Genomic DNA, 144179 nt, shown 5'->3' with positions numbered 1-144179 from the left:
AAGAGGGGAATGTGTTGTATCAGTTATATCCATTACTTCTGCATTCGGAATCTTGCATTCGATGATGACACACACGAACCAGGATGAAGATGAGGGAGCTGACTTTGAGAGAAAAGCAAGCAATTTGGATGCTAAAAGAAAAGAGGAAGTCAGTTAGAGCTCTAGCAAAAACAAATGGCATGGAGAAATCAAGAGTTTGGAAACCACTAGCAACACCAGCAACCAACAACAACCTGATCGGCTGAGAAAACAACAGTAGCTGATAACAGACAAATCATAAAAGACGTCAAAAAAAAAAAAAAATCACCAACAACTTCCAGAAAGCTGGGGTGATGCTCTGACAATTTACTGTCCTCAGGAGACTTTGACACAGAATTACAGATGCTACACAGCAAGATGCAAACCTCTGACCAGCACCAAAAATAGAAAGGCAAGATTAGAGTTTGCAAAAAAGCACAAAGGTGAGCCAGAAGAGTTTTGGAACTGTGTTTATGGACCGATGAGACAAAGATGAACCTTTATCTAAGTGATGGGAAAGCAAAAATGTGGAGAAAAAGGGAACTGCAATGATCCCACGCATACCGCCTCATCTGTAAAGCATGGTGGAGGTGGTGTTGTGGCATGGGCATGCATGGCTGCCTCTGGAACAGGTCCTCTCAACTTTACTGATGACTTAATGTATGATGACAGTAGCAGAATTAATTTGGAAGGGTACAAAACCATCTTGCCTACCAATATTCAAGAAAATGCCACCAGATTCATTGGGAAGTGCTTCATATTGCATCAGGACAATGACCCAAAATACCCTGCCAGTTCAGTCAAGGAATGTATAAGGGCAAAGACATGGAAAGTCTTAGATTACCCAAGTCAATCTCCAGATTTAAATCCGATTGAACATGAATTTCATCAGCTGGAGAGGAGAGTAAAGGCAGAAACTCCCCAAAACAAGCAACAATTGGAATTGGCTGCATTAAAGGCTGGGAAAAGCATTTCAAAGGATGAGACCAAGAGTCTGGTGATGTCTATGGGTCACAGACTCACTGCTGTGATTGTGCGCAAGGGATCTGCAACTAAATAATAGCTTTTAATCTTTTATATCTGCCTTATGTTCAACTGTCCCAATACTTATGCTCACATCAATGAGTGGGATGAACTCTAAAAGTGCTGTTTTTTTCATTTGATAAAACATATGCGCTGAAACGGCTAATAATAAAATGTGGCATTCTGTAGTTTTGTCTCATATTCATATTTTAATCATATTTGCAAATGTCTTGAATCCACAGCCAACAGAGCAAATTTGTCTTTACTGTTCCAATACTTGTACACACACACACACACATATATATATACATATCTGCAAACTTCAGAAGTTTGACAGAGGGGTCTTTAGAGGTGCAGTCGTTCGTGTAGAGGGAGAAGAACAGTGGGGAGAGAACGCAGCCTTGAGGAGCTCCAGTGCTGATGGTGCAGGTGTTGGATGTGAGTTTTCCCAGCCTCACTAGCTGCTGCCTGCCTGTCAGGAAGCTGGTGATCCACTGACAGACGGAGGTGGGGACGGAGAGTTGAGTCAGTTTATTTTGAAGGGTGTCTGGGATGATGGTGTTGAAGGCGGAGCTGAAGTCCACAAACATGATTCTTGTACAAGTCCCTGGTTTGTCCAGATGTTGGAGGATAAAGTGCAGTCCCATGTTGACTGCATCATCCAAAGACCTGTTTGCTCGGTAAGCAAACTGCAGTGGGTCCAGCAAGGGTCCAGTAAAGTCCTTCATGAGGGCCAACACGAGCCTCTCAAATGACTTCATCACCACAGACATTAAAGCAACAGGTCTGTAGTCATTAAGTCCTGAGATTTTTGGTTTCTTGGGTACAGGGATGATGGTGGAGCATTTGAAGCAGGAGGAGACTTCACACAGCTCCAGTGATCTGTTGAAGATCAATGTGAAGATGGATGATTGCTGGACAGCACAGGCTTTGAGGCAGGGTGGAGACACCGCGTCTGGGCCTTAGGCTTTCCTTATCTTCTGTTTCCTGAAGACTTTGCTTACATCTTCTTCACAGATCTTGATTACAGGCAGAGAAACAGTAGGGGGAGGGAAGGGGAAGGTGTTGATGGCTGTGTTGTGAGACGGTCAGAGTGGGTGTGGGGTGTCAGACCAGGCTTTTGCATTTTAAATCTACAATAAAATTTGTTCAAGTCTTCAACCAGTTGTTGATTGGCCTCGGTGCTGGAGGGAGGGGTCTTGTAACTGGTGATGGATTTCAGGCCTTTCCACACTAGGGTTGTTACTTGAAAGCTGTTTTTTTTTTAGCTTTTCAGAGTAGTTTTTCTTTGCCACTCTTATCTCTGTATTCAGTGTGTATTTGGCCTGTTTGTACAAGGCTTTGTTCCCACTCCTGTGAGCATCCTCTTTTGCCTGGCAAAGCTCTTTGAGTTTTGTACTGAACCAAGGTTTGTCATTGTTAAATGTTAAATAGGTCCTGGTGGGTACACACGTGTCCTCACAGAAACCAATGTAGGACGTCACGGTGTCAGTGGGCTCATCCAGATCAGTAGCTGCAGCCTCAAAAACACTCCAATCAGTAAGTTTGAAGCAGGCCTGTAAATCCTGCTCTGCTTCAACAGTCCATATCTTTACAGTTTTTACTACAGGCTTAGCAGATTTAAGTTTCTGCCTGTAGGCTGGTAGAAGATGAACCAAACAGTGATCAGAGAGTCCCAGTGCGGCATGAGGGACAGAGTGATACGCATCCTTTTAAACAGTGTAGCAATGGTCCAGTATATTGCTGTCCCTGGTGGGGCACGTTAAGTTTTGTCTGTATTTAGGCAGTTCGCGGGAGAGATTAGCTTTATTAAAATCACCGAGAATGATAATGAAAGAGTCCGGGTAACGCTGCTCTGTGTGTGTGATTTGGTCGGCCAACATTTCTAGCGCGGCGCTCACACGTGCGTCAGGGGGAATGTACACACTCACCAACATAAAAGAAAACACACGGCATATAAAAAGGCTTGCAGTTAATAAAGAGAGCTTCCAGGTTTGGGCAGCACATTTCTTTAAAACTGTCACGTCTGTACACCAGCCTTCATTGATATAAAAACATAATCCACCGCCTCTTGTTTTCCCGTGACGACTCGGTGATGCGGTCTGCTCTGAACAGTTGGAAGCCCGTTAGATGAAGCGCACTGTCTGGGATAGATCCGTTCAGCCAAGTTTACGTGAAACAAAGCGCAGAAGACTATAAAAAGTACTTTTTTGAGCGTGCGAGGAGTTGTAGTTCGTCTGATTTGTTTGCAAGGGAATGGAGGTGAATCCTCAGCAGCGGAGTCCTTAAACTGCGCTGTCTGGACTTCACGAGCACGCCAGCACGCTTCCCTCGCCTGGATCGCTTGTATAGGAACGCAGCTCCTCCAACTAAAATGTCCAGTAAAGAGTCTGAATGTTCAAAATGTCTGAATGTCGTCGGCAAAAGTTTATCTGGTGTGCTATTTCTTATGTCCAAGAGTTCGTTTCTAGTGAAGCTGATCGGAAAAACATTTTTTAAGACAGGACAAACAAATAAAAACAGAAAAAGTACCAAGGAGCAACAAACCAAAGTGACCATGTTTGGCGCCAGTCAATGTAAGAGCCAATGCAATTATTGGTACCACTAGAAATTCTTATAAAGTAAAATATCTCTTAAGTATATTCCCATTCATATTTACAATTTTGTTACTCTTCAAGGACCGCAGCTGGGGTTTCAAGAAAAATTCTCCTAGCTCATCCATAAACAATCTCCAGCATATTCAGTTATCAGACACGACTGGAACTTCAAATGGGACTGGCTTCTATGGTCAGATGAAACAAAAATGTTTTGCTTTTTAGCAGCAAACCCCATGTGTACAATGAAATATACTGCCGTATTTTTGATGTTGTGGGCCTACATTGCTGCTGGAGGTCCTGGACATCTTGTTTAGACACATGGTATCATGGACTCTATCAAATACCAACACATAAAAAAAAAATCAATAAGTGACTGACTCCGTTAGAAATCTTATAATGGGCCATGTTTGGATCTTCTAACCGTACAATAATCCAAACACAAACCTCAAAAACAACACAAAAATGGGTCACCGAGCACAAAACCAAGCTTCTGCTATGGCCATTCCAGTCCTCTGACCTGAACCCTGTAGAAAATGAGTGGGGTGAACTGAAGAGAAGAAGCACCAACATGGAGCTGGGAATCTAAAGGGTCTGGTGTGATTCTGGATGAAGGAATGGTCTCTGATCTCTTGTCAGGTGTTCTCTAACCTCATCAGGCATTATAGGAGAAAATTTTGAGCTGTTAAACTGGAAAATGGAGGTTTCAGAAAGTATTGAATAAAAGGGTACTGTTAATTGTGGCCAATGTGTATTAGAGAAAAACATTTCATAATGATATCTTCCCCCATTTTTAATTTTTATTCTCCAAAAAGTAGAAAACTATTTATGATTAACCAGGTAGGAAAAATATTATATACAAATTCTGAACACCTTAAAAATCACAGAGACCAGAACAATCTCTGTAAATAAACATGATATTTATTTAGTTTGGGGAAACGAAATCTCAGCTCATGCAATTCACTTTGTAATCATGTAAACAAAATCATTTTGATAGATGCTGAATGTGCACAACAGATCTTAAGACAATAAAATGGAACGTGTTCTACCAAATTTCAGACAACAGAGATGACTCCTTTCCAATGTACTTTCACAGGAGATCCTTTAAAGTTGCTTCAAAGGAACATGAAAATACTAATCCGACATTTAAAAATGGAAACCAAAAAGACATGCCTTTTTATTGCTTTAGGGGTCAACCTGTCATCCTACTGCATCAGCAACTCCACTCTCACACAAAGACAAACAAACAATCCCTGGTCAAAAATGCTTTTAAAAATGGATTTTCAGCTCAAGGGTTAAGAGGCCTGAGGAATGGGCACACTTCATTTTTGTACGTTCAAGGGGGCATAACTGCAGAACAAACCCACCAGCACTCCGCAGCTTAAATTGTGAAAAGGATTTCTTGCCATTCGTATGGTGAAATGGCACTGCTTGTTGAAGCCAGTTTTTCTTTTCTTGGGAAGTGTGAATGTTTTAAACCAAACACGGATAAACACAAACCCAGTACATTTATGATGTTACAATCAATAGACCATAAAAAATATATCATGCTGTAGATCTAAGTATACACATATATATATTTATATAATATGAGAGCTCCCAGTATTAACACTTGTAAAAAATCTTAACAGGCACAATAGTGTTACCCTGATAGGAATGTTAGAGAAAAACAAATAGAAATGTTCTCCCTTTTCAACATCAGAATACATCATCACTATGGAAACAAGAGTATGTCATACATTTGATAATCATCTAAAGAGGCTAATATAGACAGAATATTGCTGAGATCATATCTTTTTTTTTTTTTTTTTAACTAACCCATGTCATAAAAAAACAAGGAAACAACATAATCCCCCAACATTTATACACTCAGTAGTATTGAATGCATAATCCACTGCACTTCTCAATAAGTGCACAGACTGCATATCCAGCACAGTAGTAAAGTAAGGCCTCGATCATTTTTGTTGGCAAAAAAAAAAAAAAGAGGAGGAAAACAAACACATACATCTGTCATAATTACACTTTTCTAAACCTAGAAAAAACTCATCATGTGCAAATATTTGAATCTTACAATTTGTGGAGTAAGTCAGTAAGTATAAAGATGATGTGAACGATATCCGTCCCTCCATCTGGAGGTCACTTTCCACTCGTGATGTGACAGCGGAGCCATCAGTCCAGTTCAGTATGCCAGATTTTTATTTCATGTTGATTGTACAATCTTCTTTAGTTTGTCTATCTCCATCTGAAAAGCAGCAGACACTATTTTCCTTAACATGGTAAACTTTGTTTGCACTATAAACCTGATTTAAAGGAGTAGTTCAGCTAAAATTGAATGTTAGCTGAAAATTTACTCAAACTCATCTACATCTTTGATGGCCTGAGGGTGTTTCTTCATCACAACAGATTTGGAGAAACTTAGCAAAATGAGAGCCCAAACAGCTGATAAAAAAAAAAACATTATGATAATCCACTAAACTCCAGTCTATCAATTAACATTTTATGAAGTGAAAAGCTACACATGTTTGTAAGTTTTCACTTTAAACCATTGCTTGTGGCCAAAATAACATATAATCCATAATACTTACTCCATTGAAAAAGTCCATGCCCTGTTGTTCTCTCACATCAAAATCCACATACATATTTGTTTTGGACTGTTTATGATTGTAAACAGTGCTTGATCTGTGCATATTTCTTTCCTGATTTAGAGGAGACAGCTTGTTCCACTGGAGAAAGCAATATTATGGATAGAGGACTCTGCTGTAAGCAATGGTTTTAAGTAAAAAATATTTTTATCAGCTGCTTGGACTCATTTTGATGGCACCCATTCAACCATTCATTGATTTCAAACTTAATTCCTGGAGAGCCACAGCTCTGCAGTTAAGCTCCAACCAGCTCCAACTCACACCTGCTTGGAAGTTTCTAGTGATCCTGGAGACCCTGATTAGCTGGATCAGGTCTGTTTAATTAGGGTTGGAGCAAAACTGTGCAGAGCTGTGGCCCTCCAGGAATTGAGTTTGAGACCAATGCTGCAGATATAAAGATCAATGCGTCTTTCTAAGAAAAATATCCATATTTAAAATGCTATAACAGTTTTCTTTAGCTTGCGCTAACTGTCATACAAGCCGTTCCGGGCGGATAACGTAGGACGTCAGCGTAGCCTAAGTGCCAGTAAGAATATGTTAGTCTCGCGAGAACCAACGTTTGTTTACAGGAGCAAAGGAGGCAAAGTTTCCTTACTTTAGCAAAGTAAAACCAGTCACTATACCAACGTCCTAAGTCATCTGCTGGAAAGGCACTCTCTTGTGAACGCGTGTACGGCAGTTAACAGAAGCTAGAGAAATAAGTTTGTAACGTTTTAAATATGGATATTTTTCTTAGAAAAACGCATTGATTCGCTACAGGAGGCCTTTATTCACTCCCAGAGCCATGTGAGGCACTTTATATTATGGACGGATGCACTTTATTGGACTTCTTTTGGACTGCTGGACAATAACAACCATCCACTGCCATTATAAAGCTTGGAAGAAGAAAGCCATATAAACCTAGAATGCCTTGAGGGTGAGTAAATCATGGGCTAATTTTCATTGGGTGAACTAACCCTTTAACTATAAAACTCAACAAATGGCAAACACCTCAGTTCTGAAGGACTACATTTTTAAATTTTCAAAAATAACAAAAAATGTTCGCCTGTGTTTTTGGATGCTTAAAATTTGTACTGAAATTCAATGTGGGCATTTTCAAAATTCATTAAAAATTAAACACTAAAAATGTGTGTCTTGCGGTTTAGAAGATTCCACTAATCAAAGTTAATATTTTTTATTTCATTTTCGGTATATAAATATATGTTAAAAGCATTAGATCCACAACAGATCACCACCACTGATGCCCTCAATCACTACAACTGATGCCCTGGCCTTGTGTGATGCCATACATCTTAGTTACTAGCAGGTGTGGACTTCAGGTAAAGTATTGTTAGTTTTTATGTTCAGTGAGTGTGAGAAACACTCAGCAGGAGACTCGGAGCCGAGTCATACCCCTTGCGTTCACCCTGCTGAGTGTGGAAGCAAACCCAAGGTATCCCGCCTGCATTTCACTGTCCTCTGAAACAGCACTCTGACATCGTTTACATTAAACTAACACACTCTGACAAGCTGTAAAGAGAAATTCTGATTTCAAGATCGATTTACCTGCAGGGCCGCCCGTTTTAATCGTTCATCATCCAGCTCGTTTCGGAGTTCATTGAGCTCTCTCCTACAAAGTTATGAAAGACGTTACAGAATCAAGGTCAACCTTTATGTCACAAGTGATGTCTAAGTACTTTATCTACAATGAGATGAAATTTCAAATGTGGATAAACATCTTTTGCGCATTATATTTTATAGACATAACTCGACCAGAAACCAAGCAGCATGAAACAAAACGATCACTTACGACTGTTGTGTTTTCAGCAACTCTATAGACAGCACTAGCTCCTTCATCTGAGCCTTCAGTTCCTCCAGTTCCGATCCTTTCTCCTCTTCCTTGTCAAGTTTTGGTTTGGGCTCAGGGGTGAAAGAAATGGTTGAAATGGTTGCTGAAATGGTTTCAGGCACCGTAGATGGTAAGGGTGATGAGACAGACGTCTGCAAGAAAAGCAAAAACCAGCATATCAATTAGTATGAAACAGCAAAATACTCAATGCCATGTGTTTAGCAAACAATACAACTGTTAGGTAACAGAAATACCCTTATCTTTTATAAACTTAGATATTTCCGAACTAGTTCCCTGATTTACAAGGATGACCTTGAACCAATCATGTTCGCAATTGCTGAAAACTTCTGCTTCGGAGGAATGTTAATCACTCCACTTAAATGTAATAAAACTTTTCTCAGGCTAAAAATGTGAAATAATAATAAACCACTGGTAAAAAAAGGTCACACAAACTCAGGAGGTGGTCTGAGTTCATTAGTCCAGTGTGATTCGCTTATTACAGAATGCAATCTGAATGCAGAGCACTCTACAATCATTTTTTCACATACATTTTGATTTGTATGACAATATTTAAAGTGAATAAAATAATCCATCAATATATTAATTATAATACATAGTGTACTACATCTAATCGTAATATTAATATAACTGTTACAATTCATATTTAGATATAATAAGCACATTTAATCCAAAAACTACAAGACACCCAAACATAACTCCTATGCTGTACAATCAATAGTATATAATCAATCCCTTTCTTCTCTTTATTTCTTAAAAGAGTGACCTTGTGCTAGTCCAAATATGAGTACCATCTGTGTGAAACCAGACAGTGTGTTCTCAGTCCATTTCACATAAGCTTAACGTAAAGAACACTACATAATAAAATAAGTCCTCAGGACTGAAGCCTCATTTAAAAAGAAGAACCAGACAGTCAGTCAAGATCATATCAGAGATGCCGTTTATCTAACAAACCCTTGAGAATATCATTTCATGAAATGTATTTTCAGGGAGTCACAGTTAATCAGACAGGCATCTTGGGGAATTTAACCTTTTACATCTTCTTTCGGTTAGCTATTTAATTACTCGATTCAGATATTGCATAAAGCCACACAAGATTCTTGCATTAAGGGAGAGTTCAGCCAAAATGTTTTATTCGTCATTAAAAGTCATAATTTCTTTGCCCTTTTTTTCTAAACTTGTATACATCACAGTATCTTCTTTTTTGAATGTGAATTGTGTGCTATATATCTGAGGTACCTTAAACGAATTTTGTGTGGAAGGTGCAACGTCAACTTCATCCACTTTCTCGATTTTCTCAGCTTTCTCGCCAGTCTCCTTGCTCGGCTGCAAGACGTTACAGAGCATGTTATACAAAAACATGGGAAGAAAAAAAGCACAAATAGCCCTATACTTGACACACATCCCATCTGAGGTGAGGAGTCACTGGTAAGGCCTTTTTTGATCTCTTCTAGGTGAAAGTATTTTTTTTTTTTATCTGAGTTTTTTAATATTAATGAAAATTGGTGCAATATGTTTTATCTCCAAGTGGAAGGATGGCACTTAATGAATATGCAAAATTTATGTTTTGATAAAATTTTATTTTTAATTACAAAATTGTGCTTACAAAAAAAAAAAAAAATTTTGTTATCTCAAATATTTTCATTAGTCTTTTAGCATTAAACTGAGAGGCCAGAGCCCAAGGCAACTAAGCATAAGTACTCACGGAGTGGCCTCTGTGTCCAGGCGGTCTTTTGCCAGGCATCTTTGGTCGCTGTGCTGTAGGGTGGGTTAACTTCTCCGAGGCAGAGGAGACATCGTTAAAACTCATGAGATTAACTACAGGAATAAGACACATAGAAGACGCAGTCATAAGAATAGCCTTCAGCCACACAGTCAAACACGACCTATCTCAGCTGAATTATAATTTAGAAGTTATATATGAGCCCAAAAATTAATTTTGAGTTACATAAGCCAATTTAAAAGTCATATGAGGTGATAAAGTAAGTTTGTCTAGATCAAAACCCAACAGTGCAGGAAATTACAATTCATTACTGAGTGATGATGGTTGTACAAAGATTGTGCCAAAGTTTGAAAAATTTCCAATCAATCATCCTGGTATGGTTGTCAGATATCTTAGAACAGGGCTGTCCAAACTCGGTCCTGGAGGGCCGGTGTCCTGCAGAGTTTAGCGCCAACCCTAATTAAACACACCTGAAGCAGCTAATCAAGCTCTTACTAGGCATACTAGAAACTTCCATGCAGGTGTGTTGAGGCAAGTTGGAGCTAAACTCTGCAGGACACCGGCACTCCAGGACCAAGTTTGGACAGCTCTGTCTTAAAAACTGGCACTAAAAATCCATCTGACAGACTTTAATGTGCCCACCATTACCTACCTAACAATTTTAACCCATTAGTCACCCTTTGAATGGTCTCTTAGAGATTGGACAAACAAAAAACAAGAACCACATGCGCCCTTGTAAATACTAAAAAAAAGCAGTGACTATATACAAAAGATTTCGATGAAGTGTAAAATGTCTTATGCTTTCCCTTATCCAGAAGTGGCAAAACCGAACTTGATGTTTTTCTCCTTCTGATGGTGTCAAAAGGAAACCAGATGCCTGCTGTAGTGACATGCTCATGACCTTTCGAGATGATGCGATTATAGCACATTTGGTGCCATTTTGTCAACCTTTGAGACTGAAGCAACATCCTGGTGTGTGTGTCCAGAAACAGAGAATCTAATCAAACAGTATACTTTTTTTTTTTTTTTTAATTCTTGGTAACACTTTATAATAACGTTCAGTTGTAAGTCATTTATAAGTGATTAATTAATGATGAACTAATCATTTACAAAACATTCATAAGCGATTAATAAGTGATATGCTAACAATTTGTGTATGTTTTGTTCATTCATTTACAAGCAATTAGTTAATGATGAACTAATCATTTACAAAACATGACTTGCGTTCATAAATGATTAGTAAGTGATGTTAATATTTTTATCCATGTTTTGTAGATTAGATGTGGGTGATTAGTGCATATTAGATGAATTAGTGATTAGATGAAGATTAAATAATCACTTACAATACATTCACAAATGATTATTGAGTAATATGCTAACGATTTACAAATCTGTCATAAGATATCTTAAAAAATAGCATATGAAATAATCAAACAGATCCTTAGTAAATGGTAAATACACTGAAAAAAATATTTTGTCTTACCTTAAAACCTTTTTTTAAGGTTAAGTGGTTTGCGAACAATTTATTTTAGCTTCATTTAAATAAATAAAAAATTGTTGAAAGTTAGTCAACTAAATTAGTTTATTTGAATGAATTGATTGCAACCACTTATCTTAATTTTTTTTTTTTTTGTAAATTCAATGAATATTTTTTTTTCAGTATAGTTACTAGTTAAATTACTAGTTAGTATATTATTAATCACTTATAAATCATTGGAATGTCAACATTGTACTATTATCTCTATATCAATAAACATTTGTTAATCATGAACAAATGATGATTAAACCACTAGTAAATGATCAGTATATAATCTATGTATGTTTCGTTAAAGTTGTAAGCTGGCCTGTTAAAAAACCAAAAAATCGTGAAAGATCTACGAATGATGAGTAAAACATTTACAACTGATGAGTAGTTTACACTTTATTTTAGGGGATGCAGAAAGTGTAGTACATTTTTAACAGTCAAAAAGGCATTTCTCAGATCTCAGGTAATTACTAAGGGTCCGATTCAGATTTGAGTAATTTGCTCTTTTCAGTTGAAGTGTTAATCAAAGAAGCCTTTGGATATAACTTGCCAATGACTTCAGAAGAAATCCTTTTTAAAAATTCCCAAAACAACAACAATGTAAAGATGGCACCCAAGGCAACTGAGCAGAAATAATAGACTACTCGCTTCCTTTATCCTTCACAGGTAATTTTAACATTTTTTTAACCAGCTCTACAGATCTGGACAGCCACCCTCTGTGCAGGAAGAGTAATCCTTCTCCCAGCAAGGGATCCATGGTGCTAATCCATAAACAGAGCTCTGCTACACCCAAACCACAGCAAAAACCATACTGAGTTGTGAAAAACTGAGCATACAAGAACCAAAACCATTCCAACTCTCAGAGTTAAATTATTAATATAATTGCTAACATGTTTTGTTGCCACATGATGGTCAATAAAAACCAAAATCAGAACAACTTACCTATATCTGAATTCTTCTCACCGCTGTCCACAACGGTTTTTGGCTTAATTGGTACAGGTTCGCTCTCTGGTTTTGTTCGTATAATAGGAACTTCTCCATTTTGCCTGTGGGATTTAGGAGGACAAGTTAGAACAACTGCATGCAATGTCCACTGTCACACTCGAAATGCAAAGGCTGTTCCAGACAGTAAAACAAATACTAATAAGAAAGCTATTTACGATTACTGTGTCTTTTGCAGAAAAAAAAAGTATCGTATGCATCTCATAATGCATTGCAACAAGCTCAGTGTTTGGATTTGCTATATTTTATCCAGTATGGCAAAAAGAGCAATACACTGGGAAACATTGATTGTTACATATAAATGTATGTATACATTTAAAATACACATTCAATACACATACTATATCTGATTGAATTAATTTAACAATATACACATATTTGGTTTTAAATTAAATATTTCAATTTAATAAAATATTGTATTAAAAATCATTAATATGAAATAAACCAAATATTTTAACTGTGCTACAAATTTACTATGCTTCTAAAACCTAAAAATGTATTACGATAAAGCTTATGACACCAACACTTGCTTGGCGGCTGGTGATGGAGTGAGAGGCAAGTCAGGTCGTTTTGTGTGGATGGAAGGACGCAGCAGTCCCTTGTTTGGAGGCACAGGTTTTTTCGGGGGCACAATGGGGCCAGCAGGTTTGGCGGGTTTCTCTGGCAAGGGCTTGACAACTTCAGAGAAACAAAGGACAAATATATATGTTTTGAGATAATAAATGCCCACCCAGACATAGCAAGACACAATTTATGCAAAACATTGTCTCTTACAAGGTTCTGGGAGTTAATTGTCTAAATGTAGGATATTGTAATAAGGTTAACAGAAACAGTAGTTCCTTCATTCCTGATTATGGAAATTCATACAATACAAATACATGTACTAAATTGGTCCAAATGACAACAGAAACAATGATGTGACTCCAAGTAGGTCAGGAGAGATTTTGGCAGGATGTTTGCACCCCATCGATCTGCTTCGATCTTCTCAATTCAATGTTTTTTTGTCACATAAATCATTCTTTCTGACATTCACATCACAAGTCTTGTTCAATTCGTGACACTTGCTCTAAATAAGAGCGACTTCTATCTGAAAAGCATGAAGTCTTGCTTTCAGACACCGCAAAGATTATCAGATATATGTTTCAGTAGAGTGACATTCATATGAGAAAATAATTGGCAGGAAGTCTTTGATGCATACAAAATAGCAGATACTCAAGACTGGCAGTTGGTCAGAGTGCATTACATTTTTCCTACAAAGTAGCTACAACATTATATAAAGTACATTTATAAACAGTTTTTAGAGTACACACATCAGATGACCTTAATAGCCTCCACCACCCTAGGGCTGGGTATCATTAAAAAAATGTATTACTTAAAAAAAATAAGTTTTAATAATTTTAATAGTAGCCTAGTAGTAGCAGTATGTACTTTCAGCTGAACAATAGTAATATATTTCTGCCGCAGTGTCTTTCACGTTAAACCAAACTTTTATTTTTGACGGGTTGCCGTGAATACCTTTACAGTTCTGTGTGTATAGACCCTTTTAGAGCCGACGTCACAATTACGTCACAGCGCTAGCCGAAGGCAAAACAAAGGGAAAACTGGAGGTGGCCCATTCAAACCAATGCAGATTCTGCTACATAAGGAGCTTAAAATATCATCTTGTTGTGATGTTGGGTGCCCAATCCTGTTCCTGGAGATCTTCCTTCCTCAGCTCCAACCCTAATCAAACATACCTGTCTGTAATTATCAAGTTTTCCTAATTAGTTGGTTCAGTTGTGTTTGATCAGGGTTTGAGCTGAACTCTGCAGGAAGGTAGATCTCCAGGAACAGGGTTGGGCACCCCTGTTGTAGAGGCTCCAATTTGAAATTTTAAGGCATACCTGATGCCACTGCCAGACAAAAAAAAACAACGACATCTGTGGTGAAACGAGATAAAACGAGCAGACTGGACAGAAACGATTGACAAAAATGCTCGCATTTGCAGAGCACACTTCTTATCAGAAAAGGTTAAATAATGTATTGTCTTTTGTTGTTGTGGGCTCGTCTAAAGATTTCTTATGCATCTCACTATGTCGTGTATGAAATAATGTCTGTGTGCATGTGTGTAAAACAACAAACTTACAATTTATATGCTTAATCATATGTGACCCTGGACCACAAAACCAGTCTTAAGTCGCTGGGGTATATTTGTAGCAATAGCCAAAAATACATTGCATGGGTCAAAATTATCCATTTTTCTTTTATACCAAAAATCATTGACATCAAGTAAAGATCATGTTCCATGAATATATTTTGTAAATTTCCTGCTGTAAATATATCAAAACTTCATTTTTGATAAGTAATATGCATTGTTAAGAACTTCATCTGGATAACTTTAAAGGCGATTTTCTCAATATTTTGATTTTTTTGCACTCTCAGATTTTCAAATAGTTGTATCTCGGCCAAATCTTGTCCGATCCTAACAAACCATACATCAATGGAAAGTTTTTTTATTCAGCTTGCAGGTGATGTATAAATCTCAGATTTAAAAAAATTGACACTTAAGACTGGTTTTGTGGTCCAGGGTCACATATGTAATTGCATATACATTGTTGTGATTAATTGTGGCTTGGAATAATAATGTAGCTGTAAAAATAGTTGCCTGCTGAAATTGAAATATACATCTTCATGACTAGATAGACACTGTGAGTTTGTCTAAACTATACACATTAGATCTGAGTCACTCAACCGGAGGGAATCCTGTCAGATCATCCATCCTTTGAGCAAAAGCGTGTACGGGTCGGCCAATCTGGTTTCGTCCGTTAAAGTTAATCTTTACAAATAACAATCGCGGTCCTGGACAGTGCATCTATACCTTACATATGCAGGTTAAATTGGAATTTATCCAGTTATTATTAAAAAACAAGCTAAACAGACTTCATAGCTAGCGTTAGCGAAGCGGTCAGTGAAATCGTTCTGCCTCCACCTAAGCACCGCCCACAGAAAAATGTCACAATGTTTACTAACAGAAAAGGGTTTATATGATATGACGCTAGTTTTTCTCAAATCAAACGGTTAAATGCTCATGAAGTGACTCTCAGAGCAGTTCTGGAGATGTTGTTCATGTTTATGTCCTCATTTAGTGAGACGGACGGCAGACGCTGAAATCACCGCGAGCGTCACGTGCACTTCAGTCTGTGTGTAGTAAACAAAACCACACGATGTCAAATCTGCGCCGCGTCGCTTCTAGTCGAACACACCTAGTGCTGCAGGTTTATTGGCTCACTGACGTTGATGAGATTAACCCCTTATGTATTGAAATTTGGTACCGAACAACAAGACGTTTTTCGATACTCGATGGTATCGAGGCAATTCGGTCGGTGCCTAAAAAGTATGGAACTCAATACCCAGCCCTACACTTGCCTTGAGCTATATTAACAGCTTCATAAATAGGGATGGGTATCAATTCAGATTTTCCGCTTCAATTTGATCCCATTTCATAATCTCTGGATTTTATAATATTAACTTTCAGTATCTGAGTATATTTCAGTTATAACGTCCGTTTTGATTATATATGAAAGAATACAATACGAAAATATTAATTTTGAAAATTGACAGCAGGGCCCAGACTATGGAGATCAAGTGCCATTTAACACGGTCAACACCAGCTGAAGTAAACTTTAAAATCACAATTTATGTGTACAACTGTTATTACAAAACTGTGTAACATTATTACACTGCCGTTCAAAAGTTTAGGGTTGGTAAGATTTTTCATATTTTTGAAAGAAGTCTCTTATGCTCACCAAGACTGCATATATTTAAATCAAAAACACAGTGAACATTGTAAGTTTGTGAAAGTAACTGATTTCTATTTGAATGATTTTTAAAAATGTAATATTTCTTCCTGTGATGGTAAAACTGAATTTCCATCAGTCATTACTCCAGTCTTTAGTGTTACATCATCCTTCAGAAATAATTGTAACAAGTCAATTTGGTGCTTAAGAAACATTTTTATAAACCGTTGTGCTGCTTTATGTTTTTGTGTAAGTTATGATACTTTTTTTTTTTTTTTTTTTACAAGTATTTTTATTTTTTTGGATGAATAGAAAGTTCAAATGAATCATCTTTTCTTTGAAACAGTATTTTTTGGAACATGAATAATGTCTTTACTGTCATTTAAGATCAATTTAATAAATCCTTGCTGAATGAAATTATTCATTAAATAACAAAAAAAAAATATCAAATAAATTATTAATTAAAAAAAAATCATACTAACCCAAACTTTTGAACAGTGGTGTTTAAAATAACAATAAAAACCAGAACAGAAACACATTCATTTTTAAATAATCCAATTAGTTAATCTATAATCACTATAATACTTGCTATAATACATTGTGAGGGTTAGGAAGTCAAGCTGCTGCTGTGCACAAAGCTTATGGCTTTAGCAATCTAGTTGCATTGTGACGCATTGCCTGTCTGTAGTGAAGATTGGGTATAAAAGTGAAATGACAGCATTGCAACAGTTCCTGATTGAAAGCATGTGTAAATAAGCAAGAAACATTCTCTCTTATAAAGGCTCTTAAAAAGTGCTTCAAAAACTAATGAATGAATAAAAAGAAATTTGCAATCAATTCAATTAACACCATGACGACTTTTAGGGGTATGCTAAAAGTGGACTCCATCCTTAACTAATAGGTTGTTAACAAATACTATTTATTTCATATTATCCAATGAAGAACTACATTTGTACACATTAATTTCTGCTTATTCATTCTTTATGACACCACAGTTGGCAAGAAGAATTTGTGGTATAACAGAAACCGGGTAGCGGGCCCTCTCTTACCTTTATCTTCAGGCCGCGGCTGTGGTTGCTTCTTGTCCACACTGGGGGCCTCTGGTTTCAGGACTGAGGAACGAAGCATATTGACTGAGTTAATATGTTTTTTAGATACTACACTGAAGCTAAGAGCAGCTCTAGACACGGTAGATAAAAGAACTATGCGACTCCTGAGACAGACGTTTGAAGAGAATAGGAAACATACAGTCAATGACTTGCATTTCCTGTGTGGGTTGGAGAGACAGACCAAATCTTTGCAACCCTCTATGCAAGCTTTCTATAAAGCAATTGGGATGATGCGGAGCCCTTTGATGCATAACAACATCCGCTTTTGTTTTTGCATGTTTTGCAGACAAAAGCTGTGAGGGACAGCTGCATTATCAGACATTACATCTGCACTGACAGATCATACGATTTTGTCCCTACCACTCTAAACTAACACTAGTCAGCTATAAGTTGTTGCATCAGTCTTGAAGCCCATTTACAATTAAACAACTGATGTCTTGATTGACTGGGTTACTATCCAATTAACTATCTACTAAGAGCCCCTTACATTATTTGATCATGTGTGTTTGGATATCTCACTAACCTCAACATTAACCAAAATAAAATTATAATGCTATTTTCCAGCAAGTGTGTTTAAGAATTTATGGCTGCCATAAAGTTATATTAGAGCTGTATTATAATGTAAGATTTTTTGTCAAATAAAATATTAAATTAAATTAAACAATTATTCAAACAAACAAACAAACAAACAAGCAACATTTTTAAAACTAAATGAAAATATTTCTGGAACATGCTGTACAGAACATCATTTTTTATGGGGTCAGTAAAAATAAAATAAAACAAAATTATTATTCCAAATGAATGAATAAAAAATGATCATTGCTGCAGCTTAAGCTAAAAACAGATCAAGAACTATGAAAGAAGTGTCCAAATCATTCAATATGCCACCACTGATGTGTGGGCAGACATGGGCTCTGTGTTCATTGCAATAATTGAATATGCTACTTTAGCTGGCATCACCTCTAATCTTCTTAGCATACATATTCATTTTACTATTGAAATGTTGTTGTATGCATTTGTCAATTTTATTTAATTTCTGTATTTTCTTAAATGTGTGTGTATAGAGTATTTACAGAGTGTTAACTTTTAGTTTTAGTTACTTTTTCTTATTTGCAAGTCGCTTCGGATAAAAGTGTCTGCTAAATGACTAAAGTAAGTAAAAGTACATATTCTCTGAAAACCACAGGGGAAGCAGCTCAAATCAATATGCCATCCTGCATCAGCTATTATAAGTCAATGGAGACCAGACATTGTTTGGTTATCTACATTCTTCAAAATGTCGTCGTCTTTGTTCAATGGAAGAAAGAAAGTCATACAGGTTTGAAACAACCTGAAAGCGAGCCTATGATGAACAACGCCTTAAATTGATTCGCATGAACAACCGCCTTAAATTGATCACAGGGCTCTTATTACATATGATTGCAAGAGAGTCATTGAGCATAACCTCAGCAGCCAGAATGCGTATGATGACACTTCAAGCTCTTTTATTCCTCAGCGGTCTAATAGCAGCTTAAAATGAAAGAGAAGAGTAATGTAATGTAGTCAAATTTATGCAATCAGTGAGATGTGAAATGGTATGTTAAATATATCATACCTGGGGTTTTGGATGGAGGTGGGGGCTTCTTTGGCTTCTGTGGAGAAACAACAAAAATAAATAAACCTGCCATTTAAAATAAAATTTAAACCTGGATAAATCTTTTAGGTCTGTTAAATTTGGGGAAAAACGATATATTGACATGAAATAAAATATCTTTAACAATGTGCTGCATTATTTCTAGGTTAATGTGAGGAAAAATTCCAGCATTACTTGTGATAAGGAGATATTTTATTATTTATTATGTTATAATAAAATATCTTCTTATCACAAGTAGTGCTGGAATTTTTCCTCACATTCCTGTATTTCGTTGTTCTCATGCACCTTGTGAGTGGTAAAGTTGCTCCAGATTCTACCCCATTATTTCTAGGTTAAGTAAGCAAATTTGTGTCGGATCATTCTCAAATCTTGCTGAAGAACCCAATTGTCAGGTTTTACGCAAATTTGTGCGCTACTTGTCAGCGTGAAAGGAAAATTCACCCCATTTCTTAATAGAAACATTTCTAAAAGGATGATATAAACCTTTTAAAAGTCTAAAAAATAGACCTTATTTTAAATAATTAAATTGAAAACAACAACCGATATGCATAGAACCCAACATTTTTTGTTTTTCTATAATCCATTACACATTTCATGTATCTTTTTTCAATTAAACTTTTTTTCAGATTAATATTCTGATTATAAATTGCAAACGACAAAAAAAAAAAAAAAAAACCAAAAAACCCACCATTAAATCAGAAAAAAGGGGGGATCTTCACCTCACAGATCAGGCTCCCATAATCCCTTGGGGCTGAATAACAAGTAATACAAGTTTCTAAAGAGCTCAACAAATTAAAATTAACCGGAACTAAAATAGATGAAACTGCTGAGGTTGGAAATCCCCCAGCCTCGCCTTTGATGGCTCTGGAAGATTTGGTGACTCTTAATAATCAAACAATAATATAGGCCTTGATCAACATTTGCAACTGACATTGATATGCATCATTTATGATGAGGCCTGCATGTACATGCATGACTTTCACATAAAGTGCGCGTCTTTTATGTACATAATTTCAGCATTCATTGCATTGCCCATTTTCCACAAATATCCCATCAAAATGTTCCATCTGGTGCCTAAAATTAAACTAAACTAACTTTAAATTAAAACAAGCCCTCAAATAAATAACACCATGGTTGTATTTGAATCCAAGAAAGTACAAATGAGCTTCTTAAGTTGTGAATACATAGCTCCATTAACTACTGGTTAGATTTTACAAAGGCTGCATTACCCACAACAGAAGGCAAATCAAGTTAACATATTCTGATGGAAGATTACGAATAAAAACTTTTTTGGGGGTGGGGGGGTGGAGCATAACATTTGTTCACAATAAGATCAAGAACATGTATCAAGTAAACAGAACTGAATTTGATTTCATGTTGACATTAAATATTTTAGCTCAAAAGTTCAGATTTTCCTTTCTAGTGTTCTAGCAAACAGATGTGGACTTAAAATATGATGCGATTTCAAGTTTCTCTTTGGAGTGTTACAAGCTGTTCGTGCATAGATGAGATCCCTAAAGTTGCAAAGACTAAAGTCTCAAACCCAAAGAGATATTCTTTATAAAATTAAGACTCGTCCACGCCCCCCTAAAATGGCTCATTCAAACACGCCCCCACATGTCTACGTCACGATGTGGAAATATTTGCGTACTGCCGCCCAAATGTTCACGCAAAGAAAGAAGGTGTGGTTTCAGTAACGGCAGTAGTGTTGATGCAGCCATGTCAGGGAGACACTGTGTGTTTCTATGCGAAAGAAAAAGCACTTTATTTGGCTTTCTGAAAGTAGATGCAATTAGGAATCATTGGTTAAGATTTGTTTACAACACAACAGCACATCCCAAATGTTCGAATTTGTGCAACGCATTTTATGGACGACAGTTTCATGAACATAGTAGAGTACAAGGCCAAAAAGGGTCAATTCCCACTTTTCTATGACAATCTGGCGCTTCTGAATCAGCGACTGTAAGTATGTTTTGTTATTAGTTCAAGTATTTGCTAGTGACTGTTCAAATGCGGAGTTTTGTGCGTAACACAATGTGTGTGTGTGTGTGTGTGTGTGTGTGAGGGGAACAGGGTCACATCACAGCGGAGTGTACAGCCCATCAGCAGTCTTAACCGCGGCTTGTGTACTGCAAATACATACGAGCATCATCACTGTGTCTGTCACATGACTCTGTTCCCCTTTTGGGCTTTAACTGATAAAACTAATTTGAAAGCTGAAGCTTCGTGATCATGGTAAGGGGCGTTACATTTCCAAAGCGTGTTTGTGGTGTTCGGCCAATCACAATGCACTGGGTCAGTTGGCCAATCAGAGCAACTTTCTAGTATAGTTGTTTCTGCAGGGCAAGAAGTGGCCGTTCAAATTATTATACATTTAGAGAGAAAATGAGCAAGAATGGTTGAAATAAAAAACAAAAAATAACCAAGCAATTTGGAACTAAATCACTGTTAAGTCCTGCTCCCTTCACTATTGTTAACACAGTCCCACTTATGCCGAACTGAAGTAGAGTTGCAATTTAAATTGCGTTTTAAATTTAATTTTACAATAAATTTAAACATGTGTACCGACATATACATACACTTATACACATACAGTGGTGTGAAAAAGTGTTGGCCCCCTTCCTGATTTTTTTTTTTTTTTTTTGCATGTTTGTCACACTTTAATGTTTCAGATCAAACAAATTTAAATATTAATCAAAGATAACACAAGTAAACACAACATGCAGTTTTTGAATTAAGTTTTTGTATTATGAAGGGAAAACAAAATTGACTTATTTTGTTTCAATCATTAACATTTTGCACATTCTGCAAGGGGTATGTAAACTTGAGCACAACTGTACAGTATACACACACATACACTCACACATTTATATACGTGAAGTGAGATCTTACAGTAATAACCATACATTTGGTTAAATTACTGTTCACAATTTAGAAGAAATTAGACTGAGACAGTAACCAACCCTATCTATGAAGAATTGTGTTTGGGGCCAAAGAGAGGCAAAACAATTTCCTCTCCTTCAACATCAGAGACATACCTGGAAATCAAGGGCTGACGGGTTAATATTCAATCACTCATGGCACACAGAGAAAAACAGTCAAACAGTAGACTGGATCTTTTTGTTCAAATTTAAAATGTAAAAAAAAGGAAGATTTTATTTTTATTTTTATAATGATTAAAAAATAAACTTCCAGTTTAACACTGAGGCTGATGTGTTTGTGCTACTTGATCATTTATATATTAATTTGATCATATATAATTGCATTAATAATAATAATAATAAAATCACATCTTGGTTACTATTTTTTGAATGCACTATAATTGCAGTCAACTACAATTTACAGAAATTGCCTTCCTAATGCCCTCCGTCCCCTTCACATACAGAGAACAATGCCTCATCATCTGACAGGACACTTATAGGATAAAGGATTGATCTTGGGCTCCTTGGAGTTGGTTGGAGGAATGAACACGTTCACATTTTCATGAACTGCTCGCTGAACTACACAACCTATCACATGAGCTTCATCTTATCACATTCTCACCGTAGCAGCACAAAGACCAATTCACCAATGAAGTTGAGAACAGATTAAAGAAAAAAAAGAAAGAAAGAAAAAACACTTGTGCCCAAAGCATATCAACCCATGAACTGATTCAGTGTAGGGGTATGAGGCTTCACAGAATTTTCCTGGAAAATAGATAACTTTTGCCAGCACAAGCCCTCTATTTGTTCTCTAGACATGGCAGCTGGTGCTTTGAACAAATAATCTGCTTCTCACAATAAAAAGGGCCTGTTGTTCCAGAGTTTGGCAAAATGTGGTTAAACATGCACCCTTAGGGTAAACCTGAAGACCCTAAAGCTAGAATGAAGCCACGTTTGTAACATTTTGATTTAAACGCTTCTTTCAAGCTCAAATTACCAACAATGAACCACAAATAAATAAATAAATAAATAATAAAATACATCAAATGTTAACTTGATATTGTCTGGAGTGTTGTTGATTTTGGTCCTTAAAGTCTTTGATTAAAATGCTTAGTAATGAGCTTTCATTGAGAATCAGGGCTGGGAGACAGCGCTAAAAAATATCAGAGCTGATAAAAAAAATTAAAAAAAACGAAATATATATATATATATATATATAATAAAAAGCGTACTGCAAATTTTCTAACGAGATGATTAGCATTGCCTACCTCCTCTGGTTCCGGTTTAGGAGATGCTTTAATGGAGCTTTTGGATGTGAGTGTCTGTATAGAGGGAAAAAATAAGAAATTTTCATTAGAAATAATTTTTTTAGTAATTTTTTACTTGTTGCAACTGAGAATTAGTTTTGAGAACAATCACTTTCCAAAGTAAAGTAGACGTTTCAGATAATTTTTTTTTTTTCACGTCTGCACAGGTAGTTCAATTTCCTTTTTCGAAAAAGAAGACTCCCAAGGTAAACATCAAACGCAGCATTAATGAATGTAAATTTACCTCTTTGTCGGTCTCAGGAAGCAGAGTTACAAAGTTGTCTGGGAAAACTCCCTCCTTGCCATTGATCTCTCCTCTCCACCAGCCTGGCTCTCCTGTGTCCTAAAACATCAAAATCATCAATCACTCTGAACATAAATTGCTTATTTTATAAAATCTTCACCTTAAAAGTTTAAATACACATGACTATGAATAGGCAATGCAGACATATCCCTTGCCACTAGATGGTGATCATGTATAAAACATTTCCAACTTTGATCTGCTTCAAACAGAAAACTCAATTTTTATCCACTTCAAAACAGTTTCACATCAGAATCCCCATCTGAGAGCTCTGTACTAGCAACAACTGCATTAAAGGTCATGCATGTTTTTTGTAAATAAAGACTATTTTCATCATAGTGTGGTTCTTCCCTTTAAACTTTGATTTAATCCATGCATCAGATGTTAATATTCTTCATAATTACACTGTAATTCTAATATGAACCATGACTCTACCTCTCTGGCATAATTTCCAGAAATGTGGACAAACTGCCTAAGCTTGTTTGTATCAAGTAGTGTTTTCACACACCAGACTAAACTACAGAGCAGGATATAGACTAACTAGTCTAAATGAAGAGAGTGAAAGTTACTGGTTCACAGGTTTTTGTAAGAGGCGGAGCACTTCCTGCTTTATTATTAATGTAGATACCAAAACTGGTTTACACTGCTCCCTGATGGCTAAACAAAGCTAAAAGTCTTATTCTTTGTTTATTTATGTGAGTAGTTGACATATATTAAGCATTGACAGCAGTGTCGTGCAGTGTCACACATTACATCAAATAAAAAATAAACAAACAACTTTTGTTTTATTCTTGTACAACTATTATATATGCAGTGTTATAACCAAATTTTCACAAATGACTATAAAATAGACTTGCAAAAAAAAGATGATTCAACACTCCAAAAAAAAAGTTGATTAATCTGCTGACATTTTGCTATTCAGAAATTATCAAAATGAGCAGATAACAGTGCCCACTTGGCTGTTTAACAAAACTGGACATTTAGCTTAGTATTAGTTTCAAAATCTACCTTAGATACTTATAAATGGATAATGAATCAATTTAAAATTAATATTTTGTGAATTAAAGCTTTTTTCTTAAATTCAACAATAAAAAAAACAGTGATTAGTTAACTAAAATACATTTCCCTTTCTTTACTAAAATAATGTCACTATGTAATTTAATCATTTAAAAAAAAAAAAAAACTTTTAAAAGTTAACCAATTCATTGCTAAATTTAATAGACACAAATATGTCTTATTTGTTTTCAGATGTTCAATGCTTATCATCTGGCAGATTTCTTTTTCTTTTTTATAACTGTACATTACATAAATGTAACTTATTAAATAATGCCTGTCATGCTTAATATTCCTATTGTGGATGCTTCCTGAATATGTGTTGTTTATATGGAGATCTCTGTGGTTAGGAAGACATCTGCTCACCCTCTTCCGTACCTTGCTCAGTACGTGGATGACGTCACCCTCCTTTAAATCCAGCTCATCTTGGTTAGTTGCTTCATAGGGGAATGTGGCCTTGCAATATTCTTTTACTGTAGAGAGACAAGAAAAAAAAAGGATATATGTATGCTACACCTTGATGTATATATGCTACAGTACAGGTACATCTCAAAAAATTAGAATATCGTGAAAAAAAGTTAATTTCTTTCTTGTAACTTATTTCAAAGAGTGAAACTTTCATATATTTTAGATTCATTACTTGTAAAGTAAAACATTTCAAGTTGTTTTGTTTTAATTTTGATGATTAGAGCTTACAGCTCATAAAAGTCAAAAATCAGTATCTCAAAATATTAGAATATTTACATTTGAGTTACAATTAATGACCGTCCCTACAGTATTCCAGGTATCTCTTGTTCTTTGAAACCACAATAATGGGGAAGACTGCTGACTTGGCAATGATCCAGAAGATGAACACTGACGCCCTCCACAAAGAGGGTAAGTCACAGAGGGTCATTACTGAAAGGGGTGGCTGTTCAAGGAGTTCTGTTTCAAAGCATATTAAATGCAAAGTTGACTGGAAGGAAGAATTTGGGTAGGAAAAGGTGCACAAGCAACAGGGATGACCGCAAGCTTGAGACTACTGTCAAGCAAAGCTGATTCAAACACTTGTGAGAGCTTCACAAGGAGTGGACTGAAGCTGAAGTCAGTGCATCAAGAGTCACCACGCTCAGACGTCTTCAGGAAAAGGGTTACGAAGCCACTTCAGAACCAGAGACAACGTCAGAAGAGTCTTACCTGGGCTAAAGAGAAAAAGAACTGGACTGTTGCTCAGTGGTCCAAAGTTCTCTTTTCAGAAGAAAGTAAATTTTGCATTTCATTTGGAAATCAAGGTCCCAGAGTCTGGAGGAAGAGTGGAGAGGCACAGAATCCATGTTGCTTGAAGTCCAGTGTGAAGTTTCCATAGTCAGTGATGATTTGGGCTGCCGTGACGTCTGCTGGTGTTGGTCTACTGTGTTTTCTGAAGTTCACAGTCAACGCAGCCATCTACCAGGAAATTTTAGAGAACTTCATGCTTCCTTTTGCTGACAAGCTTTATGGAGATGCTGATTTCATTTTCCAGCAGGACTTGGCACCTGCCCACACTGCCAAAGGTACCAAAAGCTGGTTCAATGACCATGGTGTTACTGTGCTTGACTGGCCAGCAAACTCGCCTGACCTGAACCCCATAGAGAATCTATGGGGTATTGTCAAGAGGAAGATGAGACACCAGACCCAACAATGCAGATGACCTGATGGCCGCTATCAAAGCAACCTGGGCTTCATTACACCTGAGCAGTGTCACAGGCTGATTGCCTCCATGCCACGGCGCATTGATGCAGTAATTAATGCAAAAGGAGGCCCAACCAAGTATTGAGTGCATAGAAATTAACATACTTTTCAGAAGCCTGACATTCCTGTTTAAAATGTACTTTTTTTATTGATCTTATGTAATATTCTAATTTTCTGAGACACAGAATTTGGGGTTTTCATTATCTGTAAGCCATAATCATCAAAATTTCACTTTCTGAAAAATAATATTGACCTTTTTCATGATATTTAAATTTTTTGAGATGTACTTGATTTGTCTTATGTAGCTACTACTGAATCTGTATTAAAAACTTGTTACTAGTAAAGCACAAGGTTTAAGTGCACTTTCAGTACTAACAGAAAGACATACTAATCTATAATTTGGGTTTAGCTAATAACCAAGTGGAAGAAAAACAATGTCAGTCAGTCATAATCAGGGCAGTCAGTTTCAGCCGTTCATGTCTGGTGCATTTCCATAAATCTCCAGTCATTATTTTTGTAAATCACATACAGCTTTATGTCAACCTTCCCATGAACTCACCTTTTCCTTTGCTCTCTGCCTCTTTTTCTCCTTTAGGGGGTTCAGGAGTGCTCAAAGGGGTGGGTTTTGTGGCGGATGGTAATGATAGAATTGGCTAAAATGAAGCAGAATCACAAATGGATTTACTGACACGGCAGCCACACAAACACATGCAGTTGCACACTGGAAGGTACAGACTTTGAGACAGGTCAGCCATGCCTGGATGAAAGGAATGCTGAGCAAACAATCGCCACTGTTACATATGCACATATTCAATGGGAGCGCATGCCGCATTTAGACTTTTTTTTTTTTAATACAAAATAGATTAAGACTATATAAGTATTTAGTAAATCCTCTGACATCACATGATGGCATGTTATAAATGACCTCTTGATATGAGACGTAGTGGATGATTCAACTGATCTGAATGACATAATGGGATGCAAAATGTGACAAAAAGGGAGAAAGGAAGTATTGGTTAAATGCATTAGTATTGTAAACAGAGCTAAATGACTAAAACATGGAAGGTCATTTGTGGCAAATTTAACATGATGTACACTAACATTTAAAAGTTTGGGATCAGTTTTTATCTTTTATTCAACAAGGATGCATTAAAATAACCAAAACTGACAGTAAAGGTTTTTAATATCACAAAAGATTTCCATTTTAAATAGATGCTGCTCCTTTGACTGTTTTCTATATTGATAATAAAAAGGAATGCTTCTTGAAGACCAAATCAGGATATTAGAATGCTTTCTAAATGATCATGTGATACTGAAGACTGTAGTATTGGCTGCTGAAATAAATTGCATAAAATAAAATAAAAACTGCAATAACATTACACAATTTGACTGTTTTTACTGTATTTTTGATCAAATCAATGCAGCCTAGGTGAGTGAAGGAGTTCTTTTAAAACGTTTAAAAATCTTACCAATCCCATATTTTTTGAATGGTAGTGCACTAATAACTGAAACTTCAGGGAGAAATGTAGGATGGGGTTGATTTTAACTAAGGTACATCTCCAATAATCATGTGCTATGAAATTATTGTTATTAATATCATCTATATTAGGGGTTTCCAAACGTTTTAATGCAAAGAACCCCCAAATATAAAGACAAATTCATTAATTTATATCTATGTGAGTGTGTGTGTGTGTGTGTGTGTGTGTGTGTGCAGAAAAAAAAGAAAAAAGCTTGATATACAGTGCCCTCCACTAATATTGGCACCCTTGATAAATATGAGCAAAGGCGGTTGTGAAAATAAATCTGCAATGTTTATCCTTTTGATCTTTCACTCAAATAAATTCACAAAATTCTAACCTTTCATTTTAGTAAAACAATTGAAAGCGATGAGAAACTCTCATGATGAAACAAATGGTTTTCTCCAATGAATGTTGGCCACAATTATTGGCACCCCTAGAAATTCTTATGAGTAAAATATCTCTGAAGCATATTCCCATTCGTATTTACATTTTTTAGCACACCAGGGTGACTAGGAGCATGAAATCGTCCAGCCATGACTTCCTGTTCCATAGGATTATATATATGAGGAACAAAATTCCCTTAATCATCCATCACAAGGAGTAAAACCTAAGAATATAGTTCTGATGTGCAGAACAAGATTGTTGAGCATCACAAAATAGAAAGTGGCTGTAAGAAAAGAGTTAAAGCATTGAAAATCCCCATTTCCACCATCAGGGTAATAATTAAGAGGTTCCAATCAACTAAAGATGTTAAAAATCTGCCTGGGAGAGGACGTGTCTATATCGTCCTAATGCACGGTGAGGAGGAGAGCTTGAGTGGCCAAAGACTCTCCAAGGATCATAGCTGATATATATATTAACGCGCACACACACATACACACATGCCCTACATCACCACATGTTGTTCGGGAGGGTTTCAAGGAAAGTTCTCCTCACTCATCCAAAAACAAACTCCAGCAAATTTGGAACTTCAAATGGCACTGGCTTCTATGGTCTGATGAAACTAAAAAAAAATAGCTTTTTGGCAGCAAACCCACCAGATGAGTTTAGTACAAACTGGATCTTTAATGTTGTGGGCCTGTTTTTCTGCCAGAGGTCCTGAACATCTTGTTCAGATGCATGGCATCATGGATTCTATCAAATACCAACAGATAAAAAATCTAAACCTGACTGCCTCTGTTAGAAATCTTATAATGGGCCGTGTTTGGATCTTCCACCAGGACAACAACCCAAAATAAACACAAAAATAGGTCACTGAGCACAAAATGAATATTTTACCATGGCTGTCCCTGTCCTCTGACCTGAACCCTACAGAAAATGAGTGAGGTGAACTGAAGAGAAGTAGTACTAACATGGAGCTGGGAATCTGAAGGATCTGGAGAGATTCTGTATGAAGAAAATGGTCTCTGATCTCTTATCAGGTGTTCTCCAAACTTTTCAGGCATTACAGGAGAAAACTCAGAGCTGTTACCCTGGGAAAAGGACATTGCAATAATTGGGTGCCAATAATTGTGGCCAACATGAACTAGAGAAAGCATTTATTTCACAATGAGATCCCCCCCCCCACCCCACTTTCAATTGTTTTACTTCAATGATAGGTTGGAATTTTTTAATGAAAGATAAAAAGCATAAACAATGCAGATTTATTTTCACAGACGCCTTTGCTCATATTTACCAAGGGTGCCAATATTGAGGGCACTGTATATATACACAAAGCAAAAATGCATGCACAAAATTAAGCAATAAACATGAATAAATAATTGAACATATTAATAAACATTATCTGGAAATACTATGTATTTTGTTTTTCTACAAAATATTTTTTCTATAATACTAGAGAAATATTTTCAAATAAATTTGTATTTGATTTATATCTATAGCTCTTTTCACAATAAATATCATTGTAAAGCAGAAAAACCATTGAGCAAGCTAATGACAACAATAGCAAAGAAAAATTTAATTCTTAAGAGTTTCATTGTATAAAAGAAAAATGTTGCCTCAAATTGTAACCCAGTTCAAATATCCTTGATTTTTACAGTATTATATCGTTACCAACGGTGTATGGGTTACATCACCAAAAATTTCAAAGCAAACTATTATGTTCTGATGAGACATTTCTTTCACTAGAGTAATGCGCACTGATGAATCACGCACAACCAGGGGAATTTATAATGGTTGTAAAAGGGTTCATCTTGATTTGAAGCTGTCTTTAAGAATGAAACTGAAGTTGCAAACAGCTGCCTATAAAACTAAGAGCAAACTAAAAGTTGTAGCTTCTAGAAACGTAAAGACAATGCACAAGTCATTGACATGTCTAAAATGTGCAATGCCTTCCAGCTGTCTGCAGACGCAACAAAAGCACAGACAGGGATATTCTGCCCTCAGTTTGAGCTGTACAGAGAACAAACGATAATAAGAGAAGCAGTCCATACCAGAATTCTTCAAAAACAGCCACCCTAAATAATGAAATCCAAAAATAGAAAGACATATTTCCTAAAAAGGAATGTCTCACCATGAGACTGTCTGCCTATACGGTAAAGTCTTGAGCACTCACTGGCAAAACTTGTAGAGCAGTTAGACATGTAATTAGCCTTCAACGCTCCATTGCTCTTGGCTATGGGAATAAGCAGCACTGATTTTCATACATGCCAAGGCAATGATATAATTTTACAAGAGACTATTATGTGCTACATTGGTTTGCTACTTAGTTCCTACTTCATCCATACCAGAATATCTTACATATGTAACTATAGCCACACATTATTTTTGATTGTGACGTCTACAATACTGAAAGATTTCTGTGTAATGTGAAGTGCATACTGCATTTTCTGGGATTGGTACTAGTCCTGCAGTACAGACAAAGGAAAGGCTTTGAGGAAGGCAAATAAGACATTGTCATGTGCAGAACTACACTTACTTTTTCTTTCTTTTCCTCATTGTCAGATGGTAATCTTTGAGAGACTCTGAGTTTTACAGAGCCCTCTCTGAATATGTCACCAAAACCGATGCCCTTGATCTTCTTCGGTTGGGCCATGACTCCGTTGCCTTGGTGAGGGGACGTGGGGCTAGACGCGCCATCTCTGTTATCTGTGAACACACTTCTGTATGAGTACCACCACAACAAGCTTTACAAAATTTTGAAAAACAAAACTGTGTCATGTGCAAAGTAAACTGTATAAACATTTTTAAAATAACTGATATTTGAATTTGAAGTTTGAATTCACATTACAAACACAAAAGAACAATAAAAGTTATCAGAAAAGTGATCCATACAAGTTGTGCGCTACATGCCAGGTTTTCTAAAGTCGTACAATACATCTGTGTGAGGAACAAAAACTTAAGTTGGAACTAAAAATCTTGACATTTGCGCTATATATAGTTGTTTTTTTTTGGTGTTTGGCTTAATGTTATGTTAGAATCATTATTATACTCTTATACCTTTTGTTCTTTAATATTTTGAATTGTTTGTAGCTTTTTTTTTTGTTTTTCATTTAAATGTTAAGTTTTGAAATTTTGTTGTATGCATTTGTCATTTTTATTTCATTTCTTTATTTTTAAAAGGTGTATAAGTAGCATTTATCAAGTTTTAGCTTTTAGTTTTGGATCTGTTTTTAGTCGTTTTAATACTACGATTGATTACTTCTGTTGTCCTCATTTGTAAGTCTCTTTGGATAAAAGCGTCTGCTAAATGACTAAATAATAATAATAATAATAATAAGTGACAGAAAATCGTTCTTTTGAGCCTGATTTTACTAATCTGAATAAACTAATCTTTGTTCAATCATACGGTTCAGTCTGTTGCTCATACTAAGCTTTTATGAATTCAGAAAACTTGGAATACAGTATGCAATTTAAATTTAAAATTTAGCTATGATGCTTCTGCACACTTTAAATTGGAAAACCTTGTGGTAAAAGAAACAACCTGTACAATTCTTTACAGTTTCTCCTTTTCAGTTGCACTGAAGAAAGAAATTCATATGGATTTGGAGGAACATGACATTAATAACAAGTAAATAATGACATTTTTCATTTCAAACTTTAAATTTTTGGGTGAACATTTTTTTCAAATGTACACCAAATATTTATTCAATATGGGCAATTATTATTTAATTTATACGTTCAGAAGTTTGGGGTTGGCAGTAATGTTTTTGAAAGTCTCTTATGCCCATCAAGATTTCTTTCATTTAATCAAAAATGCAGTAAAACCGTAATATTGTGAAATATTATTACAATTTAAAATAACTTTTTTTTAAATATATTTTTATTGCAGTGATGGCAAAACTGAGTTTTCAGCTTTCAAGTATGTTGATTTGATGCTCAAGAATAATTTCTTATTATCAATGTTGAAACAGTTGTGATGCTTAATATTTTCATGGAAACAGTGATACTTTATTTTTTTTCAGGATACTTTGATGAAAAGAAAGTTCAAAAGAACAGCATTTATTTGATAAAGAAAACTTTATATATATATTTTTTTTAAATCTTACTGACCCCAAACTTTTGAACAGTGGAGTACATTTCACCTGTTTTTTAAGACTGCTTCAGTTGGCCTAATGCCTCAAATAAATAAATAATGAACAAAAAGTTGTCAACTGCAGATGCCGTGACTAGGGCTAACACCTCCAAAACCCCGAGCGCGCACACACCCTTAAACGCACAAAAAACCAACAAAGTTGTCTGTTGAGTGTTTTCGTGTAAGAACATGCCCTCTCTGAGATAAGCTGAGCAGTACCTGGCTCTTCTGTTATGTCGCTGGTGTCTGTCTCTTCAGTTGATTCTATTTCTTTGACGAAGTTGGAAGGAAAGAGTCCAGACTTCCCATTCATGCTTCCGCTCCACCAGCCCTCCTCAACCTAAAAAACACTTAGTCAGCACTAATACAGGAACTGTCCAGACAGTAGACAGTAGGTCTCAACTGGTTTCACTTCAGGATGCAGATTTTACACTGGACATCAAGTGACAAAACAACACAATAGCAAAATTGTTTAAAGCGCAAAGCAAAACTGTCCTAAAAAATTAAAGGACTTAAAAATATATAAAATTGTGTAATATTTTTTATGTTGCTTGAATTTTGATAGGCAGAAAAAAAAAAAAATTCCTTGCCATAAAAGAGCCATATTAAATATAATCTGGTTTAAAGTAGTCCTGCATATTTCTTTTTATTTATTTTTTGATGAGGGAGATGTCAAGCATGTTGGTCAAATTGGTATTGGAAGCATTCAGGCTATGTATGCCCATTTATTTTATTTTATTCATTTACTAACTATTCACAATGATATGATTTCAAGAATTGTTTAATTTGCATTTTATAGTTGTTTTCCTTCCGGTCTGCAACCCCATCAAAACAGACTTGTGACTTGTGACCACAAGCCACCGTTGGAGAACCACTGATCTACATACCATTATAGATGAAGTCACAAAGAATGTTTAAGAGAGAGTATGTAAAATAAATAAATAAACTACATTTTTATTACTAGCTCATGAGAAAAATCTGAGCGAGCAACTGAAATGACAAGGAAATTGCTCATTTCGTGAGAAATGAAAATGAAGGAACATCTAACTACTTTATCATCATATCTCACACTGCAGCATACAAAAAGCCCATCAAAGAACATTTGCTGCGCGTGGATTTCTATAAATAGAAAACTAATATATTCAGCACAATTTCAAAACATTGAGTTACATTAAACACAAAAGACAGAAGCTGACCTCCTCAGTGATGTCAATGATATCTCCAATCTTCAGTTCCAACTCGTCTTCATTCTGAGGCACATATTCAAACAGGGCTTTGCACTGACGCCTCTTGGACTCTGGAATGAAAACACAACAAGTCACTCTGGATCTGGCCTGACACGTCACTCAGCCAATAACGCCAGTATGCAGGTGGAGCGTTTCCTCCAGCTACCTGAAGAGGGCTCAATGAGTAAAGACTAGCACAATCAGAAAGAGTCTTTATTAAACCTGTATGCACACATACACTCTCACACACAGACGCCACACCCTGTCCTTGAGATGATTCATGTGCACTTTAAGGAGAAAGAAAACGGCAGATTACTCCGTTTGCTCCAAATTAAGACATCTTACCTGTCACCCAAAAACTAAACGGAGAAATCTTCTCCACTACTAAATCTTCTAATGCTTGTGGACTGTGAGAAATGCTCAATTATTTACCAATTACACTACAGTTGAAGAGACTGGGATCAGTAAGATTTTATTATTTTTTTTACTCAGTAATGATGCATTAAATTGATTAAAAGTGACAGTAAACATTTAAAATGTAAAAAAAGACGTGTTCTTTTGTCAAATGCTGTTCTTTTGAACTTCACATTAAAAGAATTGATAAAAATATACATTATTTTTAAACAATTTTTACTGTATCAATTATTTTGTCTCATATGCTCATTAAGGCTGCAATATTTGATCAAAAATAGACTGAAAACAGTAATAGTGTAAAACATTTTCAAAAGTAATTTATTCCTGTATGGCTCCATTACTCCAGTTTTCAGTGTCACATGATCCTCCACAAATCATTCTAATATGCTCATTTGGTGCTCATGTAACGTTTCTTAATTATTATGTTGTTGTGCTGCTTAATTTGTGTGTAAACCATTAGACATTTTTCAGGATTCTTTGAAGAACAGCAAGTAAAAAAAAAAACTGCAATTATGTAAAAAATACATATTTTTTAACATTATAATTGCCTTTACTGTCCCTTAATGCGATTAATTTATTGCTAATCAATTTAAAGCTTTTGATCAGTTTAATAATTATTGCTGAATAAAAGTATTACTTTCTTTAAAAAAAATATTTCTGACCCCAAACTTGAATTTTTTTAGTGTACTACTACTTAATATTAAGTTAATACCATGGTACATGAATATAGTAATAAATAATCATCACTGTATACTGAAATACTACCGTATTGGCATCTAATTCTATTACTGTACTACCACAGTAGTGTTTAGTTTAGTAGAAGGCTCTCTATGGCTAGCTTGTAATGTAAGCTGCACTGAGCAGAAATGAAACAAAACATACATTATTTGCTCAAGGGTACAATGTGATAAACCTGCACAGGAGCACAGAGGAAGAGAATCAACACAACTACATTCCACTGTTATCACTGTTTTAGATGATTTGTTCAGCAGAAACCTTGAAGGTAGGACGGCACCACAATCGTTGTGTGTTCTGTGACAATGTTCCCAAGCAGCTGGAGAGGATCAAGTGGACTTCCTCTAAAATCTGAGACAGTCGTACACTCAAGACTCAAGACAGAGGAAATGAAAACAGGCTTTATGAGCCGATAAAAAAGCAACTGCTGCCTACTACTGGCCAAAGCTTTCATCTGCTAAACACTTTTGTGCTAAAATCCAAACAAACCACAAATAAAAATAAAAAAAGGAAATATTACCATCTGCTGTACTATGAATAGCTATATAAAAATCATCTCAGCCTGCTGTGACAAATTATTTTGACATTAAATTAATGCTAAAACGTTTTTTTTTAAATCCCACAATGACACACCAATAACCAATTAACAATAAAGATGCTGTAACCCATGATGCTACTTTCCACTAGACTGAATGAGACCACTACATTTGACCACATGGCCTTCATCCAAAGACATGTCAGTCAACCCAATGTCAGCAAACTCAAACATGCAAAATGATTTACAGGTACAACGTGCTTCTGATTGGCTACTTTTGCTCAATGGCTAAAAAGCTTGGGTGGATTCGTGACAATTGTTTTGCTGTTAGAGTCCAAGGCGGTCACAGAGACAGATACAGTGCCCTCCAAAAGTATTGGAACGGTAAGGCCAATTCCTTTATTTTTGCTGTAGACTGTAAACATTTGGGTTTGACATCAAAAGATGAATATGAGATGAGAGATTAACATTTCAGCTTTTATTTACAGGTATACTATTTTCATCTGGATCTGATACACAACTTAGAAGATAGCACCTTTTGTTTGAACCCACCCATTTTTCATAAAAATGTTAATCTCTCACCTCATATTCATCTTTTGATGTCAAACCCAAATGTTTTAAGTCTACAGCAAAAATAAAGGAACTGGCCTTACTGTTCCAATACTTTTGGAGGGCACTGTATGTGGTCTGTTGGGTAGAAGGGACATTTTATGTGTGGCATTCTAAAAACAAAATGTCTAAGTTAAAGAAGAGCAAAAAGCTGTTAGAATTTGAAATGAAAAAAGACGCACTCTTTTTTGAGGCACGGGGTTTAGAATGGGGTTGTAAGCCAATTCCTCCTGCCGGGATGCCGTAGGTACTGATCCTCTGCACCAAGCTTGCCACATTCCCTGATGCTCGCCGCTGTATCGGAGTCTCATCTTTCACCTCCTTCACTTCTTTAGCCTCCTTTGGCTCCTCTTTGGACTTTGGCTCATCTTTTTTCACCTCCTTGATTCACACACACACACACACACACACACACAGACAAAAATAATCAAATATCACATGTAGCAACACATATAACAGCAGTATGACAAATTACACATCATGGTAGGAGTAATTTTATACCCAGGACACAACATGTATCATGATATTTTCCCTGAAAATTCAAATGAAAATACTTTATATATTAAATAATCATGATACTGTGTATTTTTGAAAACTCCAGCAAAGAAAACGCTGCACAAATGAAAGGTAATTCATAATTTTTAATTATTTTCTCTTGTTTGGAACCTGACAGACGTTATATCTTTTTTCATATTAATTTGTCTCTGTATTTACACGTTACACCATGTTTTTTTGTCACTCATAGCATTGCTAGAATATATACTATGGTATAAAGGATTTAGCAAAACCGGTTTAAAAATAAATACAGATTTATTTATTTTTTCAGTAATACAATAAATAAATAATAATAAAAATTGTTTTATGGCAGTTTAAATTCAAATGAAAATGTCTGAGAGAATTCAACATCTATACGCCCAACAGCACCTGAAGGTTTTGTTTATTTTACCATGAGTTCTTTGTTAGGTTTAACATTCTACATTTACATTCTTCACACCCACATCATGTAAAACGCTACAGAAACCACTGACTAGCACCTACATTCACAGTTTCCAAACACATGTAAATTCAGCAACATCACAGCCTCCCTCACACATTCAGAAAAAGGTGAGAAGAGAGAGACAGAAGAGAAATAAAGGATTGATGAGATCTCCAGCGACTTCAGACAGCCCCGGGAAGTAAGTTCTCAGCTCATCCAGTTGAAACTTGCTCTGTGCTTCTCTCACTCTCTCAATGATATTTGTATTTGGTATGGATATTAAGAGGATCTGAAGTATAGCACTTCATACTATAAACAAGAATAAAGAATCCTGAGCTGGTAGAGCTCAGGTGTATTACACCTGAATTAAGAAACCTTTTAAATTCTCGAATTTTAATTAAGGTAGCAATTACAATGTAATGAAGCAGAATTAAAATTAAATGAACTTCAAAATAATATATTTCTCCATATGAATTACCAATAAACATGTCAGCATAAACAACATACGGGGTGTTTGACCCCAAACTTTCGAATTGATTTAAAGTTGTCTGAAATGTATCTGTAGAGAATGTATGGCGAAATCATAATCTAAAACTTAAAATGATAAATCATTTAAAAATAAATTGCATTCTACAAATCAGGGAATTAAAAGGTTAATCAATTTATTATAAATAAACAATGCAATCATTTAATGTCAACAACTTTAAATCAATTAAATGGAAAAAGTGTTTCTTTCGCTAGGTGAATCTAGTGGCGCAATATTCATAAATGCAGTTACATTAAAATAATAATAATAGCAAAAAATGTTAAATTGTTTAAACCTCATTTGCTATGCCAAAATCAGAACACTTTGCATCTGCTTTATTTAGTCTACTACCCAAGGAACTACCATGGATTTTGAGGCATAATACTATGTTGTTTTTGGAAATGTACTATGGTTGATAACATGACATTCTTTGAAGTACCCTTTAATACTATGGTAAGTACTATGTAATACATCAAAGTACCCTAGCATTATTCTAGCATTGCCACAGTATTACCACAGAAACTCTACAGAAGTCTTTTTAGCTGGGTTCATATGGACTCAGACAGGGTTTGTGTTTGAGAGAAAGGCATGTGGAGCAGCGCTTTTTGTTTCCTGGAGGCTCCGGTGCAGAATGGAGAATGCCACAGGCTTTGTCCGCTCCAAACTTCCTGTCTGAGATGCTGACAAAGAAATTCCTTTTTGTTACTCCCTGCTCAGTAACCAATTTGAGGTCAGCCTTCTCAACCTTTTTAAAGCTCCTGGTTTTCTTATTATACCTTAATAATGAATAATTATAATAAGTAAAAATACTAAATTTTCTGTACATGAAACCAGTGTACTGAAAGCAGTACATAAAATCACAAATGTCCTCAGTTTAAAAAAAAAAAAAAAAAATCACAAAAACTATTCCGGTCTAAAAATAAGTATAAAAATGAAATATTTATTCAAAACACATATGTTCTAAATGCACAATTGTAGAAAATGAATTTTAAGAACACAATAAAAATGGTGCCGTTAGTGTAAAAACATTTTTACTAAATAATTATTTTCTGGTTATGCTTTTCCTGTAAGCACACTTTGAATCCTGGCTATCTGCGATCTGTCTGGTGATTCAACGAAACAGGCAATCAAATCCAGTGCCACATTAAGAAAAACTGAATGAACAGAAAACCACCTTTAGACAAAACATTACCAGTAACATGCTTTCCAGACACGACAAGCCCAAGATCTTATTCAGATACAAACTGACAGACAGACAAACTAAAACAAGCTCCTTACCTGCTCGATTTCCATGATCCTCTCCTGAAACCACCTGACTATAAGATCTTTTCGGGATCAAAGTTCAGTTAAGGGAGTGGAAGATCACCTCACACCCTACTAAAGGATCTCCACAAGGAAATAAAAGCAATAATTTCCTGCCTTTGACTAGATTTGCCATTACAACCAACTTTAATGTGGGTTGCCTCACGCTGCTTCAGTAACTACTCAAAACACTAATTAAGAGGTATACACAAATTGAAGATGAGACTGCAATACTTGCAATGACACATGGCCAGATTTCAGACGGAATTCAAAACTTGTAATGTCAAACCTAAAGAAAACCACTTCCTTCCTGTTGTCACTCAGTTTTGGCCAACCACAAGGTTTTTTACCCTCCTTTATGTCCTTACATAAAGCCAATATATCACATTAAAAAGCATTTCTTGAAATTACCTTTACAAAGTTGTCTGGGAAAAGGCCTCGTTTCCCGTTGAGGTCTCCCTCCATCCATCCCTCCTCCTCAATTCGTCGAACGTTCCTGATCACATCTCCAAGTCTGAGGGTCAACTCATCTTCGTGGGCGGCTTCATACTCAAACTCCACCACCACCTCAACTACAAAGGGGAGAACAGACGGTCATTGAAAGTCATGCTGTGATTAATTATCTGATAAAGGTTGTTTGTGACATAATGGCACAGATATTACGTAACAAGGATGTACAGTAAAATATAACCAAGGCATTTCACACCAAATACAAACTGATAAAGCAAAACAAACGCAGAAATGAATGGTCTATCTCAACAACAAATGGTCTGTTTGCATTGACACACACACTCAAACTGATATTGTATACAATTTCAAATGTATTGATGGTCCTTAAAGCAATAGTTCACCCAAAATTGAAATTTCTGTCATCACTTATCCACATGACTTTCCGTCTTTCTTCGTTGAAACACATATGGATAAAAAAAAAAAAAAAAAAAAAATCACAATAGTTATCATACAAGTAGTCCAAAAATCATATGAACGTCACATGGGTGAGAAAATTATGAGAATATTAACTTTGGGATGAACTGTTCATTTGCTGTGGGTCAATTTGACCAATTTTGAATTTCATGTTGTCTGAAATACTGGTTGAAATACAATGTTTTTCTTGAAATTTTGAGATTTTTCCTCACTTAGGATCATGAACATACCTGCACGGTTTCAACACTTAGAATTTCTATTACAGTTATGATGATTATGAGTCAATTTGACCTCATATTTAATCGTTAAAGGCAGCTGCACAAACCCAAAATAAAATGTATTTCTTTATGTCAGTTTCTCAACAAGGAAGTCTAAGGGTATTTATGTATTCGGCAAAAAAATGTCTATAATGTTATTATAACCATTTTTTGTAATGTGTGATCGGTATTAATTTTAAAGGTTTGCTGATTTTACCAGTTTTTTGTTTGTTTTGTGTGATTTCTGATTAATTGTAATGACTCCAATTAATTTCAAAACGATTGTACCCATATTTTTAACTTAACGCAGGAGTTAAATCGCAATCAGATCAACATGAACTTGACTAGTCCAATATTTAAAATGTGTCCTAATATAGTTGGATCTGACCTTTAAAGAGTGAATAAACATTCCGCACCAAGACCACAGAAGAACCGTGTGGAAATCTAGACCTTGCCCTTTACAGCCACTATTGTTTGACCTCTTTGTTGAGCGATAACTTCAAAATCACTGGGCCAAGGGCCAGCAGAGCACAGCCCTATAAACAATGTTTTAATCAAATATAGGTATGTTTACAAGGACAAAGCCAAACAATGGTCATTTTAACAGCCAAAAGCACTTAAAAGCACTTTTTCCAAGGACTTTGGAATGACCGTTTCCAAGCAAAGTGGTGTTCATCAACTTTCAGTCAAACAAAAACAACAATGTCTGAGCAATGTGTGTTTCTCTGCTACATAATCATTACCACGGACACCCTGACACAAACATCTCCCAACCATTTCCAGAGACTCTGGAAACTGTATCGTGTTAGACAATGCCTTAGGAAAAGCGCTAAATCTGGCTGTGAGAGTTGCATGAGTCTGAGAAGAATGTGATCAGCTGCATATGCACACAGTACTTCTGTTGACAAAGGTTATTTACACAGCAATGTCAGAGATAGCAGGGACTTCTCATGAAAAACACAGGGAAGAGGGAAGAGGGAAGTGTGTTTGACAGGATCTCATTCCTACCTTGTCGGGTTATGTCTGTACAAAGTATTTCTACAAACAAGTATGTTACAGTTGTAATCATCAAACAAAGTTCCCTGTATGGCCCGCATATTTTGGCCATATATCTCTTTCGAGAGATGCAAAATAAACCAGTTTAGGCCGACTTTGATGATGAGGAATCTGTGTAATGCCCCATTCTCAATGATTTTATCAGTGTAATGTTGGTCACTAGTAGCTGCTGGGTGTCCTTATGTTATTCACAGGCTGTGTAACTCGTCATAGTCTTAAAAATCTGATCCCAAATGATATGCAATGCCGGTAAAGAAATATAATGTTTTGACAAAGAAGACGTTTTCTTGCTGCTAAAAAAGTGGAAGGTTTACACACTGCAGCAGTGAATAATAATACAATATATTAGGGTTGTCACAATATCAAATTTTCACTACACAATTATTGTGGCCAGAAGAATTCACAATAACCATATCTATCTACCTTTTTATTCAACGCGGAAGTATGCCTACGGGTGAGACTTCCGGTTCATTAGCCGTTACAGATAAATAACGAGGAGAATAACAAACCAGTGTGTTCATAATTAAGATAATACATTAAAATAATATCATAAGACACACAAATTTTCAATATCAGCCAGCAAAACAAACTGTTTTGTCCAGCTAAAAATAGCTGGACGCGGATGAGACCGGAAGCTAGACCCATAGAATTTACAAATGGGCCCATTTTTACGGTAAGAAAAAGGTTGATAGAAATGTTGAATAAGTACAAAACCTCAATCAGAGGATACATTTAAAGGCATTCGTCTGGTTAGTGCATGTAACTGCACTATAGAATGTGCATGTGTAAGGGAGAGAGAGAGGGAGAAATAGAATATGTGCTTTCTGTACACAATAAAACTTTTTTTGGTAAAAAAACAAAAAAAAAAAAACAAAATGGAAATAATCTGTCGTTTTGATCTTGTTGTTTACTATATTTATTTGCTTGGCCAGTGTCATTCTGGGTTTTTGTTATTTTTCAGTTTTAGGACGTAAGGAACTTTGAAATAACTGAAATCATTTGGCAAAGTGATATGGACATGCAATGCGGTCAAGACCTGCCTTGAACTACGTTCGTCACGCGTTTCCCTGAAAATAATTGGACACCTTAGAACATTTGTCAGCCAATCAGACTAAAGCATTCAATGACCCCGTAGTATAATAAATAAATGTTACCAATCACATTCTTCTTTAAATTTACTGTTTTATGACAGGTGGCAACTAGCTGCATAATGTGACACCCAGAGGTGTAAAGTACTTGAGTAAATGTAACTAATTACTGTACTTAAGTATCTTTTCGAAGACTTTGTAGTTGTACTGATGCTGCATTCCAGGCAACCCGTAACCCGTGTTTTTCCAACCCGTGAAAGTGCACTGGAACGGCAGTCAAACCCGTGACTTCCCACCCGTGAACTCGTACTAGATCGATATACTCCCAGTTCCGCGCTCTGACGTCACATAGCCCGCAAAAAACAATAGTGGCAGCACCTACAGATGCATTTCCAAATATACAAACAACGTAAAATAAAAGTTATAACAGCTTCTCTTGCCTTATGCGCCGACAAATAAGCAAGGAGTAAGCACCTTTAGCGATAGAAATGATTGTAAATGAGCACAAGCCCCGTACGGTCCGCCATGCTGGTTTGTTTACATCTAACTACCACAATTCCTTGCGCTCAGGCAGTTTGATGTGACTTGCCTGGAACGCTACAAAGTCGTAAGTCGTGGTTTGAAGTCGTGACTTACGGGCACAAAAACCTGCCGGGAACGCAGCATGAGTATCAAAGAAATTAGCAACTTTTACTCTCTACTTCACTACATTTTGGAATGAGTATCTGTACTCTTTACTCCACTACATTTGAAATGAGTGTTGCAGTTACACATTACATTTTGCATGGCATCTAGCTTTTCTTCAGCAGTTTATTTATGCTACAAAAGATGTGATATCGCCAACTACAGGGCACTGAAATTACTTTATCTTGTGCATTTTGCCCTTACCCAAACTTGTCAACTTGTAACTTTACGTGAATGTGAGTTCCTTAGCCAGTAGTTGTGAATCACAGATGTTTTATATATGAGATTGTTTTATATATATGAGATGTAATATGTAATTATATACATGACTGCTGCTGCATGGCAATGAGGCCGAAACCAGCACATCCAGTGCAAGAAGACTTTGACTTTTTCATTTTACTTAACATTATTTTATTTATCCATTATACCGAAGATACCTTTTTGAAGGATATTGTTTTTTGTTCGTTTTGTTTTTGCAATTTTGAGGTGTTCAGTTTTATTTTGGTTTTAGAAAATAAGCGTGATTGCTCTCCTCATAAATCAGGTCCTTCTTGTTTTTGGTGCATTTTCTGTGCCTTGTCTTGGACTTTTGTCACTTCCAGGGTTTTTCCTACATTGAAAATTTTTTGGCAGCCGCCAGAACAAATTTTTATCCCGCCAAAGCCGTATTTGATCAGTTCATGTGATTTATGAGTGATGCAAATGACTGCTGCGCTTGTGATAGCGCGCATGTTAACTAATCTGGAATGTGTCTCAGACAAGTGGTTTGAGCGGTCGGATTTAAATTCGCTCGAATTCGGAGGACTGGTTTTTCACTATCGGATAGCTGTCCAACAAGAGAAAACACATGAAGTGACCAGGTGTAAACAGGCCCAGAAAGAGTGCGCGGGTAAGGGCTCTCTCTCCCTCAGTTAACATCAGAATCAGAATCAGAATTAGCTTTATTGCCAGGTAAGTTTGCACATACGAGGAATTTGTTTTAGTGACCGATAATAATAAAAATACATATTGTATATTTGTACATTATTATTTTTTTTTTTTATTATCTGTGTCCTGTTCTGTGTCCTGAGTGCTCGTTCACTCGCGTAAAGGCTGATTTTTTTTGCACCCTCAGATTCCAGTGCCCGGTTACATAAAGCACCTTAAGGGAATGACTTAAAGGATTAGTTCACTTTTAAAAAAAACTTTTGCTGATAATTTACTCACCCCCATGTCATCCAAGATGTCCATGTCTTTCTTTCTTCAGTCGAAAAGAAATTAAGGTTTTTGATGAAAACATTTCTCCATAAAATGGACTTCATTGGGACCCAAACGGTTCAAGGTCCAAATGACAGTTTCAGTGCAGCTTCAAAGGGCTTTAAACGATACCAGACGATGAATAAGGGTCTTATCTAGCGAAACGATCGGTCATTTCAAAAATAAATAAAAAATTTTAAGTTTTATAAGCACAAATGCTCGCCTTGCTCTGTTCTGTGATGCGCGTTCATGACGTCGCGTAATACGCAATGACGTTGAAAAGGTCACGGTTGACTTAGGCGGAAGTACCGAGTCAGTGTTTACAAATGTGCGGAAGGAGGACCATATACACATATTCAAATGTCTTTGAGTCAGTTTATCGTTTAAAATGCCCATTTCGTGTGCGTATCCTGGGTGTTTTAATATTAAAAAGCCTACTGACTCGGTACTTCCGCCTACCTCAACCGTGACCTTTTCCACGTAATTGCGTATTACGTGACGTCACGAACGCGCATCACAGAACAGAGCATGGCGAGCATTTGTGCTTATAAAACTTAACCTTTTTTATTTATTTTTGAAATGACCGATCGTTTCGCTAGATAACACCCTTATTCATCGTCTGGTATCGTTTAAAGCCCTTTGAAGCTGCACTGAAACTGTCATTTGGACCTTGAACCGTTTGGGTCCCAATGAAGTCCATTTTATGGAGAAATGTTTTAAGCGATTTCTCGTAGCCAATGTTGATATTTGAAATCACCAAAACAAACACGCCCCTACACCAAAAGGGTCTTGCCCCTATTTTGATAGCTCCGCCGCACACATACGTACGCAACTCAGGCAACGATTAGCTCTGTGAAACAAAGCAAAACCAATGTTACACCGTGTCTACAGCGGACGCGAACGGCGTGACAAAATACTACAGAAGTCATTATAATCAGTGATGCTGTCTACACATGATGCTGCGTGGTGCGACAAATCCCAGACAGAAAACTGCTGCCGCGTTCTATTTATGACGTGCCGACACAAATTTAAAATGATTTTCAACGGTCGCTTTATCGCGTCCAGTGTAGGCAGACTTTAGCGGTTGCGGCGCAGCACGTCCGGTGTAGACACGGTGTTACTCACCTATGGAGAAAAAACAACGCAACCTCAGCATCCGATCACAGGCCTTCCGCTCCTTGAGTTCTCTCCAGCGCTGGAAAGCTGATCCGATATTTACACGGGTCCTACTTCTTGCCTTATCTTGCGCCTTCTTGCGTTTTCCGCTTTTGTTTTTTATCCACCATCTCTATCTTTCAGTTGCTCGACTCGGCTAATGCCCATCCTGTGCACTGAATGCTTTTTCCTCCACATCATGAGTAGACACGCCCCTTTCTGCAGATTGGCTACAAGTTTGTTTTGGTACTCGGCCCCGACTCAGTTTTCTAAAGCGTTTTTTTTATACCCACATACCCCAACTTTAAGAGCCGTGCTTAGATGGGTTCTGCGTGATTCTCTTCACTAATATCCTCGGAATCTCAATCGGGCTCAGATTGATAAGCAGTATTGACGATGTCATTGCTTACAATACAACTGGAGCACATGCCACTGAGGCAAGGTGCGTGACGTTTAGATGCGCACTGGCAGTTTAGCCAATCACAACACACTGAGCCAACTAACCAATCTAAGCCCATCGTGTATTTCTGAGGGAGGGGCTTCATAAAACCATGAAATCATCTGAATATTTGTCAGAGAAGGGACAGAGGTACATTATGTGAAAAATAATGCATTTTTTTTTAAACGAAGCATGAACACATGCTAGACTACATCCCATAAACACAATCAAGCCTTGAAAAAAAACCAGTCAACCACCCCTTTAACCATTCAAGGCCAACAAAACACCAAAAATAATGCTCGTGCCTCACTGACAGCGCTTAGAAACAGACAGCGTACGCATATATTGAAATGAGCTTGCTTTTGCTGCTGATTGCATTTGAACTGCTTAAAATCACTTGTTTTTAAATTGAAATGCTTAAAGTTATGTATTTGCAGTACACAAGCCACTGTTAAGATGATTTCTGAGGGGCTGCAGCTGCACACTGTGACCCTGTTCCCCTCACACACACACACAGTCACATGACGCATAACACGCAAAACTCCGCATTTGAACAGTCACTAGCAAATACTTGAACTAATAACATCATACTTACAGTCGCTGATTCAGAAGCGCCAGATTGTCATAGCAAAGTCAGAATTGACCCTTTTTTTTTTTTTGAAATAGCCTTTGTGCATCGCCAGCCTTGTACTCTACTAGGTTCACAAAACTGTCGTCCATAAAATGTGTTGCACAAATTCAAACATTTGGGTTGTGCTGTTGTGTTGTAAACATATCTAAACCAATGATTCCTAATTGAGGCCAAATAAAGTGCTTTTTCTTTCGCATAGAAACACAGTGTCTCCCTGACATGGCTGCATCAACACTACTGCGGTTACTGAAACCACGCCTTCTTTCTTTGCGTGAACATTTGGGTGGCATTACGCAAATATTTCCACATCGTGACGTAGACATGTGGGGGCGTGTTTGAATGAGGGCGGCGTGGACGAGTCTTAACTTTTATAAAGAATATCTCTTTGGGTTTGAGACTTTAGTATTTGCAACTTTAGGGATCTCATCTATGCATGAACAGCTTGTAACACTCCAAAGAGAAAGAAACTTGAAATCACATCATACGACCCCTTTAAAGACACGTGCAAACGACCCATTTTAGTGACTACAGAGCACAGCAATGACACGCGAGCATGTAAGTGAGATAGAGACGATAGTCCAAAATATCTAAAGGTTGACAAATTTCTACCGGTTAATTGTATCTACCGGTTTATCGCCCACCTGTAAATATATGCTTTGCAAGTACTAATAAACAGCCAATATGCATGCAAATAAACAAATTAGTTAATAGTGAGAATTGGTCCTTCAAATATAGTTATTTATTTATTTTTTTCTCAATGGGAGTTTCTGTTTTTCAAATAAATCTAGTAAAATTCCCGGAACTACCCTATTCGGTCCTGACATCAGACCCTAGTAATGTTACCAGGATAGTAAAAGGCCTAGCAGTGTCTAAATAATCAAAAAAAATCCCAATGTGATGGACGAGTTCTCCAATTTTTACAGAATCCCTGTAAAAAAATAAAATAAAAAATACTTTGCTTGCATCTTACACATCTACACTTGACTAGCGCCTCTATTAAGGAATGGGTCTCACAAGTCAAGCATCTTACAGCTCTCTGGGGAGTACATTTTAAACAATAGATCAACAAGTACACAACCCAAGCCTTTTTGAGCAAACGCCAAACCATGTGCCGTCAAGATTCAAGATTTTTTTTATTCGTCACATACACAATTATACAGAGTATAACCAGCAGTGAAATGTAAGTCAGGTCCGCTCCAAGGACAGTGCAATTGTATAGACAAAAGAAAAAGAAAAGTAGAAAAAAAAAAAGAATAAAATAAAAGATAAAAAAATATAAATATAAATGTGCAGGTCAATATGTTGTTGACATAAATAGTAATATAACAGGAATGTGCAAAAAAGTTGTACAGGGTATTTAAAAAGCAGCAATATGAGGTAGAGAAAAATTATCAATAGCTTATTAATATAGTGATGTTAACATGGAGTCAAGTGATGTTATGACACAGAGTTAGAGTTTAGGAGCCTGATGGCCTGGGGGAAGAAGCTCCTCCTAAGTCTCTCAGTTTTTGCCATCAGGCTACGGAAGCGCTTACCAGATGGAAGCAAAGTGAATAGATGGTTACCAGGGTGATTTGGGTCCTTGAAGATTTTAACAGCTCTGTTTTTGCAGCGTTTGAGGTAGATGTCCTGCAGAGAGGGGAGAGCAGACCCTGAGATGCGCTCAGCTAAGCGCACAACTCTCTGTAGTGCTTTGCTGTCCTGATTGGAGCTGTTTCCATACCACACTGAGATGTGAGTCAATACACTTTCTATGGTCCCTGAATAGAACGTTTTCAGGATTGCTGGTGAGACCCTGAATTTCCTCAGCTGTCGCAGATGGTACAGTCTTTGCCTGGCTTTCTTAACCTGTGTTTGGATGTGTGTAGTCCAAGTGAGGTTCTCGGAGATGTTTACACCGAGGTACTTGAAGCTACTCACCCTCTCCACAGGGGTCCTACTGATCATAAGAGGAGTGTAGGGCTGCTGCTGTCTCTCCTCTTGGATGGAAATCTGTGGCCACTTTCTGTTTTTAACACTGTGAAGGCTGGTGGCCTCGCAGTCATCGTCTCTTCCTCTTGGTACAGTTTGCAGAAGACAAAGTTACGTATAATGTCAAACCACCATAAATCGTGGTTAGTTGGTTTTGCTTCTAATTTAGCCTTGACCATGTTTCCAACCATTTAAGGAGTGGGGGGGGGGGCTTCCAAATTAAGATGAACTTCCAAATTAACTAACTCAAAAGGCTTTATTATGTCATTGATTGAGTACATAGAAAGTATTTTTTTTATTTCGTATGCTGTGCTCTTATTGCATAGAAAACACCAGTTAGTACCAATATGACAGAAATGCAGAAACAAGTAAGTAAGGCCAGGAATTTTGGAAACTGAAAGTGTCTAGTAAAACAACAATATGACTTCTTCGTGTAGCTCATGTATCCCATGTTTCATGCTGACTTAGCCTCTCTGTTTTCGCCTTACCGAAATATCCTGCTAGAGCAGAGCTTTGCAGAAATTGTCATAATGAAATAGTTGGCCGATTTGGCATGAGTGTCAGGAGCAGATCCAGAGCCTGCGACTCTGCTTTTTGACTCTGCTCTTATTCCCTCTGCAGGCCATTTAGAAAGGAAAACAGATTAGGTAATTTACTTCTCTGCATTCTGATTGCCAAAATCTCTTAAAGCTTTACTTAAAACGCTATTCACAGTTGCCAACTTGTGAATAACTACAGGAATATACCGGGTCAGTGAAATAACACAAAAGACTGAATGGAGTAGGAAATAATTTCAGCCTTGAGTCCAAGAAACAAGGCTTTAATAAGGACAGTTTAAGTTTTATCCAACAAGCAAGCAATACAATCTTTGAAATTACCTCTTAAACCTAATTTCCACAGGTGGAGCTGAAGTTAACAGCCCCTTGTTTATTCTAAACTTTAGAAACAGTTATGGCTCATAGATGGATCAAGGAGCTGAGAAACACACAAGCGCTAGAATGCTTTCACTGTATAGTTCTGTTAGACAAACATTGAGTTCACCCATTAATGGAAATTATTTATTAATATTTGTTATTTTCCCCAAGAATCTTCACATTGAGTTGTCCTAAATTAGTTTTGTGTTCCATGAAAATAAACAATGGGGTTGGAATAACATGAGCAAATACTATTCTTTCATTATTTCAAATAATATTTCATTTTTGAGTGAACTATTCCTTCAAACTACAGTCAGACAATGCATATTATGATGACTTTGATCATTAAATCTTTAGGTCATTTAACAACATCTATATAGCAACTAGTGCTAGGGATGATATGATGTCTAAAGGTTTTTGAAAGAAATTAATACTTAAAGGTTGCATTAAATTAATCAAGTGACAGTAAAGATTTTAAATTATTACAAAATATTCAATTTCAAATAAATGCTATTCTTTTGGACATTTTATTTATCAAAGAATCCTGAATATTCAGCAGCAGAACAGTATTCAACATTGATAAGAAGAAATGTTTCTTAAGCACCAAATCAGCATATTCGATTCATTCCTGAAGGATGAAAACTGGGGTAACGGCCGCTGAAAATTCAGCTTGCTATCACAGGGAAAGATTACATTTTAAAATATATTAAAACAGAAAACATTTATTTCAAATTGTAATAATATTTCATAAAATCATTGTTTGTACAGTATCTTTATTAAAATACAAGCAGTCTTTGTGAGCATGAGAGACTTCTTTTAAAAACGTTGAAATCATTCCAATCTGAAACATTTGACTGCCAGCGTAGGTTAGAGCTTTGTCAAATCTTCAGATGGCATGCCCACAAACCATCTGATACATATTGCACACAGAAATGGCAAGAGTTGGCAGAAGTTTGCAATATAATATTAATTTATTCTGTGTTGTCTGTACAACCTCTCATAGACTTCTGACCACTGAACATTGCTGTCTTACTGCAGTTTTATTGATTTATTTTACATAAAACTGTGAAAAACAACACAACTACATGTATCTACAATGTCTACAATGCTAAAAAGTCAGTCCCTGCCTTTTGAGTTTGACATTTGCAAGATTTTCAAAAAATGTTTTCCATACAACCTTTTTGTACCAGACCTATGTATATATATATATAAAAAAAAACACACACACACACACACAAAACAAGGGCTGATTACTTAACATTCATGTCAGAACAAATGGGTGGCTCTTGGCCCAGATTTTCTGCCTATAGTCAAAAGTCTGATTATGCAAGACTAATTAGTGACAGAATAATGACTCCAGAGTAAATTCTAGCTGAAAACGTCCTTGATTCTAACCTGAACATAACTTAAACTTGAATAAAGAGGTTCTATTTTTTAAAACCATGTGCAGACAACCTCAAAATTCCACAGACAAATTTATTCAGTGCATATGTTCACTATAGAAGTGCAATCCAGGCGAGTCGTGTGTGCCATGCATCAGAGAGAGAGGTCAGACATTAAATGGGTCAATGGTTTAATAAATAAAATTACTTCACTTAACAAAAAAAACACATACAATCAATATGCGACTGGAGCTTGGAGGAAATAGAGCAACTAATATGGGAAACTTCATTTCAATTTAACCTTACAATGCCCTTAAGCAGTTTGGACTGAGCTAATAAAGACCCTGGTTGACAAACACACACACACAGTAAATAAACTAGTCCTCATTTAAAGGGGTCATTGGATGCAAATTTCACTTTACTAGTTGTTTGAACATAAATGTGTGTTGGAAGTGTGTGTACACGTCCATCCTATAATGATAAAAATCCACCTAGTGTTTTTTTTTAATCCCTGTTTTAAAATCCCCTCTCTCAAATCAGGCTGTTCTGAGGTTCCTGTCAGAATGATGTAATTCTGTTCAGACCTCTCCCACAAGAGTTGATTGACCACTAGCGTCTTACCTTAGACCCGCCCTGAGTGAGCTGAGAGCTCTCTGCCATTGTGTCAGCTCCGGTGCAGGGGAAGACAAGACGTCTCAGATTAAAGGTACAATATGTAAGATTTTCGTAATAAAATATCCAAAAACTACTTGCACAGCGTTATATATTTTATGCAGTTGTGTATTTATGTTATTCCAAAAGTTCCCAAGGATTTGTAAATCCAGAGAAATTCCAATTTTAAATAAGGACTCGTCCCTGGTCATTGTCTCCGATCAATGACGTAATATCCGCATATCGTCAGTTTCCGCTCGTAGAAACTATGGCAACACACAGACACAACTGCTGCTGTACAGTTAAACTAAATCTATTAAGGCTGCCGCGAATAAAATGCAAATTAAATGAAATGTGTTGGCCGCAGCATTAAATTTAGATCTGCTCACTGATCTATATATAATGACTGGATTGCTCATTGTGTTCTAAACTGCCGACAGGCAATGAAGCCACCAGAAGTGTTCGATCCACCATCTTACTATTCCCACCAGCAGAGAGCACCATTGAGTCACATGCAAACCGCTGACCTAAAATCACCCGATTTGAAGTGAACCAGTCGCACGGGATTAATTTTTATGTTACCTGTATGTAAATTAATTTTTACTTCAGATGTTATCTGCAATGTTTATGGTCTTTTTTGGGCAGGATAAGCATATATTTAAATCGTTTAGGTGGGTGTGTCTACTGCGTACTGCCGACACAGGTAACTGATCCAACACATTTCTTTATGTAGGCTACGTAATTATTCAGGAATTATTAAACATGAACGTAATAGTATCAGAAATTAATTTGAATATACAATGAATAATCCAATATTTTTTTTTAACCACCATTTAAATCATTACCTGCTTCAAAACGAATGCTGTTAACGAAATCATTGTTGAAACATTTGCAATTAGCCAACTGTATGATTAAAAACACTATAACAAAATTACAATAACTGTACAAGGCGAATGAAGGTATAGGCTGTGTGTATACAAAGCATAAATCTTTCTTCATATTTCAGAATGAGCACTTTATCATTTGTTATGTTGAGGTCCAGTCCGTCTGATGTTTATCGTGTTCATCCGATGATCGCTACTCGAATGAACGTAACTTTTTAAAAAGCAGGGGAAATTCCCGACATTAAAAAAAAAAACGTTTTCATGCCTATGGTGTTTGCACTGTAAGAATGTACAGGGATACTTCAGATTTAAAAACGCTGACTTGTTAGGTGATGTTTTCTCATTAAATTCATACGATTTCCTATTAATTCAACGGAATGTATGGGAATAGTGGGGAATACCAATATGGCGGCGCGGTGGCTTCACTTTCATGATGTCATGAGCAATCCAGTTTATAGATTATAGATCAGTGGAATCTACACATATCTATGGTCTTCTCGTCACTCCACCTAAGAGAGGGGCGGAGTCAGCAGAGCTCACTAGGATTTAAAGCAACATTGACTATAACAGCGTGCTGAAAACACAGCTGATTTTCACAGGGTAAAGAAGGTGTTTATTACACTACCATTGTGAAATTTTAACTAAAGTACGTTATAGACTTTTCATTAAGACCCTAACATGGGCATCCGATGACCCCTTTAAAGATTTGGAATTTACACCGAAAGAAGAACTTGGACCAACCAGAACGGAAGTTCCTGCAGCACTTCAAGAAAGAAGAGTTTTTCCAACAGAAGTCTTTTGACTAGTGTGAAAAATAGCAACAGCTTTCAAGATTGTGAGCTAGCCTGCTCCTCCTTAAAGACATACATGAAGCTGCATCGATTTTTTGGTTTCTCCAAGCAAAGCATTTTTGTCAGGTTAAAAAAATTAATAAAATATATTGTGAGGACATAAGTTTGAGACCACAGAGAAAATCTGGGATTCTTTTTGCACGTCAGTCAAACACAATCAAACAAAAGATTATTACACATACTTCAGAGGTCAACCAGAGTCCTTTCTTCAAAATCACTTGGCAAAATAACTAGTTGTGCAGTAGTTAGCATGTTGGGAGAGGCTGCTGAGATTCCTCACATATTTTCAGCCCTTTGCATGATGTCAAGAGACATTGTAAGGAGAAGGTTTATTCAGTATTGGTTCTATTTTTTTCTTCTATAAAAATACTGAAACAAAATTATTTTCATGCATCGGTTATTTTTATTAATAGGTCTTCACCGTCTGCATTCTTTCACTGATGTGGAAGGAACATCATAACGTAGCACTGTAATAATATTTCCTTCCCCACATGAGTGCTTGAACCAAATGTGATGTTATCAGTTCAAATTAGACTCAATCATTCCCTTAATCGATACTAACGGTTCTTCATTGAATTCAAAATGAAAAGATTTTGAATTAGAAATGTTCTTAATTATGTACAATGCCATTTAAAAGTTTTGGGTTATTAGTGTTGCTGCTAAAGCTTTTTATAAATAAAATGTTTTTTATTGTTGTAATACGAAGATTAAATTTAACATGACAGGGCTCTAGACTGCGACCAAAATGGTAATTTTTTGCGAGTTAAAATTTGTACGAGTGCATGGTCTGCGCTGCTCCAAAGCGTCTGCTTCATACAGCGCGCGCTGCAGAGCCGCGGCACATTATAGCAGGAGTCAGATTTCACTGATCATGTGAAGAGAGGTGCTTTCAGCACGAGCGCTTCGTGGGTAGAGCCTGGTTTATACTCGCCGCGTCAGCATGAGCGTGAAGGTGCGCATCGCGGACGGAGCGCAACGGAGGATTTTGTTTTCAAACTAAAGTAAAAGACCGCTTCTTAAACCAGAGAAGATGAACATGCTGGTGTTCTTGTAGAAAAAACATGCAAGTCCTGTCAGCTACAGCCAGTTTAGTTTTACTTTTCTTTTTGTTTTCGTTTTGAGAAGCTTGTTATCTTTGCTGTTTACCTCACGTTACGCTATGGAGGCTTTCCTTAATTAAAAAAATATATATATTAACATTTATTTGCTGCCTCAGAGTTTGCTAAACATTCTGTAATATACTTGGTATATAGTGTCCTGTGCCATGCCTGGTCTTATTCGTTTTTGTTAATAAATGTTATGTAAGCTAAGTTTGTCATTTTAATGTACCGTTTTATTGTTGTTGTGCTTTTTAATTAAGAATAACAATGAATCCATCTTTTGTTTTAGTCTTAAAAAGTGAAAGGTGTATAGATATAAGCAAAACAGACAATTACCTTTTCTTGTAAAATGTGACGCCAAGATCGCAAATTTGAAAGTGAAAGCGCGCGAAAAAAGGAATCCCTGTTCACAAAATGTAGTTAAATGTTGAACACTTTCGTTACCATATAACTAGGGATGTAACGGTATGAAAATTTCTAATCACGATTATAGTGACCAAAATTATCACGGTTATCAGTATTATCACGGTATTGTTAAAATGTGCTGGAGATGTTCAAAAAGTACCGAAACATAAATCACTTCACCAAGTTTCATACTTAAAAATCAACAAACAGCAAATAAAATGACTTTTTGTTTGCATAATCACTAAAACAATAACATTACCAATGAGGTCTGGATTTTAAATGACAATTTGACTGACACCAGTTTAATAGCATGTTCAAATAAATAATGTAAATGTTCAAATAAAGCTTTGAAAAAGTTTAACATAAAGGTAGACCACACATTTCAGCCTTTAAAGAAAAGGGTTAAATTAAAATGATAATTAATAAATGATTATATGTATTTTATCTGCTCCATAAATAATCCTATATAGCATATCTGAATTGTTTAAATGTACATAAGTTTGTTTTTCATCAACCGGTTAAAATTTACAGCAGGTCATGCAAATTTGGTCAATTTTTTGGCCAGACAGAAACTGCACACAGACTGAACGTAAATAAGTGTCTGTAAATCCACTCTCTGACAGCAGGTGGCGCTTTATACGGAAAAGCTGAATTACAGCTGATTCCCGTGAACTCCGCGAACACTTCCTTTAGGTATTACATGGAGCAAAGATGAGAACAAAATGCCATCAAATCGTTTCTGAAGACAGTCCGAACCTTCAGAGGTACATTCATATGATTAATTCATTGATATATTAATTTGTATAATTCCCTTAGCACTCTTTTAAAACCTCCCAGCTTTTCCGCCCTATTTTCACTCAGAACGAAACTACTGTGCTGCTGTGCGCTCGTGACACTGTTACTGAAAACTCTGCTTTATGCCGGACAGTATTTATTTATCGCGAGTTGTTTAAATCACGGTAATCGAATACGGTTTTAATGATAATTAAAATATGAAACGGTAATACTAACCGCGGGGAATTTTATCATGATTTATCGTCAAACCGGTAATCGTTACATCCCTACATATAACTATAAACTATGATAAAAGTTCATTAGCATGCATTGATTAATCAAATGTTGTAGCAAAAACAAAAAAACAAATTGCAACCAAATTATGTGCTCGTGTGACCAACTGAGAAAGTTAGTGCAAAAGTGAGATCAGTGGGAAGAATGAGTCTAGAGCCCTGCATGAAAGACTGCGAATTCTCAAAACATTTGTTGTTAAGATGACTGAAAGGAGGAAAAACCAAAGTGAAGTATGGACTTACTTCACGCAGTCATTTATTTACTTTATAACAGTAAATAAATATCGGTTCTGCATACCGGTTATCGGGCACATAAACATGCAAATAATTGGTATCGGTAAAAAAAAAAAAATCAATATCGGTCGATCACTAATTAAAATCCATTGCATTAAGAAACATGTAGCCTACGCAGACTAAGTGCACTACTAATCAACTGAAAGTTATTAGGCCATCCTTTAATTGTTAAACAACATGACAAGGCCATCTGTAGATCAGATCCCCACATGAGAGGAAAACAGATCAGTGTTAACGTTCCCATTGAAACCTGAGATCAGTGAGAAATGTTCACCTATTGTCACTATGCCTGTACTGATTTTGTTTGCAGTCAAGACCCGACATGACCAAGCAATGTCCACTCACACTTGCAGAGAGTACACTTGTTACTCTAACACACTTCCATACTTCCTGATTGGTTCAATTTCCAATCCAGCGCTTACATAACTCTGCGACAACATGATGAATTACTGACGAGAGGGGGGAGGCACTCAAGGCCACGAAAGCAACCTGTCTGCCAGCCGGCCAGCAGCCCACGCCACACATTTACTCTAACCTACAGCTGGGAAAACAAATGACCATAATGCCCCATGTGACATGCATCTAAAATCCCAAACATGTCCTCAGAACTTTTTCCTTTAAGCCTCAGTGCTTAGGTTCTCGAACAAAAGTAAATGTAAAAGGGACATGTTCTAACACATCTTCCACTCTAGTATGTATCTTAAGGAGGATGTGTTTGAGATTAAAAACTCTGCCCTACAGTGTTATGCAATTAAGATCCATCATTCGGATAATCGCATGATGACAAAAAAGATCTTAAGAGAAAATATCTAAAAGAGTTTTGCTAAAAGCCATATTAACCAGTCATAAAAAATGTAGCCTACTTCTGAATGTGCAATTTGCTTCTGGCTACTAACAAGCATGAGCCAATGGCTTGGTCACTTGACATAGGACGTAGCCAATAAAACAAGCACAACTCTGACTCCCTTACTAATTCCAGTAGTATAATAAAAACATAACTGCTAATAAAAATACTGTAAGTTCAATAAGTGTCAACAACCTGAAATTGAGAGGAGTAAATATGGAAATGAAGCTAACCCAAAAGAGGATTTGTAGACAACTTCTAACATTTGCACTTTATTCAAACCAGTAGTGTGGTGCAGTAGAGCATGACAATGCAAAATAGGCACTAACCTAACGTTTTCCACTTTAATATTTGTTTACCTAATACCTGCCTAACTTCTTGCAAGGGAGGTGCTTCTTATTAAAGCTGCGGTAAAAGCACTAAAGGGGGGTACTCAGTAATTTGTTGTTAGCCTTTAGCTGGCTCTTATTCGTATTATTAATAGTTTTGTAATTGACATTGACATTATTATTGTTGTTATTAATAATAGTAGTAAATCGGGTCATCGCACAGCGTGTCATGTGATGTAAACATGACGGCACCCATAGGGGTGTTAAATAAAACAGATTTTTCTAGAAAACTGACATGGTTTGGACTCTCCATCTTATTTGAGCGCATATCATTGTAATAAGACTTGTCAAAAGTGCGGTTTACTTCTGTAAAAAAAATTTTTATTAAAAATAACTGAGTAACTACACCTTTAAGGGGGCTTCCTTGGAACTGAGCCACAGCAACTAGTACAAACTGTCTTAAAAAAAAACAATCAAACAAAGTCAAAGCCACTTACATCTGAAAGGTAAACAATAATACTGTAAGGAGTTATTAATATTGACGTAAACGCCTGGATTTTACTGGTTTGGACAAGCCGAGCCAGTTTGCGACACTGGCGCCTAGTCAAATATTCATCTGATCGCAAGTTGTTGTTTTTTTCTTTTCTTTTTTTCCACTTGGATACAGTTTCTTCTTATAAAACGACGCTAAAGTGAGTCGCTCGCGCCGTTTCATTGGAAACGGAAAGGCGAAATGACACTGTGAAATGCCAATTTCACTGATCCATAAGAAGCGAGTTGAACTCACCCATACTGTCCTTCGATACGAGACCGTCTGGATCTGATGTGTACAATCTGCCGTCCTGGTAGCTGATGTTAGCTAGCTGGCTTGATGCTAGCCGCAGATCCTACTTGTGCGTGGAATCGTGTTGATAAAGTGCTTGTTTGCGAGTTTATTTGCGCTACTAATCCATTCGACTTGGTTTTGACGTCGGCCTGTTGTTTAAGTATGAGGTATGATTCTTGAGAGTACTGTGCAGGAAGTTATCCCGAAGTCTCCACCTTTCTTAGATTTGCCTCCGCGATATTTCATCGGGAGGATCCCGCGAGAAGTCAGATTTCCTCGGTGGAATGCAAAAGGCTGAGGTGTGACATTTTAGTGTAAATTGGTTATTAAAACACAAATGGCCATATCCATGCAAATATTGCAGTGATTTACCAATATAAAAATATAATTAATATATATTTATAATAAAATGTTAAATTAGTTATACTTTGCTAATTTGTACAGCAAACTATTAACTGGAAATATACTCGTATTTATTATTATTATTATTATTGTATATAAGAAGGAATTTTACTTAGTAATGAAAAAGGCGAATTTTTGTTTATCATATCTTAAATATTGTAATACAGAAAAGGATTATGTTGCATTTACATTGGGGCTGGGGAATACCAGTCATTCTGCAGTCACTTTCTCATGATATTTTTGTCAACAGAGAATGTAGGCGGTGAAGTAGCTGTGAAATCTCGTCTTCTCTCCACTGAATGTCTCTCTGTGGCTGAATTATTTGCATTAAATTTGGCTATTAAGCTGCTAACGGTAAACTGAAATTGCCCCAATCAAAGCCAATTTCCATAACCATGTACTTCCCTAAGTTTTATGGCAGGTTTGAAATGATATCTGCTCAGCCTGTGTTCAGGATTACAAGACAACCACAAAGAATTCAATTTACTGAGAAAGAAATAGTTGCATTACACTACGTCTAACGCTGGAAGAGGGCTTAGCATCATCTCAAGGTAACATGAGACCCTTTCTATACTACAACATAGGGTGAAGTCAGCTAAAATGGGCCAAATAAGGTTGAGGTATCATATCTCTTTAAATTTTTACAGAAAATCACAATAACTGATCTTATTGGTCTGAGTTTTTTAAGGCTGGCAGGGCAGAGTGTTAAGCTTGTCAGATAAATTGTAAGGTAATTGAGCCTGACATAGAAAATTTCATTAATCACTATGGGTACTAAAGCAATAAGTAAGCTTACCAACAAAGCAAAGGTTTATGAACAATGTTTTGACATGCTCTTTAAAATAAAAAAGTTTAATTTATATAAGAAACTTTGATTTCTGTTAAAAAGGTTGTTTTAGGTAGAAATGGCTGGTTAAGCTAAAATGGGCCACAATTTTCAGCTAAAATGGGCTGCATACACACACACACTTTTAGACAGAAATTGAAGGGGAAAATAGGTTTATAGGCCTAGATATGTATACATACAAAATCTTTACAGTCTTTTAAAAAAAATGCATTGCAGACAGTATGGCAGGGGGACAAGTAAAGAAAGAAACGAGAAGAGAAAGGAGAAGAAAGGAAGATGTCAGTAAAATGGGCTGCATATACACACACACACACACACACACACTTTTACACAGAAATTGAGGGTGAAAATAGGTTTATAGGCCTACTGTAGATATGTATCCATACAAAATCTTAACAGTCTTTAAAACAATACAAGCATACACACATATTTGCACAAAAAAGACACCAATAAACAGAAACAGACACCTACACAACATGATCAGTTTATTTTTAATTGCATCGTTTAATTAAATATTCATTCAACTTTCTATTTAATGAAATATATTTATGATGTTGCTATGGCACACTAAAGACAATAGTGTCAATTTACTGTTAAAAATAAACTGATTTAAGCTGAAGTTACCTGTGTTGTTCTCATTTGAACTGAACAGCTGGCACATTTTACCTCAATGTTGTGCCGTGGCTCAAGAAGGTACCTACTGATACACTGCCTCTCATAATTTTAAAACTTTTGTACTTTTTCACATTTAAAAAATATAAATATATATAAGAGACCCATGCTAATTAATAGGAATATCATTAGATCTCATGCATAACTTATCTGATGGTATTATAAGTCATTTACCAAAACCTGGCCCATTTTAGCTGACTTCACCCTAGTGGAATAATATGCAACCTAATTTTAAAACTTTTTTTGTATTTTTTTTATGATATAAACCATATAAACTAAGGTTTTTTTAAATGTAGGCTATATATAATATAAACTATTTAGACGCTATTTTGACAATCATTTACAACCTGTTTAAAGCGTAAAATATTCTATTATATTACATGACAATTCAGAAAACATATATTTACGGTGAACTGTACCAAATATTGAGACACACACACACACACACACACACACACACACACACACATCAACCCACAATTTACGTCTATCTACATAATAGATATCCATCTAGTGGGGTAGTAAGGTCCAATGGTTTCCTATGAATGGAATGCTTTCCATGTCCTCCCTAATCTCTATAGATATAAACAACATTGAAATTTTATGAGTAGTTTTGAAGCCCAGATCTTAGTAGATTTATGTGTGCTTAATCTATCCCCTCATAAACACAGTTTAGAACTAGTAACAGCATTACAAGACTGTTGAAGGGCAAAAGGTGGCCGTACTCCTTAATCGGTCCTTAATATATTGCTTGATGTTTCAGTTATTTTGTTATGTTTACCCTCTTAATACAGAACTGTGAAGTGAGTAGCATTTATTTCAATATATTATTGTGGTTTCTGTCTCTCTCTGCTGGGCACTCCAAGCAACTGCTTAGACAACCACAGAAGTTGCTTTCTTTTAAACCATTGAAACATTTACTTTAAATTGCCTTAGTACCAATTGAGGAAACTTATCCTAAACTTTTGCCTCCCTCAATTAAATGTCATTATTCGTTGTTTAGATGTTTTTCAAAGTCAATTCATGATCAAGGTTGACGATATTGTAAAATTCTCATTATGTGTCTTTAAAATAGCTTTTTCAGCCAGCAGAGGGCAGCATATGAACAATATACAAAACAAAAACTGGGTGAAATGACACTGTATTTTCTTTTATATTAATAATGTGTTTTCTTTAACTTTCTGTTCTCCATATGACTTTACATGGCACATTAAATCAAATCAATCAAGTAATATAATATATATTATAATAATGATTTACACAATTTTTAAGGCATTTTGAGTACTGCTGTTCTATAATTGCTGACATATAATTATAAAATATAATTTGGTTGTGTAGCTTCAGACATATTCATGATCTGAACTCTAGAACTACAGACACATCGCTTTATATCCTGTAGCAGATGCTAACAAAAATCTGGTGTCAGCACACATAATTAAAAATTGAGTAAAATGTTAAAGCTTTCAGTCCACAGTGCTGGTGGAGTGTTGTTTGTTTAAAGCACTAGGTGGTGTGTGATTGCACAGCAGCACAAATAAGCATATTGTTGTACATTTCAGCATGGATGCACTAATGTTAGTCAGAGCAAGGCATTTTCTCTTACCCTATCCTTTAACTCACTAACCCACTTAGTGTGAGTTCCCGGGGCAGAAACAGTGTCGCACGTGAGATCATTTCCCCGTTTCATCCTTTTAGCTTTCAGATGCACGTGTAGGCCTGTGCCAGATGGTGTGCTCTTCATCTGCCAGTGGGCTCTGAGCTCTGCCTGTCTGAGACACACTGGAAATGATCTCATGTCCTTGTGCCAGTGACACAAAAGAGCCGTATGCTGTTTGCATATGTCTGAGGCCTGAGAATGACTGTTTGGATGAGGTACTTTCTTTCAAACAATAATGCGAATGAGACTGGACAATGTAGGCATAGGCCTATATACATTCATGTGTGTACATACATGATTTATTTCCAATTTAGTTAAGGTATTTTATTATGATTCTTTTGTATGCATGTATGTATGTATGTATTATTTTTATTATTAGTAGTAGTAGTAATAGTAATCATTCTAAATATGTTTTTTAAACTGTGTGTATAGGTGTGTAATTGTGTGCATAACTATGATAGTGAGTTGCAACACCATCAGTTGAACCAATCAGAAGTTACCTACAAGGTTGACATCACTGAGGTGACAATAAAAGTCATATGTTTTTTAGATTGATAGCCCTGTAATATGTTATAATTTCATAGCATAAATTATGTGATTTAATATAAATGTATGCAAATGTATTATGAATTCAACATGTAAATGTGTTTTATAGAAAAACCTTATATATATATATAGTTCTTATTTACATATATTTTTATATCCGTCTTATGTATGTTTTGTGTTAATAAATACATTTGATACTTTATTACATTTTGTGTGTGTATACACACACACTGCCGTTCAAAAGTTTGGGATCAGTAAGATATTTAATGTTGGGTTTTTTTTTTTTTTGATAGGCTGTATCAATTGATCAAATATAAAGAAAACATTATTTAGAAAGAACAATAATAAAGAATATTTATTTGGAAATATTAATGCAATTTAAAATAAAAGTTTTCTATTTTAAAATATATTCCTGCTAAGCAAAGCAGAATTTTCAGCATCACAGTCTTCAGTGTCACATGATCCTCCAGAAATCATTCTAATATGCTGATTTATAATCAATGTTGGAAACAGTTGTGCTCCTTAATAGTTTTAGGGACCTGTGATAGTTTTTCAGGATTCTTTGATAAATAAAAAGTTAAAAAGAATAGTGTTTATTCAAAATTTTGTTACAATATACAATATATATTGTTTGGGGTCAGTAAAAAAAAAAATAATAATACTTTTTTTTCAGCACGGATGTGTTCAATTGATTAAAAGTTATAGTAAAGAGTAAAGATTTAGAAAAGATTTCTATTTTGAATAAATGCTGTTCTTTTTTACCTTTTTATTCATCAAAGAATCAAAGAAAAAAGTATCACAAGTTCCAAAAAATATATTAAGCAGCACAACAGTTTGATTATGATCTGATATGATCTTAACACTGATGATAATTCAGCATATTAGAATGATTCGTGAAGGATCATGTGACACTGAAGACTAATGGCTAATGAAAATTCAGCGCTGTGTCACATAAAAATTATTAACCTATTATTATTATTTTTAAAGTCTATTAAAATAGGAAACCAATATTAGAAATTGCTATAATATTTCACAATATTATCCCACAGTTTGTTTCTGTATTTTGGTCAAATAATGAGAACCTCGAAGAAACTTTTGAACGGCAGTGTATATATACTATTTGGACATATGTTCATATTAACATATCATTTTAATATGTAAATTAAACCCCCATCCCCAGTATCTTCCCGGAAACGGGCTCGTATAAGGCCCGTCATACGGCGCAGAGACAAGCAGCCAGTGGTGAGTTTCGGTCATGACGCGTGTCGCCAGTACCCGCCCATCATCCGCAGCCCGTGTTTGCGGCACAGGGGATCCGTAACCTGGGCAGACAGCAGCCAGACTTCAGTCCACAGATCCATCCATCATCGATATGGGAATTATAGCGTTCTTCTTCCAAAACGAAGCGCTTATCCCCTACTACTTGAAACCCGTGCACGCCGGGGCACAGACTATAAAAAGGCGTCAGTGGACGGAATTTGTACACTGAGGGAATAACCCAGCTAAAGGATGCTGATGCTCCACCTATGAAGCCGAAAAGTAACAGATGTGGATCTGGGCATATTTAAACAAGAGTGATTCCACTAGGACAATGTCTGGGAAAATGTCTATGTCGCTGATAATGGTAAGTGGAGGATACATTTTATGTACGCATTATGCTTCTCTTGTCCTCTGGAATATTCTGGTTTTGTTGGATTTAAAGGGATAGTAGAGGTACCTGGTGTCGCACTTAGTGTATACTACTGTAGTGAGGATGGAGCCCAAACAAAAGATGAGGGCAGGACAATAAAACATTTTCCTTTTAAACGAATTAGGCACAACTTGGCTTATGACACATCTTAAATGGATAAACACAATCTTATTGTAGGCTATTGTCTGTGGTACTAATTTCACACATTATCCTACATTAGTCAATATTTAATAATACAAACGCTAAAGAACAATTCTATCAAAAGTGGAATTGTTAAAGGTTAAATTAGGGACAATACTCGACCTATTTTAAGCTGTATTAAAAGTATTCCCCCCCCCCTCTTGAGTATACATTATTTTACATGGTTGTAGTTATTATGGCTTAATAATATTCCTGTTTATTAGTTTACAGACATTTGCTTTACTTAAAACCGCTGCCTTGTTAACATTTTAAAAACATTCACTTAATGTTCCTATGTTGTTTTTGTTTTGAAGATATTAACCATTGATATTTTTTATTAAATCAAAGTGATTCATATGACTTAATATGCCTGTAGTCATGGTTTTGATGTCATTGGCTTGATATTTTCTATTTGTTTTCATTCTAAAGACATGTGCATGACTTATGTTATTGATTCATAGACAATGCCATGTTGATATGATTTAATATGCTTAGTGTGTTGTAAAGATTTACATAATTTAATCCTCATGCAATAGGTAGTCAGCTGAGGTTAATTTGGTTAATCACTTCAGACTGGCTCATCCATTAGCAGGCCTTTATCAGGGGTCCTTTAAATCCCATAATGCAAACAGCTTACTGTTGCTGTTCAGTTTACAAAAATTGGATTCAGTTGTTTGATACCCACCCATATGCATTGTTAGTCTCACAACACCAGAACGTTTAGCAGTTTGCTCCGTTGGTTTAAATCATCCATGCACCCTTGAAAAACATATTTATTGGCATGACGCAAATGATGCAATGTGTTTGGCAGATGGCCTGACATTTGCAGGAATATTCCTTCCTCGCTCATTCATTCCGCCTGCAGACTCGTTGGCTGTTGACGATTATAAAACGGGCATGAATGCCTCTAGAGAGGGAGTATTTGTTCTTGCTTTGCAGTCTTCAGTTATGATGTATCAGAGGTGTAACAGGTGCCCTGTGTGTCTAGCAGAGTCTGGCACATTGAGTCCTGATGGTATCACATCTGTCCCAGTGTCTGTTCTTGTAGATTTGCATGTTATGTTTCTCTTGAGGACAACAAACGTTCACAAATGGTTCACAAAAAGTGTCTTAAGTGTCAATTTGTTAAAATTGAGATTTATACATCATCTTAAAGCTGAATAAATAAGCTTTCCGTTAGGATCAGACAATATTTGGCCGAGATACAACTATTTGAAAATCTAGAATCTGAGGGTGCAAAAAAATATAAATATTGAGAAAATCGCCTTTAAAGCTGTCCAAATGAAGTTCTTAGCAATGCATATTGCTAATCAAAAATTAAGTTTTGATATATTTACGGTAAGAAATTTACAAAATATCTTCATGGAACATGATCTTTACTTAATAATGATTTTTGGCATAAAAGAAAAATTTATCATTTTGACCCATACAATGTATTTTTGGCTATTGCTACAAATATACCCCAGCGACTTAAGACTGGTTTTGTGGTCCAGGGTCACAAATCTGTCCTGAAGTTCATAGGCAAATTCGATGAGACACCTCTGGTTGGGGGGTTGTTCTATGACACACTTACATTTAGTCTCCCCACATATGTTCAATATTTAGTTACAGCTTTGATTACTCACTAAGTATAAATAAATGTGAAGTTATGAAATTCTGCATGCACAGATTGCAAGCTCATGTATCAGCAAAAAGCCAAGTCCATTTACTCAAAGGTTAGTCAGGAAACCACATGGGTCATTACAAAACATCATGGCTCATAAGAGCAGCTCAATCAACATTCAAGCCTTGGAAAGTGTAAATTATGGTTTTATATATCCCGCTTTAACCTTGTAAAGCATGACATATGAAATAATATTCAGATAAATGATTTTTTTAATGAAAATCTTAAAATCTTTATTGAACTTATATAATATGTTTTGTAGAACATTTAATACATGAGGCTTTTATGGCTCATATAGTATGATATAGTGAAATACAGATGCATAGTGTATGCTTGAAGAAGAAAAAACATCTCCGTTTTATTTAGAAGCACCAAACTGTGCAAAATTGCCCAATTTGGTGTAGTAGTTGATATTTACATGGCCAATAGTATGATGAGGTTCTGATAGCTTATGACAGTATAGCAGACTACTTGCATAAAATGCATGTAAATATCAGCTGTCTATATCTCAAAATATATTTGATATTTTAATGCATAGTTTTATTATGAAATCACAGTTTTTTTTATTATGTATAGGGTAAAACATACAGTGCAATAAAGCCTGTTTTATCATGTTTGACACTTAAATTTTAACATGCCCTTTTAACCCAGACGCTGTTTAGGGTGGGATGAGAAGGTTGTAATATGGCTTAGTGTTTTGTACATCACGCCCCTTCTTGTGGTTATCAAAAGCAAGAGTGCGTGGAAAAAGTGTTCCTCTTATCTTGGGTTGCCAGTTCCTCTTTCCAGAACCGTTTGAAAGAAAAACCGACTTGTGAGACAACAGTGTACTCATTCTTCGCTTTAGAAGCACACTAAGCATACAGACATTGTCCTGTCATCAGTGAAGTTGTCCCCCTCGCTGCCCTACTTCAAACCCTCGTCTGTTAGCTCACTGCTGGCCCTCTTCTAGAGCTAAGGCCACTGGGAAAGCACAGCTTTGTCTAATCGCTATTCATGTTCAGTCTGTCCTCCTGAAACAATCCCCATCACCTCACGAAGAGCAATGCGTGCATCTGAGCCCAAGCGCTCTGACATCGTCCCACGGTTCCCAGCAATGGCAGTATGCGTTGGCTGGAGAATATTAATGTCATGTTTGTTTTGATTCAGCCCTCCCTGTATTAGCAAGGAAATTAGTCTCCTGCGCTTTTATACTAGTCTTCTGTGCGGTCTGTTGTTGAGGAAATGTAATAAAACTCCAGGAGATTCATGATCAGCAGTTAATAGAACTTTGTGTTTAGAAACTGATGATGCAGAGAGGCCCTTGTGTGCCGGGCTTTCCAGCATCATATGTTTTGGTGACGACTTGTACTAAGCCCAAGATGTCTGTCATGGCCAAAGCTCCATTTAGATGCCGATTTAAATTGTGGGCTAGCATCATAAAGAATTTGCTGGATGCGCCAGAGGAAAGAGGGGGACCGTTATGATCGGAATTTGGCTTTCAGTGGGGCACGCTCAAGCTGTAGTAACTTTAGAGCGGCTGTGTTTACAGGCTTCTTGTCATTAAAAGTTATTCTGAAGGTCACCGGGCTGTGAGTAGGGTTGTAACGGTATGAGATTTTCACGGTGTGATAATAGTCTCAGAAAATATCACAGTTTCACTGTATATATTAAACAATAATTCTTATCAGTAACAATGACTCTTAAAAGAATAAGAACAAGTTATTTGAGTGAACAAATCCTTTATTGCAACAAACTTGAAATCATTTTAATGAAAGTAAGCCTCCCTTCTGAGGAAAAAAAAACAAAAAAACAATTACAAAATAAAGCCATAAGCCTTATGTATATCTATATCACACTTTAAAATTTTAATTAATGTTTTAAAATGTTATCAAATGAAAATTTAACAACACTTATTTTTGGCAAAGTGCTGCACAACAGAAGTATTCTGAGTTAAAACATGGACAAACATGATATTCCTTAAAAATAATGTTTAAATTAATTATTATAAAGAATATTATTATTGTTGTCATAACTTTTAAGTACATTGTACAATGCTAATTTATTTCTGTCAGGACTTCAATTTAAATTGAACTTTTATTTTGACGGGTTGTAGCAGACCTTTGAGTCTGGGTTTTTCTCAAATAAAACTGGTTTTTCTCTCAGAGCAGCTCTGCTGATGTTCATGTTTATGTAGACGCTGAAAGCACCATTAGTGTAATGCACGCATACTTCAGTATGTAGTAGATAAAACGGCGCCACTCATATCTACTTTTGATTTATCCATCCATCAGATTGCGAGTTTTAAGTGACAACCTCGTTAACATTATACTGTAAATCCCATGTTCACGACTGCACCGGGATTCACGGAAATTATACGGTCTTATAACTTGTTATAAATGCGACATACCTTTATCTGCACGGAGGGATGATGTCCGCAAATATGAGCGAACATGTTGGATGTATTGCCTGCTTTTGCAGCCACTTTGCGATGGTTACGGTATGATAACCGTGTATGTTCAAACCGCGATAGACCGTCATACCGGTATATCGTTACAACCCTAGCTGTGAGAGTGCTGTCAACGCATTCCAGGGTTCCCTGTTGTTGGTCTGTAAAGTGTTTTTGCATGGGTGATTTGTTGCAGACTGTGTAAACGTTATGCAGACTTTAGTGTTTTAGAGAGGAATTATGAGTTATGTCACTGCATTCTGATGTCACAATATAAAGTTCTTTAGGTCATCTGCTCCATTTTGTGACATCAATATGCTCTTTGAGATATTGCTCATTACCTAAACTTTTGTACAGCTTACTGTTGAGTTATTAATGAATATTTTTTGGTTAATAGTAAATGCACACATTGAACCAATTATTTTACAGACTTCAGTTGAATGAAAAAAAGACAACTTCATCCAAAACAAAGCTTCCCACTCATCCAGGATGAAACTTTGCAGTTTTTTAGTGGTATCTGATGAAATTGAAACAAGGAGACTTTGAAAATATTCCCATATCACTAATGTTCAAAGGAGCATTTTATTTGAACTAACAACAAACATTAGTTCAAATAAAAAATAAATAGCAACTTTTGAGAAAGGTGAATGGGTCTCAGTGCAGCCAAAAATATAGTCTAATTTATGTATTTCTTTATATAGTGCCTTATTTTATTAAGGTACAGTGGAGATGATGAAACAGTGTTTTCTTTGTCTTATTTTAAATAAAATGGTTTGCACAATCTTCAATTTCAGTGATCATTCTTCAAAATTCTCCTAAATTCAGTAATAATGTTTAAAGTTGGGATGAAATGGAAATGAATCTATTCTGTAAATACATTCATTCATGTATTTTTTCCCTGTGAAATGACAGACTTTTTGTATGACGTATGCTGGACTTCACCAATCATTTTGTCCAAATAAACCTGCCCCACCCTGCATTTTTCTCTGATGTACGTCACAACATGGAAGAAAACATCGGTCGCTACTTTCATGTCATCTCAACTTTAAACGACTGTCACTAATTTTGTTGAATTAGTGACTCTTCCAGTGGTGATTTATGAAGTGTCAAACTTGTAACTGTTGAAAAGACACGAGTATGTAACCATCAAACAAATGAAAGAACTTGATTCCTTTCTAGCACCAGTGGTTTTCTTTATCGTTATATTGTTGACTCTTCTTACAATACAAACCGATGACGCAGTGGTCGTTCATGCTAAATAAGACATTTATTGTGTGTTTTGATTGTTAGTATTGTCATTGCATAACAGTGTTCTTGTTGTTCTTTCATTGCTGTTAGCTGCTGTTCACTGCGGTCAGTGAAGTCTTAACCCACACACTGACCCCCAGCCCGACCACAGAGAAGCCCTTGTCTCCTCGACACTACCACCACATCGACCCCACCACCGGAAACAAGGTGGTGTGCGACAAGTGTCCGGCAGGCACCTACGTGTCCTCCCACTGCACAGAGGCCAGCATACGGGAATGCAGCCCTTGCCCAGATGGCACCTTCACCCGGGGCGAGAACGGTGTTCAGCAGTGCCACCGTTGTCAGAGACGCTGCCAAGCCCCATTTGTCGAGAAAACTCCCTGCACGTCCACCACAGACAGGCTGTGCGTGTGTCCACCAGGCAGCTTCTCCCAGGGAGGAAAGTGTCAGCGGTACTCATTATGTCCCCTCGGGTGGGGCGTCCGAAAGCGAGGGAGTAAGACAGAGGATGTGCACTGCCGGCTATGTCAGCGTGGCACCTTCTCCGACGTGGCATCAGATGCTCTGAGGTGCCGATCTCACACAGATTGCTCGTCTCTGGGCTTAACGCTGCTGATCAAAGGCACAGAAAAGACAGATAATGTGTGTGGGCCAACTCCAGCCAGTTCGGATGTCCTACTTGGAGAGGCCTCCGTTTCCACGGTTTCCAGCACTGAGTCAGCATATAGAGGTGAGAGTGAAAAGCTCAGTGAAGAGATATTCCTTACTGAATAGAGTGTGTCTAGTTAGCTAGACAAACTCACGATAGATAGATAGATAGATAGATAGATAGATAGATAGATAGATAGATAGATAGATAGATAGATAGATAGATAGATAGATAGATAGATAGATAGATAGATAGATAGATAGATAGATAGGTAGGTATTTGTTTTCTTTACTTGGTAGTGTTCTATTCTCCTGGTTTGTTATACAAGTGCTTTCATCCACCGGTTCTGTTACTAACAGCTTCCTCTTTTCAACTTGATTGCTCACCCCTTTCATCAACCTCTCTAATTTGGTGTTTAAATAAAGCAGTGGTTGTATGTGATGTTTTTGTGTATGTTCTTTAGAGGACTCTTTTTAAGCCTGTACGGATGTATAGCTTTAGCTATAGCTTTTAAAATTCCCTGCTTAGTGCCTGCTAGGCAATTATTGTCTCATAATTGTCTCATAAATGTTATTCTTATTAATAATAGTAATAGTAATGATAATAATACATGCATGAAGATTATATATGATTATATAACACCTTTTAATTCGCACATACACTACCTATCAAGAGTTTTAATTCTTGGTAAGATTATTTAAATGTTTTTCAGAGAAAACTCTTGTGCTCAACAAGACTGCATAAATGTTTTTTTGATCGAAAATACAATAATAAAAAAAAATATTGTAAAAGAACTGTTTTCTTTTTAAACTATTTAAATAGATTTTAAAATGTCATTATTTAAAATGTAAGTTATAATTTATGATGGCAAAGCTGAATTTTCAGCATCATTACTCCGGTCTTCAGTGTCACATGACCCTTCAGAAATCATTCTAAAATGCTGATTTGGTACTCAAGAAAAATGTCTCATCTTATTTTTGTGGAAACTGTGATACATTTTTTTTCAGATGACTTTGATGAATAGAGTTCAAAAGAACCTCTTAGAAACAGAAGTCTTTAGTAACATTATAATGTTTTTATTGACAGTTTTGATTAATTTAACAAATCTTAAATAAAAGTGTTAATTTCTTGAAGAAAAAACACTTACTGATCCCAAACTCTTGAACATTAGTGTATATGTAAAAAAAAAAAAGTGTTTCACCAATGTAGTCATAGCATTTCCAGTAATATTAGTCCTTATCTCTTATTTTTAGAACAAAACTAATTCTGATTCTTTGCATTGACTTTAGTTTTTGGGTCAAATCTGAGCAGTTAAGATGAGAAATCCATGTTAGATTATGTTGGCTGACCAGCACAGCTCCACTTTACTATCTACACATGCCAGCTTGATGCTGGATTAAAGTTTTAGATACTCTCCCTTCTGTTTTGTTGTCTAGGTTAAGCTCATCTTTAGGGCTGTATTTAATTCTCTCTCTCTGTCTCTGTTTTTGTCTGCAATTATATGATCCACTCTGCACACAGCAAGTACTGCAATTTTAGCAGCTACAGAGATTCAGGATGTAGCCGGGCCGGTCCTTAGTAGCACAGAAACGGCCCTCGACACTGAAGAAGACATTCCCACAACCACAGCTTCCTCCAAGGCTGGTGATGAGGATGGTGGACTCTTAATCGCTGCAACTCAGGACCTCCCTAAATTGCAAAACAAGCTTTCCTTATCACAAGACCCCCAGCTTGCCAATCAACAGGCCATGGAGACTCTGTCTGAGGGCAAGGCCCAAGGTTTGGGCTACCGGCCCATCCGCAGGGGTGCACCGAGGCCTAGCACGCACAAGCACTTTGACATCAATGAGCACCTGCCTTGGATGATAGTCCTGCTGCTTCTGCTGGTGCTGGTAGTGATCGTGGTGTGCAGCGTAAAGCGCAGTTCACGAGTGCTGAAGAAGGGTCCCAGACAGGATCCCAGCAGCATCATGGAGAAAGCCATCCACAAGAAGCCCAGCTCTCCAGCGCAGACCAAGGAGAGGTGGATCTACTACTCAAATGGACAGGGTGAGTTATGTTTTTGCAATTTTATAGACATAGTTCAGTGTTTTGTGTTTGCTTACAAAACATTTGTGATGGAAATAATATGAGATGGGAGGAAGACCTATATTTCAGAGCTTTTGTGAGCAAACTCAGAGATTCTCAGGGGAACACAATAGTTTTGTACACTATAGCATTAAAAAATATGTATTTTCTATCATCATGTCCTGTTAAAAGCTCCAGAACAAAATAGTCTGACTTTTTTTTTTTTTTTTTTTTTTTTTGTAATGTTTAATTTTTTAAAAAATAATTTTTCGTCAAAATGTTTGTTGAAAGTGTCATCAAAATACCCTATTAAATTGACCAGTCCAAACTATAAAAAAATCGATTTAAACTCCAAATTATAAAAAATATATTGCCAAAGTACGTATTTTCAGAGGGTGTGAAGTTTGTAGAGGTAAAAATGTGTACATAGTGTGAATAGCATTTACTGTAAGTGCTAATGTAAATTCAAATGTACATTAATGTTATCCAACCTGATAACTTTATTCTAGGTGATGTGTATTTTTTAATGTTAAAATACATTCTCCTATCCCAGCTTATCTGTAAGTAAATCATTCGTAGGTTGATTTTCACAGAAAACTGTAAACACTCTGATGGTTTCAAAACATTGCTCTGTTCAGTTGAGAATCCTGACCAGCACAGCACAGCACAGCAACAACAATGCAACCAGTTATGTCATTTTAAGGCGTGGCTACCTATTTGGCTGACCAATGGCAGGCAGGCAGAGTGTAGTCAAGTGTAGACACATTTCACCGGGGAACTAGATTGATGAATGTCATTTTATGGATTTATGAAAAAGTTAATGACTATAAGCTCTCAGGCAGATGCACAGACACCCAGGACTTTGCAATCTGAATAGTGATACAATGAAAATTATAATGCACTAGAGCATCTGTGGATCTGTCATCACACCAGTGTGTATCGTATTGAGAACTTCAACAGTTACGTAACGAAGACCAACGTCAAGATCACCTCTCGTGTTCTGTCAGTCACATGATCAGTCTGCTCCTTAGGTAGTATTTGCTTTACGTCTCTGGTGTTTCTCTTTCTCTTTTATTATTTATTTCACACTCTATGCCCCATAACCTGGTTGTTACTATGCATCAGAGGCTGTTAGGTTAGTTGGGACTGTGGCAACGGGCCCTGGCTTACTGTATATCAGCCTCAGATATCCTCCTGCGTGTGTATGCTTGAGCAGTTGGAACTAGATTATTCCAGTTCTTTGTGGTTTGAGAGCTAGAGGAGTGTATCGGTGGACATGACCTGGTGGGAGATGAGTGGAGGGACTGACTAATGTGGCATGAGAGGCCTGAATTCAGGGTGCCGCTGTATGTTCTGCGGTAACCTCACGCTAGAGCAAAAAACTAACCATAAGTTTTTATTATGCAACTCATCCCACATCATTTGTGCTAAAGATGTGACTGGTACATTAAATCATGTATAGGATAAAATGAGTAATCAAATGAGTGATTATATGTCTCATACTCCCATTGAAACAGGGAATGTCAGATCATAGAGACTTGCTGCTGGGATTTTTTCTGTTGGTCATCTCAGAGAATTTGTATGACCAACTGAACCCGATTGCGAAATCTGTGTGGGAAAACCTTTTGTCCTCATGAAAAGTTCCCAGTGCATTGGATTCCTATTGAAATGAATGGATTACTCTCACGAAACAATAAATCTGGCCACACCTTAACAACCTAGCACCCAAAATATACCCCAAAAAAAGGTACTGGATTTGAACTGAAATAATGAAATTATGACATTGATTTTTTTTTTACAGCTTTGTGGACTTCCAACAATTACTATTATTTAGATATTGCTATTATATATGATGAATAATTATCTGAACAAAATACAACACCACTTTAAGAGTAGTTTTATGATATGTTATTGTTAATTGGCCTTGAAAATAGTGGAATATCAAGGAAAGGGGGAACCAATGACCTGCTCACGATCGTAAAATGTAAAAAAATGTTAAACACTTCCACCAGGTGCAAAAAAAAAAATCACTTGCGCTATTTTTACTGCGGTGTTGTTCTCCCTTACACTCCTAAACGTGAACAATTTAATTGTTTATTGATTTCGGCGAGCAAAGAATTTATTACATGCTGAACTTTTGAATTAAACTGAGATAGTAGAGCCTCTTTGAATCATGTTAGAAAGCACAGGTAACCTTTACACAGCCGGTTGCCTTCGCAAACACAACACAAAACATTTCCCTAATCCATTCAAGGTGTGTAATTGGGCGGCCTGAAGTGCATGTGTGTCCGTTTACTACATTAGTGAAATAATGGCCATAAAGGGCCGCATGGGAAACATATATAAAGATGAAGGAGCGATCGTACAAATAATGAATTCTTTCATTGGAGGTATAACAAAGCACGCATAGCGGAGATCAAAGACATAGAACCACCCGCATATATGCCTCATATAACAACCTCTGCAATAGGTGTTATCTATAAAAGCCCACTGCCCAGAATCAGGGTGGGCTGGGGCTTTTATAAGAGACGATTAGGAACTTCATGGGTGAGCTCAACTTTGCCAGCATTTTGTTTAGGAGTCAGGGAAACTCGGGGGAAGCTTGTAGGATCCCCTTGCTAGTGAACCTCCCCTGGTCTTCATCAGGCGAGCGGTTTCATTATTTTGATGGGGAAGTGGTAATTAATGTGGCTGGTACGGTGTATGAGGAGTCAGGGATTTATAGGATGACTGCGTTGCCGCGAGACATTCCGGCAAAGCCACCACGGCGACTCACTAAAAGGGGGAAGTCCTGACTCCCTTTGAGGATTCCTTTGTTTTGCAGCCAACCTAGACCTGTTGCAGCTGGTTTGCCACCTCATTTGAATTCTCATATGAAGACGTTAAGCTTTGTTCTGTTGTAAACGGCTGTGGCTGATAAGCTAATGTCTTGCAAATGATAAGGTGTTTCTCCACTTTTACATAACGCCTCCCTATCTACAGCTGATATTAAGATGGATATACGGTGGTCCGATCACAAGTGGTCAGCCAGTGACAATTAAATATTGTCCAGAATTATGCAAAGCTTTACTTGAAACAATTGTTACTCAGAAATAGCAGAAATTGAAGAAATGCCAAGTATCATGTTAAATTAGTAGAAAAGTAGAAAGACTGAAATGGTATTTTCTTGTAAAATTCTCCAGTAATGTAAAAAATATAATGAAAAATAATTTGATTCAATGTACTTTTTGAGCATTTCCAGCAAATTTGAACAATACCATGATAATTTTGATCTCTATAACCGTGATATGAAATTGTCATAGTTTGATCGCTAGGATGCACTGTAATATTTTTTACAAATATTTAAATACAGTTTAACATAAAATATATATTGTATTTATGCAAAAATATAGGGGCTGGTAAGATTTTTTTGTTTGTTTTTGAATGAAGTCTCTTAGCTCATCAAGGTATGTTATTTACAGGTCCAATTTAAAAAAAAAAATATTGTGAAAAACTTCTTTTTTTTTTGTAACTTATTTCAAAAAGTGAAACTTTCATATATTCTAGATGCATGTAAAGTAAAACATTTCAAAAGTTTTTTGTTTTAATTTTCATGATTAGAGCTACTAGCTCAATATTAGTGTATTTACATTTGAGTTTCATTAAATGACCATCCCTACAGTATAAATTCTGGGTATTTCTTGTTCTTTGAAACCACAATAATGGGGAAGACTGCTGACTTGGCAATAGTCCAGAAGACAATCATTGACACCCTCCACAAAGAGGGTAAGTCACAGAAGGTCATTACTGAAAGGGGTGGTTGTTCACAGAGTGCTGTATCAAAGCATATTAAATACAGAGTTGACTGGAAGGAAGAAATTGGGTAGGAAAAGGTGCACAAGCAACAGGTATGACCGCAAGCTTGAGAATACTGTATAAGAATACTGTAAGTATTGCATTTCATTTGGAAATAAAGGTCTGGAGGACGACTGGAGAGGCACAGAATCCAAGCTGCTTGAAGTCCAGTAAGGAAGTTTCTGAAGTCAGTGATAATTTGGGGTGCCGTGACGTCTGCTGGTGTTGGTCCATTGTGTTTTATCAAGCCCAAAGTCAATGCAGCCGTCTACCAGGAGATTTTGGAACACTTTATGCTTCCATCTACTGACAAGCTTTATGGAGATGCTGATTTCCTTTTCCTGCAGGACTTTAGCACCTGCCCTCAGTGCCAAAACCACTTCCAAGTGGTTTGCTGACCATGATATTACTGTGCTTGATTGGCCAGCCAACATGCCTGACCTGAACCCCATATGGAATATATGGGATATTTTCAAGAGAAAGATGAGAAACAGTGGCTCCAGCAATCCAGACGACCTGAAGGCTCAATAGTGCCTCAGCAGAGCCACAGGCTGATCGCTTCCATGCCATTCCTCACTGATGCTGGAATTTGTGCTAAAGGAGCCCTGACCAATTATTGAGTGCATAAATGAACATACTTTAAAGAACTTGAACTTTTCTGTTTTGCAAATCCTTTTTTTGATTGATCTTAGGAAATATTCTAATATTTTGAGATACTGGATTTTTGACTTTCATGAGCTGTAAGCCCTAATCAAAATTTAAAACAAAAAAAAAAACTTTTAGAAATTTTTCAGTTTACATGAAATTAATCTAGAATATATGAAAGTTTCACTTTTTGAAATGTTACCAAAAAAATTAACTTTTTCATAATATTTTAAGTTTTATATATATTCAGGGAATCTTTCTATCTAGCTACCTCATCTTTATGTATTTATAATATTAAATATAATATATACAATATAGATAGATGATAGATGAATAGATTTACTGTATATATTTAAAGTAATATTATTAAATAGTAGTATAATAACAAATATTCAAGTCACATTAGTTTAAGAGTGTAAGAATAACATTGCACTTGCTGACTGAAACATTTGTAAGCAGGCTGTACATTCAGATAGTAGCGACACGTGTTTTCCCAGCATTCCAAACAAGTTGCCTTTGGGACTAGGGCTACCAAGTCCATCATCAGTACAGTCATAGACAGGGAAGGCATCACGCAACCCATCGACTTTGGCCTAAATCGTTCAGACCGAGCCCGTCCTCCTTTAACATGCTGTCATGCCGTAGCAACCTCTGGAAACAACAGTAGAGAGGATGGGCAGCCCGCAGGCCTTGGCATTTTTAGATCCGCAGTACAGTCTGTGGCACGCTATCCTCCTGAGAGCTCCAGTCAATTTGCTACAGATGGATCCCAAACAAGACCGATCTGGCTTACAGATAGATGCTCTAATACCTTCCAGCAGCAGTTGTCCCCTACAATCAACCTGTTACGCTGCACTCAGTCACGTTTATCTGCTGTAGAGACTAATTCAACATGGATTGCATTGATCTATGCTGTTTTACATTGGGCTCTCTTTATAAAAGCTTACAAGATTTGTGCTTTAACATTGTTTTTTTTTTTAGAAAACAAGAGTTTTTAAGAAACTGTAATATAAAGTTATTGATAAATTGAATTGTCTTACATTTTTTATACTTTACGATTGATTTTATTTATTTATTTTGTTTGTTTTTTGAAGTTGTTCTGTTTTACATTTTCACTGCATACACGTTTTATATTTTCAGTGCTTTTTTTATATAGTTTTTTGTTTTATTTCATGAGATTTTATTTTTATACTTTCTGTTTTTACTTAAATTTTTGTTAAAGTTTTAGTAATTTTTTTTTTTTTTGTCATATATGTAAATATGGACACATTATATTCAGTTCATTTTAAACTAAAGCAAATTAAGAAAACTACCTGAAATAAAATAAAATTAAGTTTTAAATATTTATTTATTTTCAGTTCATTTTTTTTTTTCAAGTAATAAAATTTTATTTATGGTTTTATTTTTATTTTTAGTCCCTTCCTCAGTATGAATCTGTGGGATTTTCCACAAAGTCTGGGGAAATTTTTTTTTTTTCTTTTTTTTTTTGGAACAATCACTTAATAGTAATTCTATTAATCTATTTGTGATTCTTGATTTCTCATTCTTGACTATAGCACAAATGATGTGAGATGATTTACAGCACATGCTGAAGTTTAATACTTTGGTTTAGGGCTGCACTGAGATCCCTAACCCTATGAGCAAAAATTAGTATCAAGTGGAAATATGCCATATATGTGAGTATAGTGTGAGTTAAAAAAAACAAAAAACAAACTTATCATGGCTCCCTGGGTTTGCTTCAGGGGTTCTCTCTTAAAAGGATTCCCTTGGAGGCATCTGTATGTCACTCTACACCAAAGTGTATAAACACAGGCATCAATCTAGGTCATTCATATAACTTTATCCATGGGACAGTATGTCCCACTGGAACCGCTGGTGTACTGTAACCCTAGAGCGCTGCCCTTCTGCACTGCATGATTCCATTCCACACTGTCTACTCTGTACTGCGCCAACAGCACATCATGCCAAGGTTGCATTTAATTTGATCAAAAATAAAGTAAAACAGCACCACTTTGAAATAATAATACAATTTAATAAAACTGTTTTATATATACAGGTGCTGGTCATAAAATTAGAATATCATGAAAAAGTTGATTTATTTCAGTAATACCATTCAAAAAGTGAAACTTGTATATTAGATTCATTCATTACACACAGACTGATATATTTCAAGTGTTTATTTCCTTTAATTTTGATGATTATAACTGACAACTAATGAAAGTCCCAAATTCAGTATTCCAGAAAATTAGAATATCAATTAAGACCAATGCAAAAAAAATGATTTTTAGAAATGTTGGCCAACTGAAAAGTATGAACATGAAAAGTATGAGCATGTACAGCACTCAATATTTAGTTGGGGCTCCTTTGGCCTGGATTACTGCAGCAATGCGGCGTGGCATGGAGTCGATCAGTCTGTAGCACTGCTCAGGTGTTATGAGAGCCCATGTTGCTCTGATAGTGGCCTTCAGCTCTTCTGAATTGTTGGGTCTGGCGTATTGCATCTTCCTCTTCACAATACCCCATAGGTTTTCTATGGGGTTAAGGTCAGGCAAGTTTGCTGGCCAATCAAGAACAGGGATACCATGGTCCTTAAACCAGGTACTGGTAGCTTTGGCAGTGTGGGCAGGTGCCAAGTCCTGTTGGAAAATGAAATCTGCATCTCCATAAAGTTGGTCAGCAGCAGGAAGCATGAAGTGCTCTAAACTTCCTGGTAGACGGCTGCGTTGACCTTGGACCTCAGAAAACACAATGGACCAACACCAGCAGATGACATGGCACCCCAAACCATCAATGACTGTGGAAACTTTACACTGGACCTCAAGCAACGTGGATTATGTGCCTCTCCTCTCTTCCTCCAGACTCTGGGACCTTGATTTCCAAAGGAAATGCAAAATTTACTTTCATCAGAGAACATAACTTTGGACCACTCAGCAGCAGTCCAGTCAAGACGCTTCTGACGCGGTCTCTTGTTCAAGAGTGGCTTGACACAAGGAATGCGACAGCTGAAACCCATGTCTTGCATACGTCTGTGCGTGGTGGTTCTTGAAGCACTGACTCCAGCTGCAGTCCACTCTTTGTGAATCTCCCCCACATTTTTGAATGTTTTTTTTTTCACAATCCTCTCCAGGGTGCGGTTGTCCCTATTGCTTGTACACTCTTTTCTACCACATCTTGTCCTGCCCTTCGCCTCTCTATTAATGTGCTTGGACACAAAGCTCTGTGAACAGCCAGCCTCTTTAGCAATGACCTTTTGTGTCTTGCCCTCCTTGTGCAAGGTGTCAATGGTCGTCTTTTGGACAACTGTCAAGTCAGCAGTCTTCCCCATGATTGTGTAGCCTACAGAACTAGACTGAGAGACCATTTAAAGGCTTTTGCAGGTGTTTTGAGTTAATTAGCTGATTAGAGTGTGGCACCAGGTGTCTTCAATATCGAACATTTTCACAATATTCAAATTTTCTGAGATACTGAATTTGGGACTTTCATTAGTTGTCAGTTATAATCATCAACATTAAAGGAAATAAACATTTGAAATATATCAGTCTGTGTGTAATGAATGAATCTAATATACAAGTTTCACTTTTTGAATGGTATTAATGAAATAAATCAACTTTTTCATGATATTCTAATTTTATGACCAGCACCTGTAACTATAATTTATTCCCGTGTTGTCAAAGTTGAATTTTCAGCAGCCATTACTCCAGTTTTCATTTTAATGTATCCTTGCTGAATAAACATAATAATAAAATAAAAAAAAAACATTTTGACCCCAAACATTTGAATGGTAGTGTATATCAACACACGGCATGCTGTACTGTGATATATCAGTACAGCTTGTCAAAGGTAATACATTGGGAGTGTTGTGTTGTGCATGTCTTTTGAGGTTCAAACTACAGTTTACATTAGGTAAACATAGGATTGACCTTTCCTCTCATTCTCTAGGTGTTGACATCTTGAAGCTGGTGGCAGCACAGATTGGCAGTCAGTGGATTGACATGTATAAGTCTCTGGCTAATGCCACCGAGCGAGAGGTGGCCGCCTTTTCCAACGGCTACTCGGCTGATCACGAGAGGGCATATGCTGCTCTGCAGCACTGGACCATACGCGACAGTGACGCCAACCTGGCAAAGCTGATCAATGCCCTTCACCGCCAACGCCACATTGACGTGGTGGACAAGATACGTAGTGTCATGGAAGACGATCCTCAGGTGAGCAACTTTAGATTTTAGATTGACAATGAAGTTTTGTGAAAAAACTAATGTTTTTGGTTACAGATACCATTGTAAACATGAGGGTTTTAGCAGTTAGCCATGATTGAACATGGCAGCATCCATTAGGCCAGGGGTTCTCAAGCTGGAATCTGGGAACCACCAGGTGCAAGAAAATGCTGTGGAAATGTTTAGAGAAAAGCAATGGAATTAATAAATAAATAAATAAAATAAATAAATAATAAAAAAGATTAAACAATCTATAAACAAATAAATTGTTTTAAAATAGAAAATTATTAAAATAAATCAGAAAGGAAAATAAATGAATATAAAATGAAAATAAACAGTAAATTCATATATTTGATTAAAATAATGAATAGCTAAATAAACAAACTATTGCTTAAAATAAATAACATTTAAATAATTAAAACAAATATAGTTAAAATAAATATTTAATCATTTACGTATTTATTAAATATAAATCGGTAAATAAATAACTAAAGCAAAACAATTGAAAATAATAAACTTGTTAAAAGTAAATAAATACTTTTTGATTTTAAATATAATACAACTGACAGTATAGTACTACTGAACATTTTATGCAGAAAAACGTAATGTAACAATCGAAACTAAATATTTAGCAAATATGTTACACGTATTTATCTTTTTCATTTTTTCAAATAAATTGTATTAAAAATGATTTTAAATAAATCAAAAAGGAAAATAAATGAATATAAAATGAAAATATATAATAAATTAATATATTTGATAAAAATAAATAGTGAATAGCTAAATTAACAAACTATTGCTTAAAATAAATAACATTTACATAATTAATTCAAGTAAATAAAGATAATATAAATATTTAGTCAAGTACTTATATATTAAATAAATAAGCAAAAACAATTGAAAAACATATTTTGGGGGTCTGTGGATTTTTAAAAAAATAGGTTTTTAAAAATGGTTTACATTTTATTGTAATAAGTGTTTGTATTGTTGTATCTTAGCAAACATCAAACCTGTCCTGCCATGGTCATGCCACAAGCTGCTGTATTAGTCAGGCCACAATAACGGATCAAATACTCATGTGTATATTGTCTTACATAACACACACCCCAGGTCTAATAACACTCAACTTGGATAATACGTGCGCAGAAGAGTAAACAAACCACATGAGTGCATCGTGACTCCTGGCTGCATCCTATTGAGCTGCAATACTAATGACAAAAGCCTGACAGACTACCTGAGATGGAGGATCAGTCGTCAACTTTCATTTTAGAGTTTACAGCCTTTCCTGTGTGCAGATATTATAAAGGCCACTTTATTTACTCTGCCCTTGTTTCAAGGTCATAGCAGATGGTGAAGTTAAGGCTTTTGGACTCATTTTGATGCCACTGATATGACAAAGATAAAAGTGAGATAAAACTCTCAGACTTATTTATATGTCTGCCTGTCAACGCCAACTCATAATGACCTAAGTGCGGGTGTTGACTTTCACTGAACGTTTGTGTGTAAAGGCAGAGCAATGTCATCTCTCTGCGGAGCACATCCTGTTCACCGTTTTAAAGTAATTCTCATGTTTACTTCATTTGTCCTCATATTTTGTTTATAAATCCGTATGTTTAAATGAATAGTTCACCTATAGATTAACATTAAAAAAGATATAAAAATATAAACACATGAATATTATATATATATACTGTATATATATATTCATCAGTAACAACTAACCAACGTTGCCAGTGAAATGTAGTTTAAATTATGCCAAAAAAAAAAAAAGCTAAATAAAAATATAGAGGCTTCCTTCCACATCTAAGGTCCAGCCTCAATGAAATCAACAAGCACATTATTCTAACCACACAGTCTACTGTTCAGACAAGTTGCATGTCGCAGGAAGGAGGATGGGTGTATACCCAAATATCTTCTCTATTCATATCCAGCACACAAGCTGTTGGTAAATGCATGGAACCACAACATGGGAGCCGCCTTGAACGCTGTGCCATCACCCACCAGGACACAAGCCACAGATGTGGAAAGTGTGTCACTACCACACTGATCTTATTAGCCGCAGCTAACACTGCTCCAGACTCAACAAGACCACCTACAGCACACAGTGCATGGTCCACAGCTTGGTAGCGGAACTTCAACATTACACAAAAAAAAAAAGTTTTTTTCAAGAGAAAGAAAAGTTCTTTGATTCTGCTTAACGGTCTGGAAACCTGTCATAACGTGTTATATAAATAGTAGCACGGGACAGACTGAGTGTTGGTGACGTCTTCTAAAAGTTTTGGGGCTGTTTGGCTGGCGTCCATGATGAGTGGAGCACCGGGTGTGTTTATCCTCTGAGGGCCCTTATCTGAGGTTTACTTGCATTCCGAGTCCAAGTGGTATGACTTTGTATCCTTTGTAATTCATAAAAGTGCATGTCATTCTGTTTATAGGCAGTAAAAGAACTTAAAACATATGATTCCGGGAGAACTCTGTGTGTATATGAAATTATAAAGTACAAGAGATCAAACATTTGAAGAAATTATGCATTTTACTTCCCAGACATTTGGAAACAAGAAGGAACATACCTAAGTTCAAATGTCATTTAATTAAAAGACTCATTTAATTTGATACTAATGTTTTTCTATTTCTTACCGCGTGCAATTCATTCTCCTGACGCGAGGTTATGTGGAGCTACATGTGATTTGATCTACAAACATGTGGCTCTGATGAATGCTGCTCTGTCATGATAATGATGTTTCATCCTCATTGCTGCATCATTTTCATTCAGCATTGCTAATTCAATATCAGATCTTGTAAGCACCATTGTGTTTTTGCTCAGAGAAAGAGAGAATGCCCTGACAAAGCCCATTTAATTCTCGCATTCGCATTCTTTTAAAGGGATGTTCACCACAGATATAAAAGTCCTGTCATTAGTTACTCACCCTCATGTTGCTAAAAAACTTGTATAACCTTCTTTCTGCAGTTGAATACAGTCAGAGAGGATGGAAAATCGAAGATTTTTGGATTTTTTTTGTTTTGTTTTGTTTTTTGCCATAGCATGAACTAAACTAAAATACATGGATTGCAGGGTTCCAAGGTAGAAGAAAATGGGTATATCCAACTAAATTTCACTTGTGAAAGCCAGTTTGGGACCATTTGTTGGTTAGTAGTTACTAATAAACTTATATTTCCTGTGAATTAAAAATATGAATATTTTATAATATTTAAAAATTCACAAAAGGAATCAGAGAAAATGGTAATGTTTCTTTTTCCATACAATGAAAGCGAATGGTGATCAGGTACTTAGTTTTTACAAATAAACATCAAATTAAATAGACAAAGTATGATAAAATAGAAATACAATACAAGAAGAAAAAAAAAATGTAGGGTTCCAAATAATAAGGTTGCTAATTTGTATTAGACAGTTCTAATACAAATGATATGGATTTAGCAATAATGTAATTTATATATATATATATATATATATATATATATATATACATATTACCATTCAAAGGTTAGAGGTTTTTGAAAGAAATTAATACTTCCATTCAGAAAAGATGCATTAAATTGATGAAAAATGGCAGTGAAGACTTTAAAGTATTATAAAAATGTATCTTTGATTAATAGAAAGTTCACATGAACTGATATATATATATATATATATGTATATGTATAATGTGTGTGTGTATATATATATATATATATATATTTTAGTGGTGTCAAAATTAGTGCGTTAACGCAGGTGATTTTAATTTTTTTAGTTTCACAACTGCTAAATAATTGAATTTATTCAGACGCAGAAGCAGAAGGTCTTTACAAGCACATCAAACGGGACACTTTTCAGACGCGCACTTCAACTTCACTTCAGCGCCAGGCGCAAGTCAAACGAGCGCGGAAACGGTACCGGTGACAAGAACATCAATGAACTGCGGTCAGATGAGATGTTGTCAGGCCATATGTCAGTAAAAACTAATCTCCCTGTCCTGTCAGCCGTTAATCTGTGCTCTGCTCGTAGCGCGTGCTCTTCAAGTGCATGCATAAATGTGCCGGCACGCGCTGTATTAGGCTATATTAAAGCGCTGTATCATATTCAAACCCAAATGAAACTAAGAGAATGCAATGTTGTAGTTTTGTCGTCAGTTAAGTCATGAAGTTACAAAAGAAGGCGATTAAAGCTGCCTTAAATATTTGCATGCACAGTTTTATTATATGAGTCACATTTAAAGCAGTGTCAGAGCCGCACCAAATTCAGTTTTTTAAGTAGCAGCCAAAATAACCAGCTGCTGTGATGCATGTTAATCAAAGAACAATATTAAAAAGAGGAAATCAATAACTTCTGTAGTTTTAAGCTTTATCTTATTTAGAATTTAGTGTTTGATAACTTTATTCAATTAGACTATATTTTCATGCTGAAGGGCACAGGTATAGGCTATATGACATTTATTATAATGGGTTTATGTGAAGATTGTTTTAAGTTCATTTAAATTAGAAGTTATTTTTTAAAGTCTAATAAATGTTAAATTGATAGCTCTCAATTATACTGTAATGTTGAATGGCTATAGTCAGTGGTTAAATATTAGGGGAAAAAATCCATAGAGACATCAGTTGGTATGATACTTGCATTCAGTCATAAAAAAGATACAAATATACTTTGTTGTTTCTATATTAATTTGAAGATTTAATATGAAATTATTACAATATAAAAGTATAATTAAAAACTAATCGCGATTAATTTCAGAAAAAGTTTTTTTATCGATTGACAGCACATATATACAGTCTTGGTCAGAATTAATGGCACCCTTGGTAAATATGATCATAGAAGGCTGTGAAAATTCATCTGCATTGTTAATCCTTTTGATCTTTTACTTAAAAAAATCACAAAAATCTAACCTTTCATTGGAGAATAAGAATTTAAAATGGGAGGAAATATCATTATAAAATAAATGTTTTTCTCTAATCCACAATTAACAGTACCCTTTTATTCAATACTTTTTGAAACCTCCATTTGCCAGTTAAACAGCTCAATTTTCTCCTATAATTCCTGATGAGGTTAGAGAACACCTGAGAAGAGATCAGAGACCATTCCTTCATCCAGAATCACTCCAGACCCTTCAGATTCCCAGCTCCATGTTGGTGCTTCCCTTCAGTTCATCTCACTCATTTTCTACAGGGTTCAGGTCAGAGGACTGGAATGGCCATAGTAGAAGCTTGGTTTTTTTTTGGACCAATTTTTGTGAGGAGTGAGGAGAATTTTTATTGAGACCCTCCCAAACAACATGTGGTGATGTAGGGGCTGTTTGACAATTTCTTTTAAGGTTTTCTGACCCTGAAACTCAACCTTTCTCTACAATTCTCCAGCTGTGGCCCTTGGAGAGTCTTTAGCCACTCAAACTCTCCTCCTCACCGTGCATTAGGACGATATAGACACACGTCCTCTTCCAGGCAGATTCATAACATTTTCTGTTGATTGGAAATTCTTAATTATTGCCCTGATGGTGGAAATTTTCACTGCTCTAGCTCTTTTCTTAGCCACTTCGCTAATTTGTGAAGCTCCATTATCTTTTGCTGCACATCAGAAATATATTCTTTGGGTTTTCTCATTTTGATGGATGATTAAGATCATTTTGACTTTGTTTTCCCTCTTATTTATATTTCTGTGAAACAGGAAGCCATAGCTTGATAATTTCATGTTCATAATTCCCCTGGAGTGCTCAATATTATAAATATGAATGGGAATATACTTCAGAGATATTTTACTCATAAGAATTTCTAGGGGTACCAATAATTATGTCCAACGTGTATTTGAGAAAAACATTTATTTCATAATGAGATTTTCCCCCATTTTCTGTTGTTTTAGTTCAATGAAAGGTTGGATGTTTGTGATAAAAAAATAAATAAAAAAAGATCAAAAGGATTAATAATGCAGGTTTATTTTCAGAGCCTTCTTTGATCATATTTACCAAGGATGCCAATAATTCTGATCACCACTGTATATATGACCCCAACGTTTTTGCATTGTTGTGTATATTTTACAGTACAGTGCAGTTTAGTATATTAGTTCAGTATCTACCTGAAATTAGGCATTTATTTTAGACAGTATGTATATAAATATATATGCTATTAGTTTTAAGATTTTTTTTCTCATTACTGCAATGTTTTTTACAATTATTTTTGTTTTATATATATATTTTAAATAATTATTATGGATAATTGTCCTTCATATTATAGTAATTTTGTATTAAAACATGCTTAATTGGCATGAAAATAATGCCTCATTGCCAAAAATCTAAATTATCCCTTTTTTGTTCTTTTTTGGGGGGCATGATGATTGCATTTAGATATAGACGGATAAACAATTTGCCAGCAATGCTCACCAGAGAGATGCATCTGTAATTGCTGCACCCATTCTGGCTTCCCTTGTAAAAAGTGGCTATTTTTGTATCTTGCATGTGCTGCGGCACACTTACTTCCTTCCTTTCGGCACTAATGCATGATTTCATTGACAGGGTGGAGCAGTGTTATCTGTTAGCTTAGTTCCTACTGTTGATGTGTGCCAAAATACAAGATTTCTGAAGTCAAAGAAAACTCACATCATTGCATAAATGTAGTGTACTGAATTTGGACAGGTAACTACCTGTTCAGTGAAATTACTTTACTTACTTTTAGTCATTTAGCAGACGCTTTTATCCAAAGCGACTTACAAATAAGAAAAAGTAACTAAAACTAAAAATTAACACTCTGTAAATACTCTATACACACCCATTTAAGAAAATACAGAAATTAAATAAAATTGACAAATGCATACAACATTTCAATAGTAAACATATAAAGGGAAAAAAATAAAATAAAAAGCGATACTTATATCCTTTGCCGGTGTCCTAGCCCGGTGGAGTCGGACGGTAGAGTCGATGGTCTTTACACTCTTTACTTTTAGTCATTTAGCAGACGCTTTTATTCAAAGATTACCAGATTTTCTCAGGAAAAAACACAAACACAATAGCACAAACAATGTAAGGACAGTGAAATATCCGAGTTCTGTAATGCTCCATTACTCATGTATTATCTCGCTTGACCTCTTGTGTTGCCATTTGCCTGGTGGTGTCTTTGAGTTCAGAGCTGTTTTTCTCTGTGTGGGCTGACTAATGAATGACTAAATGTGATCTCTCTCCGTGGCACTCAGAGTAATGGTCTGCCTTTTTATGTGGCATTGATTATTCACTGCTGATTCCAAGGGAAACTTTCCCCGGAAATGGAGTGGTTTCCGTCCTTCCTATAATTTGGATGTTCCACTTCAGAAGTTTGAATACCTGCCCATCCTATTATATGCTTCCTTGAATAGCTTATGTCAGGATTTCCCAATTGGAGAGTCACCAGTGCATTCTTAAGAGTCACCAAGTCTATACTTTAGCTACATTACAATCAAATAACTTTCAGATAACCCACCCGATCAAACTACGCACACAAGATGTCATATTTAAATTGGGCCTGCATATGGATTATGCTGAGCATGTTTGTGGGTACATTCACTTAATATGCATAGTTTGCTAAAATGGTGGCCACATTTGCCTTTAGTGTCCAGTAAAGACTGTGGTAATAAAATCCGGACTGTACCGACTTCCTATGAAGTGACTTGTTCTCGGAAATGCACCATTAATGTTCCAACAAACTGGCATAACAAGTATGCTTTGCACACAGGGGGGTTTGTGACTGTAATACAGGCCATGTGCTCTGTGGGCAGTGAATTTCTGGCTGTACTGGATCTTTTTCATCTGTCTTCCCCTGCCGCAAAGGCCAACTGGGACAGGACTCATGTGGGTGGTCCAGGGCTGTGAAGGCTGAACCCTTTGTGCTGACCCGGCCGTGAGCACATAGTGATACACTTGTAGAGCCCACACATTAATATAGTCATCGCTGTCTATCAGCAAAGACCCTCGTTCTTTCAAATCCATTACTCACGTAATAGTTGTTCCAAGAAAACTTTGTTTGTTCTGATAGGATACACTTGTGGGTTCAGAACAGCACGAAAAAGAATCTCTATAGAAATGTGTGCCAGAATGATGTTCTCATCGCTGTCATTAATATGTACTGTGACACCTCTTTTCACATAGGTTGACCTGAACAAGCTAATGACGGCTGTGAATGTAAGCCATTGTCTGAGCCCTAGCCATAAGCCTTTAGAGTCACCCAGTGTGGTGGTGGAGCAGTCCCCCATGGAGCGCACCAAAGGATTCTTCACCGACGAATCAGAGCCGCTGCTGCGCTGTGACTCCACTTCCAGCAAGGACTCTGCCCTCAGCCGGACAGGCTCTTTCATAACCAAAGGTAAACGCACATGGATAAACACTAGGAAGAAAAACTGCTAGAAAAACACACCATTAAAAAGTTAGTAGTACTAAACATATAATGATATATAAAAATACAACCGGCTGATCAAAATGTCACACTTTAAATTAAAATATAAAATTTATATATAGTGTAATTGGTCATTTAAGAGCTCTGAATTTCTCAGAGATATAAACCATTTTCACTGAATACTTGGATAGTGTTTAATGTTTAATTTATTTGATTTTTTACTGCATATGGCCTCCTTATGGATGTTTTATGTTTCTGCATAGTATGTTGAAACATTTCAAATATGCAAACAATTTATTGTTACCTTTTTAATTGCGATAGATAGATAGATAGATAGATAGATAGATAGATAGATAGATAGATAGATAGATAGATAGATAGATAGATAGATAGATAGATAGATAGATAGACAGATTAGAATGTGATTCATTGCCCCTTGAGTGAAATAGATTTTAATAATGTTTATTAATATTTTTTTAATATTAATATTTTGTTCTGTTCTCATAATTTAATCATTTCAACTAATGAATGTGTGATTAAATTCAAATTGAATTGTTTTTGCACCGTTCGTGTGGTGAAAGGTACTGTAGTAATATCTTATATATCGCCCCCTTGTGGATGCTTTATGTTTCTGCATTGTATGTTCAACCATTTCAAATAATTCAATAATTTCAATCTAGAAATGTTAACTTTTTGATTGCTAGACCCTTTAATACTTATGTATTGATCATGTATTAAATACAATTTAGTAATTTTATTTTATATTAGTAAAATGTTGAAATCTTAATACATAACAATAAATGTGTATATTTTAAAAGATTTAGTCTTATTAATATAAATATTCTGTTCTCATAATTAATAAATAAAGTAATAAGATAAAATTTGAAATGACAGTTAAGTGTCCTACATTGTTCAGGGAAAGATTTAAACAGGTTTGCCCAAACTAGAGTGTTTGCACTTTTAATGTGGTAAAAGCAAATATGTTGCCTCCTTGTGGATGCTTTATGTCCCACTGTTAAAATATACAAACAATCATAAGAAATGCTAGTTTTTTGTTCTTGAGCTGTGATTTATCATTACACCATCTCCTATTAAATATGAAACTTTTCTTAAAAATTTGCACTCTTCTTTTAGTATTTGGCTAATAAGACTATAATGAATAATAAATCCTACAATGTTTGTTTTATTAATGACAACACTCAATCTTCTGTCCCGCAGAGAAAAAGGACACGGTGCTGCGGCAGGTGCGTCTGGACCCCTGTGACCTGCAGCCCATCTTTGACGATATGTTGCACATTCTCAACCCTGAGGAGCTCCATGTTATTGAGGAGACCCCGATGGCAGAGGACAAGCTGGACCGCTTGTTCGAGATAGCAGGGGTGAAGAGTCAAGAAGCAAGCCAGACGCTGCTCGACTCAGTCTACAGCCACTTGCCTGACCTTCTGTAGATCTTTACAACATCTCACTATTGTCAGCTACAGAAACAAAGTAACGGGCACACAGATGTGCACTCACTCCGTTCCATTGTGTCATTCGGTGACATGCACGTAATATTAAAACCTCTGGAATGCTCAGACAGGAGTTTATCTGCAATCAAAGCCGCTCCTTGTGCTAGAATTCACAGAGCGTGGGTGAAGCGTTCTCTTGTTTGTGAGCTCTTGACTGGATACAGCTGGTGTCAATACTATAACCTCTCTAACATGCAGCATATTCTTGCACACACCTCAGCATGATGTCTAACTCAAAGCTACAGTGGGGCAAATAAGTATTTGATACACTGCCGATTTTTCAAGTTTTCCTACTTACAAAGAATGGAGAGATCTGTAATTTTCATCGTAGGTACACCTCAACTGTGAGAGACAAAATATAAAAATAAAATCCAGAAAATCACATTGTGTGATTTTTGAATAATTAATTTCCATTTTATTGCATGAAATAAGTATTTGATGCAATAGAAAAATAGAACTTTATATTTGGTACAGAAACCTTTACAATTACAGAGGTCAGACGTTTCCTGTAGTTCTTAACCAGGTTTGCACACACTGCAGCAGGGATTTTGGCCCACTCCTCCATACAGGTCTTCTCCAGATCTTTCAGGTTGTGGGGCTGTTGCTGGGCAACACGGAGTTTCAGCTCCCTCCATAGATTTTCTATTGGGTTCAGGTCTGGAGACTGGCTATAGGCCACTCCAGGACCTTGAAATGCTTCTTACGGAGCCACTCCTTAGTTGCCCTTGCTGTGTGTTTGGGGTCATTGTCATGCAGGAAGACCCAGCCACGACCCATCTTCAGTGCTCTTACTGAGGGAAGGAGGTTGTTGCCCAAAATCTCGCGAAACATGGCCCCATCCATCCTCCCCTCAATACGGTGCAGTCATCCTGTCCCCTTTGCAGAAAAGCACCCCCAAAGCATGATGTTTCCACCCCCATGCTTCACGGTTGGGATGGTGTTCTTGGGATTGTACTCATCCTTCTTCCTCCAAACACGGCGAGTGGAGTTTATACCTAAAAGTTATATTTTGGTCTCATTTGACCACATGAACTTCTCCCATGCCTCCTCTGGATCATCCAGATGGTCTTTGGCAAACTTCAGATGGGCCTGGACATGTGCTGGCTTAAGCAGGGGGACCTTGCGCGCGCTGCAGGATTTTAATCCATGACGGTGTAGTGTGTTACTAATGTAACCGTTGAGACTGTGGTCCCAGCTCTCTTCAGGTCATTGACCAGGTCCTCTCGTGTAGTTTTAGGCTGATCCCTCACATTTCTCAGGATCATTGATACTCCACGAGGCAAGATCTTGCATGGAGCCTCAGTCCAGGGAGATTGACAGTCATCTTGAATTTCTTTTATTTTCTAATAATTGCGCCAACAGTTGTTGCCTTCTCAAGCCGTTTGCCTATTGTCCTGTAGCCCATCCCAGCCTTGTGCAGGTCTACAATTTTGTCCCTAGTGTCCTTAGACAGCTCTTTGGTCTTGCCCATAGTGGAGAGGTTGGAGTCTGATTGATTGATTGAGTGTGTGAACAGGTGTCTTTTATACAGGTAATGAGTTCAAACAGGTGCAATTAATACAGGTAATAAGTGGAGGATAGGAGGGCTTCTTAAAGACAAACTAACAGGTCTGTGAGAGCCAGAATTCTTGCTGCTTGGTAGGTGATCAAATACTTATTTCATGCAATAAAATGGAAATGAATTATTCAAAAATCATACATTGTGATTTTCTGGATTTTTTTAAATATTCTGTCTCTCACAGTTGAGGTGTTCCTACGATGAAAATTACAGATCTCTCCATTCTTTGTAAGTGGGAAAACTTGAAAAATCGGCAGTGTATCAAATACTTATTTGCCCCACTGTATATAACATAATTTATGAATCGATTTTGTAAATTGTTAAATCAAGCATTTAGTCCTTTTGATGTTATGTTAAAATGTTTTTTTAGTACTACTTACAGATTAACGCATCCTAATGAGCAAAGTATTTTTGTTCCCTTTGTTTGTTCTTTTGTATGTTCTCAAGTAATACCACTGTAGCTTTTTTTAGATACTAATTTGGGGTTTTATATGATTTCTAGGGCATTGAAAATCATTCCAACTGGTTATGATACAAATCATGACTGTGTTTTATGTGCATTCACTATACAACTCTCAAAAGCTCCATTCCCATGTGCTTTTCCAGTAAAAGAGGACAAGAAGCAAGTATGATCGCCAAGTAATTTCACTCAGGCTAGAGTACCACCAAAAAAAGTCTATTTCACAACATTTAAATGTAGCATTTCAGTATTGATATTGCAGATGATGATATGTAGTACAGAGAGAATGTCTCTGTTAAAATCTGTTAAATCAAGTCACTCTGGTGCTAGAAACTCTATGGGATAGTGGTCGATTGTATCGCAGTAACAGGGTGTTTATGGTCATTTTCACTGCTGAACTTTAAAAAAAATTCAAACGTGGGTCAAGATGAAACAGCAGCTGTATTGACTCTCCTGGATCTCAGGAAGAGTGTCAGATGAGCTGTTTGGAAACAAACAAGGACAGAATCATGGAGTGGAAAGCTAATATGTATTCTAATGGGCTGTTTTAAAATGTAACACATGTAACCAAGACATGTATTATTATTGTAATGATCATGTAACCTGGGAAATCAACAGATTAAAGTTTTTTTTTTTTGTCATAACATGTGGTTGTTTTCATGTGGTATTTTTTATAAATAGTTTATCCTGAGCTTTCATTTTTGTTTTGTCCATGAGCTGCACTCATTTCTGATTGACATAAAAGTGCTTGAAGTTCAAGTTTGTGGAGACATGCACATTTTAATGAACATGGTTTCCTTAGGAGGAAATATTTTTTTTATCTATCAGTCTCCGGTAAGCCTATCAGATGCATGATAACTATCTGACATGAAACCGTCATTGGCTGATATGAAACATATAACCGTGTCCTTCCTCATTCTTATTTTACTTTGACCTGAAAAGGCATTTTTAATATTTTCCACCTGCTTTTCTCAGCAAGTCAGCTTTTTTATGGTGGTTAAGCCCAATAGATTTATACGTGCACCCCTAGTTTTCTTCCTCTTCTCTAAAAGACCATTTCTCCCTTTGCATTGAACTTTGAGCTCCGTAACTTTGTAGATGTTGTTTATGCTCACACAGCTACATTACACACTAACAAAAGTTAAAAAGGTGAAATCGTATTATATGACCCCTTTAATGCACTTACAGTCGGGTTCTTTTGTGAACGTTTCTCTGCATCTGCCTTAGATGGGAGGCAAATTCAGATTTGTATGATGATTATGTCCATACATAATATATACTTGAAACCTTTTCACTTATAAACACCATAAAACACCTTTAACATCCGAAGAACCTTTCTGTTTCACAAAATGTTCTTTGTGGCGTAAGAAGGTTCTCCAGATTATAAAAAGCTAAGAAAGAAATATTCTTTGAAGAACCTTAGACTGAATGGTTCTTTGTGGAACTAAAAATGGTTCTTCTATGGCATCGCTGTGAAGAACATTTTGAAGCACCTTTATTTTTAAGAGTGCAAGTCATTTTATCCACTAATCTCATAAGAAGTTTTTCTGGTAATTTTAGGCACATTTGTCCCTTATCACATGAGAGGAATATGCCTATTATCATGATAATGGCTGTCTGATATGTACAAGCCGTGTTGCTGATATGTTGCATGTCCTTTTCATTCTTATTTTAATTTAATCTGAAAAAGACAGTGTATGCTCAAGCTCACAGGAATTCAAAAAGAATATATATAAAAAAACTAGATATTTTATTACGATGGTTATACGCTATTATTACACATACTGTAGCTGATATGATATTGTGTATAACAGGAATAAAGTAGCTATCCTAAATATATTCATGTAAAAACCAGGAACATTTTGAGTTAAAAAAAAAAAAAAACCTGCCTGGAGTATCAGCTTCTTGAAATCTTCACTTGTAACCTTAACAACCCTGGAAAACACACACACACACACACACACACACACACACACGCACACACACACACACGCACACAGGAATGCAATCAGTCAGGAACTGAATCACTTGTCAGTTTTCTTCACTTGTCACTTGTCTTTCTCATGTTACATTTGCTGTCATCTTCTTATCAAAACAGACTATACTTTTTAATTAGGTATTAAGCAGTCTGAAATCTTAGCAGAAAGAATACTTGCAATTGTATTATTCCAATCAGGCATGTGTTCTGTAGGAGGATAATCATTTTTAACAGATTACGTCATAGTTCAGAGCATCATATCAGCTATTTTTTTTCTCCTAGAAGCAAGGTAAGAATACTAAATTTGTTTAGAATGTCACGTGTGTGTGTATATACACAATATTGCTCTAAAGTAAGAAATCAGAAAGATTTTTTTAAAGAAGTCTCTTATTGCTTATCAAAGCTGCATGTGTGTGTAGGCATATATAAGGGATAATCAACGGCTAGCCGTGCATTAAAAGGATTTTACATATGCATAGGCCATATAGGCCATATGCATGTGTGTATACTTTATGTATAGAAGATAAAATATGTACAAAACAATATATATTTTCTTCAAAATATCTTCTTTTATTTTCCTCAAAAGAAAGATGACAGGTTTTAAACACCATAAGGGTGAGCAAATAATGACAGAATTGTTATTGTCCCTTTAATGTGTTTTTTAATAATATGGAATATTATATTTTTAAACTGCAACATATAACTTTGTAAGGTTAAAAATGAACAAAAATGAGACATCAGTGTGATGTCACGTCTCTAAACAGCTGCTATGGGCTGTGTGGGTGTAACTTTGTTCTTAGCTTGAATTTAAACTTGTCATCTATGGCTGAGTTCATCTGTAAAGTTCTAAACTGTTAACATTTGCAGAATCGCCTGCTGTCAAAACCAGGTAACCTCTAGTTGCGGAGAGCCAGTAACCCGTGCTTGTAAGCCTAAATATCGCATGGCTTTTAAAGTGGCGAAATATGCTGAAGTGATAATAATTTAACTACAATATCTGTAGGAATAAAGATTTCTTGTTGTTTTTTCCCTGTTTTGCTGCGGTCAGTCAGGTAAATTGCACTTCTTTTCTTTATCTGATCTTACGGTTCAATCTTTAAAAATAAACATTAGAAACGTGATTTATTTTAAAACATTTACATTTTTATTTTGGTCAGAACAAACGCGACAGTTAGGCCTATGTTATGTATGTGAATGTAAAATGACAGATCCACAGAACAGGTCTCATGAAAATGCGTATAAATAGCACGCCAAAATAAAAATTAAAACTCTTGGTATTGATACGCAAAAATGAATTTTGACGTAGGCTATATACAGTATGACACGCGCCGTGCATATGATATGAAATTTGTTGGCATGCATATGATATGCACATATGATACGCATCTACCCCATAACTCTACCCATTTCGTAGCATATGCACGCCAAAGTCCATTTTTGCGTATTAATACCACAAGTTTTCGTTTTTATTTGGCGTAGCCTAGCCTACTATTTATACTCATGAGATCGGGTAGCAATTAATCATTCATTAGTTCAAATCATTCTGCTGTTGCTTTATAGGAAACATTTTTTTTTTTTGGCAAATTGAGCAAAAATATACATTTTTGTGTCTAAAATATAAGATAATATTAACTTCTTATTTATTGAACTGTTGAAAAATCAATATAGCCTACCTAACGTTTGCACTTGTGTTATTCGGGACAAGCACTTGTGTGATACTGAACTCGTTGCTCATGTGAAAATACTTAACGATATCTTATATATTATATAAATATGAGACAAAAACTCATACAGGGGCATTTTTGCACCAATACCTTGTTGTGCAACCCGCGTCACCTCGCGGGTGCCTTAAATGCGTTAATAATTATTAATTAATATTATTTTCCCCCCATAACTAATTAATTAAATTAGCTCGTTAATACTTATATAGGTCTATGTATATGTGTAACAGTATCATGCCTGTGTATGACATTTGGTTATATATTGGTTATTATATGACAGAATTTTATGTTTTACAAAGAAATCCAGGATGTCTGGATAAATAAAAGAAAATCCACTGTCTGAACAAATACGCTAAAGTGAATTTGAAGTAATTTACCTTGAATGCGAAACATGGCCAGTGAAGGTACAAAAACTACACATACTTTTGTTAGAAACCCTGCAGTATATTTTAAGCATAATTGTGTCACAACACAAAGGGACCCAGAGGCAAAGGCAAGTCAAACAGAGAATCCACAAACAGAGAGTCCACAAAACGATCTCAGGCAGTCTGTTGTTCACTAGCCGGATCAGGCATATACATGGAACTGGAAAATAATTCAGGAGATAACTGGAACATAGAAGCAGACTTGACTTGAGAGGGAGTCCGGTCCCGGCCGGAGTGGCGAGCGGCAACTTCCACAGAAGGCTGTACAGTCCGGAGGCAAACAAACCACTGGCCGCAGGCAACTGAGAGACTGGGCAGAGATCAGATCAGACACTAGACAGGACTGTTCTTGACAAAACACAACAGAGTAACGGTAGTCAATAGAAAGAGAGCTGGCAGAAAGACTACGAAGCACAATAATCTGACAAAGAAGTCTAGTAACACACAGAGAGAAATAGAGAAGCAAATCAACATCAAAAGGAAACAGGTGCTGTCCCAATCAGTGCGAGTCTAGGAAGCAGAGCAAGAAATAGAAAGGAAAAGAGAACTAGAATCAAACCCGACTCATGACAAATCGATACTATATATTTGATATTATATTTTATTGCGTTTTTTGTTGGCAGTTGATCAGCATCAAAAGATTGCTTTACTTGTTTAATGAATTATTAGCTAATGATTTGCAAAAAAATAATTTTGTTATAACTTGTTGAGGTACACAACAAAGTATTTTTTAAGTAGCATGTCATTATAGTTATGGTTTTTGACATCCATACTAACATTTGAGGTCTGTGAGACAGTGGTACAGTGAATGTAATCTCAGAAAATGTGTTTGATGGTTGGGTAAATTGGGCTGATGAGACTTGGCTGATTGGTTTGTCTAACAATGAGTACAATTTAGGAAAATGTATAATTTCTCAGTTTCAGGGAGAATGTTAAAACACCTATTAGGAATTGCAGTGACTATCCTACTGACCCATGTATGTGTTGTGGAAATGATCGATTATTCAGGAATAAGTTTGGATTCGCAGGTAAGGAAAGGATGTTTTATCAATTTTATCATACATCAATGAAAATTGTAAAAAAAATTGAATGATGAACATTTCTGTGTTTTTAAAATTATATTTAATATATGACTTTTATTACATATAAGATATGCAGTACGCAACATTGATCCCATAACACTATTGGGTCATGTCATACATGTTTTTATGTAAATAAATACTTTTGGAATTAGTGTGAGAAGACATGAGAAACATTTCTAAGTCTGAAAACCTTTTTCTTTTTATATTAATCTAGTTTAGCTTCACAGATGGATCAGCGCATCATATAAGACGAAGAAGTGCAGGTCTGATTCACAGTTTTGTCCTCTAAATAAAATGTCCTAATAATTGTTTTATGTTATCTGTATAAAAATAAGGATCAGTTATTTTAAATAATAGGCCATTTGTTTAGAGTGGCTTGTTATTGTTTATTTAAAGAGTAAAGGCCTATACTCTTGTATTATTAAAATCACATTATGTCTTCACCGATCCAGAGAAATACATTATGTTGTTGAAGTGAATGTATCCAAAACTGTAGCGATCAGCAAAATCAGATCTTGTGCAAAAACAATGCTCCTATTACATATGCATACTCTGACCTTCAATAATATATATATATATGCTGTCAGACTGGACATTTTAATCTTGTCAGCAGCCATGTTTTTATCATTTGTTTTATTTCAGATAATAATGCATGTGGCAACTCCTCATTGGTGTGTGGGCCGAATGCTAGCTGTTCCAATCACAACGGAAACTATTCATGCTCTTGTTGGGAAGGATATAACATTACAAACACGAATGAAACTATTAATAGCAGTAACTCATGCACAGGTGTGATTCATTTATTTGCATCAAGTTTTTTCATTTAATTTGTTAACTTAAAAGCATCTTTTTTTTTTTAATTACATTATTTGTTCTAATAAGACAATTATTTAAATATTGAGATATTGTTCTAAAATGTGTTATTTACTTTCCAGATATAAATGAATGTGAATTTGGTCCATCTGTATGTGGTCCCAATGCCAACTGCACAAATGAAATGGGAAGTTACAATTGTTCATGTCTGGATGGATTCACTGAAACAAGCTCAAGTCTCCCCATCAGCATTAATAACACATGTAGAGGTATATTTTATTTAGACATTTGTATAACATGAAGTTTTGCTCACATGCCAGTTACTGTACTCTCTCTCTCTCGTGCTCAAATTTTTTATCCAATTAATTACAACTGCTCATCAAATTTGGCTGAGCATGAAATACATATTAGATAGATTGTTCGTGTGATATTACTTAACGATATCCTATGATATAAATGAGACAAATTCATACTGGGGCATTCTCCCCAATATCTTGAATTTTAAGGGCCCTGCATCATGTTCGGCACCAATCAACTGTAAAGTGTATAACTGTAAAGTCCATTTCAAAGTCATGTCAATTTTTTTCAGTTCCAACAGTACCATCATCAACACCACCACCAATAACAATACCATCAACACCTCCAACAACAAGAAACACAACAACAGGTATGGCTAGTAAAACAAGTTGGGAAGTATAGGGCTAGTTGTAGGGAGGGTGTTATTGTCCTAATAAAGTGCCATCCATGTAATAATTTCATTGTTGGTGTGTGGACCGAATACTAACTGTTCCAATTAAAACAGAAACTATTCATGTTCTTGTTGGGAAGGATATAACGTCACAAAAATGAATGAAAATATTTTCCATGCATAGGTGTGATTCATTTGTTTGCATATTTATGTTTGAGATTTTTTAAATATCCTTTTTCTAATTTTCAAAAGAATACAGTCAATTTTCATGTCAAAATTAAAGTCAGTTTTCTTCAGTTCCAACAGTGCCATCCTCATCAACACCTCCAACAACAAGAACAACCTCAACAACAGGTATGCCAAGTAAAACAACATCTGAGAAACAGCACAACAACTGTATGTGAAGATGCTGAAGATTATTATTAGTATTGAGTTCCCTTTCGAGGGAACTTCGAACTGCGTCCTCTAGGGGTCACTTGTTATTGTTTATTTAAAGAGTAAAGGCCTATACTCTTGTATTATTAAAATCACATTATGTCTTCACCGATCCAGAGAAATACATTATGTTGTTGAAGTGAATGTATCCAAAACTGTAGCGATCAGCAAAATCAGATATTGTGCAAAAACAATGCTCCTGTTACATATGCATACTCTGACCTTCAATAATATATATATATATATATATATATTTGATTTGTCTTTTTGTTAAAATTGATAGCTGAATATCTGAACAGTCAGTTTGTATTTGTCCTGCATGATCTAAAGCTGTCATGCTTTTGTCATGAGTCCAGGTCCGGCACTTCTCCCTGTCGCCACAGGAGGCCGCCATCTCCCATCCTCCCGGACTCATTTCCCATAACCAAATACACCTGCCACATCACTCACACCTGCCGCATCATTATTACACTCACGACACCCGCAGCTGTTCCCCATTGCCACAGACTATTTAGGCCGTTTCTCAATATGCGTACTTGTCTGTACTTGTGTTCTTGTGGACTTGTGAAACGTCATCAGTCGCTGCCCAAGTACTGTTCCAATTCAAAGTTCACATCTAGCCAAGTCCAGTTCAATTCCCCGGATGTGTTCTTGATCCGCCCCTTTTACCGAGGATGCATCGAGAGGTGACTTGTGCGGACTTGATACGGGCCATAACCCAGAATTCAGTTCGTCCTCCCGTCCTCGAGAGTTCGTTCTTCTGAGTCGAACTTGACAAGTCCAAACTCGAAAGGACGGAAGTCCAGACTCTGCGAACTTGGTATTGAGAAACGGCCTTAGTCTCCCCTCTCCCACCACTCTGCCTGGTTGCGTTATTTGATAATTGTTATTTGTGAATGTGTTTTTGGTTTCTAGTGTCTACTCGGGTCTGGGATACATGCACTGTGTTGCCGTTTTTGTATCCCAGTCCTACTTTGTTTTTTGCCGTGTTGGCATTTTTGTTTCAATTAAAGAGCACCTTCCCTGCACTTGGACCCTGACTCCGTCTTTTTCACGGCGCTTCTTCGCTGTTCCGTGACAGCTTTATGGATGCTTTCAGACTGGATATTTTAATCTTGTCAGCAGCCATGTTTTTATCATTTGTTTTATTTCAGATAATAATGCATGTGGCAACTCCTCATTGGTGTGTGGGCCGAATGCTAGCTGTTCCAATCACAACGGAAACTATTCATGCTCTTGTTGGGAAGGATATAACATTACAAACACGAATGAAACTATTAATAGCAGTAACTCATGCACAGGTATGATTCATTTATTTGCATTAAGTTTTTTCATTTAATTTGTTAACTTAAAAGCATCTTTTTTTTTTTTAATTACATTATTTGTTCTAATAAGACAATTATTTAAATATTGAGATATTGTTCTAAAATGTGTTATTTACTTTCCAGATATAAATGAATGTGAATTTGGTCCATCTGTATGTGGTCCAAATGCCAACTGCACAAATGTAATGGGAAGTTACAATTGTTCATGTCTGGATGGATTCACTGTAACAAGCTCAAGTCTCCCCATCAGCATTAATAACACATGTAGAGGTATATTTTATTTAGACATTTGTATAACATGAAGTTTTGCTCACATGCCAGTTACTGTACTCTCTCTCTCTCGTGCTCTTTCAAATTTTTTATCCAATTAATTCCAATTGCTCATCAAATTTGGCTGAGCATGAAATACATATTAGATAGATTGTTCGTGTGATATTGCTTAACGATATCCTATGATATAAATGAGACAAATTCATACTGGGGCATTCTCCCCAATATCTTGAATTTTAAGGGCCCTGCATCATGTTCGGCACCAATCAACTGTAAAGTGTATAACTGTAAAGTCCATTTCAAAGTCATGTCAATTTTTTTCAGTTCCAACTGTACCATCATCAACACCACCACCAATAACAATACCATCAACACCTCCAACAACAAGAAACACAACAACAGGTATGGCTAGTAAAACAAAATCTGAGATACAGCACAACAACTGTATGTGAAGATGCTGAAGATTATTATTAGTATCGAGTTCCCTTTCGAGGGAACGTCGAACTGCGTCCTCTAGGGGTCGCTATGGGGAATGCCTCGCCGTGACCGGTGTCTTGAAGCATATATCTAATCACGACAATTAGATCCCTGCACGGGCCTCAAATTTAGGCCCTAGCCCGGCCCTGGCCCGAGACGCTCAGGCCCTAGCCCGGCCTATGTCCGACAGTTTATCAGAATTACCGGCCCGAGTCCGACCCGAGCCCGTCTTTTTTTTCCCCTTCTCCTAAAACAGTTTATACTACTGTTTCGGCTATTAAAATAGTTCAGTTTTGTGTGTAATGGCAAAATAATTATATTTCGTTTTGTTTTTTTAAAACAAAAATTTGGAAAAACATTTGAAGCATTTTTGTTCGTTAAATAGCCTATAGGTTTTTGTTTTTTTAAAGTAACGACCAAGTGGCCAGCTGATCATAGCCTATGTTTGATCAATTTACCCTTCTCATATCATCACGACTTGCCTAAAATAAAATCTATAGATATACTAAAACAGTTCAAGTATATAATAATGTTTAAATGTTAAACCTGCGCTATAATAATAATGTGCACTAGCCTATATGTAAGTTTGTGCGGAGAGTGGAAGCTAAAGCGCGCTCTGTAGGACATGGAGGCACCAGAGCAAACACTTGGATTGTTTTCAGTGGAAACAAATTAAAATAGCCTACGCCGTCATTGTTTTTGTTTTTTTATAAAGGTAAGAGTAATACATCATTCGGACCTGTAAAGGGTCTTGTATTTGTGTGCACTCACAATACCAACAAAAGGTAGTTATTTTATAAAACAAAGAAAACAAACATGATGCACTTTCTGCCATCTTGAACAGGAGCGCTTCACAAAAATGAACCGAAGCTGAGCGAATACATGCCTCACAGACATGATAAATATATCTATAGAAAGCTTTAAATTATCACTTAACGAAATAAAAACAATTCAAACAAAAACTATTTTATTATAATCTTAAATCATAATCAATAAAGATGCATTTCTCTCTAAAGGCGCATCTAATGAGGAGACGGCGAGTCAGGATCAGCAACTTCATTCTTGCGACACGGACTCAGAAAACATTAGTTTATTAGTAAATTATTTCCCGCAGACACATTCATCGTTATGTTTGCTGGGGTTTTGCAGCAAGCTTTAGACTATTGCGTGCATTTGAACGCAGAACTCTTCAGCTGCGCTGAAGTCACCTGAGCACGCTGCTGCTGCGGGACACTAAACACCATCGAGCTGCTCTCAGTCGCGGCACGGTCTCGTGTTGTTTCTACCAGCGAGGCAATTTTTTTCATCACTAATCTATGGATGTCTACAATATAAAAATAAGGAGAAACCCAAAACAGGCCCGAGGCCCGGCCCGGCCCGTGTCTGAACTATGACGTGGAAATTGTCCCGAAGCCTGGCCCTAGAGGCGTAAAAAATTTGGGGCCCGAGGCTTTGCTCTGATACTCACAGTTTTACATGGCTCGCGGGGTGTGTGTGTGTGGTGAAGAGCAAGCACATTCAGCTCTCGAGGGAGTTGCTCATCGTGATGCATTCTCGGGACTACTGAGAAAAAGGGAAGGTGAGTGCTTCACTTTTTACCCAATTGTAATACCCGTGTCTTCACGAGTGTGTTCGCCTCTCGCTAGAATAGTGATGCATTCGCAGTGACGGCTCCGTTCTCTCTTGATTCGGATGTAATCTAGCGCGTGGGCGGAGCATGTTTAGCTTCCCTGGGAACTGAATACATGCTGCACGTTGCGAGTGCAGTGAGAATTATCTGCCCATTGCCCGCGATTCGCAGTTCATGGGCAGAACAGGCAAAGGACCTGACGGGAAATCTTCCCTATCAGTAAGGAATTATGATGTGGGTATCTGTCTGCAGTTATTGGACAGATGATTTATAACATGTTCTAACCACATTATACTGCACTCCGGGAGCCCTCTCGATCCTGTGGATATGGTCTCACCTGTCAGTACTAGATCCAGCCTGGATGATGGCCTACATGTTTGGCCTCATGCTTGCTGGATCATGCAGCCAAGTCGCCAGGCTTCTGCGGGAGCCTCCTTGGCCTTCAGGTCCCAGTATAGCGCTGCAACCCAGGACTTGCGGGTCCTTCATTCAGGCTGAGCCTTTTTAGGAGATTATTGCTTCGTGTTGTGCTCCCTGAGCTCCTGGCTGGGTGTTTGCCTCGAGAAGCTGCCCCAGCCAGGATGCGCTACTCGTGTCTCGCATCGATAGGCTTCCTGAGATTTGAGTTACACTGTCCTTACGGTCGAACCAGTGAATCACCCCTCCGTGGAGTGGGCTTGAGTACACTGCTTTCCCGGAGGTACGAGTGAGAGGTGTTTCTGCGGAAACCCTTCCTGAGTGCTTTAGCTCTGAGGAGCGATAGCTTTTCAGACATGTATGGTTTTTGTCTAACCCGTTGGTCTATGCTCTCTATCAAGATGGAGAGTGTAGGATTACGTTCACCTACTAACAGATGACAGTCTCCCTTTGGGTGCTGCTGGACTGTCCTTTTATTCTGGCACTGCCTTCTGGTCGAGCTAGGGTGTGCTCCCCTCATTGCGAGAGCTATCTATGCACCTCCTGTTCCCAGTTTGTGTCGTAAGGACCGCTCAGAACATGGCAGTGCTCCAAAACCTCACTGCGGGAGGTTCTTTATGAGCTCTGTGGCAGTGACACCAGGAAGTTGGTCGCTTGCTGCCTCCCTGTTGAGTTACCCTGTTGGTCAGGCCTGGCAATGCTCTCCTCACCTAAAGGTTACTTTTGAGCTTGCCACTCCCGGTCGAGGGTCTGAGGACTCCTCTCACTGGGTCCTGATCCCTCTGGAGCTCAGTTGAGCAGCAACTTCAGGTTGTTAGGCTCCTCTCTGCCTCCCTGTCAGGTTGCTGTCCTTGTTGGTCGAGCTAGCATTGCTCCCCTCACTATAGAGGGTCACCTATGAGCATGCTGCTCCCTGCCGAGCTCTCCTTATTGGTCGAGCTGGCATTGCTCCCCTCAATTTAAGAGGGTCATCTCTAAGCATGCCGCTCCCTTCTGAGCGTCTGAGTTCCCTCTCATGCTGGGAGCTAAGTTCTCCGCTCACCAGAGCTCTGCCTTGGTAGAGCTAGCATTGCTCCCCTCACTATAGAGGGTCACCTATGAGCATGCCGCTCCCTTCTGAGCATCTGAGTTCCCTCTCATGCTGAGAGTTAAGTTCTCCGCTCTCCAGAGCTCTGCCTTAGATTACTACAGTTATGATTACTAGTTTTACCATAGTAAAAATATGGTTAACTATTGTAAGGGTACAATGCTTTTCACAATCAAAGCAGCTTAAAAAAAATGCATGTTTCAAGGTTACAAAAAAATATATAACAAATCCTTTAAACAGCCCATGGTGACTGTAGCTCAATGGGGAGCATCTTCTGGCAACAAATTAATGTCTATATGTCAATAACGCTAAGATAAAATAAGTTATGTGTTCAAAGTCATGTTCAGTTAAACGGACAAACATTAAAGGGTAAGTTCGGTCAATTTAAATCCACTTTATACAGTCACAAAGTCTGTAATATGTAAATAAATGTTTGGATAATGCAAAACATTATTTGGCTGACAAATAAATGGGGATATTTCATGGAACTCAGAGAAAGATTAAACATTGTTGTTCACATGTTACCATAGTAACAATACAAAGTGGGTTGAAAATCACTCAACGTATGCTTTAAGGCAGGGGTACTCAAGTTCAGAGGCAAAGCGGGCCGCATTTAAACTACATAAAATGCGAAGGGCCACAAATTACAATTTGCTTCATCAGACTTTATAAGACAATATTTGCAGATTTACTGATTTAGAAATAGTTTATTCCTTATCCAAGTCTTGCTTGTCCTTGTCCTATTTAAAATAACACGGAGCATGAATATATATGATATATATATGGCCTATATTTTTTAAAGAGTAAAAATCTGGAACAAAAAAATGTCTATATTGATGCAAAAAAAAAGCATATTGAACAAACTCAAAATGCTAAAACTAAAAACATTCTTGAGCAAACAGTTCACACATTTCTTTAGAAAGTAGTATTATTTTTCATATTTATATTAACTATATTTTATCAATACTTTATTTTTACAGTCTATTTATAGCATACAATATTCAACTAATTGATTAAAAAAGTTAAACAAATGATTCATAACTCACAACTTCATGACTTGCTCAAAGACTAAACTTGTTTCATTCCTGAATGAATCAAAGTTTTTTTTTGGCCAAATCTCATTTTACCTGCTGGTATTATGTTGTAATTGACACTATTTATTTGAAGCATCCTCACTTTCATTTAGGTGATTTATTCTATTTTGATCGCTTTTGTAGACAGCAGTGTTTATATCCGAACTTAAAACTTTTATTCCAGTACTTCTGTGATTATTTGAATGTCTGTAACACAAAAATTACGATAAAAAAGACTTTGTAAAGATGTTTCATATACGTAAACTGCTCTCTTTGGATCAGCGGCAGCACGAACGTAGATTTGAATGTCACTGTGTGTGATTAGGGTTTGCATGGGTGATAGAATCTGTTCTATTTATTTAAATATCCAACAGTAGCCAATACGACATTAAAGATACGACACAACAATATATAGTTTATCTGTGTTCTTCAAGCCATCTTTGGTATTTTCACAATAATAAAGTATATTTATAATGCTATGTCGATTAGCATTGTCTTTATTACCGTATAGAATATATTATCTGCCTCGTTCTGTGACAAAAACCGCACATCAGCTCACAAAATGAAGTTATTTCACTCGACTGATGTAGAATCATGTTATTAAATGTCCTCTTTTGTTGGACAACGCTTGTCTTTTAAGTTGGGGCGTGCAGTGTGTTGCTGTTTAATTGCAGGTTAGTCACATCGCTCGCAGAAATTGAGCAGCTTTTACTACTGCGATTTGTATACATTTAATAAAAAAAAATCGAACTGCCTAATATTTTGAGCGCAAATTGTAATAAACATACATTAATCTTCAGCATGACGTGGGCCACAAAATTAATGCAGACCCGTGAGCGGCCCGTGAGACGCCTGTTGAGTACCCCAGCTTTAAGGCAATGATTACAATACATAATATTTGTCAGGTTGGTATGTTTATTTATAGTTGCCATCGTCTGGAGTCTTCATGAGTGTGGGCATCATCTGAAGTCACCACAAGTGAAGCTGGATCCAAGCTGTAGTAACATTGGGATGGGCAACCTGAGAGAGAAACAGGAAAACAAAAGGAGGATTAGCATAGATGCTGTTCATATTATTTCAGGCACAAGACGATCATGTGCATTTATTATAGAGTACAAAGTTATGAGATGTGATATGTGAATGCTTGGCTAAAAGATGTATTTTTAATCTAGATTTAGCTCCAAACATCAGAAGGCTATTCGAGAGTTTAAGAGTAAAATGTGAAAAAGCTTGGCCTCCTTTACTGGACTTTGATATTCTGGGTACTATCAATAGTCCAGAGTTTTGTGACATTATTTAGCTTACTTTGCTATAATTTGGTTAAATCGCAATCAGATTTTATTTATTTTATTTTATTTATTTGTCCTCAGTATTCAGGGAACAGACAGTCTACATATGCCACATAATTATTGAAGTGGGAGGAATATCATAACTGTAATTTACACAACTGTTCAAAAGTCTGGGGTCAGTAGGATTTTTTGCATCTTTGAAAGAAGTCTCTTATACTCACCACAGCTCCATTTCTTGTAGTAAAAAAACAGTAAAACATTGTGAAATGATATTACAGTTCAAGAGAACTGTTTCTGTTATTTGAATATGTTAAAATTGTAATTTATTGCTGTGATCAAATCTGAATTTTCAGCATCATTACCAGTCTTCAGTGTCACATGATCCTTCAAAAATAATTCTGATATGTTGATTTGCTGTTCAAGAAACATGTCTGATTATTATCAATATAAAAAACAGATGTGCTGATAAACATTTTAGTGTAAACTGATTTTGTTTTTCAGGATTTATTGTTAAATAGACTCCAGACCTTTAAATGGTAGTGTACAATACAGTGAGTCAGTGGTGTTTTAAGAAATTCATATTTTTATTTAGTAAGATGCATTAAATTGATGAGAAGTGAGAGTAAATATTTGTTTTAAATAAACACGGTTCATTTTCAACTTTATGTTCATCAAGGAATCCTGAAAACACACACACACACAAAAAACAAAATACGAATCAGCAATATTTCCTGATCAGCAAATCAGCATATTAGAATGATTTCTGAATAATCATGTAAAACTGAAGAGTAATGATGCTGAAAATTCAGCTTTGATCACAGAAATAAAATACATTTTAACATCACTCACTCATGTTTGGATGTCAAAACCTTCTTAAAATAACTTTAATAAAGAAGTGTAACAAATGCATGATGATATAGGCAAATATGTAGTGAAAAATGCATATGAAGCGATTGTTAAAAAAGTTACAAAAGTTTAGTTATTTAATCTTTCTCAGCTTACTATGTTTCCCACATTTCTGTCAGCAGCTTCCTTCAGAAATGTAGATATATTGGAGCTTATCTGTTGTAGAAGTGTTACTCCTGAAACCACAGAACAATGCAGCTGGAGGGCAGGAAGAGATTTTTCCCCTTAGGAATCAGTAGCAGAAACTCAAGATGCCTGTGTTTTGCGTTGTTTATGAATGTCCATGTGTGGCGTTTAGCATTGAGTGAATTGACTGTGTCACCTTGTATCTTGTGATGTAAACTGGGGCTGTATCCGAAATCGCCCCCTATACCCTCAAATAGTGCACTATTTGAGGGGACGGCCATTTTAAGTGGTGTTCGAAACCTTAGTGGATGTTCTCGAGTGCACTCATTCAATCCCACAATGCATCGCAAAAACGAGTGTACAACTGATGTACACTCAACGGCTAGAGAATCCCCAGAATGCACTGAGAGAGTCGCGCGCCGAGTCAATTCCCACGTCTCACCAGAAGATGGCGCCCGCAGCTGAATCATCCATTCATTGATTTTAGAAGTGCTCGTTCATGGCGTAATACAGTGGAATACAACAAAGGTACGAAATTAATTGTAAATTGACTATTAGGGTTTATACATAATTTCCGTGACACAGTTCAAGATAAATCCTTCAATCTTACTATTGGAGCTGCCCGTTTCAAATGATTATTTAACAGGAAGCAAACTATGCAAAAGCGGCAGTTCTTCCGGTGCATTCAGTGTCCGAATTCACTCACTCGTTTTCATTCACTCCTTCAAGTGAACTATATGAGTGGACTAATGTAGGGAATAGTGAATGAGGGTATAGGGGGCGATTTCGGATACAGCCTGGTTCTTACCACTAGGTGATGCCCTGTATTCAAGTATGTTTACTGTGTTGAGAGGTGCTGAAATCGCATTTGGTCTCGTACTGTATCGCGTATCTTGTCAGTGTGTGCACTTGCTTGGCCATTTTTAGTTGATAAACAGGAAAGTGGGTTCAAGCGCCAGCAGAAGGCAGTGTAATTAAATAGTCTTTAAGAGAAGCAGTCTATCAGCGGAAGTTTAAAATCAGCTCGTAAGTGTATTTACTTGTCTCAGTGTTTAGCGCTTTTGCCGTTGCTAGGAAACGCTTATTTTGTTTACTGTGTTGAGAGGTGCTGAAATCGCGTTTGGTCTCGTACTGTATCGCGTATCTTGTCAGTGTGTGCACTTGCCATTTTTAGTTGATAAACAGGAAAGTGGGTCCAGCTGAATTGAAATGGTGATTTGTTGGATTGGTATAAAAAAGGTTATTATACAGCGGCAGCGGTCGCGGCAGTCGTCGTGTGAAGCCCTCTGAAGACCGAAGAGTGTAAAGACCATCAACTCTACCGTGCGACTGACCGAAGAGTGTAAAGACCATCAACTCTACCGTGCGACTCCACCGGGCAGGGACACCAGCAAGGGATAGAAGTATCGCTTTTTATTTTAGTTTTTTCATTTATATGTTTAGTATTGAAATGTTGTTATATGTATGTGTCAATTTTATTTAATTTCTTTATTTTCTTAAATATGTGGGTATATAGTATTTATAGAGTTGTAACTTTTAGTTTTAGCTACTTTTTCTTATTTGTAAGTAGCTTTGGACAAAAGCGTCTGCTAAATGACAAAAGTAAAAGTAAGTAAGTAAAGTATCCTGGGAGTCAGAGAACAGAACATGATCAGAATAAGAAACACAGTCGGTGTGAAGAGTTTGTGTATTGTGTCTTTCTTAATATCTTTTGACTCTTAATCTAGTAAGCCTAAACAGCTAACGAGAGTTACCAACAGATATCACATGATGTCAGAAGTTAAAGAATGATCAGCTAAAACCACCAAACTAATTAATTTTTGAAGGAAACACTGCAGAGAACTGGAGAATTTGGATTCAGAAGTTTGAGCTATACCTCGTGGCAAGTGGAACATCTGAGAAATCAGGCAAGATAAAGTGTGCTACGTTTCTTCACGTTGCCGGAGATGCGGTTACTACCGGTTACTAGATCCGCTTACAGCCACGAGCCGAGGAAGTGTCCCGCATATGGACAAATATGCAAGGTCTGTCGCAGAAAATAATCACTTCGGCAGGATGTGCAAAACGCAAAAACAGAAAGACAAAACAAGGTTTTCAATGTAGAAAGTTCATGAGATTGAACAAGAGGATCAAACAGAACTGTTCGTGGGTGCTATCGAAGAGAAGCAGACTGGAAACAAAGTCGAGATGCAAGTTAATAAAGTGACTGATGCCACGGTGCTGAAGAAAGACAAGTGGACAGAAACACTAAAAGTGAACAAAAAAGCACTTTCTTTTAATTTGGATATGGGAGCAGAGTGCAACGTAATCTCGTACAAAGACTTTCTAGAAGTTGCAGGGAAATCAGTGTCACTGTGCAAGTCAAACTGTATGTTAGTTTCGTATTCTGGCCATAAGACGGAATCAAAGGGTACGACAAAACTCATCTGACAGTTTAAAAACAATGAAGCTGAGATCGAGTTCCAAGTTATCGAGAAAGACTCACCTGCCATCCTGGGAAGATCAGCATGCACAGAGTTAGGACTTGTCAAAATAATCTACAAAGTAGACTGTGAAGAAAACACAGACATCTTGAAGGAGTTTGATGATGTGTTAAACGGATTGGAGTGCATACCAGGTGTACATCACATCAAGATTGATCCAGCCATGGCACCTGTGATTCATCCACCCAGAAAAGTCCCGATAGCACTAAAAGACAAAATAAAGAAACATCAAGAAACAAACAGAACCAACCAATTGGGCCAATAGTATGGTGACTGCTGTAAAGCTGAACAAACTTTGCATCTGCATTGACCCAAAAGACTTGAATAAAGCTATAAAAAGAGAACACTTTCCACTCAAGACAGTTGAAGAAGTCGTGAGTGAAATGCCAAAAGCAAAAGTTTTCTCAGTGTTAGACGACAACCATGGATTTTGGCAAATCCAGTTAGATGAAGAAAGTTCCAAGCTTTGCACGTTCAATACACCTTTCGGAAGATACTGTTTCAAGAGGTTACCTTTTGGAGTATCCTCAGCTCCAGAAGTGCATAGCTTAAAGGCTTGAAGACCTGGAAGGAGTTGTAAATATCATGGATGATATACTCGTATGGGGAGAAAATGTGGAATAATGTGCAAGGCTTAGGAAGCTTGTGGTGAGAGTAAAAAGTATAAATTTTAAATTAAATCGGGAAAAGTGCAAGATCAGAATGGATGAAATAAAGTACATCGGGCATGTACTAAGTGGAGAAGGTCTGAAGCCAGACCAAGACAAGATCAAAGCAATTGTGGAGATGCCCAAACCACAAGACAAATCTGCTTTAATGAGGTTTCTTAGCATGGTTCAATACCTCGCAAAGTCTCTTTTCAAAGTCCCTTTTCAAAAAGCCTCTTCAGAAAGCCCCACCACGTCTGCAGAGGATGTTGATGAAAGTCCAGCCCTATGACTTGCAGGTAACCTACAAACCTGGAAAAGAGTTGAAAATAGCAGATACGCTTAGCAGACCCTACTTGGAGGAACAAACAGAACAACTACTGGACAGAGACTTGGAAGTACACCAATTGTCAGAATGTCTGCCCATGTCGGAAGAGAAATTGAGAGCTGTCAAGGAAGCTACTGTAGCAGATAAAGAACTGCAGATGGTGATGGCAGTAGTCACAACAGGATGGCCTAAACAAATCAGAAGTGTGCCGCCTGCAATAAGGAGGTACTGGACCTTCAAGTAAGAACTGACCCTCTCAGAAGGACTGTTGTTCAAAAATACAAGACTGGTAGTGCCGCAAAGCCTGCAAGCAGAAATGCTGAAGAAAATTCACGAAGCTCATTTAGGAGTGGTGAATTGCAAAGAGAGAGCGAGATATGTACTCTTCTGGCTGGGAATGGGAAAACAAATTGAAGATATGGTGTCAAAGTGTGCTGTGTGCAATACCTTCAGCAGGAATAACACCAAAGAACCTCTCGTCAGTCATGACTTACCAGACAGAGTGTGGGCAAATGTAGGAGTTGACCTCTTTCACTTCAACCAAGCAGACTACCTGCTATGTGTGGACTACTTCTCGAAATTTCCTGAAATTGCAAAATTAACACAGACAACAAGCCAACATGTGATAACGGCATTGAAGTTTCGCAAGACATGGAATTCCGGACGAAGTTGTCTCAGATAACGGACCACAGTTTATGAGTGCACAATTTAGAAACTTCAGGGATAAATGGGAGTTCAGACACTCAACTTCAAGCCCCAGATATCCTCAGTCGAACGGTGAAAGGTGAAAGAGCTATACAGACCATTAAGAATCTGCTCAAGAAAGTCACAGAGGCCAAGGATCAAGAGACTTACCTGCTCTGAAGGAAGGAGAAAAGGTGAGATTGACAGCTGATAGTCACTGGCAGCCAGCTGTCGTGGTGGAAAAGCATGAAAAGCCAAGGTCATACCTGGTTCAAACGCAGGATGGAGAAATTTACAGAAGAAATCGAAAACACCTGCTCAAGATGAAAGAGACAAATTTCCATAATTCACACATTCAGGATTCATTTGATCCAGTGATAAATGACTGTGTCCCAGATGTGGTGTCTGCAATACCAGTGTCACTGCCAATAACAACACCTGGACTGTTGTCTTCAACACCTGAAGTTGTTGCAGAAGAGGCTGTAAAAGTGACATGTTCTGGCAGAATGGTTAGGCCACCAAAACGTTATTCATGCTAGTTCTAAGGACTGTAGTAAAGTAATTTTTTGAGAGTTTAACGCCTGTCAATTGGTTAGATGACATTGAGTTAAAAATTTAAAGTAAGTTGCAAAACCAAAGGTTTGAAAGAAGTTTATTGTAGTGTATAAATGTTGTTCTTTAAAAAAAAAAAAAAAAAGGAAGATGCGATGTATGCTGGTTCTTACCACTAGGTGGTGCCCTGTATTCAAGTATCCTGGGAGTCAGAGAACAGAATACACACAAAGAAACAGTCGGTGTGAACAGGTCTTATGTGTCGTGTCTTTATTAATATCTTTGGACTCTTAATCTAGTAAGCCTAAAAAGCTAACGAGAGTTACCAACAAGTATCACATATCTATTTATATATGTCTTTATTAATATATGATTTTATGTTATATTAACCATTTGCGCACACGAGCATTATCTGATCGGTTCCTCCTGACCGCAGACGCAGGTTTACAAGCCACTCTTTCCTGCGTTTTTCAGTAAATTTCTTGACTTTTCCTTCTTTATGAACAACATATTTTCGTACACGATAAAAGCTCCTTGTGTTTTCTCGGTTTGACCGATTTAAGCATTCATAAACAACGCGAAACACAGGCATTTTGAGGTTCTGCTAGTGATTTCCATTGAAAAAATCACTTCCTGCCCTCCAGCTGCATTTCGCGTGTCATCGGAATCACGTGATTGCAAACAACCCTTAAATGGTTTGTTTCCTGTCCTTGTCTGATGTAATCATTAGTTTATTCGTGTCTAGCCTCATTATGCGGTGTATTTATAGTTCTGTCTGTTCAATGTTATTTCGTCTGGTCTACTCGTTACTCCCCGGTGTTTGATGTCTGCCTTGCCTTGTCCTTATGTCTTCATTAAAGACATATTTGAGTTTACGTCCTTGTCTCCGTGTTCCTTGATCTTCAGATTTATTTGCATTTCAAACAAATTTTCCTATATTTTTCTGTAATTAAAAATGATTCTAAATATTCAAGATATTGTTCTTAAATATAATTCCCTTTCCAGATATAAATGAATGTCTGTTCAGCCCATCTGTATGTGGTCCAAATGCCAACTGCACAAATGTAATGGGAAGTTACAATTGCTCATGTCTGGATGGATTCACGGCAACAAACTCAGGTCTCCGCATCAGCATCAATAACACATGTAGAGGTACATTTTATTTAGACATTTGTATAACGTGAAGTTTTGCTCACATGCCAGTTACTGTACTCTCTCTCTCTTTCTCTCCCTCTCTGTCTCTCTCTCACTCTCTAAAATGTTTAATCTAATTAATTACAACTGCTCATCAAATTTGGCTGAGCATGAAATACATATTAGATAGATTGTTCGTGTGATATTACTTAACGATATCCTATGATATAAATGAGACAAAAACTCATACAGGGGCATTCTCCCCAATATCTTGACTTTTAAGGGCCCTGCATCATGTTCGGCACCAATCAACTCTAAAGTGTATAACTGTAAAGTCCATTTCAAAGTCATGTCAATTTTTTTCAGTTCCAACAGTACCATCATCAACACCACCACCAATAACAATACCATCAACACCTCCAACAACAACAAGAAACACAACAACAGGTATGGCTAGTAAAACAAGTTGGGAAGTATAGGGCTAGTTGTAGGGAGGGTGATATTGTCCCAATAAAGCGCCATCCATGTAATAATATCATTGTTGGTGTGTGGACCAAATACTAACTGTTCCAATTAAAACCGAAACTATTCATGTTCTTGTTGGGAAGGATATAGCGTCACAAAAATTAATGAAAATATTTTCCATGCATAGGTGTGATTCATTTGATTGCATAATTATGTTTATGAGATTTTTTAAATATAATTTTTCTAATTTTCAAAAGGATACAGTCAATTTTCATGTCAAAATTAAAGTCAGTTTTCTTCAGTTCCAACAGTACCATCACCACCACCAATAACAACAACATCAACATCGACACCTTCAACAACAAGAACAACCTCAACAACAGGTATGCCCAGTAAAACAAAATCTGAGATACAGCACAACAACTGTATGTGAAGATGCTGAAGATTATTATTAATATTGAGAACTCTTCCTTAAACCCATCCATTCACTGCACACTTAAGTCTATGGTATTGCCACAAAGAGAGCATTGAGATGAGGATCTAAACACAGCTGTCCTTTTATTAAATATATACATGAAACAAACTTTGGAATAACAAAATAATTTAAAAAAATTAGCAAACCATGGGTCAGTTTTTCATACCTTGCTTAAGACATCTGAGATGATTTGACAAAAGCTAGATGTTTTAATCATGATAACAGATCTCTTGCTAATTTGGTTCTTCAAACAAGTTAGCAGATTTGATTAAAATATATGGATTACATTATCTGAGATTACTGAGTGTTGACATGTTCATTGGAAAGGGCATATACATCGATACACCAATGAAATTTGTCTAGTGGACTTTGCATACATGAGCCACTCCCTGCACATACGGGTATGAAGAGGCGACAGGTGCATCCACTCATCAGATTTTTGCTTCGGAGCTGGGAGGGTGAATGAATTTCAACTCCGCAAAGCCAATCGTTTCTGTGAGCTGGAAAGAAAAGAGGCTGTTCTGGTTGGCGTTACGGCACATACAGCGGTGTCCCAGCGGTGTTCTCCGCTGGGTCCGTCCCCGCGGACCTCTCACTCCTCTCGCAGCTACTGTCTTGTGCGGCTCCTGAGTGATTTCACTGGCCCGGCTCATGTCAGTCCCAAAATTTTATTTCGGTGCACCGCCGGAGGATCTATTGATCTCGGCATCGGGGAACAGGCTATCGTCCTCTGAGGATGAAGATTCGGTGGGGCTGCCCCCCTCGGGTGCTGTTGCCGCTGCCGAATCGGACCCGGAAGTGATGGCCGTGCCTCTCCGGGCAGCCATGAGTATAGGCTGGAGGTGTGTGTGCATGCTATGGCGATCCTGCAAGTCTACCAAGCCAGGGCACTCAAAATAAAAATGCACGAGGGTAGTACTGACCCGAGGTTGATGCAGGAGCTTTGCTCGGCGACTGACCTTGCCCCCTGGGTGATGAAAGTCACAACACAGTCCCTCGGGGAGGTGATGTCCACATTAGTGGTCCAAGAGCGCCATCTTTGGCTCAACCTGGTTGAGATGAGAGACGTCGACAAAGTAAGCTTTCTTGACTCTCCCGTCTCCCAGGCTGGCCTGTTCGGCGACACTGTCGAGGACTGTGCCCAGTAGTCCTCAGCAGCACAGAATCAGACCGAGGCCATCCAGCACATCCTGCCCCGATGTGATTCTCCACCTGCCACCATTCTGTTTCATTCCATGCCCCAGTCTGCTCATCACCATTGGGCACCCTCCTGCGTTCTCCAAAGTGAGCCTCCCGCAGGAGTGCGATGCCTCCCATGTTTCAGCCGGCCCATAATAATAATAATAATAATTAATTAAATTTATATAGCGCTTTTCTGCTTTTTCTAAGCACTCAAAGCGCTCTACATTGTAAGGGGGGGATCTCCTCATCCACCACCAGTGTGCAGCATCCACCTGGATGATGCGACGGCACCCATAGTGCACTAGAACGCCCACCACACACCAGCTTATTGGTGGAGAGGAGACAGAGTGATGAAGCCAATCAGCAGAAATGGGGATTGTTAGGACGCTATGATGATCAGAGGCCAATGGGCAAATTTGGCCAGGATGCCGAGGTCACACCTCTACTCTTTTCAAAAGACACCCTGGGATTTTTAATGACCACAGAGAGTCAGGACCTCGGTTTAACATCTCATCCGAAGGACGGTGCTTGTTGACAGTATAGTGTCCCCGTCACTATACTGGGGCATTAGGATCCACACAGACTGCAGGGTGAGCACCCCCTTCCAGGCTGGCCTCTTGCAGCAGCAACCTAGTTTTCCCAGAAGGTCTCCCATCCAGGTCCTGACCAGGCTCAACCCTGCTTAGCTTCAGTGGGCAACCAGTCTTAGGCTGCAGGGTGATATGGCGATGATGTGGGGGCCCTGACACGGGCAACCTGGGGACATGGGTGCTTCGATTGTCCCTTTGGTACCACTCGCACAGAGCTTGGAAGCATGGCTTGCACTGTCCAACACGTCCCGCTGGCTCATTCAAGCAGTTCGAGACAGCTACACAAGTTCTCCAGGCGATTTCCCCCAGGCTCAGCTGCACTCTCGAGACTTTGGTGGCAGTCCGAGGTCCCCTTTGGTGCCACTCGCACAGAGCCTGGAAGCGTGGCTTGCGTTGCCCAACACGTCCCGCTGGCTCATTCGAGCAGTTCGACATGGCTACGCGAGTTCGCGAGGCGATCCCACAGGTTCAGCAGCACTCTCGAGACTTCGGTGGCAGTCCGAGATGCCCCTGTCCTGTGCGAGAAGATTGCTGTCCTACTGGCGACGAATGCAATCGAGCCTGCCTCTCCAGCCGAGATGAGGCAGGGGTTTACATCCCTTGCTTCATCGTACCCAAGAAAGACGGTGGCCTTCGGCCAATCCTGGATCTGCGAGTCTTGAATCGGGCCCTTTACAAGCTTCCGTTCAAGATGTTGAGGCAAATGCATCTAGCCCCAGAATTGATTTGCTGTGGTCAACCTGAAGGATGCTTTCTTTCATGTCTTGATTTTTCCTCAGCGCAGGCCTTACTTTTGGTTTGTGTTTGAGGGTCGGACATGGCAGTACAAGGTCCTCCCCTTCGGGCTGTCCCTGTCCCCCCATTCCTTTACAAAGGTCACAGACGGTGCCTTTACCACGTTATGGGAAGTGGGCGTAAGGATCCTCAACTATCTCGAGCATGGCCCGTTCGCAAGAACAGTTGTGTGATCACAGGGACCTGGTGCTCCGGCACCTCAGCCAGTTGGGGCTTCTGGTCAACTGGGAAAAGAGCAAGCTCTCCCCCGTGCAGTGAATCTCTTTTCTTGGTATGGAGTTAGATTCGGTGAGTATGACGGCACGTCTCACCAACAAGCACGCTCAGTCAGTGCTGAACTGCCTGAGTTCTTTCAGAGGCAGGACAGTGGTACCACTGAAACACTTTCAGAGGATGCTGGGGCATATGGCATCCGCAGCCACATTTGCGCCGCACGGATTGCTGCATACGAGACCACTTCAGTACCGGTTACACTCCCGAGTCCCGAGATGGGCATGGCACTGCGGTACAGTTTGTGTGACCATCACGCCAACATGTTGCCACTCATTCAGCCCCTGGGCAGACCTTGTCTTTCTGCAGGCCAGCGTGCTCTTAGAACAAGTGTTTCGGCATGTCGTTGTCACGACGGATGCCCCCAGTGTGGGCTGGGGCGCTACATGCAACGGTCGGGCAGCCTCGGGGTTCTGGACAGGCCCTCGACTGCTTTGGCACATCAACTGCTTCGAGTTGTTGGCAGTGCTACTAGCCTTGTGACAGTTCCGGCTGTTGCTGCTTGGCAAGCATGTGTTGGTCCACACGGACAACACTGCGACTGTTTTGTACATCAACTGGCAGGGTTGTCTACAATCACGTCGCATGTCACAACTAGCAGCAGTATAACTTTCTGACCAAGGCCCCCTCGGCACAGACGCACTGGCACACAGCTGGCCTTGGGCTCTACACAAGTATGCGCTTCTCCCAGTGAGCCTTCTCGCACAGACACTGTGTAAGGTCAGGAACAGGTCCTGCTGGTTACGCCTTACTGGCCCACCCTGACCTGGTTTTCGGAACTCATGCTCCTCGCGACAGCTCCTCCCTGGCACATCCCTCTGAAGAAGGACCTCTTTTCTCAGGGGCTGTCGAGCCGTGCCCCCTGGGGGTGAGGGCTCACTCCACATGGAGTGTTGCTTCCTCCCATGCATCGGTGCATGGTGCCTTTCTGGCAGACATCTGTCGAGCTGCGGGCTGGGCGACACCGAACACCTTTGCGAGATTTTACAGTCTCTGCGTTGAGTCAGTTCTTCCCATGTGTTGGGTAACAGGTAATTGGCTGGAAGAGCTGTGCCATTCTCTCTCACCCAGGGATGTGAGCGCCTTTTTCCTCCTCCAGTAAGTTCTCCAGACGGAGAACCCTGCTTGAGGATCCTCCAGCACCCCCAGCAGTCAGACTGGGTAGAGCAGTCTGATGCCAGGCCCAGTATTGGTGTTAGCTTGCCCAGGTCTCCGGTCAGCCCCTGTACTGGGCAAGGTGTCCACATGGCTTGATTCCTTTCGGGTGATCCCATAAGTGTATTCTTCCACGGTAAGGTTCCCCTCTAGGTGAACTCATGTCTTCCCTTTGCAGATTATTCTGTCAGTCTCCGCTGGCAGTCGCGCCATCCCTACTCTCAGGTAGGACCTTCCTCAGAGACCCATTCCATATGTACTACTGCCCCAGGCCTGGGTCAGTCCATATATGTCTCCACATGCTACCTCCTTACGGGTACACGTGGTCGCCGTAGCGCCCTCCTCCTGAAGGCATGTTTGAGAAACAAAGATCTATAAACCCTTAGTTTGATTTCATGAAGGAAAAATATATTTATATTTTTGTTGTACTGAAATTTGTCAACAACAGCACTGACAGATACTGTGAGTCCAAATGCACCAAAAATATATGACTGAATTTAAATTATATTTTGTGTTAGCAGGGGTACAAAAATTATATGCAAAGTGATAAAATAATGTCATAAAATAATAACCCCCTCTAACTGGGTCCTATTAGTATATTGGTATTTGCATTAATATGGTTTTAAGGTCTGAGGATTGTTGCTTAAATCTGTTTATACAATGCGGATAAATGTTCACTTGTTTTTGCAGTTATTTCAATGCTAATGAAAATAGTTAGGACTTATGACACCAGTCTTGCTGACCCTAGTAACAACAATTACAAAGATTTATCTGGACGAATTGTGTCAACCGTGAGTATTCTGTTTCAAATTTAATGAAATGCATTTATTGATTTTTGATTTTTGATGATATGTGAACAGTGGCGGCGTTTCACAAAAACACAGGGTATGGCAGCCCTATGGGGGGGGGGGGGTGTATATAAAAAAATAGAAGGGGAAAAATTTCAATAATTAAGCGTCAGCGTTGGTATTGTTTCAGACTTTTACTGATCAGTGTGCACTTAATGCACTTAACATTCAAGTTCAAATGGAGTTAACAAGGTTTTTGACCAGCGAATGATGGAGATGGAGTGTTTTATCTGTCATTAGAACGGCTGTAACTGTTATCTGAGCAGTGGTGGAGGAAGTACTTAAGTTTAGTACTTAAGTAAAAGTACAACTACCCTGCAAAATATATACTTAAGTAAAAGTATAATTACTACATCAACATCTTACTTAAGTAAAAGTCCTAAGTACATACTTTTAAATTTACTTTAAAGTATTTTTTTAAGTAAAAGTACACAATCGGTTGTCTCAATGTCTGGGCTGTTCAATTGTAATAATCACAAACAATTTCTATTGTGTATTGGAAAGGGTAGTTGAGCAAGCTCTCTGCAATACTGACACACTGTAAAAATCTGGTTATTTACTTATTATTACTCATTAAATAATAATTAAGCTAATCCAATTATGACATACAATTTATTTTATTTTTAAAATTGGTTTGATATTTGCATATACTTCGCGCTAAATTGCTAAATATATATATATATATATATAAATATAATATATATATATTTGCAAATTCTAAAAAATGTCATATTGACGAAAAACAACTGTCATAGTGCAAAATTGTTCACAATCGAATCAAACCTAGATATAGTTTTAACTGCATGCTTACTTGCGAATGTCAACTAAATACCCAATGTTGAATGGTAAAGAAGCTAGGGGCCGTATAAAAAGTTTGAAAAATTTTTCATCGAGTCAAAACAAACAGCTATTTTAGCCAACTACGAATGTACAGATATAGCAGTAGTTTGCTCATCTCCAAAAATGTAACGTACTAGCAAGCTATCGTCCCTGCTGTGCTAATAACCAGCTAATGAAGTTGCCCTGTTAGGGTACCACTAACTTACGTCAAACAAATATTATACTGGTGTGATATTTTTGTTATGTTGACATCCGTTTTTCTATAACAGTCATAGCACCATGTCATAGCAAGTTAGTAACTTAAATATGAATAGCTACCATTGCATGTCTTACCTCTATATGTTTCTTCAAATTTGAAGGGGAGTTTTTAAACGCCAACAGTTCTTTGCGTTGAGGTAGGCACTTGACACATTGAAAACGCCAGGAGTCATTCTTTGAACCTTTAAATTCAAATAACTTGCTTAAATAAGGCCAGGGGTGTCTCTCAGAATCAGAGCTGCAGGGCACAGGCTCAAGCTCAGTCGACGTTGTTGGCTCTTCGTCCATGTTTGATATTTGGTGTCCTTTTCTTCGATTTACATCAGTTCTGCTTGTGTTGTTTCAAAACGTGCGCTCACTATTTTCGGCGTGAGTTCTTTGACCAATCAGATCTCCGATCTGTTTCAACGTGCATTGGCCAGCAACGCCAAAACGTCAGTCGACCAAAAAAATTTTATGCAAGATTTGGAAGGATGTAACGACACGCATTTTAATAATGTAGTGGAGTACAAAGTACAGATAATTGCTGAAAAATCTACTTGAGTAAAAGTATAAGTATGCATTATTTTTTTTACTTAAGTAAAGTATAGATACGTAAAAATTTACTTAAGTACAGTAACGAAGTACAAATACTTAGTTACATTCCACCACTGTATCTGAGGCAGCAGTGCATCACATTATGCTTTCATCAACTTTTACAGGTTATGTAACATTTATTGTAGCTAACGTTATGGGCGCTTCGTTTTTCTTGTCGTTTACTACACTTCGTCAAAATGTCAAATTAAGCGCTTATGCACAGGATATTTAAAACGTACAAAAATAGGCTATATTGGCTAGACTGCAAATCACCTACTTCTGTTCCGCTCTTCAAGAACACAAAAGCCTTTACAGACATAGTGTTTGAATAAAGAAAACGCTGTACTATTCAAACATCAATTATTTATTTACCCTTTCATTGCGAAAAAGCGGAGATCTGTCTCCTCCAGGCTGTGCGCGGCGCTTCAATCTGAAGGCGGAATGAAGTTACGAGGTTTCACTGAGAGATCCAATGGCGTTACAAAGTACTCACAAGCTCTTTTTAATGCTTATCATTGGTTAACAGGGCAGTCGTGGCCTAATGGATGGAGAGTTGGACTTGTAACCTGAAGGTCAAGGGTTCGAGTCTCAGGTCCGGCAGGGATTGTAGGTGGGGGGAGTGGAATACCACGACTGAGGTGAGACCCTTGAGCAAGGCACCGAACCCCCAACTGCTCCCCGGGTGCCGCAGCATTGGCTGCCCACTGCTCCGGGTGTATGTTCACTACTGTGTGTGCACTTGGATGGGTTAAATGCAGAGCACACATTCCGAATATGGATCACCATACTTGGCCACACACCACTTCCCTTTCCCTTTCCCTTAAACCCTCTGATTTAAAATAATTACGAATTATAATAGAGTTATGAAGTTTGGATAATTTTTCACGGCACACTTGACTGGGCTAGGGCAACTGCCATACTCTGCCATACGGAAACGCCTCCCCTGTATGTGAATACTATAAATACAACTTTGAATACAGCTTGAACATAACTTTGAAGAAAAAAAAAAAAGTTATTTTTTTCATTTTTATATAAATATATTTATTTTTTGTAACATCCATTTAACAGTCAGAAGCAGTTCAAATATCATTCAATATCAACCTGATCCACATACACAGATAACATAGTCATATGATGTCATATCACAATAACTTCATTTAATTTTTGTTATTGTAACATTTTCAAGCATACAATGGGTACTTTTGTTTTTTTACAGATTGATGCAAGTTATTCTAATAAGCTAACTGGCTACATTATTGGTTCTACAAGCTTCTTGAGTTTCAGGTATGATTATCATTTAAATTTTTCACTTTTTTCACCTAGCGTTTCCATTTATTAACTGCTTTTTCTAACAAACACGTTAATACATGTCTTCACATTGGTGTGATTTTTGTTTCACCCCATAGGCCTGGTAGTGTTTTAGCAGACTACACAATAAAGGCAACATCCAACAGCCTTGATTTTGGAGCAGCAAACACACAGGTTTCTGACTCTCTAAGGAGACAAGGCATAGATGTAGCTGAAGATGGCTTTGCTCAAAGTGGTAAGCTTAGTCAGTGCCTAATCTAAAACCATTCACATTTCTAAGTTCCATAATATTTATTATTATTTTGTTTGGGGTTTGGTTGTTGTTGAGTGATTTGAGCTGTATGGTTTTTACTTACAGATCAAATAGTCTTCACAACAGATCAGTTATATCCTTTGCAAAAGGTGGACCTGAACTGTACACAGCCAGACTTTGCAAAGGGACAAATAAAATGGACAGTGGATAATGAAGATCCTGCACGAGACAGCACAAAATACTTACTTTCAAACGACAACAGAACTCTCACTGTGAAAAGTGCTAGTGAAAGTGACAGTGGTGAGTGACATGGATTTATTTAGTCTTTTTGTCTATTAGAATCTGGTTTTAAAATGTAGACTGCTGCAAAACTGTGCCATAGTTTGATTTAAGTATATTAGCACTGCACTGATATAGCATATAATTATACTAAATATTGTAAGTATACTAGGACAGTAGTTCTCAAACCTGTCCTGGGGACCGCCAACCACAGCATATTTTGTATGTCTCCCTCATTTAACACACCTGATTCAACTCATCAGCTCATTAGTAGAGTCTGCAAGACTTAAAATGGGTGTGGCCTATGAGAGAGACATACAAAATGTGTGGTGGCTGGGGGTCCGCAGCAGCACAGGTTTGAGAACTACTGTAATAAGATACAATATATGGCATAGATGATGCTGCCATATCAAGTTTAATTATGAAACTAATCAACCAAGCAAAATCAAAGCTACATTTATAGGACATTAATGTCATGAACATCCTTTCATTCACAAACTATTATATAAATAATTATATTAATAATACATTTGTTTATTGGTTTTTCCCCAAAATGCAGGTCGATATTCATGCATCATACAAAGGAATACAATACCATACATTCAGTGGCAAAACATTGTTATTAAACAACGCCCCAGTATCATTGTGGGTGATAAATACCGTGTTTTTCCATGTGATGGCAGCAGTTTCCAACTGAAATGTTCTGTTGATGTTGGCTACAATATTGAGTGGGTCATGGGTGGAAAAGTACTAATTTCAGGTTGTACATACAAATCACTGATACAGTTTTATAAGTTATTGAGTTGTTATTTAATACTTCAATTAATTGTCCATGTTATTAATATGTTTTTGAGTAAATTCTCTTTTTACACAATCAGGGTCTGACATTATCACATTAAACTATGCTACTCAGAAGGGAAATTGTACAGAGGAAGCCTTTACATGTCGTCTCAAGGATCTGCCGCAACTACAGAATTACATTTACAGCTATAACAGCGTCACAGTTAGGATAAGCCCGGAAAGTGAGCCTTCAGTTTCTCATTGTTTTCAGCTTCAAAGTGCTTTTTACTGTTTTACAATTTAATTGAATGGCTTTTACAATCTAGCAAACTTTTCTTTGGATTGCAACACACAAGACATGGTGTTGACTGTTCTGGTCCTATTTTTTTTGTCATTTGATCCTAGTTATTTATGATGCTTCTGGGCAGGGTGCAAGTATCTTGCAAGGGTACTTTCAATGTATAAAGTGTAATGTGACGTTCTATTCTGAGAGAAATTGTTGAACTTCTGATTTGCAATCAAATACTTCTCCAGATTATGACTGTCGAGATGAAGAACTTGGAGTTGGTAAAACAAATGAAGTGAAGACAGGAGTCTGTGGAACAGGCTTGAAAGGCACCATAACTTACAAATGTGAATCAAACGTTTGGAAATCAGTAGAGGACAACTGTGTACTTGAAGTTATCGACAACCTTCAAAAACAACTTGAGGTAATCTATTGATAATGTATCTATCTACAATGATCTAGCCATTTTAAAGGTTTCTATCCTTTATATATTTGTGCTTTGCAATTTAGTCCTTGACTGTGGAGGGGATTCCAGGGTTTATGGCTAACCTCAGTTTTGCCACATCAGATAATAATATTAATATAACCCAGTCTGCTGCTACTGTCAAAGCAATTGTTGGCATACTCTTTAAAATTGCTGACTTGTCACAAGCTACTACCATCAATAATCCTGTTATGGGGGTATGTATATTCGCATTAAGATTTTGTGTGATGTTTAATGTGTACATGATTGTGTTGTGCAATAACCATTCTCTTCATTATTATGGTTAATTATTATAATATATTATAATCAGGATGTGGTAGATCATGTTTTTATATTAGGATATAATATATTATTATGTTGTGTCTTATTAGATTATCCAAATATCTTGTATATCAATTATTTCCACATTATATGGGTTAAACTTCATAATATAAAGCATAATTTTATATTAAATTTCCAGAATTTCCTAAAAACAGTGGACATTATTGTATCCGGTAATGTCAGTGATACATGGAACAAACTGAACAAAGGCAACAACACTGAAAACACCAGCATTAAACTTCTGAGCGCTATTGAGAATATAAGTGACCGTCTCACAGATGAGTTTGCGATTAATGAAACATCCATTCAGCTGAATAGAACTACAATTAAAAACTCATTCAGTATAACATCAGCACTGCCAAACTCAGCTACAGAGATTGTGATACCACAAGTTCTTCAAGAGACTACCATAACCATCATAATCTTCACAAATCTTGACAATGTCCTACCTTCTCAAGGTAGTAATGACAGCAGGAAATCAGATGTGCGAATCAATGGAGATGTGGTTGTTGTTAAGGTTAATGAAACGCTTAACAACATTTCTTTTGCATTTGACATTACTAATCAGTCTTTGGGAAATCCTCAGTGTGTCTTTTGGAACTTTAGTCTCAACACATGGGATTCCACTGGATGTGAAGTAAAGCCCTATATAAGTAAAGGGAATGAAACTGGCAAGATTACATGTGAATGCAACCACACAACCTCTTTTTCAATCCTAATGTCACCGTTTTCTATCAATCACATAGCCTTAGCCTATATAACTTACATTGGCGTTGCTATTTCGATGGCCAGCTTGATTATATGCCTCATTATTGAGATTATTGTATGGAAGTCAGTAAGAATAAATGACACATCCTACATGCGACATGTCTCCATAGTCAACATTGCCGTGTCCTTGCTGATCGCAAACATCTGTTTTATCATTGGAGCTGTAGTCGCAGAACAAGAACAGCCAACTTCAGTGGGTCGCTGCAGTCCAGCGGTTTTCTTCATGCACTTTTTTTACCTGGCTCTTTTCTTCTGGATGTTAATGTCAGCACTGTTGCTCTTTTACCGTACAGTCATGGTCTTGTCTCAAATGTCAAGGGCCAAAATGATGGTCATTGCCTTCATAGTCGGTTATGGTGCACCTTTGCTCATAGCGGTCATTACTGTTGCATCAACAGCTGGACCTCAAAATTATATTTCCAAAAGAAACGCATGCTGGCTGAACTGGAATGAGTCGATGGCCCTGCTGGCATTTGTGATTCCAGCTCTCACTATTTTAGCCATAAACCTTGTGGTTTTGATTGTGGTTCTGTACAAGATGTTGAGGAGAGGAGTTGGTGCCGCAACTCAACCAGATGAGAAACATGCTCTGGTGGTTATTGCCAGATGTGTGGCCTTTTTGACTCCTATCTTTGGTCTAACATGGGGATTTGGAATTGGAACCATGGTGTCACAGGAATTAGGCATTCATGTGGTGTTTGCACTCCTCAATTCACTGCAGGTATCACTTTCTTACTCATTAATATAAATTTTATTAGTAAGGTTCAGTTTTGTGTATAACCATTTTTTGCATTTCACTAATGCTGCACATTGATTTATTATAAATGTCCATGTTCCTAATTAAACTTGAATCACTTTGAATCATACCTTATTTGTAACACTTCCTTTATAGGGATTCTTTATCTTGGTGTTCGGAACGCTTTTAGACCGCAAGGTATGAATTTACTTCTGTTGCTTTCCAAAGAGCTTAAGTAAAGCCACTTAATTTCCTAATCTTGGATTTAATCTTTAAATTAATTGACCTAGCAATAATATGAACACTGCAAAAATATTACAGAAACGTAAATAGGCTACTGATAACTGAGATGGCATGACTGACAAATCAGAATTACATATTTCACAGAGCCAAATAATAAGCAGACATTTGGGAGATTTTCAAATTTCTTGATATTAAGTAGAGATCTTTGATTGCAGGTTCGTGAGTCACTACCAGGAACACAGTTGCTACAGAAACTCACTTCCGGCCATAGCAATGTAAATGCCTTTCTATAACAGCACACACACATGTTCAGCTTCTAAGCATTGCTAAATGTTTTTACATTGACTCTCTGTGATTTATTTTGATTGATATCTTACAGAGCACCAGTGCTGGAACATCATCCACACCTGGACTGAATGTCTTTCAAAGGGTGCAACGGAGGAGTAAGTAGATGACATAAAATCTCAAATTAAATATTTATTAACATATTTTCCATAAGAAGAATTCCTGATATTGCTGTATTACTCATTTGGATAAATTTGCTAAATTAATGAAATGTAAAGACAATGAGTTACCTGAGTAACATACATCTAACTATTTGCAGATTTGTACAATGTGTCTGAAGCCAACAATACAGCAGTTACAGACAGCTCCAATGGCTCATATTCCGTTATGAGCAGTTAAACGACACTCCAAAGGCAGTACTTTCTGTTACTATTTTAGGGGAGGAAATGTTCTGAGATAATTAGTCTAAAAATTAGGTATGAGGTAATGATTTTTTACTTTATTGTGTAATGTACTGTGAATGCAGTAAGGACTTTTATTTAAACTTGAAAAATTGGGGTAATTTTCACAACTCTACTTTTTCTTTGTTTGTGATGTTGACTTCTAAATGTGTAAGGTGTTGTTTGCCAGTAGGTTTAATTGCATCCTGTTTTTCTGCTCAGTTATGATAAATTCCAAATATTTCTAATCAATAATTACCAATATAATAACCAATAATGAATTACTTCTTCATATTGTATTTTAGTTATCTTGAGCAACTCATATTATACTAATAAACACAAATTAAAATGTTTCTTCTTGTCTTAATTGAACAGAACGGTTTAAGTGGTAGTAAGGGTAGATGTGTTATTTAAATGGTTCTGCTCTAACCTTAGTAGAAATGGAATCCAGCAATGGCGGTCTGGGATGCAAAATCAGCCCTTCAACATCAGGACATTATAGGCCAGGTACAAGGAAGATGAGGTTTTGGGCTAGGTGCAAGCAGGCCTATCTGCCAAAAAGCAACATCAGCTGAAAGTCAACAACTAGAGGTTGAGGAGGTGCGTCATCCAGAAGAAGCTACTAGGGTTACTAAAGCTGTATCTCAACCCAAGCAAGGTCAATGGACGAGATGGGAGGGCACTGACAAGAGGAGACTTACCTGGAAATATTTGTTGAATAAGGAGGCAAATAGTAATTTTTTCATCTGTGCCACATCCATCCTAAACCTGAAGCTCTGACTAGAAGTGGGTGCTGCCTTCCCCTGCTAACCTCAAGCACATATAGTTGGTTGTAACATGAGCCCGACACAAGGCAGATACATTTGGCGACATAAAGTACTGTCTGGCAGCTGTATTTTAAGCTGCTTCTGAGCATCCAGTCAACCCTCCCACAACTAACATCTTTCCTCCGAGAAGAAGAGAAAAGAAAAGCAAGCTTCTTGCAACCTAAAGCCCTAAACACACTGCACGATTTTAGCAATCCTATAAGATCATTGCATGTCACACTCTGCGACATGGATCTAATAAACTTGGCCACGACGTGTGTACTGTATACGATGATGAAGAATGAAATTGTATAGAAGAATGAAATGTCATCAGCATGCGCTAATAGTAAACAAAAACGGGTTAAAGCAAAAAAAATCCTGACCCTGAAGTTTTTTTCGGGGGCAGGGCGGGGCGGGGCGGGGGGATTGTGGGGGGGTGGCAGCAAATGTAAAGCATGCAATGACTGTGGCAGCTTTAACATTTGAAAGGATACTATGGAAAAGTTATTGCTTTCCTGATTTTCCAAACTGATTTTTTTTAATGAATATGTTTGACCTGAAGAGTATAAGCTATATCATACACTTGGAAAATGATGAGCTATATCACCGCTTATCGACACTAGGGGTGTGACAATACACTTAGCTCACGAGATGAGACAAAATACAGATACTCGATTCACTAGAACAAGACAATATTTTAATTTTTAAAAACAAAATATTTGTCTTTTAATTACAAAAAGTAAAACAATGCAGTTGGATTTTGAAATATTTTAACTAATCTAGGGCTGTAACTAATGATTATTGTGGTAATCAAGTAATCTACTGATGATTTTGACAATTGAGTAATCTGATATTTTTTAGTAGCACAAATAGACCTAAGTGAAAACCAGGCTTTAGTATAGACTATTTATATATAAACCAACGATGAGGCAATAATTATTGCCTCAAATAAAATCTCAAAACCAAGTAATTACATGGTTTTATTGAACTACACTGTTAAAATACATCATTTACAGTATATGCCTATACATAATGAACATAACCAAATTAAGTACATTATTTATTATAACAAATACCTGCAGAGGGCGCCAATGGCCTGTTTCACTTTACAGCATGATCAAATGACAATATTTGGCCTCATGCAAACTCAGAAACTTTTATTTTGATGTACAATAAATGGCATATTTAGAAATAGGTTGATGTATTCTCCTGTTTTGGTAATGGTTGATTTACGTTACAAATATAGTAAGATAATGCACAATGTTTTCCCAGATGAACGCAATTCATATTCACAGAATATGCAGAGGAAGAGTTTAGCACCTTTCACACATACAGTCTTCACGGGTAAATTACCGGTATTTAAAAGATCATGTGTGAACCTTTTCAAAAATCCTGGTAAATTTGTACTGGCAATCATATCGCTCTTATGGAGATGACATGATTACTCTGAGCTGTTTACAAAGCTCTGTTGCTTTTTAAATAGCTTTTCTATATAAATATGCGCTAGATGGACATCTTTGACCATCGCGCCTCGCAGCTTTTTATCGCGCTTCTCCATTCATCAGGGGCCTGTTTCATAAGCCAGGCTTATTTCAGTTAGTCTGACTTATTGTCAGTTGATATGGTTAAAAAAGCCTGGCTTATTTGGTAAACTTATTTTATGAAATAGGTGTCAGGGTTGCGACTCTATGCGCGTCTTGTTGTGTTTATAAGAGCAAAAAAATTCTGATTGGCTAGTAGTAATGTTAGTTTGGTTGAGAGTGAAAGCTGTGCTCCTCTCATACCATTGGTAGGCGAACTCATTGACTTGAAAGTGATATCAAGTTGTTTTTCTTTTTTTAATGTAGGATTATTTTTTTGTGCAGCCTATCGCTGCACGCTAGAGATCCGGCAAGGTGCCAGAGACTAAGCCCTGCAAAAAGCATGATAAATCACACTTTAGCAGATGTATGTTTTATGTGTCCTGAAAAGTGTAAGCAGCAAATGAGGAAGGCATAAGAGCTTGAGGTAAGCAGTTTTATGTTTTAGAGCCATATCGCATTGATTTCATGTTGCATTTTTATCGGTTTGTCAGTAAGCGTGGATCGTACCAGCAAACACACTGTGTGATGATCACACTGTATCGTAGGCTATCTTTGGTCACAAGATCGTGACAACGGCCGTCTTTGAACCTCTCTCACTGTATGACAGTGTTTGTCACCTGTTTTTCAGCGATCTGTGTGGATTTTCATACTGTCCCTGATACCTGGAAAAAATCTGTTATTGTTCCTTTACCAAAGATATCATGTCCAGTGGAGAACAATGATTATAGGCCAATAGCCTTGACATCATGTGTTATGAAGTGCTTTGAGAGGTATATGGTGTCCTTGCTAAAGACAGAGGTAAAACCTGTTTTAGATCCACTCCAGTTCACCTATAGACAAGGCCGTGGAATGGTGGACGCTATTATTAACATAACTTAGGCTATTGTGAAACATCTTGAGAATCCAAAAGCCTGTGGCTCTCACACGGACATTGATATTGTGACGAGTCTGCTGCCTCCCCCCTGTCCATCATCACCACCCCGTCCCGTATTCGCCGCCCTTCACCAGGCTCCCGACGGGAGTGGGTGTGTGAGAGAGGAGGGGCGCTGAACACGCAGGGCTGGCGGCTTGTGATGAGGCGCACCTGACGTGAATGGAGCCTCATCACCGCCGCCGTTTAAACGCCGAGCGCGCCTCTCCTCGAGAGACCGGTCTCTTCCCCGTGCATGCACGCTGGTGTCCTCGTGGGTCCAGGAAAGGGAGCGTAGAGGGAACTACCCGCCGCCGCCAGAGACGCGAGCGGCCGGACCCGCAGTCCGGCCGACACCGCAGCCGCGATATGGCCGTCGGGCGAGGACGGCGGGCCGTGGAATCCCGTTGAGCACCCGGGGATCAAGGAGTTGGACGAAGCCGCCACAGAAGCCGCCGTCACCCGCGCCCCGGGACCTCCAGACGGGAGCGCGTGCGGCCGCCGGACTCCGCCCCTTACCTGGACCCTTCCCTCCTGAACACTGCCTTCCTTCACGAGCCCCGCAGCACAACGAGGACACCAGATCCCTGTTTATTTTGGACACTTTTCCCCCTTTGGACACTTTATTTTAATATTTTGTTTAATAAAAACCTCTCCGAGGCTTGACGCCACGCCCACTGTGTCTGTCGTTGGCTCCTCCCGCCACAGTGGTGGAGAATGCGGGCAGGCGGAGCCTAGACAGCGCAGTTGGGCAACATCTGATGACGTCATCCCCTCTCGCTCGCATGAAGCCGTAGAGCCCGTACGGGGACGGAGGAAGGACGGGGACAGCCTCCCAGCCACCAGTGGGGTAAGTGACGTTCTGTCTTTGTCATCATTACCCCGTGGTTGGTTGAGGCTGTCAACTAAAACCCGCTTTCTCTGTCCCGGTTCCGGCGCAGTGCGAGAGGGAGCGTTGCCCGGAGAGGAATCCCTGCCCCGCCCACTCCGACCGCTGGAGCCTGGTTGAGGAAGGTAGCACTCCTGCGTGGGCGGCGACCCTAGGACGGGGATGTCGCTTGGGGGGGGGGGGGATGTGATGAGTCGGCTGCCTCCCTCCTGTCCATCATCACCACCCCGTCCCGTATTCGCCGCCCTTCACCAGGCTCCCGACGGGAGTGGGTGTGTGAGAGAGGAGGGGCGCTGAACACGCAGGGCTGGCGGCGTGTGATGAGGCGCACCTGACGTGAATGGAGCCTCATCACCGCCGCCGTTTAAACGCCGAGCGCGCCTCTCCTCGAGAGACCGGTCTCTTCCCCGTGCATGCACGCTGGTGTCCTCGTGGGTCCAGGAAAGGGAGCGTAGAGGGAACTACCCGCCGCCGCCAGAGACGCGAGCGGCCGGACCCGCAGTCCGGCCGACACCGCAGCCGCGATACGGCCGTCGGGCGAGGACGCCGGGCCGTGGAATCCCGTCGAGCACCCGGGGATCAAGGAGTTGGACGAAGCCGCCACAGAAGCCGCCGTCACCCGCGCCCCGGGACCTCCAGGCGGGAGCGCGTGCGGCCGCCGGACTCCGCCCCTTACCTGGACCCTTCCCTCCTGAACACTGCCTTCCTTCACGAGCCCCGCAGCACAACGAGGACACCAGATCCCTGTTTATTTTGGACACTTTTCCCCCTTTGGACACTTTATTTTAATATTTTGTTTAATAAAAACCTCTCCGAGGCTTGACGCCACGCCCACTGTGTCTGTCGTTGGCTCCTCCCGCCACAATATATATACCACCTCTGTACTGGATTACATCAATACCTCCATTGACAATGTTATCACAGAGAAACAGATCAGAACGTACCCTAATCAGAAGCCATGGATGAACAAGGAGGTGCGGCTCCTGCTGAAAGCCCGCAACACCTGCTTTCAGATCAGATGACGCTCAGGCCTACAGCATATCCAGGGCTAACCTGAAGATGGGCATCAAGAAGGCCAAGCACTGATACAAGCTAAAGGTAGAGGAACATTTTTCCAACGCTGACCCCCGGCGCATGTGGCAGGGCATCCAGGTCATTAGTGACTACAAGCCATGCAACTCCACTCCGACGGGCACAGACGTCTCCTTCCTTAATGAGCTAAATTACTTTTATGCTCGCTTTGACAATAACAACAAGGAGACAGCCACCAAGATCACACTCTCAGGAGACCATCAGACCCTCAAACTCACCTCCACAGATGTCTGCACAGCATTGAGCCGGATCAATGCATGCAAGGCTGCTGGCCCCGACGGCATTACTGCTCAGGATATGTGCAGAGCAGCTCGCAGGGGTCTTCACAGACATTTTCAACCTGTCCCTCACCCAAGCAACTGTGCCAACATGCTTTAAGTCCACATCCATTGTGCCAGTGCCTAAACACTCCTCCAACGTGCCTGAATGACTACCGCCCGTAGCACTCACACCCATTGTTATGAAGTGCTTTGAGCTTCTGATCCTGGCACACATCAAGAACTGCCTCCCACCCACACTGGACCCCCACCAATTTGCCTACCGTAGCAATAGGAGCACTGAGGATGCAGTATGGTGTACACCACCTTCTCATAGAATGCCAGGTGTGTGTGTAATTTAATCAAAGTATAGACTGCCAGAGCCTTTCGAACCCTGCTCTCAGACAAAGGGTCATAAACCCCCCCAATATTTCCAGCCTCCCGCTTGGAAATTCAGCCTTTCTCATTGGTCAAGCCCATCCTGAAAGGTGTGACTCTTCCCTGACTTTAAAGGGGTCACGCACAGGTCCGCCTCTCTCTTCTGAAAAATCTTCCGATTGCTGCCTGTGTGGTTGGACTCACGGAGCGCCTAAGCCGGTGCAGGCATGCCCGGCCGGCCCTAACATAGAGCTGTGTGCGGTCTCCCCAGCCTGGGGAGATGGCTCCTGACCACTGGAGTTTAATATCGCTGGAGTTCATCTTCACTCAACCCTGGAATTCACCATCATGGAAAGGCCTTCGCTCAGACATGGATTGCGGCCTGCAGTTTCACAGTGGCCCACAGGGCCAACCATGTGCTTACTTAGGAGAGAGGACTCTCTCAACCCCAACAGAGTCAAGAACAACCTCGGAGTTTCAAGAGATTGCAACTTCGGTCATCGAATGGAACTATCCAGACCAGGGGTGGGCAAACTTTTTGACTCGAGGGTCACATCAAGTTTTCCACATTAAGTGAGGGGCTGCATAATATGTTAATGACAAATGAAGCTTTGATTTTATTTATTTTTTATTCTAAATTGACACTCACTACTGTACTATGTAGGCTATACTTGTACATACATGACAGTTCTATTCTTGTACCATCTCTACCTATTTTTATGAGCACTTTATAACACACAGATAAGTTGCATTGGTGTACAAGTCGATTGAAGACACATTTTATAATTTCATTCAGAAATAATGTAAAATAAACTAAACCTTTACAAACATTAGAAACATGTATTTATATTCCCTACACTCCCCAACAAAAAATCCTGTAAATTTAGCAGTGTTCAGAATAGAAAAAAGAACGAAAATATAAATAAAAAACAAACACAAATTATAGTGGCATTCACCATAAACATATTATAAACGCCCAGCCTTAAATATTTAAAGCGAAACTGAAATGAGAGGCGTGGTTGCTGGAAAATGCACAATACAAACTCACTTGCCTTTTCTCATTCATCACCAATCCTAATGTGCGCGCTTTGCACTTGACCTTGATTACTTTATATAAATCGCCTTGGAAATCGCAGTTTCAGATGAAAAAAACGCAATTTATAATCCATAAAAACAGTAGCCTATCCATTTTCATAAAAATGTGTGTGGAAAACAGAAGAAATCATATCTTTGCAAGATAAAATGACAAATTATTTCCATGTCCAAATGACAGCACCCGTGAGCAGGAGGATAACACTGGCATTTGTTCTGATACTGGAAAGTCTTTTAATCATTTTTAAAACGGTTCCAATTCAAGGCATTTTTCAAAACAAATGAACACTTTCACATTTTTAAAACATGTAACTTATTTACAATTGTGCCAGTTTTGTAGTGCATATAGCTATTTTGACTTTTTATTTTGTATCTGCTGTGCGGCTGCGGCGTCCGTCAAAAACAGACTAGGCGCCTGTCTTTAGTGAAGCCGCAAAGAGAGCCGCTTCTGAAACGCGCCGCGGATCGACTGGAGCGGCGGGACAGTGTAAATCAGGGGTTATATACTGCACTACAGGCTACAGCGTCATCTATTGGATTTTACTGATACTGCATATTGGAACAACTGCATTACGGGCTGGATGAAAACGCCCGTAGATTGCCCACCTCTGCAGATTCGTATCATTTTTTTTAAAAATCCCTCGCGGGCCGCCACAGGAGTGATAGCGGACACCCCTGATCCAGACCGTCTTCAGAAGCTTCACAGGACTCCAGTGTTGGGGAGTAGTTAACTACAAGTAGCGACACTACTAACTTAACTACATTTTTCAGTAGCTTGGCAGTAGCTCAGTTGCTTTTTAAACAGTGTAGCTTTTCCAGTAGCTAACTACTTTTTGCAGCAAGTAGCGGTGTAGCGCGAGCAAAAGCTACATTGCGTTTTGTCGAGCCTGCGCGAATCAGCGCGATGCAAGGATATTCTTCTTGTTAGATTACAAACTCATTTTTTGCCATTACCGCCACGGCGCCACCTGTTGTTTAATCACGCATCTTGCGGCTAACGGTTCACTGACGTACAGAAGTGGGTTGACACACCCATATTATCCATGATGGAGCAAGACGTGGCGGCAGATTTGGAGGATGGAGAAACAATTAACGTTAATTACCCATGGCCTTATTTGTCCAAGTTCATGTCTCTCAAAGAAACGACAAGTAAAGGTTACACTTTTTGTAACAGTCTGAGATATTTGAGTGTTGTGTGTAATAAAACAATACTCTTTGAAATCATAATTGTATTGCATTGTTTTAAACACTAAATATTTTACTTAAAACATTCCTCAGACACTTATTCATTTATAATATACGTTGTTCAAAAAAATCAAAAGTAGTTTCAATGTAGCTAGCTACTTTTTGATAGTAACTTGTAGTGTAGCTAACTACTTTTCCAAAAGGGTAGCTTGACTGTAGTTTAACTACTTTAACTTACGAGTAGCTTGTAGCTTGTCAAACTACAGTTTCAGAGTAGCTTCCCCAACACTGCAGGACTCTCGTTCTCGTTGCAAGTATCCAAATGCAAGTATCGTTCATAATCAAAAGCTATCGTATACTGTGCTTTGAATTAGAGACTGATAGTTCTTTCAGATGGTCAACTCAGCCTCATTTCCCCTTTTTCTGTCCGGTTTCATTCATCCAGTCTCACTTACCCTCCCCATGTACCATGTGTGTGTGTGTGTGTATGTATGTTTGTTTAGTCTAGTTATGTGTTTGTGAGTTAGTTAATAAAACTTTGTGCACAATACATATGAGTTTCTGATTCCCTGCTTGCAACAAAGTCAATTTAACGATTTTGATCTTGTTACATGCTCTGAGTAGTAGGCTACTGTACCTTTTTTAAAAAAGGGTATTTCTGTTACCCTGAAAATTAAGATATAAATAATCAATACTGAGCGTTCGCTAGACGATCAAGCTAATTCTATTAATTTATCCAAATATTATAATTCATTATAATGAGTTGATTAATTATTAATATTCCCCTTTTGAGCTAATTTACTACATCGCGTATGTTTGGTAATAAAAAAATATATTTGTCATTTAAATCTCAAAATTTAAACTCACTCTCACTTAATATCTAGATATGTTGTGACATCTTTCAAAGGGTGCCTTAATCATTGATAAATGCATGGAAACTATTGGAGGAAAAAACTGTTAGGGGAATTTATTGGAGGTGGATCATTTCACAAGGAAACAAAAACCTAGATCTTCAAACAGATAACTTCATAGTTTAGACTATCATGTCAGCATTGTTTGTTTGTTTTTTCCTTCCCAGAGGCAGGGTAAGAGTGTTAAATTATATTTCTTCTTTCAAATGTGAAATTCATCTGCTGTTTGTTGATTTGCAGTTTTTTTCTGATCGACTATGAATACATTTAAAAGTTTAAATGACCACTTCTATGTGACTTTTATCTTGATAATGCTTTTTTTAAGTATCATTAAGCCTGTATTTTGTATATAGGACACTTATGGTTATTAGGCTCTGACATGTCACGTATAACAAACTTTTCTGCTTTACAGAAAAATCCTGGATGTCCTTATAAATAAAAGATAATCCACATTTTGAGGAAATACTGTATGCTTACATGATTGTAAATTCCCTTGAATGTGAAACATGGCCAGTGAAGGTACAAAAAATTCATACTTTTGTTAGAAATCTTTAAGTATGGTTGTATTGTTTTTTTAGTTTATCACGATCAAAAGAAGCCAACATTTTCCTCTGATTGCTCTCCCTTTTAAATTCAACAAAATTGAAGAATATTTAAAGAATTCAAAGAATTTTTGTCAACGATAATGATATGGAAAAATATAAATTGACACTGTTGAAATGATTCAGTTTAAACCAGATTTGTGAGTGTATATGTGCACTGTTACTGATTAACATGTACAGCATTAATAACTAACAGATTACAACAGGGGGATAAAAAATAGATTCCTTTTTTTAGTAAGATTCCAGGAACCATGTAACCTTTCAGTTGAACATTGATGGAGATTTTTTTGTATAAAAAAAAAATCATTATTATATGAGGGGGTAAAAGGCTCAACAGCATGGCACAAAAGGGACCCATTATTAATATAAATATAAATACTTTAGCTAAAGTAATGTGTTTTGAGTAATATCTAAGCCAATACTTGTTCAAAGCAGTTACCAAGGTTTGTATCATATTCTTGTGATTTTGATAAATACAATTTCATTTTATTTTTCAATAAATACACTGTCATTAAAATGTTCATTTTAAAAATACAGGAAATATTTACTTGAAAAATATTCTGAAAGCTTCTTACGCTGCTTATCTGATATAAAGTTTCTATAATAATTTAATATTGCTTAATATTAAAAAAAATATTTTTGATGTTTTTATGATCGTATCGTAACCTTGGTTCGCTGAGATATGGGAACGAGTACTGCTATCTGTAAGACCTTTTTTCCTCTTCAACTGAATCCTTTTCAATCACGCAGTGAAACTGCACATCCATTGGTTCGTGCAGTGCTATAAAATCGAACCGGCTCGGCGGTGGTGCTGAGCGAGCCTATGGCTATGCAGCCTGCCATAGCCCACCAAAATGGTCATCCGTCGAAGGAGAAAGCGCGGAAAGCGCTATGACCTGAGCTCTGAACGGAGTGGAGAGCACCTTAGGTACATAACCTAGCCTTGGTTTCAGGATGACCTTGGAGTCATTAGGCCCGAATTCCAGGCAAGCAGGGTTGATGGAAAGGGCCTGTAGTTCTCCTACTCGCTTAACCGAAGCCAGCGCTAACAGCAGGGTGGTTTTAAACAAGAGTGATCTGAGGCTCGTGGATTGCAGTGGTTCAAGCGGGGGTCATTTCAAGGCCCTTAGTACGGTTGATAAGTCCCAAGGTGGAACTGTACGAGGACGCAGGGGATTAATTCTCCTGGCGCCTCGTATAAACTGGACCACCGCACAATTCCTGCCCACTGATCGGCCAGCAATAGGGGCATGGAAAACCGCTATGGCTGCTGTGTAAACTTTGATGGTGGATGAGGAACGCTGTCACTCCCACCAAACGAGATGATGTCGCTCGCCGCCGCAGAGGGACGCCGATCAGGTTGAGTGAAGAGGACCGGCAAATCCTCTCTCTGAGTTGACGACGAGGCACGCGGGCACTGAGCCGACGTGAGCTCGCTTGTCTCCGGCCGGTCGAATCCTCTGTCCCACTGTTTCGTCCTTGCAGGTCCCTGGGAGGAAGAGGACGGGAGGACGCGAGGGGCGGAATCGCTTTCTGAAAAGAAAGCTATACGCGAGTGCAGAGAGGCGAGACTGAAACTCTCGCAATGAGAGCAGTCAGTCCCGCTGAGTGCAGCGTCAGCGTGGGATTTCCCCAAGCATGGCACACACTCAGCGTGACCGTCATCAGTGTGCAGGGAAGCCCTTCACGTCTTACAATGACGGCGCGGCATTTGAAACAACGCCGTGGCTCTTTTTGTGAGGCTCTTTTAGATAGTCGCCGGATGGCGGCAGGGGATAGACTGGAACTGTGATCTGCGCGCTGTAAAGAGGTCCAGTCCGGCTGCTGAGGCGTTTCCACGGCGAATCTCGGCGTCAGCGAGGAAGAATCTTCGTCGCTGAAGAGAAGAAATCTGAGATGTGGCGGCGAAGCGACCGCTTGTATAGCCAGATGCCCCCCCCCCCCCCCCCCCCCATTTTGGCGGGCTGCATAGCCATAGGCTCGCTGAAAAGGCTTCAGTTGAATAGGAAAAAAGGAGGGAACATCTATCGAAAGGGAACATCTAATATCACAATTTACATCTGTATATCAGTGAAATTAATTGCAGCACAGGTGAACATGGAAAAAGATTCCATGTAATGCTATATTCTACCCAATCTCCAAACCATGGAAGATTAACAATAATCTCTAAAGCAAGAAAAATTCAAAAGACGTTAACTTGTAAAAAGCACTTAAGTATACTGAATTATTATTATTAAAAGGCTATTAGGTACAAGCTACACTCTCAGAAAACAGGTACAAAACATTCACTGGGACGGTACCCTTTCAAAAGGTACTAATAGGGCCTTTCGCACTGCTTTAGTTCCAGAACTAAAAGTACAGCACTAAAGTACTGGGCCGATTTTGCGCAAACTATTTCCCAGTACCATTTAAAGGGTTGCATTTGCACCGACAGTGGGTACTAAGAAGTGACATAAGCCGGTCGACAGCGGCGTCATTTGTACACGGCGTTCAACAACGTAAACAAAGTAGAACAACATTAACAACAGGAGGATGGAGGATGCTGTGATCGGAACTGTGTTTTTGTTGTGTCTCGTTGGTTTCACAATAATGGACATGGAATTTCGACGTATACGTCAAGCAATTGAAAGAAGGGAAAGGAGGACTAAGAATCTCCAACAACAATTTGCAGTTTTACATTTCATTGAGGCTGATAGAAGCACAAAACGTTGTATACAAAGTCTTCTGGTAAATGCCATTTATAAATGATCTCAGTATGATACAATGTTTACATAGCGTTTTAAATCATGGCGGGTGAGGGCGTTTTCATACGCGTTTAGCCAATCAGTGTACACTTACGTCACGGATAGTTCCTAGAACTGTTTTAGACCCTACTCTGAAGTAGGAGCTAATTTAGTTCCTCCAAGCGGAGTTCCTGGAACTAAAACCATTCCTAGTTCCCGCGGTGCGAACACGCCAAAAAGTGGGTAGTTCCACAATTAGTTTGGGTACTATGAAAAGGTTCCTGTGGCGCGAAAGGCCCTATAATATACAATTTAGGTACTAAAAGGTATCTTTTGTGCCTTAAGGCTTAAGGTACCATCCCATTGATAGCTTTGCACCTTTTTTCTGCAATTGTAGAATGTATGTCTCATGCCATTAAGGCTGCTCAAGTCTACCACCTACAGGCTGAACAGCACCAGTTTTAAGGTGCCTTTTCTTTAATTTTTTATTAACCGTTTACAATAAGGATATTTAAAATCGATATGATGCACGTCTTATGTAATTAATGCTTATACATTTTTGAAAATTATACCATTACAGTAAGAATCATCATGCTTATCCTGCTGACCCATGTGTGTGTTGTGGATTTTTCAGGAATAAGTATGGATTTACAGGTAAGGAAAGATTGTTATTGTAAATGTCATCACACACCACAAATATGAAATAGGATGATGAACATTCCTGTCTTTTTAAAATGATATCTAATCTAAGATGTTTTTAAAATATTTATTATGTATAAGATATACAGTATGCAACACTGACCCCTGTTGTCATGTGATGAACATTTACATGTAAATAATTATTAAATAAATACTTTTAGAATTAGCAACATTCATTTATTTATTTTACTATATCACTCCAGTTTAGCTACACAGATGGGCCAGTGCATCATATAAGACAAAGAAGTGCAGGTTTGGTTCACAGTTTTGTCCTCCACTCAAATACAAACGATAGTTTTAAGTTCTATGTGTGACAATAAACAAATTAGTTGTTTAGTTGTTGAAAAGTAAAGGTCTACTCTAATCACTCATGGTTACTGAAATCATGTTATGTTGTCATATGTATAGATCCAGTGGAATACATCATATTTGTTGAAGTGAATGCATCTGAAACTGTAGCGGTCAGCAAAATTAGTTCCCTATCTGTCGGTCACTACGAGTTATGTCGTGACGACATTAGGGGATTTACTTGAGAGCCCCGACTGCCTCTGATAAGAGAAAACGCCAATGAAATTTGGCTAGTGGATTTTGCATACCTGAGCCACTCCCCGTGCATACGGGTATAAAAGGGCGACAGGTGCATCCACTCATCAGATTTTTGCTTCGGAGCCGAGTGGATGAGAAATCTTCAAAACAGATCAGATCTCCACAAAGCCGTCTGCCTCGAAGTTTGTTCCTGGGTGGCGTTACGGTGCAGACAGCGGTGTCCCTGCAGCAGCGATTCCCCTGGGCACTTCACCTGAAAGAGCAAATTTCTAAAACACTGGGCGGTTCGCGTCTTTTTAAAGATGCCGTTCCGTCCGTGTTCTCTTGGTTGCGGTCGCTTCCTGTCCTCGGATGACGGTCACGAGCGTTGTCTTCAGTGTCTGGGCATCCAGCACGCTGAAGATGCGTTTGTGGATGAGTCATGCGCCTGTTGTGGGCGTATGAACATGGCAACGCTGCGTTCTCGCCTTTCCTTTCTGAAAGGATTGGCACCCTCTGCCGCCACCCGTCCCGGTCTCTCTGGCTCGAGCAGAGGACCGCCGGCTGGCGCTCTGGGAGATCTGAGGGTGACGGTAAGAGCTTCTCCGCCGGGCACGTCCCCGCGGACCTCTTACTCCTCCCGCAGCGCTTGTTCCGTCCGGTTCCCGAGTGATTTCGCTGGTTCGCCTCACGGGGCCGCCAGCATTTCATTCGGTGCGCCGCCCGAGGATCAGATGTCGATCGCGGCATCGGGGGATGGGCTTTCGTCCTCTGAGGATGAACGATCGGCGGGGCTGCCCCCCTCGGGTGTTGTCGCCACTGCCGATCCGGACCCAGAGCTGACGGCCATGCTTGCCCGGGCAGCCGTGAGTATCGGGCTGGAGGTCAACAGACCGCCCAGTCCCGAGCCCTCGCGGCTGGATGATTGGTTCATCGGCGCAAAACGCGACCAGCGGCCGCACTTTGCCCCGGTGCCTTTCTTCCCGGAGGTGCATGAGGAGCTGACGAAGTCGTGGACGGCCCCTTTCTCGGCCAGAAGCTGCTCGTCTCCCTCCTCCGTCCTCACTACCCTCGATGGCGGGGCGGCCAGGGGGTACGTGGATATTCCCCAGGTGGAGAGAGCGGTTGCGGTGCACCTGTGCCCGCAAAACGCCGCCACCTGGAGGAATCGTCCGCGTCTCCCGTCCAAAGCCTGTAAGCTGACGGCCGCACTCGCCGCCAAGGCCTACAGCGCTGCGGGCCAGGCCGCCTCTGCCCTGCATGCCATGGCCATCCTGCAAGTTCACCAGGCCAAGGCACTAAAACAAATGCACGAGGGTAGTCCCGACCCGGGGTTGATGCAGGAGCTGCGCACGGCGACTGACTTCGCTCTCCGGGCGACGAAAGTCACGGCGCGGTCCCTCGGGAAGGCGATGTCCACGTTAGTGGTCCAAGAGCGCCATCTCTGGCTCAATCTGGCCGAGATGAAGGACGTCGACAAAGTACGCTTTCTCGACGCCTCCATCTCCCAGACGGGGCTATTTGGCGACACTGTCGAGGGTTTTGCCCAGCAATTCTCGGCAGTACAAAAGCAGACGGAGGCAATTCAGCACATCCTCCCTAAACGGCGGGATGCTCCAGCTGCCACCGCTGGCCCAAGGGCCAGGCCCCAGTCTGCTGGTCGCCGTGGGCGCCCTCCTGCGTCCTCCAGAGCTGCTCCGCCCCGTGCTGAGTCGTCACCTAGGCCGGTGCGTCGAGCCTCTCGCAGGAGTGCGGCGCCCCCTGCGCCTCAGCCGGCCGCCAAGTCCTCCAGGAAGACGACAAAGCGGCCCTGACGCGCACAACCCGGAGATGGAGGAATTTGCTCTTTCCCAGGAGACGACGAGGCTAGCGTCGCTCCTTCCCCCGGAGGAGGGCCGGGTGGAGAATCCTGTGTTTTCTTTTCTTTCTGTTCCGCCACTGGCTCAAGGGCCAGTGGTACCCACATTGTCAAAGAAAGAGCAATTTCCCTTCCCTCCGGGTTCCCAGGTCTGCGGGCTGACAGTGTGCGACGCAATGCCTCCTCACTCTCACCCGAGACCCATATTGCCAGTGGCCAAGAGAGTGCGGTCTGGGGACGCGATGCCTCCCCGCGCACCTCTAGCCAGTCCCCCCGGGGACTTAGGGAGTTTTGTGGGGATGAGTCAGAACGCACTGCCTTCTGTTCCATCCAACCTTACTCCCCCTCGCTGCACCACTGCGGGCACGTCGATTGGGCCTTTGGTGCCGCTTGCACGGTATCTGGGGGCGTGGCTTGCGCTACCCAGCCCGTCTCGCTGGCTCATTCGCACAGTTCGACTCGGCTATGCGATTCAGTTCGCCAGGCGGCCGCCCAGGTTCAGCGGCATCCTCGAGACTTCGGTGGCAGTCCGAGATGCACCTGTCCTGCGCGAGGAGATTGCTGTCCTTCTGGCAAAGGGTGCAATCGAGCCGGTCCCTCCAGCCGAGATGAGGCAGGGGTTTTACAGCCCCTACTTCATCGTGCCCAAGAAAGGCGGTGGCCTTCGGCCAATCCTGGACCTGCGAGTCTTGAATCGGGCCCTACACAAGCTCCCGTTCAAGATGTTGACGCAGATGAGTTCACTCCGTGGATTGGTTTGCAGCGATCGACCTGAAGGACGCTTACTCTCATGTCTCGATTCGCCCTCGACACAGGCCGTTCCTACGGTTTGCGTTCGAGGGGCGGGCATGGCAGTACAGGGTCCTCCCCTTCGGGCTCTCCCTGTCTCCCCGTGCCTTCACGAAGGTGGCGGAGGGCGCCCTTGCCCCGTTACGGGAAGTGGGCGTCAGGATCCTCAACTATCTCGATGATTGGCTCATCCTGGCCCGATCGCGAGAACAGTTGGGTGGTCACAGGGACCTGGTGCTCCGGCACCTCAGCCAGTTGGGGCTTCGGGTCAACTGGGAAAAGAGCAAGCTCTCCCCCGTGCAGAGAATCTCTTTTCTCGGTGTGGAGTTAGACTCTGTGAGTATGATGGCACGTCTCTCGGACGAGCGTGCCCAATCAGTGCTGAACTGCCTGAGTTCCTTCAGAGGCAGGACAGTGGTTCCGCTGAAACAGTTTCAGCAGCTCCTGGGGCATATGGCATCCGTAGCCGCAGTCACGCCGCTCGGGTTGCTTCATATGAGACCACTTCAGCACTGGTTACACTCACGGGTCCCGAGATGGG

At 38.2% G+C, this 144179-nt stretch overlaps 3 protein-coding genes across 7 annotated transcripts; 2 read left to right on the top strand and 1 right to left on the bottom strand.

The window, feature by feature from the left end:
• Positions 1-4535: 4535 nt before the first annotated feature.
• Positions 4536-57785, bottom strand: LOC306880688 (CD2-associated protein-like). 4 transcript variants are annotated; one of them, XM_079434399.1, is made up of 19 exons: positions 57489-57785; positions 38951-39111; positions 35918-36116; positions 33413-33513; positions 32436-32556; positions 30621-30790; positions 26743-26836; positions 24840-24946; positions 23364-23462; positions 23081-23134; positions 18853-18889; positions 17199-17261; positions 12898-13051; positions 12314-12417; positions 9829-9941; positions 9363-9449; positions 8067-8257; positions 7823-7886; positions 4536-5877 (listed from the first exon to the last, which is right to left on the bottom strand). In XM_079434399.1, the coding sequence occupies exons 1-19, from the start codon at positions 57490-57492 to the stop codon at positions 5836-5838; spliced, it is 1965 nt and encodes a 654-aa protein (XP_079290525.1). In that variant the 5' UTR covers positions 57493-57785; the 3' UTR covers positions 4536-5835. The 4 variants fall into 4 exon arrangements, with proteins under 4 accessions (XP_079290525.1, XP_079290526.1, XP_079290527.1 ...); XM_079434400.1 differs by having other exon boundaries at positions 12904-13051; XM_079434401.1 differs by having other exon boundaries at positions 24852-24946.
• A 5167-nt stretch (positions 57786-62952) lies between these two features.
• On the top strand, positions 62953-92774 carry LOC306880136 (tumor necrosis factor receptor superfamily member 21-like). 2 transcript variants are annotated; one of them, XR_013785051.1, is made up of 7 exons: positions 62955-63275; positions 68951-69590; positions 71031-71558; positions 79995-80260; positions 88363-88576; positions 89825-90398; positions 91886-92774. XR_013785051.1 is itself a non-coding variant. In XM_079433464.1 (6 exons), exons 1-6 carry the CDS (start codon positions 63198-63200, stop codon positions 90052-90054), a joined length of 1956 nt encoding a protein of 651 aa, XP_079289590.1. In that variant the 5' UTR covers positions 62953-63197; the 3' UTR covers positions 90055-92774. The 2 variants fall into 2 exon arrangements, 1 of the variants encoding a protein (XP_079289590.1); XM_079433464.1 differs by having other exon boundaries at positions 62953-63275; positions 89825-92774.
• A 1401-nt stretch (positions 92775-94175) lies between these two features.
• On the top strand, positions 94176-127692 carry LOC306880052 (adhesion G protein-coupled receptor F5-like). The gene is made up of 26 exons (XM_079433329.1): positions 94176-94399; positions 97175-97284; positions 97553-97601; positions 97981-98127; positions 98274-98420; positions 98741-98818; positions 99137-99193; positions 100429-100575; positions 100723-100869; positions 101194-101271; positions 113574-113720; positions 114069-114149; positions 114470-114550; positions 119325-119425; positions 122373-122440; positions 122563-122699; positions 122823-123017; positions 123556-123756; positions 123875-124018; positions 124311-124486; positions 124573-124743; positions 125007-126356; positions 126528-126569; positions 126830-126889; positions 126994-127057; positions 127219-127692. The coding sequence occupies exons 2-26, from the start codon at positions 97186-97188 to the stop codon at positions 127296-127298; spliced, it is 4047 nt and encodes a 1348-aa protein (XP_079289455.1). The 5' UTR covers positions 94176-94399; positions 97175-97185; the 3' UTR covers positions 127299-127692.
• Positions 127693-144179: the final 16487 nt, after the last annotated feature.

This window comes from Barbus barbus (assembly GCF_936440315.1).
Source record: "Barbus barbus genome assembly, chromosome: 14".
In the NCBI taxonomy this organism is placed as follows: domain Eukaryota; kingdom Metazoa; phylum Chordata; class Actinopteri; order Cypriniformes; family Cyprinidae; genus Barbus; species Barbus barbus.
The sequence above is the reverse complement of the archived record's forward strand: the minus strand, read 5'-3'. Positions and strand labels throughout refer to the sequence as shown.

What these genes read in the sequence shown, in the direction of transcription:
- LOC306880052 (XM_079433329.1), top strand. Translation starts at nt 97,186, where the DNA reads ATGTTAAAACACCTATTAGGAATTGCAGTGACTATCCTACTGACCCAT. An exon ending in AAGAACAACCTCAACAACAG is followed by an intron (nt 114,551 to 119,324) that starts GTATGCCCAGTA and finishes TTGTTTTTGCAG; the next exon opens with TTATTTCAATGCTAATGAAA. An exon ending in ACCTTCAAAAACAACTTGAG is followed by an intron (nt 124,487 to 124,572) that starts GTAATCTATTGA and finishes TTTGCAATTTAG; the next exon opens with TCCTTGACTGTGGAGGGGAT.
- LOC306880136 (XM_079433464.1), top strand. Translation starts at nt 63,198, where the DNA reads ATGTGGATCTGGGCATATTTAAACAAGAGTGATTCCACTAGGACAATG. An exon ending in TGTCTATGTCGCTGATAATG is followed by an intron (nt 63,276 to 68,950) that starts GTAAGTGGAGGA and finishes CATTGCTGTTAG; the next exon opens with CTGCTGTTCACTGCGGTCAG. An exon ending in CTACTACTCAAATGGACAGG is followed by an intron (nt 71,559 to 79,994) that starts GTGAGTTATGTT and finishes CTCATTCTCTAG; the next exon opens with GTGTTGACATCTTGAAGCTG.
- LOC306880688 (XM_079434399.1), bottom strand. An exon ending in TCATTGACATCACTGAGGAG is followed by an intron (nt 32,557 to 33,412) that starts GTCAGCTTCTGT and finishes AGTGTTTTTTAG; the next exon opens with GTTGAGGAGGGCTGGTGGAG. An exon ending in ATGAGGAAAAGAAAGAAAAA is followed by an intron (nt 26,837 to 30,620) that starts GTAAGTGTAGTT and finishes GCTTCATTTTAG; the next exon opens with CCAATTCTATCATTACCATC.